The following is a 144,179-nucleotide window of genomic DNA, read 5'->3' as shown; positions in this document are numbered from 1 at the left end:
TTGTCATGTTATCTCCCTTGTTTTTTTCAAGCTCAAATGATTATCTGACAGATTTAGGTCTGTTGCTCTCAATATGGTTTATAACATCATATTAAAAATGTCAAATACTCCCCCCAAATTGCCAGAGGTTCTTAGTAAGTATCATCTGAATGTTTTCCTGTGCTCTAAATCTGCAGGTAACTAGGAGGAAGTGGCCAGAGGTCAGAGCGTAGTGCTTAAATAAATAAATTTAAATAATGCTTTACATAAATGCTTTAGAAATAGTTAACAGAATTTTGGCTTGCTGGCCCTTTAAATAATTGGCAGGAACACAGACACACTTCCCTACATGGCATCAGTCGCTGTCTTTTTGGACACAGAATGATTTCTGTCATTCTCTGGAGTCCCCACTGCTCCCATCACCCACCTCACCCCTCTGTTTTCCCTGACTGGCCTCCCAGGCATTTGAAAACACAACCTCTGAGTTAGGCAGTGAGGCAGGCTCTGATGGCTGTAACCAGACAGACGAAGTTGTGCTCCATACTAGTGAGTTATTATCCCTCAAATATATAGAAATAATCAGGCATCTTTCCCAATGAGCTCAGAGGAAACCAAAGACGTTTATAAACAGAGCAGGGGGGTTCTAGTTCCCAGCTCCTATGGTTTGAGTCTCAGTTCCGCTATCCTGACCTCTCCTACCTACATAGATTCTTAGCCATCACCAAGGGTTGAAAACCTCCTGCTTCGTGATCCACGCCCCCACCAACCACTGCGCTGGGCGTGTATCATTTCTGGACACCAGCTCATGTTGAAAGTGGGCAGGGGCAGTGGGAGGTGTATGGTGGGTGGGAAGGTCAGAGAACAGAGTGATTCTAACAAGTCGCACCTTTTCATCAGGGAGCTCAACCCGAGACTCATGCCACATCACGGATTTCCAGAAAATATTGAATAATGACATTTTTCGTATTTGCTTTAAATTACAGAAATGGGGGACGCCTGGGTGGCTCAGTGATGGAGCATCTACCTTCAGCTCAGGGCCTGATCCCAGAGTCCCAGAATCCAGTCCCACATCAGCAACCTGGAGGGAGCCTCCTTCTCCCTCTGCCTCTCTCTCTCTCTCCCCCCCCTCCCCCCGTGTGTGTGTGTCTCTCATGAATAAATAAATAAAATCTTTAAATAAATAAATTACTGAAATGGGTCCTTAAGCCCCAGCACAGCTTTATTCAAACATCACATTTGAGGGATGCCTGGGTGGCTCAGCGGTTGAACATCTGCCTTCAGCTCAGGGCATGGTCCCAGAGTTCCTTGATCGAGTCCCACATCCAGCTCCCTGCATAGAGCCTGTTTTTCCCTCTGCCTGTGTTTCTGCCTCTCTCTCTGTGTGTGTCTCTCATGAATAAATAAATATTTTAAAAAAGCATCACGTTTGAATTATTTTTTTTTAATTTTTATTTATTTATGACAGTCACAGAGAGAGAGAGAGAGAGGCAGAGACACAGGCAGAGGGAGAAGCAGGCTCCATGCACCGGGAGCCCGACGTGGGATTCAATCCCGGGTCTCCAGGATCGCACCCCGGGTCAAAGACAGGCGCCAAACCACTGCGCCACCCAGGGATCCCATCACATTTGAATTAAAGAGAAGTTCCCATGAATAAAATATTTACTTTCCAGAGTTACTACTGCTGTCTGTCTTTAGAATGAAGAAGGTGAATGGGAGCAGGAGTTAAGTTAACGAGACAAGAAGGCTAAATAACGGTGACCATCTGTATGGCATAATTTCAGAGCTGCTGAGAAGGGTCACCTACCTTTTCTTCCCTCCTTACACACACACACACACACATACACACACACGTATATACACATATACACACACAGACTTGCACACATGCCACCTGAGGTCACCCAGGGTAAATGACCAGGACATGAACAAATTATGAACAAGCAGCAGGAACTGAGCATTGCAAGGAGAATATATTGGAGTCAAGTCATGAATTACAACTACCTGAGCCTCCCTGATAAGGTTTGTTCTGCTCTGCTGCTAAATCACTATATGGAAGGAAGACATTCATTTAGATTCATTTGTTTCGATTTGGCAGCACACTAAACCTGACCTTTTCAACCTTCAGGGAAAACTTTCCCTAAGTAAACAAATAAGTCAGAGCTTCCCACCTGGGTGCCACAAATGAGTTATGCCACTACACTGCTCGCCTCTGCCCTAGGGGAGGCCACACGCGGTCTGGGTGGGCCAGCCTTCCCTGCCTCCGCTCCCCTGCCTCGGCTCACCTGCTATTGGGACGTAAAGTTACTGTGTGTTGGGGTGCTGTGGCATGAAAAAGTTTGGGAACTATTGCTTGACGTTTAAACTGTCACAGAAATCCTTCACATTTTCATTACACGTGGTTGCTAGCTTATTCACTGAAGCAGGGCCAAACTATGGTTCAACACGATTTACTGTGCTTTGTTGTAAATCCCTATTTTAAAGTTCAGGTTTTAAAAGAACAATCTGTCATTCGCCTCTTCACTGTTTTCCCTGCTAATTTCCACCTCCAATGAAGCCAAACTAGGGGTGACTTGTTTTGAGAGGAGCCTCCTCACTTACTCCCTGCCAATCAATCCGCCAGGCTTTCCTCACATTGATTCCTCCCAGGAAAAGCCTGGTGTCCCCAGCGACGCTCCAACAGCTGGAGCTGTCCCTCCAGCATGTCAGCCCACCTTCCACAGCCCTGAGATGCTGACCTAGAGCCCTGAGACCCATGAGAGGCACCTCCTCCCTTTCCGGGACTGGCTGGTCGTCACCAAAGGGAGGTAGGCTGAAAGACAATCACTCTATTCCTCTGGGTTCAAAGTTCATTCCTTCCAGGTGTGCACTGCCTCACAGCACTGCATGGAGCTGCCCCTCACCTGGCAAGTGAGGTCGAAAGGCCGCATCCCTCCAGGGACATCACATACCTAGTGGGGAGAAGACTACACAAGAGGTGCATAGGAAATCCGTCATCTAAAATGAAATCCTACATGAACTTGACCTTTGGGTTGACTTACAGGAGTATAGTGTTTTCTCAGCAACAAATTTGAACTCAGAAATTTAGAAATTCATTAACTGAGTTAACATTAATTACCACGATAATCATTTTTCTCTTTGGGAAAATATGCAATTATACTTTTTCAATATTTGCATTAGCTTAGGGGAGGCTATGTCACCAGAGGTGCAATATTAATTTTCTTGCCTGGAAGACAACTGTATCTTTGCCGGGTCTCCTCCTTGATTTCTCTCCCACTCCCCAAAACATAGATGTGCATGTATGTATCTGTGTAAAATGTATGGGTGTTCAGGATACTTAACCAATCGAACTCATAGTGGATCTCTGAAACAGGAGTCCCCCAACAGATCTTTACAACCGTCCTGACAGGTTTACTAGTTAACCTCATTGATGGGGCCCCAACAATGCCTTACTCCCAGGAATCCAAGTTATTAACCCACCCCCAGAGAAGATTGAGCCTGTAAAGCAAACACCCTTCCCCAGGTAGCTGCCTTGAACTGCTCTGGGGAGAGAGGGAAGAAGAAAGACCTAGTAGCCTCAACTCCACTCCCCACTTTGCACCCTCTCCCTCCTCCACTCCCCTCTTAAAATATGATATGTTCCCTCTACCCAAACTCAAAATGGAAACAAGGGTCACCCACCAACTAGGTAACTCCTACATTTCCTCTGGGAAGTGGGGAGGGAGGGGGCCAAAGACACTGATGGCATGTAAAGAATACTCACCTGTGGAAGCAGCAAAGTGAGAAAGATGACCACGGGGCCAACCCAATGGGCAGCACCCCACCTCTCATCTCTCCCTGACTGGCACTCCACTCCCCTTGGTTTGGGGGATTCCTCTCCTCTTCCAGAAGACCAGGAAGCTTAAAGGCAATGAAAAGCATCCTCTCCTCAGGAGGAGAGCCCCTGGCCTCAGGCAGTTTCCAAGGCAGCAACTCAAAGGAGTGGTGGCAGGAACCACCTGGTAGACCACCAGCAGGCTTTGGGGGTGAAAGAATGTTTTGAGCCTGAGTGAGGGATACAGTGGCCCTAAGAACACACATGAGGAGCCAGGGGGTGTGACCTCCCTGACCACAAACAAACCCAAGCTGCAATTAGAATCTCGGAGCAATGACTATATGGAAGAAGGTCACTTTGGGAGCTGGTCAGGGTTCGACCTCTGGAAATGAATCTGCCTGCCAGCTTCTGAGTCCTTATCACACCACAATCCAGACAGCACTACACTACAGCATATCACAGAGCACGGGTGCTGGGGAACACCCACCCTCCCTGCGCACTTTCAGGAATGAGCACCTGCCCAGAACCTCACACACATCGGCTTGCTTAATCATCACACCCATTTCACAGATGAAGGAGGTGAGGCTCATTGAGGCTGAGTGCTTGCCCAAGTTCCCCAGGTGGAAATGGCAGAAACAGGCCTTCAACTCGCATCCTACCTTCCAAGTGCACCACTCTGCCAAAGGCCTCTCTCCCCGCACCCATGTCAGATCCCTCTGACATGAGCCATGCTCCCCAGTGGCATGTGCACATCACAGGGGATTCTGTGTGGTTTTTAGAAACAGGCACAGGGAATGTCTGACAGCCTTCCAGAAACCACACTGGCACAGAGCCTTCGGGACGGAAGGGGGATAGGGACTTTAGGCTTGTGGGATTCCTCAGGGAAGCAGTGGGGACCCCTGAGCGAAGAAAGCTTTGACGCCCAGGGTCAGCAGCATGGTCTTCACACAAAGCATGGCCCAGAGCCATGGGACAGACCTGGGTGGCTGCTGTATCAATGGAGGAAAGGACCTATTTTGCAAGGATGACGATGACTGGAGCCGCGCTGGGGGCTGGAGGAGGCTGCAGCATGTGCTTCTGTTTTATAGCAAGAAGAGCATCTTTTGATACTTTCATTTGATTTCCTTGAAAAGTTCTATTTTTAGCTTGGGGGGGGGACTGTGCCACATTGTAAAGAGCTGCTCACATCTACCCACCAGGATTATTTTTTCTAGATGCTTAGAGATTTCAAAGAATTCAAAACATCTGGCATCCTCCCTCTCCCCCACTTCCCCCCCCCCACCCCGTGTCCCTCCCGGCCTGGGATAAAAATGTTTTTCGGAGCCCCGAGAAATCCCCCAGGGGCACAAACAGCGTCGGGGAAATCCTAACCCTCTCTCGGTCTCAGCGCGGCGCTTCCCGAGAAAGGGAAGCGGCCTCTCCCCGCCGGGGGCCGCGGAGCTGCTGCGCAGGCGCCCGCCGAGCCCCGCCCCCTCCCCCCCCTCCCCTTTCCCCCCTCCCCCCGGCTGCTGCGGGCCCGCAGTCCAGTCCCGGGAGCGGGAGCGCGGGAAGGAGCGCGGGGTGTTCGTGGCCGCGCACCCAGGGGGCGCTGTGGGCCCCCCGGAGGCACGCGGTGCGCGCTGCCCCGAGGCCTCGCAGGGTCCCGCCCCGTGGCTCCCTCCCTGGCCGCGGGCCGCCGCCCCCCACCCTCGGCGCGGGGCCTGAGCCTGCACACCGGGGCTTTAAAAGGGTGGGAAGACAGGAATCCTCCTCGTGCACTCTCCCGGGGGAGAATCGGGGCGACCGCGCTTGGGAAGAAGACACATTAGATAGATGCCCACGCGTTCTCCGTGGCTCCACGGCCTGGCCCTGTGACCCGCCTGCACCCTCTCCAATGGATCCTGCTCCTCCGGCCTCTGTCCCCGCTGCCCTGGCCTCCTCGGGGGCTGCCCCACCCCCCACCCCCCCCCCCCCCCACGGCTCACGCTCGCCGTTGCTTGGGGCTGTAGCTGGATGCCCAGAGCACACACTCCAGAACTGCGCTGCTGGGACTGAATCCCAGCTCTGCCGTTGACTAACCGTGACCAAAGTGCTGTGTGCCTTGGTTTCCTTGTCCGTCAAATGGGGATAAAAATGGTACCTACCTCATTAGGTGGCTTGGGATGAGGATGAGAAGAATGACATGGAGGAGGTTAGAACAGGGCTGGCACATAGGTTCGGTGGCGGCTGTGTCCTTTTTCAAGAGCTTCCCAGGAAGGGTTCTGGGGCCACAGCCTCCGCCCAAAAAGAGATGAGATCTCAATCTCCTCCACTAACCGGTTTAAACATTAATTGTTAATAATTTATTAGCTAATGAGTACTAGCATGAGTTGAGGGTCTAGGCTCCCCAAGAAGGCATTCTGCTGCGTCCTGGCAGGGTAACGCAGAGAGCCCACGCTCTCAAGGAGCTTATAATGTAGCAGGAAAGTATGTGTTTCACCAGCCCTGATGGACAAAAAGGGAAGGGATGATGACTAACTCTTTAATTTTTGTTCATTTTTTAATTAATTTTTAAAAGATTTTATTTATTTATTCATGAGAGACAGAGAGAGAGAGAGGCAGAGACACAGGCAGAGGGAGAAGCATGGGGAGCCCAATACGGGACCTGATCCCAGGACCCTGGGATCTCGACCTGAGCCAAAGGCAGATGCTCAACCACTGAACCCCCCAGGCACCCCCTTTTGTTGTTTTTTGTAATTTGAAGAGTGAAACTCCTATGTGTTTGGGAAATGTATCCAACTTATCTAAATTAGTTTAGAGTAGAATGTTCTATATGTTTTTAGTATGTACTTAGTACCATATTCAAATATGTATAATGAGGAGCTATTTTAAAGAAGTTTTATTCAATTTTTATAGGACTTGATATCTGATTTTTAAAGCATTATGGAACTATGCGCCACCTAGGTGTGTATTATTAGCATCAGTGAGTGAAGATCTCCAACAGCCACAGAAATTTGTTTGTTTGTGTTATTTGCCACAGAAATTTATTGACAAGAACATGCTCTTTGCCTCCAAAGGAAAAATGCTTTCGGTTGCGTTTTACTATAAATAGTATGAGACACAAAGAAGTTAGGTGTATTTCATAACATGACCAGATGGTTTTGAAATCTCCTTTTACCCCAGAGGCAAGAGCAGTTCACAAGTGATAATTACTACCCTTCCCGACTGGTTTATATAATTCGCAGAATCCAGGGTGAAATGAAAATATGGGGTGCCTTGTTCAAAGAACAGAATGTAAAACGAAATATAAACGCCTCTGAGCATGGGGACCCCTGTGACTGCATGGGTCATGTGTCCATGAGGCTGGCTCAGTTGCCCCCTCTTACTGCTTTAATGTATTTTAATATTAACACTAATGTAATGACACATTTAAGGAATTTTTTTAAAATATTTTATTTATTTATTTATTCATGAGAGACACAAAGACCTAGGCTGAGGGAGAAGCAAGCTCCTTGTGGAGAGCCTGATGCAGCACTCAATCCCAAGACCCCAGGATCACGACCTGAGCCGAAGGCAGACGCTCAGCCACTGAACCACCCAGGTGTCCCAAAGAACTTTAAAGTTTAACACTTTTGCTTCACATATTTACCAACATTTAACAACATTCCCTTAGCTTCACAAAAGATTTATTTCTTTTCAAAAAAAAATCATATTTTAGAATAAAATAGATACATCTACGTTTTTTTTTTTTTTTAAAAAAAACAGCTATATAAATGCATTTCTCATGTTTTCTCTAAACTTAAATAAAGGGGGATCCCTGGGTGGCGCAGCGGTTTAGCGCCTGCCTTTGGCCCAGGGCAGGATCCTGGAGACCCAGGATCGAATCCCACATCGGGCTCCCGGTGCATGGAGCCTGCTTCTCCCTCTGCCTGTGTCTCTGCCTCTCTCTCTCAGTCTGTGTCTCTCATGAATAAATAAATAAATAATTAAAAAAATAAATAAATAAATAAACTTAAATAAAGGTAATTGCTTTAGGCTGCAAATGTGACTTCAGTGTGGATTTCACAATGGGCCCTCATTCACATGTTGACACGGCCCATCCTGGCTCTCTTTTACAAAGGCTACACTATCAAACAACAGGACCAGGAAGAATTTAGATTGCTTGTTCCTATTGACTGAAATAACAGATACCTATTTATGTCCCACACCTTGCCAAAACTTACTCATCAAGACTTACCCAAAGCAGCACATTTGGAAAGAAATTTTAGGACCACCCCAAGAGCAAAGTTGCTGAATATCGCAAATACAACAGTATATGCTGACTTTGTAGCAGGCACTGTTTGAAGCCCTTCACTGATAGTAACTTACTTAGTTCTCAAAAAAATTCCCTTCGGTTAAGAAATGACATCCCATTACTTGTGCCATAATCGAGTCTTCAAAACAACAAATCCAGCCATACTCAAAAGGAGGAAAATTAAGCTTCACATTCTGGGGGCAATATACCAAGGGAATCATCAACATACTTTTAGAAGCATCTCATTGACATACAGATTATATTTAAAACCAAAGGAGGCCAGATAATATCACCAAAAGAGTGAAATCAAAAAGCAAGGGAGACCAAAGAGTGAGCCCTCAGAGGCTTCAACGTTAAAAGGTTAATTTTCTGTTTTCTAGATAGGCAAATGTGGCATGGGAGTTATGCAATTTCCCAAGGTCACCAAGTCAGCAAGGGGTGAACCTGGACCCAAGACCTAGACAGTCAGGTTTCAGAGCCTATGTGCTTCATTGCTCTGCTGCTCTGACGGAAACCACTAAGGCCCACATTCAGCGAATAAGCAGAATAATGGGAATATATAAACTGATAGTTGCCATCTGGCCTGGTGTGTAAGATCCATGAAAACTATTTCTTTTTGGGTTCTTGGCCTCAATGTTTCTCCCCCTGGATGATGGTGCAAGGTAGGTATATAACCATTTGTTCATTTATTCAACAAATTTTGGTTGAGCATCTCTGTATGTCAGGCACAATTCTGTGAACTTGGGATAAAATAGACAAAGAATCCTGCTCTTATGGGGCTTATAGTCTGGCAAGGGGCAATATAATATAGATAAGAAACCTAATAAATAAATGATCTAGTTATGTTGGAAAGTGCAATAGGGGAAACATAGAATTGGGTAAAAGGAATTGGCAATTCATAGCAAGAGGGGGGTCAGTTGCAATAGTGAATGGAATGGACAGTATAGGTCTCATTGCAAAAGGCAGTTCTGAGCAAACATATGAAGGAAATGAAAAACTTAGCCAAGATATCAAGGGGAAGAGCATTCCTGGCAGAGAAAACAGCAAGAGCAAAGCCCTGAAGGCTGGAGTGTGTCTTGCATGGTGAAGGAGCAGCATGGTGGGCAGTGGGGCAGGAGGGGAGGGAGTGAGAGTGGGGGCTGAGATACAGTCAGCAGGTAACAGGTGCCAGGTCAAGCAGGGCCTTGTGGGCCCTTAGGAGGACTCCGGCTCATCTTTTCTGACTGAGGGAAATGGGAAGCCATTGAAAAGATTGTAGCAGAGCAGTAATATGATCTCACTTATTTTCTTTTCTTTTTTTCTTTTCTTTTCTTTTCTTTCTTTTCTTTTCTTTCTTTTCTTTGGGACTTTTTAAAAAAAGATTTATTCATTTGAGAGAGAGAGAGCAAGAGAGCACATGCATGGGGTTGAGGGGAGAGGAGCAGGGAGAGGAGCAGAAAGAGACGAGGAAAGAGAATCTCAAAGCAGACTCTCCACTGAGCATGGAGCCCCATGTGGGGCTTGATCCCATGACCCCAAGATCATGACCCGAGTTGAAACCAAGAGTCAGACGCCCAACTGACTGAGCCACCCAGGCACCTCTGATGTAACTTATGTTTGAAAGGAAGCACACTGGCTGGTTTGCTGCAAAAAGCCTACATCAGGGGAGATGCCAAAGGCAGAAAGGAGACCTGTTAGCAGAATACTGTAGTAATCTAGGCAAGAGACAATGGTGGCTCAGCCCAGAGAAGGTGCAGTCAATATGGTCAGAGGTGGCTGGACTCTGAACAAACCTTGGAGGTTAGGCCAATCTGCCAAATTTGAGGTAGAGTGTTAGAGAAAGAGAGATTTTTTAAAATTTTTATTTAAATTTTAGTTAGTTAACATACAGTGCAATATTGGTTTCAGAAGTAGAATTCAGTGACTCATCACTTACATACAACACCCAGTACTCATCACAACAAATGCCCTCCTTAATTCTCATCACCCATCTAGTTCATCCCCCACTCACCCCCCCCTCCATTACCCCTCAGTTTTTTCTCTATCACCAAGAGTGTCTTATGGTTTGTTCCTCTCTCTTTCTCTCTCTCTCTCTCTCTCTCTCTCTCTCTCTCTCTCTCTCTCTCTCTTTCTCTCTCTCTCTGTCTCTCTCAGGAAACAGAGAAAGAGAGAAATTTAAAAGGACTAAAATTTCTTGGTCAGGGTAACCAGAAGGATGGAGTGGTCTTCCACTGCAATGGGAAAGACTGAGATGTAATGCATTCTGGACATGTGAGACCAGCAGTCCAGTTGTGTACCTGTTGAGTTTGAGATGCTTGTTAGATGTAGGGAAACAGATATGGGAGTTGACTGCATTATCTACTGCTAGGTAACAAATTACTCAAAATGTAGCAGTTTCCTACAGTCATTTATTACCCTAAGGTGTCTGTGGTTCAGAAGACTGGGAGCCACTTAGCTGGATAGTTCTGGCTTAAAGACTGCAATCAAGGTGTTGATGGGGCTGCAGTCTCATTTGAAGGCTAGTTGGGAGAAAGATCAGCTTCTAAGTTCATTTGCATAGCTGTTGGCAGACCTCAGAAGATCCACTTCCATGTTCACCCACGTGGCTATTGGTATAACATATATATATATATATATATATATATATATGTATGTGGTAGCTTTGGATCCTTGCCACATGGGCTTCTCACAACATGGCATCTGGCTTACCTCAAGATGAGTGATCCAAGAGACAGTGAAGAATTACTTAAAATGGAAGCCAAAGTCTTTTTATAACCTAACCTTGGTAATGACCTTCAATTACTTCTGCCATAATCTCTTCAGTAGAAGCCAATCAACAAGTCCAGTTCACACTTAAGCTTCACCTCTTAAGGACAGATATACTAAAGGATTCCTGGGCATATTTTTAAAGCCATCACATCTGCATACAGATTATATTTAAAGCCATGAGACCAGATAAGCTTACCAGAAGAGTGAGTATGAAAAAAAAAAAAGAGAGAGAGGGAGAGAAGAGGACCAAGGATAGAGTCCCAGGAGCTTCCAACCTTAAAAGGTTGGGGAGAAGATGAAGAGATTAATGAAAGGAGATTCAGAATGAGAGGTTTGTCAAGTAGGAAGAAAACCAAGAGAGTGTGATGTTTTAAAACTGAGGGGAAAAGGTGCATCAGAGAAGAGAGAGTAGTCTACTCTGTCAGATGTTGCCATTAGGCAGGGTCACCATGTATCTTGGCTTGCCCAGGGCCATCCCAGCTCACTCTGGTTTTGTCCTAGTATTGTTGCTAAAAAGGCCCCTTTTCACCTTGAAATGCAGCCCAGTCTGACAATGAATTATATGGACATCCCATACTCAAGTAAAGTAGCATGAGCACCAAGATTTGGGAATTGGATTGAGGCAATGTAACCAGAAGGGGATCATCTAATTAGTGATTTACTGTGATTTACTGTGATACATGTATCAGCATCCTTTTCATCCAAAATACTTTTCCTATTAAAAGTTATTAAAACTTGACGGGATGAGCACTGGGTGTTATTCTGTATGTTGGTAAATTGAACACCAATAAAAATTAATTTATTAAAAAAAATAAAAGTTATTAAAGAGTTATGTAAAATATTAGCTAATATTAGCTAAATATAGCATGCAATAACACACCAAATTGAAATAAGATTTGATGAATCAGAAAGGCAATTAGTTCACTAAATTTTAACTCTTCTCAATCACTACTTGATATAATCACAGATGACACTGAAGTCTGAGTACAGCTTTGCTGCAAACTCACTTTATGAATTAGCAATCTTGAAAAAGTTATGACTATTGCAAAGCTACAGAACAGATAGACTTTCTTGTAGAAACAAAATAATTTGACAATCTGGCAAAGAACCATCTTCAATGTGATCCAAGTAGATAAAACAGAAACAGACATCCCAAGATTTTTATAAAATAGAAACAGACATCCCAAGATTTTTATAAAATCTAAGTATTTTTTTTATCTGAGTAGTGTTCTCATTTTAACTTCAGAAGCTATGAAATGATTGTATCCATGGAGGATCCTGCCTTATAGGTATCAGCCCTCTGACTGTGGGACTCTATCTGAAGAGTCAGCTAGGGGTCATGACCACATGAACACAATAGGTGCAGTTGGGTACTGTTCATAAGAGAGTGCCATGCTGGAAAATCAGCCCACTGGGAAAAGACAGCTAGGGAGCCAGGGCATGACACAGAGGGTTGGAAACAGACCAGAAATTCAACACTTACTAAGTGGTTGCTGTAAACTCTGAAGCCATTTACCTAGACCAGTACCTAATTTTATCTTTACAACACCCTGTATATCTGGTACTGTATTAGTCTGCTAATGTCACAAAAATAACATGGAACAGATCATCTCAAGACACAGTAGCTTACAAAAACAAGCATTTACTTGCTCATGCATGGGGAGGTCATCGAGCATTTGGCTGATATAGCTGGGCTCAGCTGGGTTCGGACGCCTATAACACGGTAAATTCAGGTGTTACCCAGTGTCTCTTATTCTTCTGGGACCTGCAAAACACTCACAGCACGTGCTTCTAACAGTGATGGCAGAAGTGTGAGACAGCACATTCAGCCTCATGAGCACGTTTAGGATCTTTGCTTGTCTCACATACACTAACATCCTCTTGTCCAAACAAGTCCAATGGCCAAGCCCAAAGTCAAGAGTCAAGGATGTACATTCTGCGCACCAGGAGACCATGTCAGAAGTGTGCATGTGTGATACTACTACTACAGGGGCATGAAACCTGGGACTAAGAACGAAATCCAGCACAGGTGCTATCATTATCTTCATCTTAAAGATGAGGACACTAGGAGGGTTTAGAAGACTTGCCCAGAGTCCCACTTAGTGGAGACTCTAACCTTTAAACCCAAGCAGATCAGCTCCAGACCCCAAGTTCTTATGCAGGGTATCTCAACAGGAACCAACCAAAAGCTCCTACAGGCCAGGAAAGACACATGAAAGATCAGACACAGCGTGGAAAAAAGGCCAGGGGAAGGAGCAGGCCAGAATCAGCCAAAAGGAACCCTGCCCATGCTGATCCCACATCTCCTCAGATCATTTATCCACAGGTTTATAGAGTATTCCTGCTCTTGCCTATAAATTGGCAAATTTACACCCCCAAACAGGGAATCAGTCCTACAATCTTTTCAAAATTCTATCAGTTACCCAAAAGTTTATTCTTTTCATATTTTTCTGTTGTTTCAAGTTGTCTGGAATGAGTAAAACAAAAGTACAACTTTAAATAAAGAAATATATAAAGTTTTAGAATATAAGTGTAGTTTTTTCCCACTATTTGAGAATTGGTTCATGGGAAGTTTTTCTGTTATGATTAGAACATGTTTAAATATATTTGTAGTTCACAAAATTCCAAAGGTTTTTCCCTCCACAAATATTGCTTTGGGACTTTTATTAGGACCTAAAAATCTACTCCATTTGCACGTCTAAGACAAGAATACATTTCAAGTGCTTCAAAAACTATTTGCTACATATTGGGTAACCAATTTTGTGTACAATAGATAAAAATGTAATAAAATTGATGTTATTTTTTAGCTAATGACTACATTAAATAAATGTTTATAATAAAAAATAAGGTAGGGGGATCCCTGGGTGGCGCAGCGGTTTGGCGCCTGCCTTTGGCCCAGGGCGCGATCCTGGAGACCCGGGATCGAATCCCACGTCGGGCTCCCGGTGCATGGAGCCTGCTTCTCCCTCTGCCTGTGTCTCTGCCTCTCTCTCTCTCTCTGTGACTATCATAAATAAATAAAAGTTAAAAAAAATTTAAAAAAAATAATAAGGTAGGAAGCGTTCAGACTGATGAGGAGAGGTTTTTACTTTTAAAATGTTAATATTTTGATTTTTCTATTACACCAAACGGTTCCAATTTAGGCAATATTTCTTAAAATTTCATGAAATACAATCAGTCTTCTATCAGCCAGTTTCTTACTGCTGACCAAACCAAATCATAATAGGCTAATGGATTATGAAAGAACAATTCAAAGAAAATACCATCGAAGGAGAAATGACAATCTTGTTTTAATCCCAGAATAGATCCATTTGTAGTTACTTAATACAAAGGTGATGCAACATTGGTACTTTCATAGAAACAAAAATAATTCTTATGACTGATGTCATTGCACAATTGATCTCTCCACCCTGGTTGCCTGTGAAACTCATTTCTCTTCAACTGCAGATAACTGTATACACCAATTTTTATCTTTGATTTCCAAAATCTTGAAATAGAACTGTGGTCAAACATCCGACCCTATTATTAAAATAAATTTATTGTCTAAAAATGGGATCTCTTGTTGACTATTGGGTATAGAACTTTAAAACTACCCTGTTATATACTTCATATCTTATATGCAATTATTAGAAAGTAAGAGAGAGTTGCATACCATTTAACTCAGAAATTTAGAAAAGCAAAATTAAAATGCACCCTGCTGAGTAGAAAAAAGAAAAAGAAAATTTAAAACTGGAAGTAAAAGTTTTAGAATGTGAAAACAGCAACAAGAAAAGATCTAGTTTGGATAGCAAACAGCATCATTAGAATACAGGACTATGCCTGAGAAAAATGCTCAAGACCTTTATAGAGAATGTTTTTGATTCGATAGGAAATAAAGGGAGACTTCAGTTCTGGGGAGTTCTATCTTATTCATGGATGGGAAGACTCAATCTTGAAGCTTTCCTTTCCACCCCAAGTCACTGTTATTATTAGGCTGATCGAAATCCCCAGGGGGTTTCTTAACTAGAACTCCTTAAATTCTTAAGAATTTAAGACAAGTTTGTGAAGAAAAGCAAAGAGGGAAGACAGGCTCTACCGTCTACTGTCTACCAAAACCAACCATGAACCCACAGAAAATAGAATGGACGTCTTCGGATGGCAGGGTTGTAAATGATTGCTGTGTTTTTCTTGTATTTTAAAAGTCACCCTCTTCTGAAAAGAAAATGTACAGCTGATCTTTGACTAACACTGGTTTTGACTATGTGGGTCTACTTAGACAGGGGTCTCTCACAGTACAGTACTGTAAATGTCTTTCTCTTTCTTATGATTTTCTTAATGTTTTCTTTTCTCAGCTTACTTTATTGCAAGAATACAGTATATAGTACATATTCATAATATGTGTTAGTCGGCTGTTTATATTATTGGTAGAGCTTCTGGTCAGCAGTACGCTATTGGTAGTTAAGTTCTGAGGGAATCAGAAGTTAGATACGTGGATTTTTTTGGCTTTGGGCGGGTTACTGCCCCTAACCCCTGCATTGTTCTTGGGTCAGCTGTATAAAAAAAACATATCTAGGTCCTGCAGGGACAAGCAGAGGTAGGAGAGGACCTGGGGGACAACTGAGGTGATTTTCAAACACACTTAGAAACATCGGCACAGCTGACAGGTGGCCGAGCTAGGATATGATTCAGCAAGCTGAAGATGTGATTCTCTATCTAAGCCCAAGGTCACACTTCTGCAAGTTACCTAGTAATGTTTGCATCATCACACACTACATTGCCAGATGCGGAGATAGATGCAGACTTTTCCTATCAGGAGATCCCAACCTTATATTTTCACACAAACAAAATGTTGCTAAATCTTGTTGGTTATCATAAATGCAAATGCAATCCCCTTGACTAAGAAGTCAATCCTTCTCAAATGTTTTTGGATGTTAATTCGAATGTCAGGGTCCTTTTTGTAAAGCATAGAACTAGTGCCATAAAAACAGGACGTTTTCTTTTCTGCCACTTTGCCCCCGCCTCCCTGGCTGCTAGCTCCTGCCCAGGCACCATCATTTTCCTGCCCAGCTCAAGACAACCAGTTCTTTATCAAAAGCAATTTACTTTCTCTGCTTTTCTCGGGAGATTGGTGCTGACCTAGAGGTTCCTAGATTGTCTCCCGTCATTGAGACTATCAGAGTTTGTGGTGTGCAAGCAGAGTTTTGAAGTGAATGTGAGCTTTGGAGACAGACAACAGATAGATGGTTTAAGTCCCTCTCCTGTTGCTTCTGGATTTTGCGCACATACCCACAAATTGAAGTCATCGAGCTCCCTCAGAGGTGTGAGTAAAGGTCAGTGTGTCAAGCTCTTGGTGCTTAAAAACTAAAAGTGAGTAAATTTTCAGAATAGTATGGAGGGGGGGACTGTAAGTAATTCAAAATTCCCGTAAGGTCCTTTTTTCTTTTTTATTCTTTCAGTCACAGATTCTCTTGTTCCATGTCTGCTTTTCAGAGGAACTCCTAAATGTAAGGAGGAGGGAAAGTTGATTAGAGGGTGGACGTTCTGGTCACAAAGGGTGGGCCAGGAGAGGGGCTAGGGGCCAGGCAGCACTGAGCGCAGCCCCTCTTCCTCTTTCCCTTCCTCTCCGCTCTTAGGGAGCACTGCCTTAGGAAGCACTGCCAGGGATGAGGGTTAGGTTTAAAAAACAAACAAAAAGAATTATTGAGATGATTTCTTCCATCCAGTGAACACCATTACACTAACTTAGAGCAAGGTCAGAGGAAAATAAGGGACTTCCCCTTTCCCAGAAGCTCAGTATGTGGCCCTTTCTACAGAAGAGAAGCCCACGACCCCCCCACCCCCCCCCCCGCCAGGCACTCCGGGTCACTCTGTGATGTAGGCAACGAGCCCAGCATCAACAAAGGGACCACCTCTTGCTGCGGTGCCCAAGGTGGGACAGGCCCAGAGTTTAGATGGAGTGGGACATGGGGGAGGGTTGTGGGTTATTCTTAAATTTCTTGGAGGCTCCATGTCTCCTGTCATGTACTGTTAAAGCCTGACCAGAAATGGACCCACTGGGTGTTGGTTCCATGCTGCATAGAACTTGGTCCAGTCTCTTGTTCTGTTAACACAATGAACACTGGCTGCCCATCTCTGTGCCCCAAGAGGACAGCCGAAGTTTTGGACTCTACACAGGGCCTCATGGGTCTGGGCCCAAGTGTCAGTAGTTAGTTTGGACTAGATTCTTTTGATATAGCTAATGAACACTGCAAAACAAAACTTAAGTAATAATGATAAACAATGGGTCCCAAGACGCCATAACCCAGTTTTACTAAGGACACCAACTAACAGATTCATCTGAATTTGCCTTCCCCTCCTCCTCCCCTTGTAGAGCCATGTGTTCTCTGAAAGAATCATTTATGTCTCGGTCATTCAGATGTTCTACAAGAGACTTTATCCTTAAATGGTCCGGCGTTAATATTTCCTCACAGCACATCTCTGTTCAGTTTTACTAATTGTCAAGTGTTTTCATTTTCTGCAAACTCTGAGTCCCAGAATGCTGTTCTCTGGAACCCGGGGAGACCCAGAGCAAAGCTAGGGAAGACCAAAGGGAAGGGTGATGCCCCTTTACTGGTCAAATCCCACTGTGTCTTCAATGACTTCTGACTTCCTCCAGGTGTTTTTAAGGCAGGGGGAAGGGGGGGGCAGTCTTCTCGCAAATGATGCCAGGGAGACAAAGAATAGAAGTGAGCAAATGAAATATAGAAGCCTACAACCCACCACCCTCCACTTAGGTAATCCTGCCCTGAAAGCTCACTCAGGGGGTGTAGACAAGATCAAGACAGATGGCCCTCTCCAGGGAGGGCCTGAACAGTGTGGCCCAAACAAAAGCCATAACATCTTCCATCCTTTCTTTCCCCCAAATCCATGCAATGCCTAAGGCTATGCACCCCACCCCTGCCCTGCACCTCCTGCCAGGCCCTCCTCCTCTCTTGTCTGGCAGTTGTCCTGCTCTCCCTGCCCATTTCACCTTCTAGACCCTACTTTGCTCTAAGACTATGATTATGCCAAACAGCCCACCTCACCTTTCTCTCATCACTTCCAGTTCTCAGTGTCAAATCCCAGCTTCTGCGTGAGGCCCTCCAGGGCTGTACAGCACAGAGAACCCCTTCCTCTCCAGCCTGACACACATCTCCTGCCTCCTCCCCACCCCTAACACATGCAGAGGAACACTTACAGCTTCCGAAACACCCTGTGCGCTCCCATTTCTGGGCCTCACCCTGACCCACTCCTCCACCATGAATTCCCTCATCCCCCTACAATTGCATGAGACCCAGGCACCTCCTGAACGGGGCAGACCTCATTCACCTTGGACTCCCACAGAGCAGACACTTGATAAACTTTCTATGGATAATTAGAGAGTTGCTGACCTGGTTAGGGGATGGAGTTCCCATCAAGTTACTGCTTCAGCTGGGACATTTCAGAATGGCCACACCACACAGGGCAGCAGCGTGGTAAAGACCTGAAGCTGAGGGCTCAGCTGGCCCTGAATCGAGTCCCATCCCTGCCTCGGGGGATGCCAGTCTTGTCCTGCGCAGAATGTGAACCACAGCAGAAGCGCCACGTGGCCCTGGTGGGAAGGCTTGCAGGGGTAATGACTGGAAAGTGTTTATCACCACGCCAGGCACAATAAAAGTGCCCAATAAATACCAACCTAGAAAAAAAAATGCCTGGATCCATGAAGTTCTAGTTTTCTTTTCTTTTTTTTTTTTTAGTTTATTTATTTATTTGTTTATTTATTTATTTATGAGAGACACACAGAGAGAGGCAGAGATATAGGAAAAGGGAGAAGCAGACGCCCTGTGGGAAGCCCAATTTGAGACTTGATCCTAGGACCCCAGGATCACGCCCTTAGCCAAAGGCTCAACCACTGAGCCACCCAAACTGTCCCTAGTTTTATTTTATTTTTCCTTCATCTCTCACAAATCACAATCCAACTTGAGAAGTGCTTTCTCTTTTCAGTGAGAAGGGCCAAATGCCCACTTCCTCGGTGAGACAAGGCCTGGGGGAGAGAAAGTTGCGCTGGGTCAGCAGGGCTGGAGGGTGGGCGGCCACCGTGTGATGGGCCCCAAAATCTGAGGGCCTGGAAAAACCATGGTTTACCACAGAAACCATTACAGGACCTTCAAATTAACACCCAAACTTCCTTCCTCCCCCAGGGGCCTCCCAAGCCCCCTCAAAGGTAAGGACAGAGGCCACTGCTCCAGCAGCTAAGAAGCCCACTCTGTGGTTTGACTTTTCCTGTCCTCCCACTTGCCGCAGAGTGGGCCGCGCTGCTATTACTCAGGTGCCTCTGCTGTCACAGCTCAGAAGGGGCGGAAATCACAGGCCCCCGCAGCCTCTCACTGCTCCCTGGAGCTCCTGGCCTTGGCCTTAACTGGAGGCCAAAATGTCTTCTGCTAACACTGCTCCCTTCACTCCTGGATGCAGGAATCTTTCTCACAATTGCTTTTAAGAAAAGATGGCCCGTTTTTGGTTTGTCTGGGTTTTGTTTTGCTTTGTGAAAAAAAGGGCAGCACCCTCTCCCCCTAACAACCACATCTGTTAAGAAGCAATTGCTATTATCCTATTGGGAAGAGCTTCAAAAAGTGTTCTAATAGCTACAGACAGTTTAGTACAGGCCTTAAAACCACATCTCTGCTGCACAGTGATTCCTGCCCAGTTTCTAGCATTAGAATCCTACTCATTTACCTTCCTCACCTCTTCTGGAAATCAGCTTCTCACACAGCTCTCTGCTCCCCCAAGCGCTCCCCCCACCCCAAGAAGCACCTGTAGAGGTCAGTGGTCCTTCCATCCGCTAGACAGGACCTCATTTGACTCAAGCAGGAGGCACAAAATACTTAACTCAATTTCCCGAAACAAACAAATAAATAAATAAATAAATTGTTCACATGAGTGGCCATAGAGGTGACAGGGATGGTTGTCAATTTTTTATATTATCAATATGTTTTTGTTGAACTTAACCCTGTGCCAGACATGTCCTAGTCCCTGGGCACACACTGCGGGGCTTTCGACCTAATTGGAGAAACATGAACAACCATGCGTCCATTTGTCTTCTTTGGAACAACAGTCCAAGCCTCAATAGATGCTTCAGTTAAGAGTGTGCTGGGCATAAAGACTGAGAAGGCAGTATGCCTCATCTCCATCTGGGAGATTCACACAGCACAGCAGGGTTTTAGAGGACCTGAGAAATCCCACCATAAAGAATCTGTTTCACTATGTATCAGTCAGGATGGGCTAGGTTATGCTGCAGGAAACAAACAGCTCAAATACCTCTGTGGACCAGCAAAGGGTATTTCTTACTCATGGGACATGCCCACTGTGACTCAGCTATTGGACACAGGCTCATGGAACATGCTCGATTGCAAACATGGCTGGCCTCCATGTTAAGGGAGAAGAGATATGGTGAGCACACATGTGGTGTGGCTCGCATGACTTGAACTAATGGTGATACGGTGCTCTGTGGCAGCCTAGGGACAAAGGGATGTGATAGAGCTGGTTGGGCATGCCAGACATAGGACTCCTTCCCACAGGGAGGACCTGGCATGAAAACAGACCATAGCAGTAGTTTCTTTAGGAAGGGGCAAGTAGGTACCATCAGTCCAGAAAAAAACAAGTCAAGATCTCTCCAAAGCAATGAGGAGAAGGCAGGTGAAATAGGGGCAAGCCAAATATGGACACCCAAAAGGATGACTAAGTAGAGAGGAAGAAGTTTTTTCAGTGGGTGTCTCCAGTAGACAGTCTATAGGGAATTTAAACATAGAGGCTGGGGACTGTGATTTCAACAAGGAATACAGGATTAGCCTTTATCCTGATAGCAAGCAATAAATTCTCCCAACATCTGCTGAGACAAGCCTATACAAACAGGGAAGAGATGCCCAATGCAAATGCTCACTGAACTATTTTACAGTTTATACCACAGAAGGACAGAAAATCATCATAATATACCAGCCACGAACAAGTCTGACAGAGCAGGGGCTCTGGTTCTCTGCAGAGAACCAGAAAGGTGATTTCATATGTGGGCATCTTTGATTTTCCTCAGGGTGGGATCAGAGATTGAAGCACTGGCAGCATGGCCAGACATCCCTGGAGAACTGAGAAAGCCTGGCTCATCCACATGAGGAATCCTATACTTTTCAGTTCAGATGGTCTTAAAGTCATTCTTATGAACCATATAAAGAGGGGGATAGCCAGTTCTGTCTCATCAGAAGATCACCAGGCTTATTCAGTCCTGAAAAAAAATAATCAACAAACCAAAAATAAAATTTATTTAAATTGATATAGGATCTCTACCAGAAATCTGCTACAATCATACTTAAAAGTGAAACATTAGCAGCATTCCTATTAGAGACAAACAGGAAATGGGGCTCACTATTCAATATTATATTAGCAATAGCACAAATGAAATTCAGCTACAGAACAAAGTAAGAGGTATGTGGCAGGAACAGATTCTCCCAATTCCTAGTTCCACTTACTTTCACCTAACAGATTTTAAGTCAGGCACATGACCACCCAGAATAAAATCTATTTCCCAGACTTTCTTGCAATGAAACCAGTGGCCATTAGCTCTAGCCAATAGAATGAGAGAGGAAATGTCATGCAATAGCTTCTGGGAACTTCCCTTAAGAGTCAGTTCGGATGTATCCTTCTCTCACGTCTTTCTCCCATCCTGCTACCTGGAACTGGATTTTGTCATTTCAGATCTAAGACTGAGGGATAGTGAGCTGGAAGGCCACTGGATCCATGAGGATTTCCCAGAACAGAGCTCCATACCAACACAGGACTACCCATCCCTGGGCATTTTATTAGAAAGAAATAAACATCCCTCTTGTTTAGGTCACTGCTATTTGAGGGTCTCTGTTACTCATAGTTGAAGAAAATCCTAAGTACTATGAGAAATAAATATCTAGATCATTTATCTTAAACAAGGGTCAGCAGATGACTGCCTCGGTGCCAAATTCAGTCAGCTGCTTGTTTTTATAAATAAACTTTTATTGAAACACAGCCCCATTCATTTATTCACACACTGTCTATCGCTGCTTTTACACTACAGTGGAGGAGTTGAGCAGTTGCACAAAGCCAAAAACATTTACTATCTGGCCCTTTACAGAAAAAGTTTATCAGCTCCTGATTTAGAAAATTCAGAAAATCAAGTGAATAAAAAACCACTTGAACAAATAGATACAACCCAAGTTTTATGGGGAGGAAGGAGATAAAAATGAGTTGTTTAATTCATTCTATCCATGTCATCTTGAAGGGTAGTTGATCTAAATTAGAGTCTCAATCTTAAAAATCAATTGAGACCCTAAATCCTATTCAGTGTAAGCCTTGTGCAAGGGGCCTTGTAGTTACTAAAATTAAATCTGCAATCTTTATGCAGCGCAATGGTATTGTCTATGGAAAAGGCAGAGGTGATTTGGAGTCAGAAAGCCTGGGTTTCTGATCCACCTCCACTATTTATTAGCTTTTAGATTTCAGCAAAGTCCTTGCAGCCTTGATCTCCCGTGAGGACACCTCCTTGGCAAGTTAGGGCTGGGATTAAATGAGGTAACATGTGCAAAGTCACCATGCAAACTCCAACATGATGAACAAATACTGATTCCTTCACAAGTTCATCTATGAGATTGTTACAAGTTTATATTTAATGGTGTCTAAACGTGGCTTTACAGGAAAACCAGCAACCATTCCAAGCAAGTTCACAAACTCAATAGATTTTGGTTCAAGCAATTACATTATGAAAAAAAGAAAAACAATTACATTATGGCCAGAAAATAACTAGATTCCAGACAGACTTAAAGTTCAAGGATGAAATGATAAGAAGATAGGAAAGTTATGAAGTGAGGGAACACAAGAAAGGATGAGAGGAGAAAGCAATAAAAAGAGACAGGGCACAGAGAAGAGGAAGACTAAAAGAAAACCCACCTGCCCAAAAGGAAGATGGGAACACTAGAGGAGGCTGGGGGTATGGGGGCTGGGCTTTCTAGTGGCTTTCATACAAGAAGGGAATATGCATCAACAATAGCTAAACTATGGAGAGAGCTAAAATGTCCATCGAGTGATGAATGGATAAGGAAGATGTGTATAAATATATAATGGAATATTCCTCAGCCATGAAAAAAAAAGAAATCTTGCCATTTGTAAGGACATTGATAGAGCTAGAGGGTATTATACTAAGTGAAATAAGTCAGAGAAAAACAAATACCATATGATTTCACCCATATGTGGAATTTGAGAAACAAAACAGATGAACATATAGGGGGTGGAGGGAGAAGAGAGGGAAACAAACCATAAGAGACTCTTCACAACAGAGAAAAAATTGAAGGTTGATGGAGGGAGCAGAGTAGGGGGATGGGCTAGAGGGGTGATGGGGATGAAGGAGGGCACTTGCTGTTATGAGCACTGGGTGTTTTATGTAACTGGTGAACCACAAAATCTACTCTATGTTAGAATTGCACTCTATGTTAACTAACTGGAATTTAAATTAAAATTTGAAGAAAAATACAAGTAAATAAATAAATAAATAAAAAGGGGTATCTGGGTGGCACAGTTGGTTAAGCATCCAACTCTTGGTTTCTGCTCAGGTTGTGATCTCAGAGTTGTGGGATCAAGCCCAACATCGGGCTCCATACTCAGCAAAAAGTCTGCTTGGGATTCTCTCTCCTTCTCCCTCTGCCCCTCCTGTTCATGCTCGCTCTCTCTCTCTCTCTCTCTCTCTCTCAAATAAATAATACATAAATCTTTAAAAATAATAAATAAATAAATACATAAGCGAGCTACTCCAGGAATAAAGAAAAAAAAAGAAGGGAATATACTTTTTCATCTCAGGTTCATTGCATATGCTATTTCCCTCCTCTGGGACATTCTCCTTGCCTCAGCCAACCCCACCCCTACTCCTACCAATACCACCATTCTTCCACTTAGTTTCAGAACCCTCTTTCCAGAGAGGTCTTCTCTGCCACTGTATCTAATATCTGTTGAATAAAAGAATAAGTGGAATGGCAGGAAGAAGTTGCACAAGCAAATGGAGAATCTGGGTATTTACAATGCTGAATTTGGGTATTTAAGCCCCTACTGCAATGATGAGTACTGATTTACTTTTTAATAAGGTGGTACATACTCGATAAGTTATGAAGAATTCAAATATCCATAGATTTAAAAATACATAAAGTCTGACATAATGTTTTTACCTCTAGTCAGCTCCAATGAAGGCAGAGATTTTGTTTGTTCCTTAACATATCAACACCTAGCATAATTCCTGACACATGGTGGGCACTCATCAAATATAAACTGAACAGAGGAAAATAGACCAGTCTTGACAAAACTTCACCTTTTGGTCTCACCTTTTGGTTGCTTCCATTACTGCTATTCTGACTTTGGCTGCCAAGTCACAGAAGAACTAGTGCCAAAGTCATCAGAGTGCTAGAACCAGGAGCCAGACACTCTGTTTCCTATTACGTTACTTAACTACTACGTGTGTGACCAAGGGCCAAGCAGAGCTCTGCATCAGATTGTGAATATGGTGTTTCCTTTCTTCAAATAACTTTGAACCCTACAAAGGAACACAGTGTACTCACAGATTAATTCCAAATATTGTTAATACTAAATTTTTGGTTTGTCAGATCTGAGATTTAGAGATCATTTTATTTACATTTTCTTCGTATACTCTTTTCCTGTAAATGGAGGGAAAAAGACAAAAGAAAGGCACACGGGAATTTATAGTGCTTCTCCATGCCTTGCAACGAAAACCAAGGTTGCCTTTCACAAAAATGTGAGGCGTTTCTGGAGAAGATAGTAAATGACACTCCACCAAAATATGTCCTACCAATATTTGTTTTTGTTTTTAATTCTTTTTCTCCTCTCTCCCTCCGTAACCATTGAAGATTTCTCTACTGAATTAACTGTTAAGTGATTCTCCCAAATTTGAAATCTCTGGGGGTGTTACAGTTTGAATGTATATATCCTATTTCTGGGTTTCTAATAGAACCCTGATTTTGCTTAGGTATCCACTCCTCCTCAGCAGCTTGTGTCCTAAGATGAAGCTCAACAACCCTCATCTGGATTTGGGGTGAACTTGATTGGTCTCCCCTCCTTGTAATTGACTGGCTCAGGGATAGACATACAACACATGACTCCATTCTGGTTAATGAGAAGCCAGATGAGGCATCTGGTTAAAGATGCCTGTAGATGCTTTACTAAAGGCTTCTTTATACCGAATTGCTCCATAGGAACATACCCATAAGCAATAGCATCCCACGGAAAACAACCCTTTCTAAAAGTGAGTTAGCAATCCAAATCACATTAGGAAATTACCAAAAGGGGCAATTGGCAAACACAGTAAATGGGAATGTTTGCACATCGAAACTGGTGACAATACAACAACCCAAAGAGATTCTAAATATATTTAAAATATTTAGGAGAAAAAAAGAGAAATATATACTGTACCAAAATAGTGCAGGAGAAAAAAAAGATACATTAATCTCTCCCCAAAAACTCAAACAGAAAGTATACAAATTAAACAAAATGCATGGAAATTAAGACTCAATAGGTGGATTTAATAGTAAGTTATATACAGTTGAAGAGAAGAGTAGCAAATTAGAATATAGCACTAAGGAAATCAGCTAAAATGTAGTTCAGAAAGATATAAAGTGTGAGGTATAAAAGGCACAGGGTAGAATCAAAGGGCCTATGTCTAATGAGAGTTCTAGAACAAGAAGATAAAAGAGAAAGATGGGGAGGTAATATTCAAGAGATAACAGCTGAGTTTCTTACAAAAGGAAGAAAGACATGTCTTCAAATTGCGTAAGTAGGCTGCATCTAGACCAGCAGAAATAAAAGCCTGTAGTCACATGGTAATAAACTTGCAGAATAGCCATGGTAAAGAGGAAAATCTTAATGTTATGTGAAGGAAAACAAAACAGATGAGCTACAAAGGAATAATAATTAAACTACCAGTGAAATTCTAAGAAGCCAAAGTAGATGCTGGAGACCACGAATACTCAGGGGGAAACATTGTCATTACAGAAATCTAAATTCTAGCTAAATTATCATTCAAAGTTAAAATTTAAAAGCTAAATGAAGACAATTTTAGACATACATAGATGAAGAGCGTTGAGTGCCCATAGTCTTGCTGAAAAAAATTACTAGGAGTTATACTTTGGCAGGAAGGAAATTGAATCCAAAAAGAAAGATGAAGACCCCCAAAACAATGACAGCCGAAAAAATTGGTAAAATGCCCTGCGGAATCTGAGTCTTTACTGACTGGTACAGATATAGATAATACCTAATTGTGTGTTGCTTAAAATCTGGAGGGGGAGCTCATATAATAGCTGCCAACATCATAAAAGATGGAAGAAGCTAAACCATTCTTGTTCAAGAAGACAGAAACAGAAATCACCTCTGGAAAATATCAGGTCAAGTACGCATGTTAAAAATCAGTGAATGGGGGCCTCTGGGTGGCTCATTGGTTGAGCGTCTGCCTTTGGCTCACGTCATGATCCCGGGGTCCTGGGATCAAATCCCACATCAGGCTCCCCAGAGGGAGCCTGCTTCTCCCTCTGCTTATGTCTCTGCCTCTGTGTGTGTGTGTGTGTGTGTGTCTCATGAATAAATAAACAAAATCTTTTTTAAAAAATCAGTGGACAGCCTCAATAATAATAAAAATAGAATGTATGCTTTCCAAATACTTGGAGGGGGAAATGAGGAGGTAAAAGAAAAGTCAATGAATTCAACACAAGGTAGGAAGGGAGGGGAAAAAAGAAGCAAAGCTTAAAGATGGAGGCAAGAGACGGGTAACCACTCCTCAAATTCACATTCCCAGCCAAATGTTGCATTACCAAAAGATGAAATTGTAAGTTAGCCTCCAACAAGATGTGTTCAAAGACATAAAGAGAAGGAAGAGGGATCCCTGGGTGGCGCAGCGGTTTGGCGCCTGCCTTTGGCCCAGGGCGCGATCCTGGAGACCCGGGATCGAATCCCACGTCGGGCTCCCGGTGCATGGAGCCTGCTTCTCCCTCTGCCTATGTCTCTGCCTCTCTCTTTTTCTCTCTCTGTGACTATCATAAATAAATAAAAATTTAAAAAATTTAAAAAAAAAGAGAGAAGGAAGAAAGAGAGGAAGAGACATATGAATATATGTGTGTACACTCATACACACACAGAGCAAGAGGGGAAATATGTCTGGTTTTTATAGTCTTCCTCTCTAACTGGTTAATATGTGCAACTCCTTTCCTCTGTGATCCAATCTGTCCTTCCTTTGTCTTCAACCAAGACTTCAGCTTTATGAAGTTCTCTGACCCAGTGACTCAACCTCTCCATGCTATAGTTTTTCCCCCAGGCATGAAAGTACTAAGGGACAAGCCAGAAAATCCTCTGGTTTCCAGAAATTGTCACCCCTGCCCTCATAGCACCCAATAAAGCAAATTTCCTCTTGGTGGCTTGATGACCCATCACAGCCTGTGGGATCATGGCAAGGAAAACTCAGTGTTTCTCCTTAACTCTCACCCTGCTACCACACAACACTTCTGACACCAGATTTTTCCTACACATGCAGCAATTCTCTGCAACACCACCTGGGTATCCTACAATTCAATTCAATTTGGACACTAATTAGAGTTAGGGAAGACCCCACAGGTCAGGGGCTCAGTCATATAAGGCTGCCCTTACTTCATATGCAAATTGCAAGATCAGATTGTCACCTGGAATCAAGGTTCTAGCTACACGTCCATCTCCTCAGGTTCAATCATTTGCTAGAACAGCTCATAGGACTCAGGGAAACATTTACTTGTGTTTACTGGTTTATTAGATGATAAAGGATATGATAAAGGACACAAGTGAATAGCCAGATAGAGAAATATATAGGGCAAAGTCCGGAAAGGTACAGAGCACAGGAGCTCCTGTCTCTGTGGCATTGGGGTGCACCACCTCCCAGCATGTGGATGTGTTCACCAACCTGTGAACTCTCCAAACCCCCTGCTTTTATGGAGGCTCCATCACATGAGCATAATCAAACATTCACTTCATTCCTAGTCCCTCTCCTCTTTCCATAGGATGAGAGGTGGGGTTGAAAGTTGCATGTTTCTAATCATGACTTGGTCTTTCTGGTGACCAGCCTCCATCCTGAGAAGGGAGCCCACCAAAAATCACTTTATAAACATAAAAGACACTCCCAATCACCCAAGAAATCCCAAGGGATTTAGGAGCTCTGTGCCAGGAACTAGGTTCAAAAACCAAATGTAAGAACAAAAGATGCTCCTAAATGCTCTTATCACTTAGGAAATTATAAACATTTTAGGAGCTCTGTGCTGGGAACTGAGGACAAAGGCCAAAACACCTGGTTTCTCTTATTTCACAGGTAATCCCCTTCTTTTCATTTTGATTCAGTGGCATGAGGAGCCCCGGCAGGTCAGACGGCAGTCTCAACTGCTAATTCAAAGGAACCACTGTTGGGTCCCCTAGGAAAGCATCTTTCCCTTAAAAAATAAAACCTACAAGAGCTTAAATTTGGGGCATCAGGAAGCAAAAATTCTAGAAGTGTGTTATCAGGTATAATTGTGGGATTCCTGACCCATGAATACTGTCTAAGGCAGAATTCTATTTTTTCATCACTGTTTGATGTAACTCAATGAACTAGCAAGATCACATTCATTAACTAGGGAAAGTGAATCCAATTCCCTTTGACCTATTTTTCTCCCCAGCTGCATAGGCATCCCACAGTTGTTTAATCAACCCACTTAGGGAAAGCTTGCAGATAATCCAACTTTTTAATTATACCTCCCCAGCCTGAGGGACTGCCAGTCTTGGCCTCTTGGATTTCTTAACCTATTCCCCGACAGCACAGCCATCCAATTGCCATCTTCTCTTAGCAGCGAAAGGACATCTCCTTTGCACAAAGGAATGTCTCCCCAGAATAGCAATGTAGTACTTTCCATGAGCATGTGAAAGCATCCCTCCTGGTCCCCTGAGTTGTGTATCAGTTGAAAACAACACATCATATTGAGTCAACTCTGTTTCATAACCCCTGAGTGAGGCAAGATGTCAGGCACTCCAGACAGCTTCACCAACCACCCATCACATGGAACCCTGTTCCCAGGAAAGGCCCGATTCTGTGCCTTCCCCTGCCCAGCACATCAAGTTCCTTTCACTGGAATCCATGCTTTAACGACCACATGTGCAGTGTAGCTAGAGAACAAGAAGACAGTCTGTTGTGTTGTTTCTGGCACCACATCACTACTTTATAACCATATTTCACAGCTAAAGGTTTCATCTTGTATCTTAACATATAAAAACAGACTTCCCAAAAGAGCCAAGAGCTGATCTCGGGGGATAAACACCCCAGCTCATCTCCCAGGAGAGAAAGCATTAACCATTTCTCAATTTCCTTTTTCCTTCATAAGAACAAAAAAAGCATGACATCGTGCTGAGGGAAGTGACCTTTCATCTTGCCATTGACTGAGTTTGTAAAAAAAGGGAGAACCATGTATTTGGCTTGAAGTCTGCACAGCCACCTAGAGACAAACCAAAATAACACAAACAAAAGTACCCCCAGGCTGCTGCTCCCTGGAGAAATGGTGGGTAAAAACTTGTCCCAAAGATCACAAAACACAGTAGGCTGGTATGTGGTGCCAGGTTGGGGCAAGAGGATACAGGAGAGGGGAGGGCAACTGTTGAAAACCACGAGCATATTTTTTAAATTTTCAAATTGTGGAAGGATGGCATTGTCTCAAGAGTTTGAGTTATAAAAAATAAAACAAAACACTCAGCATCTCTTATTGCTCTTGACAGGTCACATGTGACAAAACATAACTTCTTGGAAAACATAAATGTGGGCAGCCCAGTTGGCTCAGTGGTTTAGCGCCAACTTCAGCCCAGGGCCTGATCCTGGAGATCTGGGATCGAGTCCCACGTCGGGCTCCCTGCATAGAGCCTGCTTCTCCCTCTGCCTGCATCTCTGCCTCTCTCTCTCTCTTTCTCTCTCTCTCTCATTAATAAATAAATTAAGAAAAAAAACCCATAAATGTGCTGGAGGTTAGGCACCAAAGACCAAGTTCTAGCAAAGTCTGGGTCCTTGATGCACTCCAGCTCTCACAAAAATAAGTATAAGTTGTGGAGGAAGACTTAGATGTCTGTTTACTTCCAAAGAAACAGTATGTGATCCTATGGCATGAGTGCCATTCTTTAAAGAAAACGAATTTCCAAACGGTAAGAACCATAGATAAGTGTAGGGCAACTTTATCCTTGTTGCCAAAATGGGGATACCACTGGCCATTTGCCCTGGATCTCTGCTGTCCCAATAACCTGAGGTGCCCTGGTGGCAACGTAAAAGGGGAAAAACAAATGCAATCTTAGTTCTTATTTATTATTTCAAGCAGAAAAGTGTTGTTGCAGATCTATATATTTCAGATGGCAGGTCAGCCTGCCCTGCAAAGTAACCAGACTTTCTGCAAATGGTCAGTAGAATCTCTTTTGTTAATCTTCAGAAACATGAATGAATTGCTACGATGACCTGCCCCTACCCTCTCTTTTGCCCTCGCCCCTCCCTCTCCACCAATCAGCAGTCCTCCCAATGCCCTGGCATCATCAAAGTTCGTTGTTATGTATGAGAGCTGCCATATGCTTCTGGGATGTTTGAAACATTTTGAAAACATGCAGAGGCTAAATGATATTTATGGGTCCCTTGTTTTGCCCTCACTATTTATTCCATTCTCCTTATTCTGCTCAGATCTTCTTGTCTAGATAGAACGATCCTCCTCTCCTAAATCAGAGGCAGGGAGGACCACCGCCACTCTTGGCACTGCACTCTTTCACTCCCCACCAAAGCCACCATTGTCTCCTTCCCACAGTTCTGCTGAATCCAGGTTAGGATCTTCATAGGAAAAGAGCTTGAGAAGAGTCCAGAAGCCAAGAAATATTTTGCTTCTAGGGTGACTATTTCCTGCACAGAATTTGTTTCTTCCTTGCTTCACAAAAATTATGTTATGGTACCTGGTGTCGGCCACTAAGATTGAAGGGGAAGCTTTCAAGTTTGTCCTTGTCAGGAAGGAATGTTTCAATCGTCCTGTGTACTTATGAGTCTTTTCTCATTCTTCAAAGTGCCTTGGAAGTTCCGATTCTTTCATAAGTTTTGCTTTTCATTATTAAGTGCCTACTGTCTGCCTGGCCTTATGCTTTTCTTTCGATCTATCATACTATGCATTTTATTTGTATATACAACAAAGCTGGGAATCGCCCAAGTATGATCTGAGAGGAAATGTCCTTCTGCTGACTCTTGGTGCTTTCAAAAAAAAGTAATGGAGAAGACAATAACCTTCATCTATTATTATTGCTTTTATTATCAAAACCCTTGGCCACTGAGTAGGTCACTGCCTAAGAGGGGAGCTGGGTGGGGACAGTCCTCACTCAGCTCTATTAAGGATGCCATAGCCCTGGTGCTATGCCAAATCTAAAATACAAGTCCATTCTCCACTTGGAACTGGGGATCTGGTGGAAATCTCAAGTCATTTGTGTCAATGGGTGTCATGTAAGATCAAACCCAGTGATGGCTCCTTCCTCACATGCCTCCCATCTGCAGATCCAGAAATGTTTGCTAGCACTTATGCTTTTTTTCCAAACAGTCTGAATAGATGGTTAATCAAATGACAGCTATGGATATAAAAGAAGACAAAAGGACTAAGCTTCTAAATTGGGTCTGCTCAGGGGTCTCATGAGGTGGCTGGCTCCACTTGGAGTATTTCTGCTGTACTTCAGAGTTGAACAGAGAATACAAATCAAACTCTCATTGTCTCTTATCCAGGTTTTCCAGGAGCTGCAGATTCAAACAGAAGCTGCATCTCTCTGCCTTGGGTGTGGTCTCCTGGGACAAAGAGGAAGAGCAGGATGAGAACAAAGTTGGTGACCTCCTTATCAGTGGAAGAAATGCTCTCTTCTTCATCCTGGCCTCTAACCCTTGTATCATCGAGTTTCCGTGAGTGCCGCCAAGTTCCATGGCAGGTGTACAACACAAAGATCCTCAGGAAGGATCTGGCCCTTTAAGTAACTCATGATTGCTACAAGACGATAAAATGTGAAAGCGTCCTCCTGAGAATCAATAAGGAAGGGTCTGCACTGTTATATGCACATATGCCCATAGGCATTACTATAATTATTCCCTCTTTGCTTTGGGAATGGTTGTCCATGTCAGCTACATCAAAGGGACAATAACCTCGGAAGAGGCAGTTTTCTTCCTTCAACATGGAACAGAAGGTAACGTAAACATAGGTCCATTTTGTCCTCAACATCATCATTCTTTGTGCCAGTGACATCACAATTCACACACAGTGCCAGGTCTCCTTCCATCTCCATCCCCCACAGAAACTCGTAGCTCCAACCCGCAACTCCCTACTGGCCCAGAACCTGGCATATAGTAACACTCATAAAATACATGTTGAGTCTAATGGAATCTTTTTGGTGATTTCTGTGAAGCCTTCTTCACCTCCCCCTACCATCCATACTCACCTGTGCTCTCAGCTGGCCGCCAGGAGCCACATGAGTGAGAGACCCACAGGGGCAGTGCTCCTGGGCTGCCCCCCACATCAGGTACTTAAAGGCAGACAGTCACCCTCTGTAAACATGCCTTAGCTGGCAACAGAGACTCTAAGGAATCTCTGGAGAGCCCTGGTAGAGGGGGGTCCTCTCCGTGCATTTCATCAGCCCTGTCTTTCCCTGTCTAGACAGTGCACCCTGACTCCGGTTCTCCCAGGCTGAGAAGCTCTATAGGGATTTGGAAATGGTCTAGAATATGAAGCCAAGAAGACCTACATTGGAATTCTAGCATGTACTTGCCTATTTTCCAGGGGCAAATTCCCCCACATTTCTGAGCTTCAGTTTTCTCAACTGTTAAGGAAGTAATATTATACAAAGTAAAGGATTTTGAGAAGAAATATATGAGTTGCTACTACACACAGTTTTGAGGATTGAGGGGGATAAAAGCAGCTTAAGTAAAATTCCGAGCACTTAGCAGGTGCGTGATACAAATGCTGGCTGCTAACTTTTTTTTCATGGAGGGAAAAGCCAGGTCAGTAAAGATGGGCTTCCCTGCCAAGATGATGGGTCAGATTAGAACCATTCCTCACAGTCTCTAATCTCAGTCTCTTAGGGGTGACTGGAAATTCTCCAACAACCTCCCTACTTGCTCCAAATTGTTCTGGCAAACCACTTAGTAGCAAAGTGTGGAGGAGAGTTTTGTGCTGTAGAGCAGATGCACACATCTGTGAAGAGGGCTCCCTTTGCAGCCACACAGAGGTTCAATTTATACCTGAAAGGCTTGGAGTCGGGCAGCAGGACTGAGACATTCAATGAGCATCGTTACATGAGAAGTAGGTCCTATGAGGCTGGTAGCCACAGATTTGGGGCTTGGCAGGAAAGGGCTGGTATTGCATCACCTCCCTTCACTTGCTGCAATATTCTAGATAAACAGTTTCTATTTTATCCTTGTGGTAGGTAATGGTGATCCCATAAACTTGGTAGGATCAGCTCACACCCACAAGGTAGGAGCCAAAGTTAACATTTGCATCCTACTCCTCTGGCAGAGAAGTTGTAGACTATTACTAACAAGCAGCAGTGTAGGTCCACAGCGCTTGCTATATGCCCAACATTACACTGAGCACTTGACACACATCATCCACTTCCCTTCTGACACAGATGCCTGCCCTCGTCTCACGTGAGGTAAGAGTCTTTCAAACGAGGCGTCACAGATTTTCTTTTTCCAGAAAGGCTTCCTCTAAGTCACAAAAAAAATGATTCGTCTGAGTAATGTCAGAAGTCCCACCACATCCAGTATCAGGTGACCAAGAGATGTCCCAGTGTCATGTGGGGCCCAAGGTACTGCGCCCGAGGATGGCTGCACCCTGGACCAGTTCCTTCAGCATGGTACTGGGATCCTGTGAGATCATGTAACCAGCCGTGCTGGTTGGTTCACTGGGATGAATTCCAGCTATCATGTCACTACCAGCCAACCAGCATATGCAGCACTTCTTTTTATAAAAAGGAACTTGCAGGGGCACCTGGGTAGCTCAGCAGTTGAGCATCTGCCTTTGGCTCAGGTCATGATCCCGGGATCCTGGGATCAAGTCCCACATCAGGCTCCCCACAGGGAGCCTGCTTCTCCCTCTGCCTATGTCTCTGCCTCACTCTCTGTGTCTCCCATAAATAAATAAATAAAATCTTTAAAAAAAGAAGGAGGGGCACCTGGGTGGCTCAGTAGTTGAGCATCTGCCTTTGGCTCGGGACATGATCCCAGGGTCCTAGGATCCAGTCCCAGATCAGGTTCCCCACATGGAGCCTGCTTCTCCTTCTGCCTATGTCTCTGCCTCTCTCTGTGTGTCTCTCATGAATAAATGAATAAAGTAAAAAAAAAAAAAAAGGAACTTCCAAACACTGTGTCACCGTGTTGCTCTGGGAATGAAATGAAGTAATACGTGTAAGCCTGCTAGCGCAGAGCCTGCCACAGAGAATGGAAACTGAGAGCTCTGCACCAGGAAAGGACATTCCTGTCAAAAGGAGCAGCACGTGCAAAGGCAAAGGGACAGGCTGGGTGACCTGAGAACAAGGGTACACTAGTTTGCTGGGGCTGCCTTAACAAAGGACCACAGACTCCATGGCTCAAACCACAGAGATGGTGATGCCTCACAGTTCTGGAGGCTCCAAGTCTATAATCAAAGTGTCAGCAGAGTTGGTTCCTTCAGAAGGCAGCGGACCTTGATTTGTGGATGGCTGCCTTCCCTCTACATATACCTCTTTGCCTGAATTCCCCCTTTTAAAGGACACCAGTCGTATTGGGTTAGGGCCCATCCTAACGATATCACTTTGACTTGATTACCCCTGTAAATGTATTATCTCCAAAAATGGACACAATCTGAGGTCCCGGGGGTTAGGAGTGCTCAAACATATGAATTAGAGGCAGCAGGTGTGGGGGAGCAATTCAATGCTTGACCAAGGAATTGGTTTCACTAGATTGTGCTGGGAGGGTTGGGGACAGGTGGAGGGGCAGTCAGAATGAACAGGTAAGACAAAATGATCCTGAAAAGCTAGCTGGAGACCAAATCCTTTAAGTGATATTCACTGCACATCAATGTGTCATCAATACTGGACTGAGGAAATTCGAAGGGCAATAAGGTATGACCTCTGATCTTAATGGGCTGCCAGTCTGGTGAAGACAGGTCTTGAAGAGGTCATTCAAATAGCGGGCCAGGCGTGCACTTGAATAATGGAAATAATAAAATAATAATAATAATTTTAATGGGAAACACAGAGGCAGGAGCCCCTCACCCAGTGCTGCCTGGAGTGTACTAGTAAGGTTGTAGTGGTGAGGGGTACCCCAAAGTCCTGAAATGCCAGAGATGCCTCAGGGCTGGGCCAGAATTGGGTTAGCCCCCACCTGGAGGGAAGAGCAGCCTGAGTCCAAGCCTTCCCCTGAACTGATCCAGTCACTATAGGAGCATGAACTAGTCTGTGCCCCAAACCCCCTGGAGTACCTTGCAAATATTGTCAGGGCACTAAGACTGCAGAAAGCATCACAGGAGACCCAAAGGGGAATCCAGCTAGATCTGGTAGGAGAAGGCAATGTATATCTGAGAAGACAAAACATGGTGTCAAAATTGATGGTCTCACGAGAAGATCAGATGGGATGATAGGAGAGTTCTGAAAGAGGTGGTGTATTAGTTCCCTGAGGCTGAGGTAACAAATCACCACAATCCTAGAGGCTTGAAACAACAGATATTTATTCTGTCACCATTCTAGGGGCCAGAAGGGCAAGACCAAAGTGTCGGCAGGTTGACTCCCTCTGGAGGCTCTGAGCGAGAACCTTCTGGTGGAACAGGCAATCCTTAGCATTCCTAGCTCTGCAGATGCATCAATTCAATGCCTGCCTCATCTTCACATGGCCTCCCCTCTGTGTCTCCATGTGTCTTCTATCTCTTATAAGGAACCCCTTCACTGGACTGAGGGTCTACCCTAATCCAGGGTGAGCTCATCCCAAAATCCTCCCCTTCATTACATTTGCAAAGACCACTTCCAGATGAGGACACGTTCACAAGTACTGGGAGTTAGAACCTAGACATATCTTTTTGAGGGGACACAATTCAACTCATGAGCAGCAGTTTGCCTCAAGCTGGAAGAAATAAGGGGGATTTTGGGGGTGGGAAGTGGGTAGCATCAGAGCTGGCCTTGCAGGACAATGCAGGATTGGGGCTTTGGAGAGGTGCGGAAAGAACATTCCAGCACAGGGGCAGGAGGAGCAAAGTTTTAGAGGCATGAGAGCACCATTCACATCCAGAGGACACCAGCTGTGTCACAGGAGGACTGAAGGAGACTTTGCATCTGACCGACCCTTCTTTGCGATCCTTTAAGTTGCCCCTGACATGACCCAGCCCTGAGTTCAGCCATGTGACAGAGATCTAGAACAAGGCAGCCCCCCTCCCCATTCCTTCAGTGCAATTCCAGCTTGCCCAAGTCCTGAGTTGCTCTGCTCTGACTCCCTTACAAACGTGCTCAGTGAAATGTATCCCAAGCACCTCCCTACACCTCAGCTTGACCAGGTGCTTTAAGAGTGAAAAAGTACTATTTTTATTAAGAAAACAAACCCTGGCATCTGAAGGGGGACACTACCTTGAAATTTTAAGGTAAGGTGAGGCTGGGCATTGAGGGTGGTGATAATCATTCCTGCCTCTTGGGTTTGTGGTAAGGAGCTTATTTGATAAAGCCTAGACAATGCTTAGAGAGCTCAGCCTACAGGATAAGGCTGGCCACAGTAGACAAGCAAAACCTAGAGGAGTTGGGGAGACCGTCTTGGGCTCTCATGTGTCACTGAGTATCTTCATTAGAAAGGTTCTAGGAGCACTGGTCCACTGGCCGTGATGGGAAGGCACAGTGTGACTTGCATGTCAGCCTGACGGATTTCTACTTTATCCTAGAGCGAGTGAGAAGCTCTTGCCTTCAAAATCAGGAAGGTCAATTTGTTCCAGATTGACGTAATGCAAAAGATGAACAAGTACTTGACACACTTGGGCAGGGTCCATACCTCATGTTGTATGCTCCTTTTTCTCCTCCTTCAGAGCATTTCAAAGCCATAGAGAAAGCAGTTGTGTCTACCAATTGGAGACACACATTTCTTTTACCACCAAAAGATAGGGTTGATACAGTCTTTAGAAAGTTGTGTTTGCAAGATGAGCCATCACTCCTAGTGGCTAAGATAATTCTTTTCAACTAGTCATATAGCTGCCAGTCATTTTGTTACCTACTTGTGCTCTTACTGTTAAAAATTTGTTAATTTCTTCTTTAAAACCCACATTTGAGTCAGACTGAGTGAACTCTGCCGTGGGCATTTCCATCACTTGACACTGAGCTTCTTAGCAATAGCCAGAGGTGGGACTTTTTGGCAAATGCTGTTTATCCATCTTTGAAATGAGACATTGATTGCAAGCAGACTTAAAAGGAAATTCCTGTAAAAGCATTTTTTCAATCATAGTCTTTGCTTTTTTTTTTTTTTTCACTTGCCCATAGCTTTCTGGAAAATTCTACTTTTGACAGAATTTTCTCATCATTGTTTTCAGTATAAATTTGTTTTGTTTTTTATTCATGGAAAGTTCAGGGGGGAAAAATCCCTTTGGTAGCTTTTGAGATACGAGAATATGAAAAAAAATATACTTTTTCCAATTAAAAGAAATCTTTGGCCTTATTTTTCTTTTTAATAAAAACTTTTGCATTTGAGGACTGGAGTAGACTCTAAGCAGTTGTTCTCAGCATTGGCTCCATGTTAAAACTCCTCCAGGGGCTTTAAAAAATGTTGATGCCCGAGGTGTCTGGCTGGTTCAGTCACTGGAGCGTATGACTCTTGTGGGTTCAAGCCCCACAAGAGATTGGTGTAGAGATTACTTAAAAATAACAATTTTTTAAAAATAAAGTCTTTATTTGGGTGTAGAAATTACTTAAAATTGGGTGTAGCAATTACTTAAACATAAAATCTTTTTTTAAAAAATAAAGTTGGGTATAGAGACTACTTAAAAATAAAATCTTTTTTTTAATAAGGGTTAGATGTAGGGATTACTTTTAAAAAAAATTTTAATAGTCTTTTAGAAAAAAAAATACAGATGTCTGAGTCCGAAGACTCCAGAGAAATTGGTCTGGGTCCAAGTAAGGCTCTGGGATCATCAAAAGCTGCCAGTAGCTCTGAGCACTACTGTCCTAGGACACTACCACCCCAATCTCCAAACTTGGAAAAGGATGCAGTGGTTTGGAGATTTCAGAAGAGAAAAATCAACTCTTACTGGGAGTAGTTCTTCCGGTTGAAAGAAAAATAGTTATACTTACTACTGAGTAAACCATACAACTCTGAGAAAGACTTGAAGGAAATGTAACCAGAAACCCTTCAAATCCTCCCCCGCTCCCCCCCCCCCCCACACACACACACAACTGGTCAAGGATCACTAGTATCAGGACACATCACTCCTGTTGCTCTGGTAGAGACTCATTCTCCTCACTAACATTTAAGAGGAATCTTCCTCAACCCCACTGCCATCCTCCCCACCCCCCAGCCTCAGACATTCACGTGTGTGGACATCAAAGATTGAGAGACTCTAGAGGACCAGCTGTTTTCCCGGCTCTGTGGCCACCTTCTCTCATCATCAAGTCTTTTCCTGAACTCTTGTAAAAGTCTTCTAAATGGCTCCTCTATGGGGGTCCCTGGGATAGTGTTTTCTCCTCTGGTCACACTAAGAAGGTGAATGCCAAGATACACCACAAAGAAGACCAGACCCAGTGCCAAGTTAGAAATGTCTTCTCCCTTCTGGTGAAGTCCCCAAACTGGAACATAACTCTGCTTTCTCCTCCTTCCTGATTCTGGGCTAACACCTGGATGGGCCCAACTAGTGAAGCTGCTGCCATCTGATGACACCCTGTTGCCATTAGCTGCAAAGTCAAACCACCAGCAAACCATGCCTGCTTCATGATGACAGATGGAAATTCATGGATTCAACCAGCCTTGACTGGCTGTCCCTGACAAGCTGGCCAATGTGGAGGGAATGCTGACTTTATTTATTTTCTTTACAAGATTTTTTATTGATTGATTAATAAGAGACACACACAGAGAGAGGCAGAGACAGGCAGAGGGAGAAGCCGGCTCCCTGTGGGAAGCCCAATGTGGGACTCAATCCCAGGACCCCAGGATCACGACCTGAGTCAAAGGTAGATGCTCAACCAAATGCCCGAGAATACCAATTTTAATAAGCTACAGCGACTGCCCTCATAGAGAGAGAAGCAAACCCCTGCAGGAGACATCCCCGGGGCCTGGTTATCAGCCTTGTTTGAGCATCAGGGCACCTGAAAGTCCTAAGAAAGGGTCTTGATCTCTAGGAAATGTTAATATGTTGACTGTAAAACAGCTGCATGATTTTGTACCAAATCAAATGGCATCACAGAGATTTCAACAGAGACAAATGCCAGTGACAATTTTTTTTTCTTTTAAAGATCTTATTTACTTATTCATGAGAGGCACAGAGAGAGAGAGAGGCAGAGGCAGAGGCAGAGGCAGAGGGAGAAGCAGGCTCCCTGTGGGGAGCCTGATGCAGGACTCAATCCCAGGACCCCGGGATCACGACCTGAGCCTAAGGCAGACGCTCAACCACTGAGCCACCAGGTGCCCCTATGTCAGTGACAAATTAATAATAAATATGAAGGGTGGGGCTTAAAATGAAGAAAGTTCTATCTCTCAACTTAAATTTGTCCGTGAATCAAGAAAAGACCACCTTTCTTCTGTTTATTTTTTTAAAGGTTTTATTTATTCATGAGAGACACAGAGAGAGGCAGAGACACAGGCAGAAGGAGAAGCAGGCTCCCTGAGGGAAGCCCCATGTGGGACTCAATCCCAGGACTGAGGGTCATGCCCTGAGCCAAAGGCAGACCTTCAACCACTGAGCCACCCTGATGCCCCGCCTTTCTTCTGTTTAGCCACAGAACACTGGAGAGCAGTTGAGGAACACCAGGAGGCTCCCTGGGAAGACATTAGGAGCCTCTCAGCTCTTTGATGGTCACATACATACTACACAGTTACCTTCACTGTCGCAGGACAGCCCCAGACAGGGCTCCTGTGTGATGTATGTCCCACAGATGGCTCCTTTTCTGGGGGAAAGTAGTTTCTCTATTGAAAAAAAGCAGTACAGAAAATGTGTACATATTTTACTCATTTAATGAGCTCTGAGTAAAGTCGATAATCTGTATTATAGGGCTCACTGCTGAAATGCCATGTGAACTCTCAGAGTCGGCCTTCTTTATATTTTCAACCTGACCATGATTAACACAGAACGAAGTATGCAGGAAGGCAAACAAACTACAAAACTAAAAGGGGAGAAGATGTCCTGTCTGGGACTCCTGTGGGACATGGCCAGCATCTCCCCAAGGTCCTCTTGTTGAGGTCTGGCTGTGGGATTCAGTGTCTGCAAGAGCTGATGATTTTGTTGACAATTCCAATTTTAGGATTACAATGTAACATTGTCTCACTGTCCCTGTACAGGCTGTTCATATTTCCTTTTTGAAACCATGTCTTGTCTCCTCCCATGGCCAGCAAAAGGGCAGAATCTCCTGCCCAGATGGCTCCAGCCATTTTTGGGGAGGGCTGTGGGAAGTCTGGCCTCTTTCTGGTTAGCTTCATGGACATTAAACAAAGGTCTGTTACACTCGTTTGGGAAGAGGTTCCTCAGGCTTGAGTATGGGATGGATTCTATAACACAGTTTGGTGTGTGTTGTCAGGCTTAAGCAAACACCCTCCACCCTGCTCTCAGATTTCCTAGTTATCTGCAGAAATCCCCTTGAGTTAAGAAACATCTTAACGCACGCATCAGTGTATGCGTGTCTATCTGAAGACCTGGCTTTTTATTTGAAGTGTCTCCAATTAGAGAAAATGGGAACTAAGTGACTTTCATTTAAGGAAGTTCCATCTGCCTATCATATTAAGGAGAGTTTAAAAATGAGAAGGAAGAAAAGAACCGCCAAAAAAAAGTAATTTCCTCTTTGACAATTATTTCTGAATAGGAACTTGAGCAATCTTACCCAAGAAATTCAGAGTTTTGTCCCAGTGAACTTGCTCAGGGGTGCATAAACAGATACCCACCCTGATGGTGTGTAGGTGGGCGCAGGGCAGTCCACTGTTGTGTATAGAGTACTTTGCTGCCCACCCCAAGCCCACCAGGCTTCCTGCAGCTTTCCAGGTATTCACCTCCAGTGATTCAGTTTTGAGAATCTGCTGCTTCAAAAAACCTGCCATTCTCTTCCCTTTGTCTTTATCTGTAGATTTTAACATAAGGGGAAGAGCTGATAGTAATCCCTTGACAAAGAAACAAATGCAAGCATACTTTCTGTCAATGCAGAGAGAGAGAGATGTAACATATATCTCCCTATATCTATCGTTGTGGGCTGAATTATGTCCCCCACCAAATTCATCTGATGAAACCCTAACTCACAGTACCGTAGAATGTAACCATATTTTTACACGACTTTTATAAAGTGATTAACTGAAAAACGCAGCCATTCGGATGGGCTCTGAGCCAATATGACTGATGTCCTTATAAGAGGTTAGATGCATAAAGAGACACCAGGAATGCTCCCACACAGAGGAAAGACCAAGTGAGGACACAGGGAGAAGGCAGCCATCCGAAAGCCAAGGGGAGAGCCCTCAGGACAAACCAACCCTGCAGACACCTTGATCGTGGACTTTCAGCCTCCAGAACTATGAAAACTACATTTGTGTTGTTTAAGCCCTCCCTCCCCCCACCAGTCGGTGGTATTTTGCTGTGATAGCCCTAGGAGAGTGTGTGTGAGTGTGCGTGTGCATGTGTGCATGTATGTACCAGCACAATGTGAGGAGGTGATAAAAATGAGTGGTTAGTTGCAAGGCAAAGCCTTCTCATTGAGTTAATTCTAGACGACTGAGTCAGTGATTATGTCGCTCAGGGGAAGCCCCCTGACAAGGATGTTGAGTGAAAAGTCCCATCTTTCCTGATCCATTTGTCAATCCATGGAGTTCTGACAGGAACATTAGCTCCCCTCATTAACTCTGAAGAACCAAAGACAGTTTCTGGAAGAGTTAGATTTGAATTCCAACTGTTAGAACCAAGATATACATACTGTCAGTAGCTAATAACTGGGGAAACCAAAATGATGGGATAGGATTGTGATACACACTTCCTGAGTTTGAGAACAGCATCTTTTTTTGATATGTATATGTAAAGAGAGACAGACAGACAGAGACAGACACACAGACAGACGGAGTGAATACAAATAATATCAGGACTAAATTTACAGCAGTACCCAGTTCCACCCCTCTGGTCCACAGAGAAAGTCATTCTTTTCTGGAATTTGTAAACACCCTACTCAAAGTTTTATACATTCTACCCTTCACTTTGCATCCTGAAAATTCCCTTATATATAATGTGTAACCCTAAGTACTTTTTTTTAACACCTACAACCAAATGACTTTTATTTTACATCTCTACAGTCTATTTTATTTTTTTAAAGATTTTATTTATTTATTCATGAGAGACACACAGAGAGAGAGGCAGAGACATAGGCAGAGGGAGAAGCAGGTTCCCCACATGGAGCCTGATGCAGCAGTCGATCCCAGGACCCCGGGATCATGACCTGAGCCGAAGGCAGAATGCCCAACCAACTGAGCCACCTAGGTGCCCCTCTACCATCTATTTTAAATTGTATCATCATGAACACACTGAAAAATGCATCAGGGGCTCTTGGTGAGAAATACCATAACATCACGGAGCTGCTTTAAAATAAAAACTCGCACAAGAAAGAGATTAAATCAGTGCTTTTTAAAATCAGTGCTTGCAGTGCAATGCAAAGTTGTCCTCATGACATGAGTACAAAAGCCATGAGAACAACTGACAGAGTCATGATTTGTTTCAGGCCTCTATTCCTGGGTATACACCACGCCAAAACTCAGTCTCTCAAAACAGCAGCAATTTCCGATTTCCCCTGATTCTGTGGATAGCTGGGCCACTCCTCTACTGGTTTCACGGGGCTCACTCAGATGACAGCATCCTGCTGGAGTGTCACTCAGGTCTATGGGTGGGCGTCAGCTGTGGGCTGAGAGGCCTGGCCTCTCCTCCTCTAGGAGACTACACTGGTTTTCCATGAAGCAAGGTGGAAGTTTCCAGTTCAGGAGGGGTCCAGGCTCCAGAACTTTTGCTACAATTGACTGGTCAAAGCAAGTCATGACACCAGCCCAGTTTCGAGGAGTGGGGAAGTAGACTCCATCTCTTCGTGGGAGCAGCTGCAGAGAATTTATAGCCACATTAATCAACCACAAGATTGCAGCAGATTCAAAGTCACCCCACTTTCTCACTTGGTGAGCCAAAAGGGGTGAGTCAGGGAAACAGTTCTCCTGAGCTGATGCTCGTCTGTGGAGGGAAACTGAGGCCCAGCCTTCCTTCCTAGCCAAGAATGAACCTGCTGCTTCCAAGACGGCCTTGGTGCCCACAGTTGCAGAAACAGATCCCATTATAGAATCAATAGATCATTTATTTACCCAGAAAGTCTGAAAGTAGCTGACATCACTGGTTCTCACAACTGGCTGCACATTGGAATTCTCCAGAGAGTTTTTAAAAATACTGATGTCTGTCTGGGTTCCATCTCCAGAAATTACAATTTCACTGGTATAGAATGTGGCCTGGGTATTGGGTATTTTTAAAAGCTCCCTAGGGGGTTCTAATGTGCAGCAAAATGTGTGAAGGACCAGTGTTTAAACTTGAAACTGCCTTTTCTCAATTGGCAAGAAAGATTCAACTTATTGATTCTATCTACTTGGTCATTTGTGATGTGGAAGTGGAAAAATGATGTTATACACACACACACACACACACACACAGCACGGCATGTTCTGGTAGACAGTGATATAGGAAGCTTGCTCTCAAGTGTTTAGGGATTTGCAACGGGTATTCTGTGGAGAACTGAGCTCTTAATGAGGAATAAGACCCCTGTGGGCAAACAGCCGAATCTAAGTTTGAGAACAAGCTAGAGTGTCTTGTGGTCCATTTGGTTTCCTTAACCCAGGGCCACTGGAAGTGAGTCACCAACAGGGGAATACCACAATTATCTGAAAAAAATAAAATAAAACTAGCAAAGCCTCTATATAGTCAGGTCTTGGGACTCTAACTGAGTCAAGCTGTGGATGCCTTATCTGTCTTTGGCTACCTAGTAAAGGCGCTTGGAATTATCTGAATGCAAAAGTTTGCACCATTCCTTTGGAACAGTTCCCAACTTCTTATCTGATAAAAAACAGCATTGAGGGGCACCTCGTTGGTTCACTCCCTGGAGCATGTAATCCAGTCTCAGCTTGTGAATTGGAGGCCTCTGTTCAGTGTAGAGATTACTTACAAACAAAATCTTTAAAAAATAACATAAAAACCAGCCTTGAGTATAGCAATTGGAGTAGAAATGTGTTGAAATATCTGATAAAAGCAGAAGTATAACTTCTTCTGGGGAACCCGCCATTTTATTCATTCTTAAAAATGAACATTTGTGCACTTCCTACTGTGCTCCGGAGCTTGTCTGAAGGTGTCAGCGTGAATTTCTCCATTGTAAGGGCCTACAGGCTAATGTCAAGGCCAAGACGTAGGAGTGAGTGAAGGCCAGCAAAGTGCCAGAATATTAGAATAACTCAGTGATTACAAAAACGCCATGCAGTCATGTATACCAGTACAGCAAGACTCCAATGTGTTCACTGTTTACTCCATCATGAGGCTTCAGCAGAAGCCTTGGCCAGACCAGCTGCAGCAGCATGGCCCTGGACCTCATCAGGAACGTAACCTGCAGGCCTCTCCCAGGCCTGCTGAATCCAATCTCTGGAATGAGGCCCACGGCCTGTGTTTCCATGAGCCCTCAGGTGACGCTGAAGTGTGCTCAAGTTTGAGCACCCCCGTATGGCACATATGAAAAAGGATCACCCTTAAAGATCTGCTAAAGATTTCACAAAAGCTATATCTCAGAAAGGGCACTGGGGTTCAGTTTCGCAGTCCACATGGATAACATTTAAGAAAGATCCAAGAATGTTTGAAAATACGTCTTGCAATTTCCTAGCACTTTGTATAATGTTTTATGACCCAAAGACAGAAGGAAAAGTCTTGTGATTCTTCTTTCTGTTGCAAGAGCCCAGAAGTCATTAGAAAGAACACTGTGGGATCCTGGTCCTTTCTATCCAACCCCTGAAGAAGAGGGCCATGCAGTTATGAACATCAACTATGTACATAGATGGACAAGACTGCCTTCCATGGCCTAGAATAAACGTGTCTTTGCTCTATAGACTGTTCATTTTCACTCATCTGCCTTTCTCTAAGGGAGGCTATACCAGGATCACCAGAATCATCGAGCTTCACCTTGCCTCCTCTGTGCAAAGTCTTTTCACCTGGATCACACGAGTTTTACATGACACCCTGGGACCAGTCCTAGACTGGAATTCAGAACCAATCTGAGCAATCCCAATCAGGCCAGGTTGTGGCTTCGATGGAGTCCCCTTACCCCATCTCCCCAGGTAGGAGCTGGATGGATGCTGGCCACCCCACCCTGAACCCCAGGCCCAGGAGCCAGAGCCTTCGGAGGCCATTATTGGGAGATTTTCTCAGGAGATGCCAAATAAGGCACAGTATCTAAGAAAAGGACCACACATATTCAAGATGACAAATAATCGTCTTTTTTAAAATTTAAACTGGGAGGTAAGAGCCCTGGGTAATTTTTTTTTCATATGACAAATGAAAAAAGAGCTAAGTTTAAAAAAAAAAAAAGAAAGAAAAAAGAAAGTAAGCATCTCTTTAAAAGGTATTTGAGGGCAGCCTGGGTGGCTCAGCGGTTTAGCGCTGCCTTCAGCCCAGGGTGTGATCCTGGAGACCCGGGATCAAGTCCCATGTTGGGCTCCCTGCATGGAGCCTGCTTCTCCCTCTGCCTGTGTCTCTGCCTCTCTCTCTCTCTCTGTGTCTCTCATGAATAAATAAAATCTTTAAAAAAAAAAAAGGTATTTGAAAGCATGAGGCTAACTAAACATTTCCCATCATTTCTACTTTTCTTGCAAAGGCTGCATGCGAATTTTGTGGACTGCTAACAAAGAAACCTCACTTTTCTTAAGTTTCTCTTTTTCTCTTCAATAGCTAATCTGCTGGATTATGATGTAGTTTGGTGGTGCTCAGGGTTGCTGACATATCCTTTTTAACAATGTGTTTTCTCTCTGTAATTTTTTGAGCCAAAATGTCATCAGAAAGGGAGGACTCTTTAGTTCTCAAAGTAATATATGCAAGCAAGTTGGAGCTTTGCCCATGGCACTGTGGCATTTGTATCATCAGCAATTCACAGATTATAATCTCCTAATCTCAGAATATTTTATTTCTAATTCTTCATCTTTATCTCAATAAGTGAGGAAGGCAGTTTAAGAAGAACATTTTGTTCTAGCCTCTCTTATTTTTTCAAGCCAGCTTTCTGAAAACACAGAGTTCTTCAAACATTATTTTATGCTGATGCTATATTTTGTCTTCCAATACAGAGATAAATTAGCTATCATAAAGATCTCAGAGGCAAATTTAAAACATGTGCATCCACTGCAGAAATTCAGGCATCTGCAGGTACAGCAAAAAATTCTGCAAGACACAATGACATTCTGCAATATTTCAGGGATGCTGGGGTCCCAGCAAACCTCAGAGACATTCAGATAACCCTTGTGCAACAGCATGAGTTAAAATTTGACTGGAGGACAGCTCTTTTCCAGCCTTTTGAGGACATGGACTGGATTTAGTCTAGGCCACCCTGAGGCCTCACCTGCCCTTTGTCCCAGCCTGCAAGGGTCAGAATGTCTCTTCCAGCCCTATCCCACACCCATAAACCTTTCTCCGAGTTTCTTAGAGGAAATGCAAGCAAGGAGTTTTACTGCTAATCAACTGTAACCAGTCACTGTATTTATGGAACTTAGCAGAGCTGGGGACTTTGCAGATTACTGAATCCCATGCCCTCATTCGATGGTGAGAGCCACTGTCCCTCAGTTCTTTATTCTAAGTCCTGGTTCCCAGGCCCCCACAGGCTGCATGTGGTATGGAGCACAGCCCTGGGATGGTCACAAGTCCACGCATTTGCAGCAGATGGAGCTAAAAGATCTCGGATGGGCCCACCTGGGGCATGGGGCATTCCTCCTCTGTGAGGATGAGGCTTTGGTGCTTGCAGGGACAGAGAGACAGACAGTTGTGACTGCCTTCCAAGGTCATCAACATAAGTCACCATCCTGGGGGCCCAGCGCTGAGACCTCTTATCTCAGACCTCTCTTGTGTAAGAGGTCCATGGGCCCATTCCAAAGTGCTGGCATCACATTAGCCTACCAGTCACCAGGGCAAGGCTTGCAGGAACAGGTCCTCCTCATTAATCACAGCCCTCGTGGACGGTCACTGTGGCATCCTGACAAAGAGAAAAGGTCTCTCTCAGAGAGGCAAGTAGTCACAGAGGCCAAGTCTCACTGCAATACCAGTAAATGTGCAGTGAGATTTTAACATTTCACTGAATAACACAATTTTAATGTGGAAAAGAATCAAAGTATAGTAGATAATGCATACCAGCCCTGTGCAGAGTACTGTGAAGGCACTCGTAAGGACAAAGGTGAAAACTGGCCCCTGCCTTCTGGAGGCACCGGGTGAGCTCCTGTTGCAAAACCGGAAAAGGGAGTTTAATTCCTTCGGGAAGAGTCTGTGGGGTTCTCTTAGAGAAGATAGGACATGAAGAGGACTCTGTAGGAGGAAAAGGTAGCTGTTCTGATAGACAAATATGTGGTGAACAGCATCCTAAACAGGCAACAGCTTCCTCCTAGGCCTGGAGATGTAAGAGTGCACTTTTAGGGAATGATGAGAGACTCTGTGACTGACACACGACAAGTCAGGGAGAGAGGAGACATAATCAAAGAAAGGCTGGATATCTTTTTAATTTTTTGTGTGCGGTAACTTGAATTTTTTCTTATTTTGTAGTAACTTGTATTAATCATTAGGTATCCAGGCAGTGGCTGATGTAGAAGTCCTCTGGGAAACTGTGACCTCTTTGGAAAAACCATCTTCTTTGCAGGAAATAGTTGCTCTCACTCTAGTTATAGAAGGTGGGGCACTGGGCAGTCAAGGGGGAGAAGGGAAGGGAAGGCTTGGAATGAAGAGACTGGTTCTGGAGTTGATGTCCTACAGGCAAGATGGGTAACACTACACACACAGCAGTCAGGACTGGAGTAGCTCACTCAACAGAGAAATCACAGGGACTGACAAGAGGGTTCCTCATCTAGACAGTAACCACAGTAAAAACAAAGCCAGTTCTAGGAGAAAAATCCATTTGTGATCAGGAGCTAATAAGTCCTGGCATACAAAGCATCTTGACTGTGATCAGGAGCTAATAAGAGTCCTGGCATAAGAAGCATCCGTCTTGTCTATTTCTGCTTGCTAGTAAAAGCCACTTCTTAGGTCCCTTTCCCTGTTCTGAAAACTCTTGTCACATCGGATAAGAGCTTGCTTTTCTAAGAAAATTGTATGAGGCAAGACTATGGACACAGTGAAACTGATCCATCTTTTTTTCCATATATATATGTGTGTGTGTATGTATATGTATATATATACACACACATACATATATATATATATATGCCTGCCTCCAAAATTCACACTGTATTTACAAATGTTTCTCTGGTGGCTGGGAAAACTGCCATCAAACTCACCTGAGATTTTTGGACTTAGCGTTGTAGGACCTGCCCCTCCTGCTCTATCTCCACAGGGAGAACCATATGCCAGACAGGCCAGCACTAAGATAGGAGAGCATCTCCTCCAGGAGCCACCAGGACCAGGTGGCTCAGGGTGGCTTTCCATCAGTCACAAACATACCCGTTAATTAGATGGTGACTATCAACATCTCCTAGAGGCACAAGAACGCCTCCCTCTGGTGTCTCCCACCAACAATCTAGCCAATGAGAAGAGCCAAAAGATATTCCTGCTTTAGAAAATGCTAGGGGCCTTGGTTTATGCATTTGTATGGCTCTGGTTTCTGCTAACTTCCATCCCAGAGAGCTCAGCACTTCCCTTCCCCACCAAAGTAGGGTATGGTATGTTGATGCAAGAACTAGAGACAAATGGAAAATTCTAATTTGTCGATGTAACGGTTTCTGCACATCACTGAACCTTCGGTGCTATATATTTTTAAAGATGATGTAAATTGTATTCTCTTTATGATTATTAAAGAAAGTGGCAGAGGAGATTTGAAGTTTCAGGACAATGCCCTAAATCTGACTCTCTCTGCTAGGTAAGAGTTCCCCAGAAGGATTCACCAGGACTCATCTGGCATTGAATGGATAGAATAGGTCTAGACATCTTGTTTCCATTTACAAATGAATCCCTTGAAGGATTATCCTTGAGAAACTGGAAAGAACAAAGTTTAAACCCAGTGGTGTGACCTTGGGAGAGCTACCTGACGCGTGGAGGCCCAGCTGTCACATCTATAAGCCTCAAAGAATGACATACTCAGAACATTGTTTTAGCAATTATGTGAGATAACGTATTTGAAAATAAAATAAATTTAATGCCCTACAGTATATGGCACATAGTAGGTGTTAAGTAAATAGGTCTCACACCCTAGAATACAGAGCTAATGGATGAATGCCAAAACCCAAGGTGATGTTTAAAAGAACATTTCCTACTGTGATGATGAACTCAGAGGTCTTTTCATTTCAAAAAGAGATGCTTGTTTGTTTGCTTGGGGCAGGGGTTTAGGGGCTACAGGGCCTGAGTAAAGGAAGCTGAAAACTCTATCCCCCAGAATGGGATGGCACTTAAGACATGAGAGTTTTTGGAAGGTTGGCTCCCCTTTGATATAACCAGAAGCCTTCTGCTGGATAGAGAAGGGCTTACTCAGGAAGGACCACGCCCTTAGCACAGGATGACTTTGAGAACAATCATAAACAGACAACTTGGCAGGGATGCTGCAGAGATGAAAACATCAGAAGAGGGACAGGACATTAAACTAGTTGCTCACTTAAAACCTATTCAGCCCTGAGATTCAGTGTCAACAAATGTCCACAGCTAGTCCCATAATTCAGTCCCAGGATAAGAAAAGGAAAAAGAAGAGGAGGAGGAAGGCAACCTTGGTAGCTTAATGGTTTAGCGCCGCTTGCAGCCCAGGGCCTGATCCTGGAGACCCAGGATCGAGTCCCACGTCGGGCTCCCTGCATGGAGCCTGCTTCTCCCTCTGCCTGTGTCTCTGCCTCTTTCTCTCTCTGTGTCTCTATGAATAAATAAATAAAATCTTTAAAAAAAAAAGAGAGAGGAGGAGGAGAGAGGAAGAGAAAAATTAAACTAGATTACAGAAAATGTTACACCCAATATAATTTATAGCATTTGCATTTTAAACATTTCTTCTTTATAAAATGTCCAAAGTCACCACAATATCATTAACAGATAATATAAACTGTTATTCCTTTTTTCAAGAGTTGTTACTGAAATAAGCATGTTTATTTAGGTCTAATTCTTAGTCTATTTCATAATAAATTTAAATATATGATTCTCTACATAATAAAAAAAACAGTATGCCAATAACAATCAAATCTTAAAAATTCAAAAAGCTTTGGTGGGGGTACTTGGCTGGCTCAGCTGGTGGAGAACTTGACTCTTGATCTTGGGATCATGAGTTTTAAAAATGTTTTAAAAATGTTTGTTGGGGCCCATTGATGGTTAAAAGCTGAATAAAGATTTTTTTTAATACAAAAAATTTTGGGATTACATATCCAAGGAGAAATAGTACTTTTCTTATATCCAACTGACTTCCTCATTTTTCTCCACTGTCATATTTTGATGGCTGATTTTATAGTGAGGGACATTTGTATCATTAGAAGGACTCAGAGGAGCGATTGTGTGGCTCAGTCAGTTGAGCATCTGACTCTTAATTTTGGTTCTGGTCATGATCTCAGGGTCATGGTATCAAGCCCCCACCAGCCTTTGCACTCAGTGGGGAGTTGGCCTGAGATTCTCTCTCTCTCTCTCTCTCTCTCTCTCTCCCCCTCTTCCTTTGCCCCTCCACCTGTTTGTGCGTTCTCTTCTCTCTCTCTTAAATAAATAAATCTAAAAAAAAAAAAAGTATACAGAATCAAAGAAAAAGGTACCAACGCTTGGGGCTTTAGAAATGCTCTTCCATACTGGAACACCTGAGTGGCTCGGTTGGTTAAAATGGAAAATAGAGTAATTTCAGATTCCTCAAAAATGGCTGCATCCATGAGGAGAGGTAATGATGCACCACAAGTATCAGAAACTTTCTCATGGAGAGACTCCTAACTCTGGGAAACGAATAAGGGGTAGTGGAAGGGGAGGTGGGTGGGGGGATGGGGCGACTGGGAGACAGGCACTGAGGGAGGCACTTGACGGGATGAATACTGGGTGTTATACTATATGTTGGCAAATCAAACTCCAATAAAAAATATACAAAAAAAAAAAAGAAACTTTCTCATGTGCACAGATGTGATGTAGATCAGCAGTTCTCAAACTCTTTGGTTTCAGGAACCCTTCTCATAATCATTGACAAGTCTAAAGAAATTTAATTTATGCCAGCTATATTTACCAATATGCACCCTGGGAGAAATTAAAGCTGAGAAAATTTTAAAACAAAAGAAATGCAAGCTTGCATTCCCATTGTATCAGAATATCTCTCATCATGTAGCTTCTGGAAAACCCCACTGTATACTCTTGAGAGAATAGAGTCAAAAAGGCAAATATTATTATAAAATAGTTCTAATTTCATGGACCCTCTTGAAAGGGTCTCAAGCACCCCTGGGGCTCCCTGCATATACTCTGAGAATTGCTTGATACAGACCAAACCTGTGAGTTTTCGAGTCTCCTAAAGGCCCCACAGCTCGGGCTCATCAGGAAAAGAGGTAAAATGGCCTATGCCTATACCTTCCCCCTTTTTCTCCCACTAGATGCAAATAGTTAAAAAAAAGATTAAGATTTATTTATTTATTTATTTATTTATTTATTTATTTATTTGGGGAAGATGTCGGAGCAGAGAGAGGAAAAGAATCCCAGACTCCTCAATGAACACAGAGCCCAAGTGGAGCTTGTTCCAAGACCCTGAAATCATGACCAGAACCAAAATCAAGAGTTGGACACTTAACCAAGTCACCCAGACAACCCTTAAAAATTTTTTTTTAGATTTTATATATAAGGATTCTAGGTTCATCTTCTTTTGAATATATAATTGTATGGCAAAACAAAAACAGTTTTTAAACCACTAGTAGAACATACATTGTGGATTTTGATGGAGTCTTGTCTCACATTTAAATCTTTCATCCATTTTGAGTTTATCTTTGTGTATGGTGCAAGAGAGTGGTCTAGTTTCATTCTTCTGCATGTGGATGTCCAATTTTCCCAGCACCATTTATTGAAGAGACTGTCTTTCTTCCAGTGGATCGTCTTTCCTCCTTTGTCGAATATTAGTTGACCATAAAGTTCAGGGTCCATTTCTGGATTCTCTATTCTGTTCCATTGGTCTATGTGTCTGTTTTTGTGCCAGTACCACACTGTCTTGATGATCACAGCTTTGTAGTACAACCTGAAATCTGGCATTGTGATGCCCCCAGCTATGGTTTTCTTTTTTAAAATTCCCCTGGCTATTCGGGGTCTTTTCTGATTCCACACAAATCTTAAAATAATTTGTTCTAAGTCTCTGAAAAAAGTCCATGGTATTTTGATAGGGATTGCATTGAACGTGTAAATTGCCCTGGGTAGCATTGACATTTTCACAATATTAATTCTGCCAATCCATGAGCATGGAATATTTTTCCATCTCTTTGTGTCTTCCTCAATTTCTTTCAGAAGTGTTCTATAGTTTTTAGGGTATAGATCCTTTACCTCTTTGGTTAGGTTTATTCCTAGGTATCTTATGCTTTTGGGTGCAATTGTAAATGGGATTGACTCCTTAATTTCTCTTTCTTCAGTCTCATTGTTAGTGTATAGGAATGCCATTGATTTCTGGGCATTGATTTTGTATCCTGCCACGCTACCAAATTGCTGTATGAGTTCTAGCAATCTTGGGGTGGAGGCTTTTGGGTTTTCTATGTAGAGTATCATGTCATCGGCGAAGAGGGAGAGTTTGACTTCTTCTTTGCCAATTTGAATGCCTTTAATGTCTTTTTGTTGTCTGATTGCTGAGGCTAGGACTTCCAATACTATGTTGAATAGCAGTGGTGAGAGTGGACATCCCTGTCTGGTTCCTGATCTTAGGGGAAAGGCTCCCAGTGCTTCCCCATTGAGAATGATATTTGCTGTGGGCTTTTCGTAGATGGCTTTTAAGATATCGAGGAAAGTTCCATCAAAATCCTAGAGGAGAACACAGGCAACACCCTTTTTGAACTTGGCCACAGTAACTTCTTGCAAGATACATCCACGAAAACAAAAGAAACAAAAGCAAAAATGAACTATTGGGACTTCATCAAGATAAGAAGCTTTTGCACAGCAAAGGATACAGTCAACAAAACTCAAAGACAACCTACAGAATGGGAGAAGATATTTGCAAATAACATATCAGATAAAGGGCTAGTTTCCAAAATCTATAAAGAACTTATTAAACTCAACACCAAAGAAACAAACAATCCAATCATGAAATGGGCAAAAGACATGAAGAGAAATCTCACAGAGGAAGACATAGACATGGCCAACATGCACATGAGAAAATGCTCTGCATCACTTGCCATCAGGGAAATACAAATCAAAACCACAATGAGATACCACCTCACACCAGTGAGAATGGGGAAAATTAATAAGGCAGGAAACAACAAATGTTGGAGAGGATGCGGAGAAAAGGGAACCCTCTTACACTGTTGGTGGGAATGTGAACTGGTGCAGCCACTCTGGAAAACTGTGTGGAGGTTCCTCAAAGAATTAAAAATAGACCTGCCCTACGACCCAGCAATTGCACTGTTAGGGATTTACCCCGAAGATTCAGATGCAATGAAACGCCGGGGCACCTGCACCCCGATGTTTCTAGCAGCCATGTCCACAATAGCCAAACTGTGGAAGGAGCCTCGGTGCCCATCGAAAGATGAATGGATAAAGAAGATGTGGTTTATGTATACAATGGAATATTACTCAGCCATTAGAAACAACAAATACCCACCATTTGCTTCAACGTGGATGGAACTGGAGGGTATTATGCTGAGTGAAGTAAGTCAATCGGAGAAGGACAAACAGTGTATGTTCTCACTCATTTGGGGAATATGAATAATAGTGAAGGGGAATATAAGGGAAGGGAGAAGAAATGTGTGGGAGATATCAGAAAGGGACACAGAACATAAAGACTTCTAACTCTGGGAAATGAACTAGGGGTGGTGGAAGGGGAGGAGGGTGGGGGGTGGGGGTGAATGGGTGACGGGCACGGAGGGGGACACCTGACGGGATGAGCACTGGGTGTTATTCTGTATGTTGGTAAATTGAACACCAATAAAAATTAATTTATAAAAAAAAAAAGAACATACATTGTGGGGTACAGTGCTTAAGTAGAAGAAAAAAACTATGGTCTTCATTTGAAATATTGAGATTAAGGATCAATGCATTAGTTGTCAGAGCAGTACATACATTAAGTTTCTTAGAAAAAAACCAAAAAGTATGCCAAATGAAAAAAAAGTTCATGAAATACGTGTTAGCACAAAGAATGACTATATGTAAATGTATTTATTCAGAAACTATTTACTGAGTATCTACTACATGCCTTCTCTAGGCTAGGTTCAGCATATATGCCCTTTTTGATAATAAAAAAAAGTCAATGAGTCATTTTGAAGGTTTGTAAAGGCAGGAGGGAGGATGAAAGGCAGTAATGTGCACAGACTCTGCAGGAGCACTGTTGTAAACTCGGCTCTGTGGCAGTTTTCGGAGAGGGAGCCTCCAGCTGGAAGCCTGAATGCCACTCACCGAAATTGAGGGGACAAATTTTAACAGTTCTGTGCTTCAGTTTCCCGAGGAATGCCTAATTATGACTCTCTTTTGGTATAAAGAATACAGCTATCAATATGGAAAAAGTCTTGGAATTAAAGCCTTCTGATGATGAATTAAGACAAGGTAGTTTTAATTTTTTGTTGAAGAAAACATACATACAGAAATGTGAACATAAGATTATCAGTGTCCAGATCAAGAGTTAGATCACTACAAAACCTTCTCTGGCCCCCAGTGGTTACTACCCACCCCAGGGGATGCTGCTATCTATCATGGCACAGATTGGCTCCTATCAGCTTAGATGACTGCATGCAAGATATACTTTCTTGTGTCTGGCTTCTTCAGCGCAACATTACATTGTGAGACCCAACCACACTGTTGGATATAGCTAAAGACTATGCATTCTCAGGGCTATGGAACACTTCACTGTGTGAACATGTCACAATGGGTGTCACATTCTGCTCCTGAGGTTTTTGAGTCATTTTATATATAGCCTTTTAGATACAGAAAAGACCAAAGATTTTCTCATATCCAGAAGGATCCACATATGAAATTCACCATTTCCTTTCTACCTGAAATTGGTCTGATCAAAGGAATTTTTGGTCTTCCTTCCGTGTCAGGATTAGAGATGGTCTAACCACAAATTAAGTATTAACAATTTTGACTAAGAGTTAGGGAAAGGAGAAGGGGGTGGTTAATATGTTGGCAGTTGGCTTTAGTGGATTCTTCCTAATTTCAAAGGAAAGTGATGGGGACATTTCTCAAATAAGGCAGCATGTCTGGGCTTCTTATAGGAACAGCATCCCGCACCCAGAGGGTGCCAGTCAATGTCTGGTGACTGATGAACAGAGTAGATGGTGGGTGGAAAGGGAGACAGCACCCAAACAGGATACAAAACAAGCACACCTGAAATCACCACTTTACAAAATAAAATTATGTTTATTACAGAATAACACAATTTCTTATTCATACATCCCACCTGTGACATTAATCAGAGCCTTCACCTATGGGCCATATGTCATCTTTTCCACCCTTAGTAGTTTATAGATTTTTTTTTTTTTTTTACTTTGAAGTGTTAGAAAAAGAAAAAGAACCAGAGCTGCCCTAAAAGGAATGAGGAAGTGAGAGCTCCCCAGTGTCTGGCTGGCTATGTCTGGGTGACAACCCATGATGTTCTTTCCGGTCTCAGTAATATTCTGAATTTCCACCTGCCCGCCCCCTCTCGTTTATAATGCAGAACACGTGAAGTTAGAGCAGTTCAGTCTTCCTCTACCGGTGGATTAGTAGGAGCAGAGTGTTTCACTGTTTCTCCCATTTTGCACGGTTCCCCGGAGATAAGAGAACGCTGGCTGGAGGCTCCCCGAGGGTAAGTACCATAAAATAACACAACTGGGAAATTAGCTAGCTAGCAAATCACTGGTCTTTGAGAGCACCTCCAAGAGAAAACAGCTGTACCCCTAAACATGCAGCAAATAAGGTTATAAAGACTCTGAGCCCCAAAAGCTCTCCTTCAGTGTGAAGCCTGCACTCTTTCGGTAAAGGAATTCTGTCAATGTTAACTTTGTTTTATGTTTACTGCAAGTAGCACCCTGAGTATAAGTTTTTTTTTCCTCTGGGGGTAAGAGGAGCTAATCCTTGCAGAGCACATAATACAGTACCTGACACATAGTAAGCTTCCCCCCCTCCCCAATCCCGAAAACATTAGTTACCGTGTGATTGTTAGATTATCTCTTGATGGGACGGCACTAGATGAATAACAAAGTTCGGCATGGTGAAGATATTAGGTTTAAATAATTTAGAAATAAGTGTGTTCAGGTGCTGTTCTTAATAGCCGAAGACATCTGGTAACATATCACAGACTTTAAGTGAAAATTTTTCTAATAGTTTCAGACTTTGTGTTTTGGCACTGAAATTCGCCAATTTATCATGTGTCTCCCTCCTCCTCCCTCTCTCCCATACGACTTCTTGCAGGCAGAGCCAAGGCCCCATGGGAGCAAAATTCATCCCTGGACAGTCAGCTCAACTCTAATGAAGTTGATAAGCAGCTGCAATGTTGTACGTACCCCTCTTATATAACATAATTCAGTTTCCAGGGTAAGAGTCAAACGATCTTTACCTAATTTAATTTTTTCTCTTTCAGTCAAAAACACTAAATGCCAATAATATGGAGACACTGATTGAATGTCAGTCAGAGGTGAGAGCAATTTTAAAAACTTTTCATCTGCACTATAAGAACATGGAAAACTTTGTTTTCATGGAATATTTTCAATTATGTAATTATCAGAGTAGAAAATTAACATCCTAAGTGTAGCTCGTTAAAAACATTATTTGGGACCTTATATGATGATAATCAAGACTTTATTATTGATTCTAGAAGCTAGAAAAAAAATCATTGGATTTGACTAATTTTTAATATGAGTAAAATGTTCTAAGTGTATTTTGTGAGTTAAGACTGGGTAGATCTCTTCAAACGTTTTTAACTAAAATAAATATTTTTTTAGGGTGATATCAAGGAACATCCTCTGTTGGCATCATGTGAGAGTGAAGATAACATTTGCCAGCTAATTGGTGAGTTTTGAAAACATACTGGTCTTTTATGTAAATGGTAACAGCAAATGTTCTTGGTTTACAAAACCACAGTACTTTACTCTACTAGGAATTCTTTTTTTTAAGTGTTCTTTTAAAGACCGCAGAACATTAACACTTAAATGGCAGGCAGACTCTAGCTCTGTGGGCACCAGGTCTCTCTGACAGAACAGATCCTCTCTACAGCCAACCCTCCAGTTCTCTGAGGAGTTTTTGGTGGGGTCAGATCTCTGAGCCACTTCTGTTTTGTCCATTAAAGCAAGCATACATATGAAAAAGAGTTCCTTCTCCCTTTCTTTCTTCTCTCTCATGAAGAATGAATGTAGGAACCCATGAGGCAATTGTTCCTAATCTCAAATTCCCAAGAATCCTACTGTTCACTCTTCACTGTTTCCATAATGTATGTCTTATTACATAACCGCGACCCAGGTCTCCCAAACTTTAAGGACAAGCCACGTCTCTCTGCATCCTCTTCCACTTGCTAGGGTAGAAACACACAGCAATGCACTTAAAAAATACAGCTTTGGGGGATCCCTGGGTGGCTCAGCGGTTTAGCGCCTGCCACTGGCCCAGGGTGTGATCCTAGAGTCCCGGGATCAAGTCCCACATCAGGCTCCCTACATGGAACTTGCTTCTCCCTCTGCCTGTGTCTCTGCCTCTCTCTCTCTGTGTCTCTCATGAATAAATAAATTCTTAAAAAAAAAAGAATAAAGAAAATACAGCTTTGATATTTAGGGGGAAATAAGGCAAATAAAGGGAGAATAAAAAAAATAAGGACACGTGAGATGCGATGCCCCTTGCACACACTTGTTCAGGGTTTTGCAAAGATAGAACCTCTTGCTCATGTTTTACTGATAATTCCCAACTGCCTGGTCTCGCTGCAAGCCTTCACACAGGAATTTGTGTCAGCCTTGTCCTCCAGCAGCCACAGGGGAAATCCTGCAGGGGGCTGCAGACTGACCGGTGTAGCTCTCTCTAGTGGCTGCTTGATGCTAGTGCGGCTGCAAAGGCGTACTGGTTGGCCCCGCTAAGGACCTCACCAGGATGATCCTGAGCAAGATTCTATTCTCTTCTGTGGCTCAATAATATTCTGCTGTGTTTATAGACATCTTTATTCATTCATCTACCGATGGACTCTTCTATTGCTTCCAAATCTTGGCTATTGTAAATAATGCTGCAATAATCATAGTTGTGCATATAATTTTTTGAATTGTTTTCCTTTTTCTTTGGCTAAAACCTAGCAGTAAAATTACTGGGTCATATAATATTTCTATTTTTATTTTTTGAGGAAACCCCATACTGTTTCCTATCATCACTGAAACTAATGTAACATTCTATGTCAACCATACTTCAGTTTAAAAAAAAAAAAGATCTTGAGCAAGTTACTTCCTCTCCTTTTAAGTTTTGCTTTCTCCATCAGTCAAAGGAGAAAATTAAAATAATCTATTTTGCATCAGAAATACCTACCACAGTTATTAAGGTCAGTATATTGAGATGGTTGTTTGTGATCGGCTCAGCTAGGTTTTGCTGATTTTCTGCAAACAGCCACTAAAGAGTAAAAACAGGAAAGGTGGAGACTTTGAGGAACCTTGGTGTTGATATTTAGGGGCTGGTTGCTCCGGTAACCATGAACCATATTTTTGGGTTCATTTTTGTAGATTAAAATTCACACACTTTGCTTTCTGTTTTTTAAAATTATCTGTCCCCCACCCCCATGGCATACCATGTGGGTGATACTATCCATTGTCATATATGGATCTTTATTAATAAGTTAATCTAATTTTTCTCTTGCCTTATTTTCTTGGCTGCAGAAATTAAGAAGAGAAAGAAGGTGTTGTCTTGGCCATTTCTCATGAGAAGGCTTTCTACTGTGTCAGATTTTCCCGGGGCTTCAGAACCAGAATTGAAAGTGCCACTATTTGATCAGCCCTTGTCAATCATCTGTGGTGAGGACGACACACTCCCCAGACCCATTCAGGTAGGTGTGCGTGTACTCCAAAACCTTCTTCAGGTTTTTGTCAGATGTGAAAAATCCCTGGGAGCTCTAAATATCATTCTCATGCTAAACTCGCTGGGGCCAATCCAGTTTTTTTCCACTTTTGGAAATGGTGTTTCCATATATGAGTGCAGTCAGGAGACTACCTGGCTGCTGACAGTCTAGAAATTAATTATGCTTGCCCTCCATCCCTCCATCCTCCTGATTTCATGGAGTTAAGAGTGCTAAAAATGTGTAGCTTCTGAAAAGTCATGATCAGAAATCCAGTGTTTATATGGAATGGCTTGAAAGGAGAGAGGCCTGAAATAATTTTAGAATGTACAAAATTAGAACTTTCCCAAGTTACCTCCTCTTAGAAAAACAGGAGAGTTGAGGGAAACAGTTGATAGAAATGGGGCTATAAAAAATGGCATTCATGATCTCTTGTTAAGACCATGTTGGTATCATGGAGAACTAACTTTTATGGAGAGGATGCTCTATGATGGATGAAGTTTGCCACTATTTCTATGCACCGTTTTAATACCTAAGCATAGATTTTTCATGTAGTAGTAGCAGCACATGGTTTCCTATTCAAAGTAAGGGTAACCTTTTCCTATTCCTACCTCTCTTTCCAACAGGATATTCTCACTATTCTGTGCCTTAAAGGACCTTCCACCGAAGGGATATTCAGGAAAGCAGCCAATGAGAAAGCCCGCAAAGAGCTAAAGGAAGATCTCAACTCGGGAGGCATGGTAGATCTGAAAAGTCTCCCCGTGCACCTCCTGGCTGCAATCTTTAAGGTGAGTTCATAGCATTGCTACCAAATAATCTCCAGTGATGTTAAGTCTCAGAAAATAAGAAATGGCTCTTCTCCCAACAAATCAAAGTAAACTGACCTTGGAATTTAAGTTTTTTTAGTTAAGCCTTTTATCTTCTTATATAAACACTTCTGTGTCTCTGATCTCAGATTCCAACAGAAAATGATACATTAAATTCTGATGAGGAAATGCCAAGTCCATGCTTATTAAGCTGGTAGCATCTCAGATGATGGCCTTACTCTGTCCATTGTTAGCAAGTTGCTGAGATTTCCCTAGATCAATCAAATGCAGGAAGGAAGGGGGTGCAGCCTATGGTAGGATGATCAGAGGGCCCCTGAGCTGGATCAGACAAGGGGAAGACAAAGATGCCAGCACATTATATAATGTAACCAGGCCAAACCATTCACTTTTCATCCTCCAGGACTTCCTCAGAAGTATCCCACTGAAGCTACTTTCATGTGACCTGTTTGAAGAATGGATGGACGCCCTGGAGAAGCAGAATGAAGAGGACAGAATTGAGGCCCTGAAACAGTAAGTGGCCAGAGTCGTTGCCAGGGCCCAGGCCCCCGTGGTTTCCATCTTTTGATCTTCACACAATTCCCTGAGTGTTTCAGGAAAATTGAAGTGTCTAGGGAATCAGAGTGGAATTGTTTATCTACTCCCAGAATAAAAATCATGAAGTACCCTGGACATTCCTTTTAAAGTAGTTTTAGCCAAATGAAAGGAAACACTTTTTCAGAGTAGAAAGTAAATTTCAATAGTCACAAATTCCAAGAGGTGAAGGAGTATAAAAACATAAGTAGTTCAAGAAGATATGAGACAAAAACCATAGATGAAAGCCTCAAAACAGGCTAAATTGCCAAGTGTAGGAATTTGAGGTTAACCTAATAGATGTGTGTTCTGCAAGGCAAAAACTCCCTCATAAAACACCCCTTAAAGCACCGTGGAACAATCTGGAAAGGATGGTTTTCATCATAAAATTCCACAGCATATTTCATGTCTTAAAATTAATCAAAATGAAAAAAAAATTAATCAAAATGAAAACTATATAAAAACAAATTCCAAAGACAACAAAAACCAATTACATTTGTAAATGACCTGCAACCTTTCAGCAACTAGACAATCTCAAACACCTGACTTCAACATATCAGCATTTTTGCTGGATGCAAATCTATTAGGATTGTTCTACATGGCTAAATACTTACAATGAACAGGTTATTGAATTAAGGCATTAGAGTATCTGTCCCAAATTGAAAATCCTAAGATTACTGCAAGTTTCTTCTTAAAGACATAAAGTTCTTTCATAATACCAACTTCTTATGAGAAGTGAAAACGGCCACTACATTAGATCACCATTGCATATTTTGAAAAAGTGAGGCTTCACACATCTCTTTTTTTTTTATCATTAGTACCAATGTTCCTGATCAAGTGCTGACTTGACCATATTTATGAACATGCCCCTAGAAACTGATTTCTTCTCCATAAAGATTTCACAGAATGGTATAAAAATGGGTCATTTTTGTGGGATGATCACAGATCAAGAAAGGCAAATGATTGTGCTCCCAAAATATCAGTCTTGCAATTTTAGAAAGACATTCTGTGTGCCTACACGAGTTACTCTACAAAACAGTTTTCAAAATGCATTCCACAAAGGAGTTTGTTACAGAAGTTAAGGATTCCTAATTTAAGATCTATACAAACAACAGGCCCTGTATTGTTGTCCTAATTATAAAGACCAGTGTCTTAGGTCTTTAAGATCTCATGGTTAACCAATTTCATTCCACATCAATTGCCACTGGAAGTGTCTGAATGAACGTTTCACCATCTTACCAATAAGAATGTACCTTCCTCATTTTGAAGGCAGTCTGCGTTAGGCAGAAATTTTCAACTTGCTCCACTAAAACCATTAACCTCCTCTAAAATCAGCTTCCCTGAACCTCATTCCAGGGTTGCAGAGAAGCTCCCACGGCCCAACCTCCTGCTGCTCAAGCACTTAATCTCCGTGCTCTATCTGATCAGCAAAAACTCCGAGATCAATAAGATGGATGCCAGCAATCTAGCTATCTGCATTGGACCCAACATGCTGACCCGAGAGAATGACCAACACCTGTCTTTCGAAGTCCAGAAAGACTTGAACAACAAGGTTTGTTCCAGTCTACTTCTGAGAAATTCCCAATTTATAGAAAAGCCCTTTGGTTGGGTTGGGTTTTGTTGTGTTTTTGTTTTTGTTTTTGTTTTCATTTATGCATTGCACTCTGTCAGTAGTTTGGGAAACTGCTTATTTACATGAAAATTTTAGTTACTTTAGAGGTCTTTTTTTTTTTTTAGTTCTCTAAAAATGCATGTCTCAAAAATAACTTTAATATATAGGACTTTTACCCATTTTCTGTATACCGTTTCCAAACACATAAAGATCTCTCGTTTGGCACATCCCTAACAGCAGACCCTCATTATATACCCATTCTCTTCCCTCTTCCTTTAAAGAAAACTCAAAATGCCTTTAGGCTGATGACTTGCTTATTCTTCTTCACAGGTTAAGTCACTGGTGGAGTTCCTTATTGATAACTGCTTGGAAATATTTGGGGAGAACATTCCCACACACCCCAGTACTGCTTCTGATGACTCTCTGGAACACACCGACAGTTCAGGTACAAACTGTGCTCTCGATTAATTATGATCATGGGGGGAAGTTCATGCCAGTCTGCCAGTCCATGCCAGTAATATAAAGTATCTCTGGTTTTTGAAGCAGAAGTCACCTGCACAAGTCACCAAACCTAATCCACAGGACACCATTAACATGGAAACTTGCTCTCAAATTTTCCCACAGTCTCCTCATTCTGCTGACACTCATTCAGCTTCCTTCTGAATCAGGAAGAACTGCCAATTTCACTAAGTTAGCTTTAGTTAGAGGGTTGTTTCCACACAGTGGGATATGGGTCCATTATAACGGAATGGATCCAACAAAAGAGCCATCCGAAAGATTAATTTTTAAATTTAAGATCAATATATGTTTAGTGAAACATTGTTCTCTTTTCTCGTTCTCATTCTCTCACTCATGTTTCCTTTTCCTACTTCTCTTCCACACCTTCTCTCAAACTAAGAAAGAAACAAAATTTTAATGTGACAAATTTCTTTCACATCAAGTCCCAGAGTAGCTTCACCAGAGTCCCTAGCACTATACTTGATACAAGTGGGGTGAATTGTACTATATATAGTTTATTTTTCAAAGAAACTGAATTAGAAACTCAACTATCCCTTCACTTCCTCTAGACCTGTCAATGCTGCAGAATGACTCAGCCTATGACAGCAATGATCCTGACGTGGAATCCAGCGGTGCCACCGGCTCCCCAAACAGGAGGCCCCAGGTGCCCTTGGAGACAGCTGCCAGCTGGGAGTCCAGAGGCCCACAGCTTGCTTGGGAGTTGAGCCCGGAGCCCATTGTCAGCACCATAGCCGGGCTGAAAAACTCCCTCAGTGAACCAGACAGGAGCTACTCAGAGCCCAGCATGTCTTCCTCACAAGAGAGCCTGGAGAGCCAGAAAACACACCAAAAACTAACACGGAGTGAGGATGACTTCACCATGGCTCAAGCAGGGGCTCATTTGGAAAGTGAGGAGGCTGAAGACCCATTTCCAGAGGAGGTGTTTCCTGCAGTTGAAGGCAAAATCCAAAGGCCACAGGACCTGAAGGTGAAGAACTCAACTCAGGGTTTGGTGTCACTATGGGGTCTAATGCCCAAAGCCACCTCCAGTGGCTCTCTGGATGCTTCCTCTGACAGCTCACCCATGGCTTCTCCTTCCAGTCCTAAAAGAAATTTCTTCGCAAGACATCAGTCTTTCACAAAGACAGAGAAAAGTAAGCCCAACAGAGAAATCAAAAAACACTCCATGTCATTCTCCTTTGCCTCTCACAAAAGAGTGCTTACCAAAACCCCTAGTGGCGTGTCTGTGAAATCCAAAGGCTTTACCAGAGACCAAGTAAAGAAAGGTTTTAAAAAAGAAAGCCAGCTTGCTGGGCGAATCATTCAGGAAAACTTGTCTGAAATCCAGGGCCAAACTGCTCTAGACTTTAGCTCCAGATCCTATGCCCTCTCAGTCGAGGATGTGTTCCAGCAAGTGGATCAGAGAAGCCCTGGAAGTCCGCCATCTTATGAAGAGGCCATTAGGTGCCAGGCATTGGACCTCTCGGCCTGTGGGGGCCAAACAGTTGGCAGCATGAGGGCTAGAATGCTCAGCCAGGACACTGAACTACCACCTCTCCTACCTTTTCGTCATGGAGGGAATTCAAGAAATATAGGCAGTGAAGAGCCACTTGATGGGCACAGACTATCTCCCAGGACTGAGAGTTGGGAACAGAGCAGGACTGTCCATGCTTCTGCAGAAACAATAGGACAAGTGACTGTTACAAGGAGACCAGAGCTGTACCGCCTAAGAACTCTATCTGAATCAAAACAGAAGAGTAGGCTGGACCACCTAGTGCAGCAATGTAGTCAGCCGGTCTTTGAGGCTGACCAACTCCAGTATGCTAAAGAATCCTACATTTAGGAAAGCAGACTAGACACCATGACATGGCTTGTGGTATCTCTGTAAATGTAGGACTGTATAAAGAACTGCTTTAGAATTTGTTTTCTAAAAAGTCATGAATAAGCTCCTTTCACGAAGTTGTGTAGAGCCCTCCTCAAGGGGGCCAGCTGCACAAGGGCACTCAGGCAGTGTCTGTGCCTGCTTAAATTTGTGCAACATGTAGCAAGTGTATAAAATGTACTAGAGGCAAGGTATCAGGTGCAAAGATGTCTACATGAGTATGTGTATATTTGTTTGTGAACTTGTGGTCAACAGCATTGCTGTTCTCTGCCTCCTGGGCACTTTTCTATGGTTAGTGTTCAAAAATAATTTTTCTTCTACTTTTATGTTGCCTCAAATCTCATGCCATTTTTCATATTTTCCACAAACCCCATTTAGAGGAAAATGTTTAAATCTCTGTTAGAACTTTATGTTCATAAGCAGCTTTGTGATAACTACTTACCATGGTAAGAAAAAGGAGCAGACTGCAATGAATAGACTTCAGTGTTTGGAGTTTGTAGCATTACAGACTCCAGTAATTGAAAAGGCCACCGTTAAAATTTATGAAAAATACTTAAACAAATATGTCCTTTCAACCATCTCATTTTCAATTTGGATAGATTAGCAAAAATGCATTACATCAATATTAACTGATTTATAGCACTTTGAGTTTCTTCGTGGCTCAGTATGTCTTCTCCAACAGTGTAGAGGAAATTATTTATATGCATTGGGGATCATATATAGAATTTCAATGTAATCTCACTACAATAAATTGCCTTCCTTGTTTCAAAGTAAAAAATGTTCATTCTTTACTGATATGTTGCCTTTTCTCCCTTGATTAATAGAAACCCAAGAAAAGCACTCATACATTGCTTCATTCATGATCCCAGGGTCCTGGGACTGAGTCCCACATCAAGCTTCATGCTCAGTGGGACTTCTCCCGCTCCCTCTGCCCATCCCCCCCACTCATGCACGCGTGCATGCTCTCTTTCTCTCTCAAACAAATAAAACCTTTAAAAATGGTTAAAAAAAATAGTATGCAAAGACAGGATAATATAGCCAATATTTCTTGTTTCTTTATGAATTAAACTCTTCAGTACCTTTACAAACCTAATTTTTATGATGTTCAGGTTGCTTATTCATAAACACAATGGTAAAATATTTGTCATATATTTGAACTTTAATGTTCAATGACTAAGATATTTAACTAGGACCTTAGAGATACTAGACTTCTATTTTCCTTATTTTATCAACTTCTTTCATAAAACACTGTGTTTTTTATTTGTTCAAGAAATATTTTTGCATTGGTCAACCACTGGATGGCAAAAGCCTATTGTTCTTTTCAAAAGAGATTTATTGGTAATGTGGTACAAAGTTAAAATATAACCCAGATTCTTCAAGGCAGCATGCTCAGACCTCATGTCATTAGAAAGTTTATTAAGCACACCAAAAGTGTGCAAATTTCAAGGGGTAGACACTCCCCTCTGACCACTAACTTCAAAAAAAGCAATCCTTTTCCAGAGTTGGACACAAAATAGTAATTGTTACAATTTTTAGCATCTACCGTGTGCCAACCACTGTTCTAAGTATTTCAGGACTAAAATAAGCATAGCGACTTCCTATTGAGAGTCAGAATTCTCATCAATAAATAACTAAGACTTAGAAGCCTCCAATCTATTCTACTTTACCACTGACCTGACCTCTGTGGGACCCAACTCAGATCATGATAACCTGTCCTAGATTTCCTTATTTTAAGGAAGTCTGAAAGTCTTCGACCTATTGCATATAAGTAGTTGCTGGCAAACATTTATGAGCTTCTTGCAGTCAAGCAAATGTCATTAATGTTGCTGTATTTGAATAGCGGAAGAAAAGTTATGGTGACTATTTCAAATATTGCTGAGTGGTCTTCCCACATCTCTCCATGGAGTCCATTGGCTTTTAGGATTGCCCTGGTTGCCAAGCCCATCAGTTGGCTAGGACTACCATAACAAAATATCACAAACAAGTAACTTAATCTATAGAAATGTATTGTCTCACAGTTCTGGAGGCTAGAACTGAAATCAAGGTATTAACAAGTTGGTTCTTTATGAGGGCTGCAAGGGAAGCATCTGTTCCAGGCTTCTGTCCTTGCTCATACACAGGCATCACTCTGGGTCTCTACATTGTCTTCCCTCTATGTATATCCATCCCTAAAATTCCCTTTCTTGAGGGACACCACCAGTTATATTGGATGAGGGCTCTAATGATCCATTTTACCTCCCTATAGTCACATTCTGAGATACTATGAGTTAGGACTACAACAAGTGAATGGGGGCTGGGGAAGGACACAATTCAACCCTTACACCAAGTTTCACAGAATAGTACTTCATGAGACCTTCATAATGCCAACATTTTTTTTTGTGGGATGCCAACAATTTATAATACTTCACCATAACCAGAGGGCCCAAGCTTATGGTAAGATTTGGATATTAAAATGATGCTCTAGTGAAGGACCCAGGAACACCAGAGTTCTTATCCTCCATGAACCTCCTAAGGACCACACATCACAAATATGCCTGACACCCCAATGCAAGGTGTATGGTAACATCAGTTTGGAAGTCAAAGGCTAAGTAGGGTCTTCAACCTAAATCCATGTCCAATCTCTAGCCTCTGAGCCACTAGGACTCCCCAGCATCCATGCATTACTTCCTGAGCCAAGTTTAAAAGGGACCCTGGCCCTCTTCCCGAATGAAAGATGAGAAAGCACATTCAGTCAATGTGCCCACTGGTAAAAACCCAGCATTCACTGCCCTGGAATCTGACTGAACAGACTAGAATTTCTTCCTCTTAGGAAAGATAGGGAATTTTCTCTCCTATAAAGAGAGAGAGAAATGGCCACTGCCACCTCCCACATGATACCCTGTGATTACCTGTGAAGATGTGCTGTGTCCATCCCCACCCCAACACCACTCAGGATGTGGTCCAGAATGTTGTCTTGTGGATGTTAACCAAGGTTGGGTGCTTATGCTAGAGTTCAGCCAAATTGCAATCACTTTTAGAATCTAGCAAATACAATACCTGTGTTACATGGGGCCCCCAAGCAGGTGAAGTGGCAGCCATGGCCTGTGTGCTAATAAAAGAAATAATAGTTAGTGGCCACAGTGCTTCCCATGACCATAGATGAGAACGCCGAGAGCAATAAACACTATTTATCCTAATGCACTATTAAGCAATAAATTCTAGCTGCATTTTCCTGATTGTGATCTCACTGGAAGGACCGCCATGCCCTTCCTCTTGAAGGGTCAAGTAGACAGAAACCCACATCAGATGGGATCTCACATATTTTGAGTTTCTCTTTTAATTGAATTATGTAAGATCTTAACTCTTTATCTGCAAAGGGAGAACCACTGAGGAATAAACTATAAACATTTTGCTAGAGATAGAAGTGAATCACTTTTTTGGGCCATATTTTAAATCTAGACTGAGATTCTGCATCTCATCTACTCCAGAGTACAAAGTAAATGTGAAGGAGGAAAAATTGGTGGGATGAAGTGCTGCCCTCCTCTACTATAGACTACAAAAAGGAGCCCCTGGGAGACAGCAAACCTGCAGAGTGCAAAGTCTTGCCAGAAAAAGGAAATGCAGAATGATACCATCTCTGTAGGAAAGGAAAGACACTGTGTTGGCACAAGGGTACATGACCCAGTTCACAGGGCCTGAGTCCACACCCCAAATGGCCTACCAAGATCAGGTACTAAACTTGTCTGAGCCTCAGTTTCTTCATCTGTAAAATGAGAGTAATCACAACACATCAGTTATGGGATGCATGTAATAGAAAATCAAGATAACAGAGTCTTAAACAAGAAGAGGGTTGTGCTCTCCATTACCAAAGAGCAGGGCAACTGGGTGGTTCAGTTGGCTAAACGTCTGCTTTTGGCTCAAGTCATGATCTCAGGGTCCTGGGACCAAGTCCCACATTGGGATCCCTGTTCAGCAGGGAGTCTCTTTCTCCCTCTCCCTCTGCTCCTCCCCCCTGCTTATGCTTGCTCGCTCTGTCTCTCAAATAAATAAATGAAATCTTGAAGAAGAAAAGAAGAAAGAAGAAAGAATAAGGAGGAGGAGGAGGAGCGGGGTAGGGGAAGACAGGCAGTCCAGGGCTGGCATGGCAGCTCCAGGACATCTCAGGGCCCTCAACTCATTCACAAGAGCCAGTTTCACGGGCATGGGACCTGTGCTCTCATAGAGCCCCATGCTGAGAAGGGCCCAGCACTGAGGTTAATGCTCTGCCACTGGCATTTCTTGTTATTAGTAACTATTGAACAAAGGCCCCTTACTTCCATTTTGTGCTGCCTCCTGCAAATTGAGTAGCTCATCTTATTCACACTTTGCGGTCTTCCATCATTTCTGTTGGCAAGAACCTCCTCTTCCAGCCTTGACCTCCAAATTCCAGGCAGGAACATTCTGCTCAGTATCGTCAACCTACATCCCAACAGCCAGAAGTTATTCCCATGGCTACTCTTACCCACCGAGGAGTCTAGGAAATAGTTTCTTGTAGGCACATCACCTTCCTCAACAAAATCAGTAGGAGTGGGAACTATTAGCCCTTGACACAAAAATCAAGTAAAAGAGATCATGGATATGGTATAACACATACTAATTTAGTTTCTCTAATAATAGAAAGCAGGATAAAACACAGATTATTTAGTATAATGAGACAACTGAAAATGTTTTATATGATTAGGGATAATACACAGACAAGGCAGATAATAATTTTGGAGTATTTCAATCATTTATATGCACATTGTGAGAACTCTATTATATGAGTAGTTTTAAGTAAAACAAATTACTAACAAACATGAATTGACCTTCATAAAACTTAACATGTACTATATTTATGTAAGGAATTCACAATCTAGTAGAGAAATAATACAGCCTTGAAGGCAAAGCTACATTCCAAATGAGGAATAACATAAAGTGCTATAGTAGAAATGAATAATTGCTTCACAGTCCAATTAATTTTAAGATATACTTCAAATTTAAAGGTGCTTTCAGTGTGAAATTCCAGAACAAGTAACAAAAGATTTCAGCCAACTGTACAACATTTAAAATAATCATGAGGAGTTCAGTCAGTTAAGCATCTGATTTCAGCTCAAGTCGTGATCTTGGGGCCCTAAGATCAAGCCCCAAGTTGGGCTCAGTGGGAAGTCTGCTTCTCTCTCTCCCTTTGTACCCCCACTGGCTTGTGCTTTCTCTCTCAAATAAATAAAATCTTTTAAAAAATAAATCATGAGAAGTTCCTGGAAGGTGTTCATTTATGTGATTGGAGCAAATCATTCACTGTTTAAAAGGAAATAGATGATTTATTTTTTCTATTGTTGTTGAAAAAGGCATTTCTTATCCAAAATGGTTTTGGAAAAGACAAAGTACTATGTAAGATAACTGCTAATATGTGAATGTTCATCTTTTCAAAACAACACTTCCATCTTGTTACTTTCCTAACCAGAGCTCTCCAATGACTTCTTTTTTTTTTTAAAGATTTATTTATTTTAGAGAGAGAGCGCGCGCATGTGCGAGTGGGGAGAGGGGTAGAGGAAGAGAATCTTCAGGCAGACTGCTCACTGATCACGGAGCCCGACTCAGGGCTTGATCCCACAACCCATGAGATGACCTGAGCCGAGACCAAGAGTCAGATGCCTAACCAACTGAGTCACCCAGGCATCCCTCCAATGGCTTCTTAATAACATTTCCACAAGTCTAAAGTCTGCCGCCTACCTACCACTCAAGGCCGACCTTTACCTAGCCCCATCCTGGGGGCCCAAACTTAGTTCCTTCCTTAACCATCCAACGAATTTCTATAAAGTTGAAACTGGTCATTTCAGAGCAAAATTGATAGATAAAACCTGATAAGTAAAACCAAAGCTGATAAATAAAATTTCAGAGCAGAACTGATAAATAAAACCAAAGCTGGCTCTCTGAAAACACACTCCTGCCAAATCTAGGCAGCAAAAGAGACATTAAAATACAAAACAAGAGAAATGATGATGGGACATAACAACAGAGACTGAAAATTAAAAGAATCAAAGGACTCCTTTACTGAGCTCCATGCCAGTGCATTTGAAAATGTGAATGAGACTATCCATGTCTAGAAAAACATAATTTACCAAGGCTCCTAGGTGGCTTAGTCGGTTAAGTGCTGACTCTTGATTTCGGCTCAGGTCATTATCTCAGGGCCTTTGGATCAAGTCCCACCTCAAGCTCCATGCTCAGCGGGGAGTCTGCTTGAGATTCCCTCTCTCCCTCTCCTTCTTTCCCTCCCACTTGTGCTCTTTCAATCTCTCAAATAAATAAATCTTTAGGAAAGAAAAGAAAAATATAATTTACCAATCTAACTCCAGAAGAGAGGATCTAAACAGATGTATTTATACATGAAACAGAGAAAATTATAGATCAATCTTATGAATATCAATGCAAAAAATCCTAAATAAAATATAGTAGATGGAATGTATGAAGACCAAGTGGAGTTAGAACAGGAATGCAAGTGTAATTCAATGTGAAAGTTATTAACATAATTCATCCTTTTGGACACTTAGGGGGAAAATATAACCAGCTCCATAGATAATGAAAAATCACCTGTCAAAAATTAATCTCCAGCACTGAATTTTTAAAAGATTCTTAATGAAATACAAATTGATGAACTTAAGATGTTTTCTTAAGATGTCAACTTTAAACCAAAAGGCTGCATGGACTTAATGAGGAAACACTAGAAACTCCCACTGAAACCAGAAAAAAGTCAAGTTGGTACTATTTCCATTAACTAACACTGTTCTGAAGGTACTATCTAAAGCAACCAGATATGGAGTGTTTGGGTGGCACACTTGGTTAAGTGGCTGACTCCTGGTTTCCGCTCAGGTCCTGCTATCAGGGTATTGAGATCAAGCCTGATATGGAGTCCTCGGCTCAGTAGGAAGTATGAGTGAAGATTCTCTCTCCCTCTGCCCCTCCCCACTACACTCATGCTCTCTCTTGCTCTCTCCCTCAAAAATAAATAAATCTTTAAAAATAAAGCAACCAGGCAAGAAAGAAACCAGAGGAATATTGTAAAAGAGGAGGCAAGGTTTTCCTATTTGTAGATTATATGATTATTTGGAAAATCAAGAGAATCAATTAAAAACAAAAATCACTAGAAATAAGAAAACGCATTAAGCTAGCAAACTATGAAATTAATATACAGAAACCAAAAGTCTCCATACATACTAACAGAAAATATAATGAAAGAAAAGGATCCAAGCCTATGAGCAACAACTGGATAAAATATCTAGGAAGAAAACAGCACAAAAACAATTTGAAAACAATTTTTAAATGTTCTTGCAGGGCAACGAAATAGAATGGAACAAAAATAGAAGGATGGACTACATTCTTAGAGAGTAAGATTCAAAATCATCAAGTTTTCCTAACTTAATTTATAAACTTACTATGATCACAAAAAAAAAAAATCCAAGAGAAAGGATGTTTGTCATTGGTTCTTGTTGTTGTCACTGAAAACCACCTCTAATGAATCATTAATGCTGATAGGAAAGAGAACTCTGGAAAGAAGGATCTGTGCAGCCAGCCCTGTTTGATTTCAGCTATGCTCAGTATGTGGTCCTGGCACAAGAACAGACAGCCAACCAACCAGACAGAATAGAAAGCCCAAGGATAGAGGCAGGTGCATACAGGACTTTAGCACATAATTTCAAAGCAGTGGGGAATATAAGGATAATTTAATAAATGGTGTCAGTACAAATCAGCAGCCATCTGGGAAAAAGGGGAATGTCATCTCATAATACACGCCAGAATAAATTCTAGATGGCTCAAAGATTTAAATATAGGAAGTGAAAGAACCAAACTTCTAGGAGAAATAAGGGAAAATTTCTATCATCTCAGACAGGGAAAGGCATTTATAACATGACTTAAAGTCCTGACAGCATGAAAGAAAATGACAAGTTAACAAGGTTAACATCAAAAACACCTGCAAGAATAAAAACACCACAAACAAGAGACAAATGACAAACTTGGGGAAAACGTCTGCATCTCATGTAACAAAAAAAGGGCTAATTTCTGTAACATATACAATATCTATAATTTGATAAGGGAAAACGCAGAACAATTCTAAAATGTGTAAAGGTTATAAACAGAAAATAAAAAACAAATGGCTCTTACACATTTGAAAAATGCTCAAACCCACTCATTTTTTAAAAGGCAAACTAAAACTCCACTAAAACACCATTTCTCCCATCGATAGGCAAAAATGAAAAATTTAATACCAGTGTTGGCAAGGCTGTGGGGAAACTATTGATTTGTTTCTGTTGGAAGTAGAAATCAATATGTCCCCTATGCCAAAATATATATTCTACCAGTATCTTTAAAATTACAAATGCCTAAATCATTCTTCTACTTCTCCCTCTAGGAATGTACTTTACAAATAAGTTTTCATGCATACAGTGTGTATGAGGATATTTGCAGTAAAAGACTGAAAATGATATAAATGCGTAGCAGGGAATAAACTATGGTTAATTAAATTATGACATGTACATGTAGCCATAAAATTGTCTATGCAGCTGTAAAAAAGAAATGGGCAAGCTCACTGATACAAAAAAGTGTCCAAAATATATTAAGTAGAAAAAAACAACATGTAGGTCAATGTGTATAGTATGCTATCATTTATCTTAAAAAAAGAAATTAATTCTAGTTTAATGTGTGGGGATGGGGAATGGGAAGTCGGATAATGGGACCAAGAATCAGTAGAAAATATTTCAACTATACATTTCTATATTTTTGTGTTTGAATTATATGACTATTATATTTAAATATTAAATATAAAACAATGATAACTCACATTAAGTATTTATCATATGCCAACCACATTGAAAATGACCTGAGAAATACCTGTCTGGGGTTGACATCTCCATATCTGGATAGAGCTGGAAAGTGGGTCAAAGATTTTGGAGGGCCTTGAACATTCTCCAAACTAGGATTCAAAGTAACAGTGGGGGCTGCCCAAGGCTTTAAGAATGTGTATTTAAGAAGATTACAGAAGGGGCACCTGGGTGGCTCAGTGGTTGAGCATCTGCCTTTGACTCACATTGTGATGGTTGTGATCCAGGGTCCTGGGATTGAGTCCTGCATCAGGCTCCCACAGGAGCCTGTTTCTCCCTCTGCCTAGGTCTCTGCCTCTTTCTGTGTGTCTCTCATGAATAAATAAATCAAATCTTTAAAAAAAGGGGGGGGGGTATTACATAGGACGGTTTGGAGGAAGAGCGATGTGAGGCAGGACAGCCACTTCTGAGGTTATTCCCCGAGCGTTAAGGGAGCAATTATGTTTGGTCAATAGGAAATTAGGCAGAGTAGCTGCTGCTACAATACAGAAGGTCTAAGTGCCCAGACAATGAAGGGTGGACAGGATGTGACCAATGAGGAGGGGAGGCTGGGCTCTCCGGGAGGACAAACAAAATGAATGAGGGTGGGAAGGAACAGGGTATGCGCAGGAAAGAGTGGAGACCTGCTCCTGCAAGTATGACAAAGGGTGAGAGGGTGCAGGCTCCACAGACTGGCGGCCAGATTAAAATCTTGAAACTTATCATCATCTCTCTTTGTGCCTGCATTTTCCCATCTGCAAAGTAGTGATAACAGTACGCACAAAGTATTTTATAGGACCCCAAGCACTGCTGGTGTTCAATAAATGCCAGCTTTCTCTGGAACATAAAATTTTGGTTATTTTCCAGGAACTCATTTGTTACATTGTTTCCCATAAACTCAAGTAAAGTATGCTGTATAAATTCAGATTCACAAAGAAAATTTTTTGAATTTCTCAATGTGATATTTTTGCTCTTTGAACACAGGAGCTTTTCTGAAGTGCAACCTAGGCAGTTCAAGCCCTTAATGTACAGAGTTCTGTATGGGAAATCCTGAAAGATGACATGATTTCACTTGTTAGATAACAAAGGCTAGTGAACTCATATTTAAGTAAGTGGTCCTCCATTGAATTCTCTTCCATTTTTTTCTCACAGTGGAATCTGCACACTAACATCAAATACAATGTGACACAGCTTAGTATATCAGTAATTTCAAGATGATAAATGTCTTAGAGAAAAAAATATCAAATTTCAATGAACCTGTTTTTAAGCCCAAGAAAAACATAGAGAAAAGTACATGTAAAATAATAGGATATTAAAATGTTAAAAATAACAAGCTGTAAAGAAATTTGACAAATTTACAATGTTAATTCTTAAAGGCATTAACTCAACACATTCTCTGCATTTTCTTTTTTTAAAAAAAGATTTTATTTATTTATTCATGAGAGACAGAGAGACAGAGGCAGGGACATAGGCAGAGGGAGAAGCAGGCTCCCCACAGGAAGTCTGATGCAGGACTCAATCCCAGGGCCCCAAGATCATGCCCTGAGCCAAAGGCAGATGCTCAACCACTGAGCCACCCAGGCACCCCAATCTCTAAATTGTTTATGTACTTCTTCTAACCCATCTACATGGTTGAAACAGGTTCCGAAGAGCACTCACTCATAAACTGGCAGGAAGAGCTGTGTCCAAAGTTCTTTATTCATGGTACATAGTGTAAGTCACTTGGATTCTGTTTCCATATATGTCTATACAATTCAAATTGACCGTTATGATTAGGGAAGAGAAAGAAAAGATGAGGAAGCTATTTTTTTAAAAAATGAAAAAAATTTAAGTTAAAAGCAAGGCATGTCTTCAGTAGGGGAAGTGTTTTGACATCACTGATTAAAACAAGACTAAGGATCTGGATTACAGCCGATCCATTCTTAGGACACTTGCTTCCCTTCTTGCTTCTTCCTTCCTTCAATCCTGTATTCTATGTTCAGGAGCATGAACTAATTGGAAGAGAAAATAGTTGGGTTGAGAACTAAAGTCTGATCCCAGCTACACTTTCTACTTTAGCAAGTGCACAAGCATCTTTGTATCTTGGTCCACTGGGATAATAAATTGTTATTCTTATATGCTTATATTTTTTAAGTCAACTTCATTAAAATACAACTTTACAATAAGCTATATCCATTAAAAATGAACACTTTGATTAATTTTGCTTATATATAAATTCATGAAAACATCACCACTGTCAAAATATGGAACACATTGTTGATACTACTTGGTATTGTCAGATTTTTTTGGTTTAATTCATCCCAGTGGGTAGTAGGGTAATAGTAGTAGTAGTTATAGTAGTATCTCACTGTGGTTTTAATTTGCATCTTCCACTGGCTGGAGATGTTGAGCATCTTTTCATGTATCCATTGGTCATTTGTGAAATATCCAATCCTATGCCCATTTTTTAAAAAGATTTTTACTTATTTGACACAGAAAGAGAGCACAAGCAGGGGGAGTGGCAGGCAGAAGGAGAGGGAGAAGCAGGCTCCACACTGAGCGGGAAGCCTGACATGGGGCTGGATCCCAGGACCCTGGGATCATGACATGAGCTAAAGGCAGACGCTTAAATGACTGAACCACCCAGGTGCCCCCATGCCCATTAAAAAAAAACAACAACAACAACAAAAAAAAACACTGTGCTGTCTTTCTTTTAGGAATTAAATTCTAAGAGTATTTTACATAATCTAGATATAAACCCTTTGACAGATACGTGTTTTGCAAATATTTTCTCCCAATCCATGGCCTTTCTTTTGGTTTTGTTTTCTTACCTATGTCTTTTGGGGAGCAAATGCTTTTCATTTTAATGAAATCCATTCTAATTCGTCTTTCCTTTGTGCTTTTCATCTTCTGTTTCACAAATCTTTTCCGTATCCAGTGTCACAAAATTTTGTTCCTTTTTTCTGCAAGAAGTTTTGTAGTTTGAGATTTAACATTTAGGTTTATGACCGTTTACACATTAATTACTGTGTGTGACATGAGGTAAGAGTCAATGCATTTTTCCCCATATGGAAAGATCACTTTTTTTTTTTTTTATGATAGTCACACAGAGAGAGAGAGGCAGAGACAGAGGGAGGGAGAGGCAGAGGGAGAAGCAGGCTCCATGCACCAGGAGCCCGACGTGGGATTCGATCCCGGGTCTCCAGGATCGCGCCCTGGGCCAAAGGCAGGCACCAAACCGCTGTGCCACCCAGGGATCCCGAAAGACCACTTTTTTATTGGCATATAACATTATATTAGTTTCAGGTACATAACATAATGATTCACTATTTGCATATATTGTGAAATTATTTCCACCATTATATTAACATCCATCACCACATATAATCACAAAATTTTTTTGTTATGAGAACTTTTAAGATCTACACTCTTAGGAACTTTCAAATACTTCCTTTCCCCCATTGAATTGCCTTGTGCCTTTATAAAAAAAAAAATCACTATACAGGTGTAGAGATACTTTTGTACTCTCTGATGTTTTGCTGATTTATTAATATATCTATCCTTTTGTTTAGATTGTTTATACTATAGTCTTGATTATTGGAACTTTATAGTAAGTCCTGCAACTTTATTCTTCTTTTTAAAAATTATTTGGGCAATTCAAAGTCCTTTGTATCCACATAAATTTTAAAATCAGTATGTAAACTTCTAGGGATTTTTATTGAGATTGAATTTTTTTTTCATGTTTCCACTTTTTAATCAGCTCCGTGAAGGACATCTTAAAATGCTAAATGAGACACAACAGAATATTTTTTCTTCCAGTACTAAAAAATACATTCACAAATATTTTTAAGAAACTTCTCTATACTCAGGGTGGTAACCTTGAATTAAAAAAAGAAAAACCACCTCTAATCATGTCAATGATTTCTTGTATTTGCATTTGGAAATTGCTTCCTGCTTCCTAATCATGATAAACATTGTAGATAGGCTTTTAAATGTCCCTAAACACACATTATTTGTTTTTAAAGCAGTCTAAGCCAACATTTTTTGGTCACAATCCGTAATCCTGAGAGCTCAAACTAAAAAACTGGTAAGAGGAAAAATACCCAGCATTTGCAATGTCCCAGGATTAGTATTTAAATGGGAGAAAATTTTAGAAATCACATGGAGCTTTCTAAAAGGTCTCTGTAACAAGCTACCTTGGGAGCTCAGTTAAAAAATAGAACTTGATGTACTAGAACAGATGTGTCAGTGCAGCTCCAAAAATCTTTATAAATACAGCTATTTGGAAGGATGATCCTGGATCAGAAGTTTTATTTCTTGTGTACCTACTTTAGGTGCACATGCCTCATCTCAGTTGTCATAATTGTCTCTGTAATTTCCTCCTGAGTAGCGGTCATAACCACCCTGGTTTCTGCCACCATAGTCTCTGGACCTTCCATATCCACATCCATATCCTCCAGATCAACTGTCATATCTACCACTCCCATAGCCCTGGTCCCCCCACCTATAGAGTAGCTGCGACCACGCCCATGGGCCCCAAAGGCACCTCCTCTAGTTCCCCTGGCTGACTTGCCCACGTGATCCACACAGATCTGGCGACCATCCAGAGACTCTCCATTCATGGCTCTCATGGTATCTGAGGCATACTCTGGATTGCTGAAGGTGATGAAACCAAAACCCCGGGATCGCTGAGTCTCCCGGTCCTTGACAACAACCACCTCAGAGATAGGACCAAAGCTGCTCAAGTGGTCTTCCAGAGCCTGCTCATTGGTGTTGAAGTTCAGCCCTCCCATGAAAAGCTTCCCTTCTTCAGAAGACATGGCAATAAATTTGAGTACTGCAAATTAAGCAAAAAGCCCAGAACAACAGCAACTGCCGAGAAGCAGAGAGACTGCGTAAAATTGAATTAAATGTATAATTTCAGAAGAATTGATATCTTAAAATTGAGTGTTCCAATCCATGAAGATAACATATCTTTCCTCTCATTTAAATCTTTTAAAATTTCTCTGCTACGTCCTGTGGTTTTCAGTGTACACCTGTTTACATTTATTTCTAAATAATCTGATTTGGGGACCTATTATAAACAGAATTGCTTTTCCATTTCATTTCACAATTTTTTTTCCTGTTAGAGCATAATAGAATTGATTTTGTACATTTTAGCTTTATATACTATGACTTTGAATATTCACTTATTACTTCTAATTGTTTTACAGATCTGCAGGGTTTTCTGTGTAAACAATTATATTAGTTGCTGTTTAAGAAAAACCCAGTCCTCCTCTTGTGTGTCTCCTTTACTCTCACACTACCACCCTCACAAAGCTTTCAACACCACATGATGGTTTTCCCCACAACAAGCAATTCTGTGATACCAGCAGGGTTTCCTACATTTTAACTCAATTCTGACACTGTCTACCTGGAGATAGCATCAGATACTGCAGGTTTAGGGCTCAGTCCCACAAAACTGCCCCCTACTTCAAGATGCCAATTGCAAACCCTAGTAGGTCCCCAGGTTGCCTGCAGTTCTGCCTAACTTGCTACAGATCATGGTTTCCATGACCTCTTCCCCCTTTGGATTCTAGTAATTTGCTGGAGTGGCTCACAGAACTCAGGGAAACACTTACTTAGGTTAACCAGTTTATTGAAGGATGTGATAGGGATATAGATGAACAGCCCGGTAAAGAGGTACTTAAGGTGAGGTATGGGAAGGTGCCAAGTACAGAACTTTTGTGCCCATGTAGTTGGGCTGGATTACTATCCTGGTATGCAGATATATTCACCCTGGAAGCTCTCTGAATCCCATATTTTGGAAATTTTTATGGAGAATTCCTCATCTAGGTTTGAACAATCATTAATTCTATTTTTAGTCCTCCTTCTTTCTCAAGTGAATGGGCATGGGGTTGGGAATGGCTGAAAATTTTAAGTTTCCAAACATGGCTTGATTATTTCCTGTGGTCAGTCCTTATCATGGAGCCCAGCCAGAGTCACCTCATTAGAACAAAAAACATTCCTATCACTCAGGAAATTATGAGGGTTTTAAGAGCCCTATGTCAGGAACCAGATTCAAAGACCAAATATTAGAACCAAAGATGCTCTTAGTTCTAATACCATTCAGGAAATTGCAAGGGTTTTAGAAGCTCTGTGCCAGGAATTGGGGACAGAAACCAATATATATTTTTTCCTATTATTTCACACTGAAAATGAGGACAATTTTGTTTCCTCTTTTCCAATCTTTATCATTTCATTTCTTTTTCTTTCTCTATTGCAGTGGCTAGGACCTCCAATTCAATGTTGAGTAAACGTGACAAAATCAAGCCTTATTCTTTATTCTGGTAGAAAATCATTTAATATTTCAACATGAATGTATGTTAACTGGAGGTTTTTCATAGATGTTCTTTATAAGTTGAAAAAGTACCTTATCTTGTTTGGTGATAATTGTTCTTGTGAATGGATGTTGAATTTTGTCATATTTTCCTCCATGTATTAAAATGATCATATGGTTTTCTCCTTTATTCTATTAATATGGCAAAATATTGATTTTCTATGTTAAAACAACTTTAAGAGTGACATCAACAAGATGGTGGAATAGGAGTTTTCAGCACTCATATCCTCACAGAAATATTACTTAGCACAACTCTCCTTGCATAAAAATATCTTTACAAAGAAAAGATACACTGAAGTGCATCTTCACATTACTCCTGTCACCATTCCCGGCAAGACCCAGCAGCCCAGCTTGAAGACAAAAGAGAGTTGTAAAGTGTTCACTTGTCTTCTATCTTCCTTAAAAAAAAAAAAAAAAAAAAAAAGTGCCATCATCGGGCCTGAAGTTTTCTCTGTGAGATTTTTGGTGGTTATAGAGCTATTCAGATTTTCTGTTCCATCTTGGGTCAATTTGGTTAAGTTGTATTTTTCAAAATTGCTCAATTCATCAAAATTACTTTTTGTTGGAATCAAGTTTTTCATAATCAAGTTGCTCTTATGGTCTTTTTAATATATGTAGGAATTATAGTGATAACCCTTCTTTCAATCATGATATTAGTAACTTGTGTTCTTTTTTTTAATCAAACTAACTCAGAGTTTATCAGTTATGTTGAACTTTTCAACAAATAAGCTTCCAGTTCTCTTAATTTCCTCTATTGGTTAATATGTTTTATTTAATTGATTTTTGTTCTGATCTTTCTTTCCTTCTAATTTGTTTAGTTTGCTTTGTTCTTCCTTCCTGAGCTTTTTTTTTTTTAAGATTTATTCATTTATTTGAGGGGGGAGGGGCAGAGGGAGAGAATCTTGAAGCTAAAATGTGGAAACACCAAGATGTCCTTGAGTGAATAAACTGTGGAATATTATTAGTACTAAAAAGAAATGACCTATGAAAAACTGAAATGACATAGAGGAACTTCACATGTACATTACTAAGTGAAAGAAGCCAATCTAAAAAGATTACATACTATACAACTCCAACTATGTGACCTGGAAAAGACAAAACTATGGAAACTGAAAGGATCAGTGATTGCCAAAGGGTGGAAGGTTGGAGCTAGGGGAAGATGAATACACAAAACACAGAGAATTTCTAAGACAGTGAGAATACTCTGTTTGATACCTAACGATGGATACATATTATTATACATTTATCCAAATTCACAGAATGTACAACAGCAAGAGTGAACCATAATGTAAACTATGGATTTTTAGTGATGTGTAGGTTCATCAATTGTAACAAATGTACCACTCTGGTTGGGGATATTGATGATGGAGAGGCTGTGTATGTATGGAGGCAGAAGATATGTGGAAATCTGTGGGTCTCTCAATTTTTCTGTAAACCCTAAACTTCTCTAAAAAAATAATGTCTAAATAAAAATAATTAATTTTAAAAATCAGTTAGGTAAAGATGATTGATCTACAGATCATCTATATCTTTGATACTTTTGTCTAGTTATTGTATCAATTGCTCTGTAAAATATGTTAAAGTTTTCCACTACGATTACAATATTTTTTCATCAATTTTTGTTTTTTTTATTTAGAGTCTGTTTTAGAAGCATACATGTTTATGATTGTTATATCATCCTAATAGAGGTTTTCTTTCATTATGTAATGTTCCTATTTATTTCTATTTATTTCTCTTTGGAAGTCTATTTTGTCTGATATTAATATAGCCACTTCAATCTTCTTATATATTTTTTGCATGATAGGTTTCTTCCATCCGTTTTATTTTCAGCCTTTTTGTGTCTTTATGTGTGTTCTTTCATCTGTTTAAGTTGGCTCCATGTTGAACTCATGCCCCTGAGCTTAAGATCTGAGCTGAGATCAAGAGTTAGATGCTTAACCGACTGAGCCACCCCAAAACCCCGTCTTTATGTGTTTTTCATTTAATGTTATATTTTTACTTCTAAAACTTTTACTTTATACACTTTCAATTTCTCTTATGAGATTTCCTACCTTCTCATTTATTAGGAGCATTTTTTTTTAACCCCACTGAACAGAATTTTTAACCCCACTGAACAGCTGCTTTAAAATTCTTGATTTTCTTCTGTCTTGAAAATAGGTCACATTATTATGCTGAGTGAAAGAAGTCAATCAGAGAAAGACTATTATCATATAGTTTCATTCATATGTGGAATACAAGAAACAGTGAAAGGGACCATAAGGGAAGGAAAGGAAACCAAATAGGGAAAAATTAGAGAGGAAGACAAACCATGAGAGACTCTGAACTCTGGGAAACAAACTGAAGGTTACTGGGGGGAAGTGGGTGGAGGAATGGAGTAACTGGATGACAGGCATTAAGGAGGGCATGTGATGTGATGAGTACTGGATGTTATACGCTGGCAAACTGAATTTAAATTTAAAAAATGAAAAAATAGAAATGCAAATCAAAAAATAAAACTGGTCACATTTTCCTGCTTCTTCATATTTTGAATAGTTTTGGATTATATCCTGGACACTGTGAATGTTATTATCATCAAAACTGACTTCTGTGATACTGATCCCCAAATTCATATTTTTTAATAGGCAATTGACTTGGTTAGACTCAAACTGCAAAGCTTGCCTCACCTGTGATGGCTACGTAGCAATTAAATCTCAGTTCACTACTCTACACCTTAGCTGCAAGCTGCTTTGAGTCTGCCTTGTGCATGAGTAGTGTGAGGGTCAGCTAGAGACTTGGACAGAGTTCAAACAGAGATTCTAGGTCACTCCTTCTCTGGGTGATCCCTCACTCTCTCCTGGTTGTGTTCCACTCTTTGATTCTTCAGGCCAGAAACATGATAGGCTTTCTACCGGAATTTTAGTCACCCACACGATCTTTGCAACCATGACCCATTCTCTGGCCAAAGCTAAATACCAGGAAACTCTCCTCCCCCAAGTTTCAATTCCTCCCTGTCTGCTTTTGTTGACTCTCCACAGCCCCGGTAGCTGTTGATTATAGTTTGTCTAGAGTTTATAATTGCAGTTTCTGAAACAGTCAGTCTGTTAGGAGCCTGCTCCACTGTAACACTGGGTATGTTTCTTTTTTAATACTGTGTATGCATTACCTAGTGAGAAGCTCTCAACATAACATGACTGGTGTCCCTGATACCCAATAAACTTATTAAGAAATAAAATGTGATCATATCTTGGAAAATTCTTTTGGCATGTGTTAAATGTACTGTCAAAGTAAAAGGAAGCATTTAGACATATGTAGAAATTGACCAGTTCCCAAAGATGTAAATATGGCCCAAATAAATGTTAAGAAAAATATACTGAAGTCTTAAGGAGCCAGAAACATAGGTGAGGGGAGATGCTCACTGTAGGGTGATGGGGAGGCTATCTGGTCATTTTACTCATGACCTCAATCATTTTTATCCATGACTCTATAGCAAAAAGTGATAAGGTTTTCATCGCAATTGGAAATGAGAAAAAGTGTGGCTCGGTTCCTGGCAAATCTGTAGGTGGTATGACACTTAAATTGCATACACTTAGTTCCTAAGAAAAATTGTATACGGCAAGACTTAGATGTCTAAATCTAAAGTTTGAAAAGACAACAAACATCCACATACCTCAGAGTACACTGAGATTCATTCTGTTCAGGATCTTTAATTTGTAAAGAAAGTTCAAGAACTCCATTAAACACAGGAATTGTCTATTCAACAAACATTATGGCAGATCCAAGCAGCAAAACAATCTGTAAAATTGGTCCCCTCTCAAACTGCATTTATAAACTGGAGTTGCTAAATCTAGCAGTTCTTGCCTAAGAATTTTCACAGGTGTTCATTTGCATGTGTAGGATTCCTCTTGGTTATGTAAGTTTTTCAACAAGTTCAGTCGCATTTCAAATCTAATTTGTGAACACTGGTGTCTGACTACCTATTCCCATAGCAGAGACAGTAATTGTTCTACATTTCCAGCCATTCCTAGGGATTAAAGAGTTAGAAAACAGAATGGCAAAATTTCAATTCCAATCTACTAGTCCCAGCTCATATATAATTCTTAGGCTTAAAAGATATCTTCTTACTTCACACCATTGCCTCAAGTGTCTTCCTCATCCAACATATACAGCATCCAATGATTGGAAGCCTCATCTTCCAAATCCCACTTTGCTGTTTACCAAAACCTTCAAATTCCACCCTCCTGCCTGCCCTATAAGAGGATGTCTTTTTGCACTTGGAGTCCCCTTCCATGGTCACCATCATTACTCCTGAATGGGGCCCCATGTAGCCTTGCCAGAAGCATGGCAGGCTAGGCCCTCCAACATCTGACTGCCTATCTTCCCAGCCCACAGCTCCAGGTGTCCCCTGCACCACCTGGCCCTGCCCTGCATGCAGCTCCCACACATGTGCAAAGCACGCAAAGCCACACCTGCACCTTTCTCCATTCCAAATTCCTCTACCTGGACGATCTGCACAGTCCACACCCCACCCTACCTCTGCTGCCATGCAGATCTCATTTCTTCCTTCCCCATGTAAAACTGACCCTTCCTCTTCTGTACTCCACATTTTAATGTCCTTATGTTTTCACGTTTCTCTCCCTCTAGTAGAATATAACTTGTTTGAGGGCAGAAATGGATCACATTTCTCTTTGTATTCCTCAGCCATAAAAATCATCCTCATACATGTTAAATGTTAACATCTTACATCACTGTTCCATATGTTAAATGTAGCTGATGAAAGAACAGATACATAAACATGTACTCTTCGTTGCAACCAAGGAGATATGACAATGGTTCCCTATACATAATTCACCTACCTATGTCTCAGCTTTACAGAAAACTTCCTCTGAAGTAGAATTCCTTCAAACCACAACCACTCATCTTTCTCCACTTCCATATTCATCAACTTCAAAGGCTCTGGGAATCAACTTTTCACTTTGATTCTTATTCCCTACTACATTCTAGATCCCAAACTCCTTGGGAGGATATTGAAGGCATTACCTTTCTGTAATGCAAACATTTACTGCGCTCCTTCTTTGTACCAGGTCCTATAACTAGATGGGGAGTTTGGGGGGCGGCGAGATTACCTCATTTAATTCTCACAACAACTCTGTGAGGTGAATATTAATACCCATGTTTTTACGGATGAGAAAATTAAGTAACTTTCCCAAGGTCACATAGGTAATAAGAGATAAAGGTATCATTTGCACATAGATTAACCATATTCCGGTGTTTTTTTTTTTAAAGATTGATTGTTTATTTATTTATTTATTTAATTTATTTATGAGAGACAGAGAGAGAGAGGCAGAGACATAGGCAATGGGAGAAGCAGGCTCCCCGTGGGGAGCCTGATGCAGGATCCAATCCCAGGACCCCAGGATCACGACCTGAGCCAAAGGCAGATGCTCAACCACTGAGCCACCCAGGAACTCCAACTGACCATATTCTGAAGACACATTCCTTTTCTCCATTCCAGCATGGGGGACAAGGGACAAATATTCCTAGGCTGGTTACTGGTTTTATGTCCTTCCTATAATACGTCTATTGTATTTCAAAGACTTGAAATATTTTTAAAGCCACAGAGTATTTCCCATCAAAATGGGTAAAGCTTATCTTTGACAAGAGATAAAAGCAAAGAAGCTCCTGGCTTTGAGTTAAAACCACATGTATGCAAAGGTTATTGTGTTACTCAAGACCATTTTTACTCTGTCTTTGGCTGTAAGACACCCAAGCATAGTGGGTGCAGAAGGAAGGCAGTGGAGGGGCTTCCCCAAGGAAGGACCATAGACTCATGGGCCTTTCACAATCTGCCAAAGGTGCTTCAAAAAGTGTCATTCAGGTCTCAGACCCTTTGACAAAAACAACTATTTTTAAGAACAGGAAGAGTTGGGGGGTTTTTCATATCTCCTTACAAGAAATTTCCATCCGTTGCCTTTTCATTTTACTTTTCATTCAAAAGCACAGCATATTTCTATATTGAAAACTTCCTAGGAAGCGGAGAGCCATTTCTCACACTCTGAGTCAGGGTTTTGCTCTGATGAGGTAAACAGCATGCATCCTGAAAACTCTTACTAGAGAGAGCCACTGAAACCTTTTAGATCAAAAGGAAATGATTTAAAAAAAAAAAAAAAGGAAATGATTGGTAAACACTTTGAGTCTGGGTTCTTCTGTGGCAAATGGAAAATACAGAGAAGCAGTAATTCTGAATGTTAGCATCAGGTTCAAATAACATCTCCACAGAAGAACAAGAACTGATCTGGAAATGGGCTCTTTCAAGTCAGACCCAGGTTTCAAGGGTCCTGCCACTCACACAATTTTGGAGGGCCCTCCCCATGAGAAAAAGTGACATCGAATAAATTATAAATTATAAACAAAGCTGTGGTTTATCTAACAACAGGTAAAACCTACCCCCCCAAAATTACGTGATATTTTTATTAACCACCTCCTGATACATTTCAGTAGTGCTTCTTTTTCTACAATTTTTGGGCTGCATACCCTTTTTAATCACTTCTTCCTGTAAATATTTTGTATTATTTTTTGTAGAGAGAATAAAAGTTAATCCTGGAGAGTTTTTTTTTTTAGCTTGATTAAAATTTGGGATTCTTTTCAACATTAATAGCTTAAGAATAAATGTTAGCTTCTCAAGTCATGTAAATATAAATTTTTTAAGACTGTCAGATTTGGAGAAATCTCTATCAAGTTTCATACAGGAACAGTAAAATCTGGGAAATTTTCTCACAGACTACCTACTGGCTCCATAGATTTTAGATCTTGTTTCTCTTTCACCACCCACATGCTTTCTGTACTAGGTTCTGTAAAAAGCATTCTCGTTATGTGTTCTTGTATGTGTTAAAAGCTGAGTGAGTAGGCACTGTAGCCAGTAAGAATATCTCTGGAAGACGTTCCTACCCCAGGACAACTATCCATAGCTTACCTCTTCAGGGAAGTGACTGCAAACCACATAAGTAAATCTCAAATTAAAAGTATCCATAAGTCAACTTTCCCTGGGCCCAGTCCCAAAATCCCCATGGCCTCTCCAAAGGAGGTGGGTCAGAGTGGAAAGAGGAGTCTCAACTGATTATAGTTAAAATATGTTTTGCAAATTTTATAAACTACACCATCACATGACCATTTTTTATCCTGACCCTTTCCAAAGCCTTAGGAGGGACCTTGGGAAGTGACAGGCCCTATGTGGCTCAAGCTGCCTTTACTTCACAGTAAAAGCCACCTCTCTGGGTTCCCTGGCTTTTCAGGCTCTCCATCTGCCACTAGTAATCAACTGAAAAAACATGCATGAGCTCAAGAACTCATCTTCCACCAGCCCCTCCATAATTGCATATACTCGTTCATTTATTTCTTACAGCAACACTGAGGAGTGCTACCCCCCACGTGCAGACAGGAAACAGGCTCGAAGTCACCAGGGAGCAGAGCAGAACCCAGAGCAAACTCCCAGAAGCCCTTACTACGTTCAATAGCTGCTTCCTACAGTCTTTTTTCCCCCAGAACAGAAAACATTTTAAGTACAGATATGAAGAAGGAATAAAAAAAAAAAGTGACTTTTAGAGTCCTATTACCTAGATACAACCTTAGTAAGATTTTGGTATATTTCTACATTTTATGGAAAACAGAAATTGAAATTATTACATTAAATAAACCCATTTTTTCCTCATTTTTAAAGAAACACAAGTTCCTTGTCAGAAATATGAAAAATCTTGAAGACACTAAAAACCATCTATATTAGTTTTCTGGGGCTGCTATCCCAAAATCCAGCAAAATGGGTGGCTTAAGTGACAGAAATGTAATGGTCTCATCCTTGTGAATGCTAGAAGTCCAGCAACAAGCTGTTAGTGAGGCTGCTTCCCTCTGAGGGCTGTCAGAGAGAATCAGTTCCATACATCTCTTTAAGCTTCTGGTGGGTCACTGGCAATCTGTGGCATCCCATGGCTTTAGAAGCATCAAAGAGCACCAGGCATATTTTATTAGGGTCCCACCCTACTTCAATATGACCTCATTCTGATTTAACTCATTACATCTGCAAATATCTTGTTTCCAAAAAAAAATGTCACATCAGCCGAGGGCTAGAGATTTGATGTGCAAATTTTAAGGGGACACAATTCAACCCATCACATCATCCCAAAACCTACAAGAGAAAGAAAACCTGTGTTGGCAATTTATCATTGGGTAATTTTTTAAAGTATGGCCACAGATTATTTTGACATGGCAAGTGGGATCCGTGTCCCCTTTCCTAAGAGTCTGGGCAAGGCGATGACAGCTCTACTCAGTGATGCCAGTTCGTATTCGAATCATCGGAGCCCAGGTACTAGACAGGGAGTGAAAGAGTTTCCAGATGTTTCCAGCCCCAACTGTCAAGTAATCCCCAGTTGGAGTCTTACCACCTGAGGTCCCAGACCTCACTGAGTAAAAACAAACTACCCCTACTCATCCTGTCCCAATTCCCAACCAACAGAACCTGGGAGCACAAGAAAACGGTTGCTTAAGCCATCCATTTCTGGGGGGAGCTAGTTACACAGAAATAGTACCTAGAAATGTTATGGTTCTTAGTTTTTTTTTTTTTTTTTTTTAGTTTGCCTTTAAAAATATATCTCCCTAGAGTGAGTCACTGACTTCACAGATCAAAAGGAAATGATAAATTATTTATCTGATTCTTAGATTTTCTTTAAGAAATAGAAAAACACCTAAACCACATTTCTAAACATTAGCATTGTATATAATAAATAAAACGACTCCATCCATAAGGAACACAGGGACATCCTCAAGTCTCAGGTGGAGGAAGAGACCAAGTGAAGCCTACTAATTCAACAGTCGCTAACGTGGGGTTTACCAGTCTCACCCAATTAAAAGTACAAGTCAGATAAACATCAGAGTCTTACAGATGCAGAAAACATGTGAGGCTCTTGGAAACAAAAATGTGCCACATTACTCAGCCCTCGTTTTAAGAAAGGGAGAGTGTTAGTATCTCAATGAGATAAACAGGTATGCCAACATTAACACACACCAGAAACACATCAGTTTAAGTGGTCATCAAATGATAATTCTACTGAAAAATGGGGTAAAGCATGAGGTGCAAGAAAGACACTTCCTGGAAATTGGGGGAGCCTCAGGGGGAACAGTACAGGGAGGCTCCGAAGATCAACTTCATCCTCTAGATGCACAACCAATCAAACCACATGCATACCAATCGAATATCTGTGTTTTAGTCCAAAGTGAGTAAGACTGGTCTTATAAATCCTGTGGATCATAATTTCCTCACTACTGAGTTGTTCATTACTGAGCTTGACTGCTCTTTTGGATAGCAGAAGTATTCAAGCATTTTTTAAGGAAGGGACAGGATGGTCCATGGTGCCCTGAAAATCTGAAAGCAAATGCTATTGCCTTGAAAGACAAAAGACTTAGAAATGAGGTGTTCCCAGCACTTTCCCCTGAAGACTATTAGATGGCTTTCCATTGTCTTCTGATCAGGAGTACTGCAGAAAACCTTAAAGCAAATGGGATTTTGATTTTTGCATAGCTAACTTGCTTCTTTTTGCCTAAGTGCTCATAAGATCTATTTCTTATATCCTTGTAATATAAAAATGTTGCCATTTGCTTTTCTTGTAATATACTGAATCCTCTCCATCTATATATTTAGAAAACACGTGTTAAATTAAGTTTTTAGTTGTTGCTTCTGTTTTCCGTAGCAACAAGAATCATAGGTTGACTTGTTTTCCCCTCTCCAAATATCACCTCCCATGCTGGGTCAATTTTTTAAATCTTTTCCTCTAGATTCTGAGAACCTTCCTCAGTATAGTTCTTTAAATCATTGATTCCACATTTGACAACATCCTCTAGTATTTAGATTTGAACTGTTACTGCGTCTTTAATCTTCCTTTAATCCCATATTTCTTGAGACTCTGCCTAGTGCTCTGATTCAGACATGCTGGGTTTGCAATTCCCCAAAATTCTAGGCATTCTCTCACCTCGAGGGCTTCATGTATCATACTCTTTTCCCCAGAACACTTCCCTGTCCTTGCACTTGGCAAACTTCACATTTCTCTTCTTCCTCTTCTGCTTCCTCCCTGTCCTCACCTTCCAAGAAGGGAAATAAATCCACACTTGGTGTTTGTCAGCAGACACAGCATCATCATTGCCCTTGGCCTCCCTCTACCTACCAGAGTGCATCTGATCTCCCTCTCAAGCTACAACCCAGCCTGCTATACACAACTCTCATCCCCCCAACCTCCTCATCCACATCCACTGCCAGACAGAAATGGGACATACCCTATCCCTGCTGCCTTGGGTGTGTAGTTCTAAGTTGGAAGACGTTCCCCCTTCAGTTAATGCCGTTTTAAACTAGGAGTCCCTGACTCTGTCTTTTTAAACAAATCTTAGGAACTATTAATTTCAAGAAGTTTATCCTTGAACATACATTACAAGCCTTCGTTGTGTCCATATATTACATTAGAGATTCTTACTGAAGGGACCTAAATACATAAGAATATGCCCAGACAGCTGAGGCACATGTACAATAAAGCACAATTCCACCAATGTTATCAGACATTAGGTAATGTATTTTCAGTATTTTCAGACATTAGGTAAACTGTATGGTGAGGAGGGAGACACTAGCCTCCCAGGAAAGAGAATGGTCTCCACTTTCGAGATGTCTTCCTTTTGGCAGGTGTGGGACTTACCTTCCAGTGTCTCCATCTCCTGGATTTCAACAGAATCTCAGGGCTGAGAGATTCCATTCGTTCAATATACGAACTTGTATGAAAACTTGCTTCTGCTTCCTGCTGAGGGAATTCAGGTCATAAGAATTTATTTTCCAGTAAAATCTCACAGATAACTAAAGTGACTTGTGATTCATTAATGCATATGATGTAGCAAAAACATATACTAATGGTTCTAGTTATGATTTTTTTGTTAAAAGCAACTGGCATATTTGCTTGGATTGAGAAGAAGTTAAATATATATATCATATCTAGCAAGTATGTCTCTTAACATTGGTATGTATGTTCCTGAAAATTTATGTAAAAAGAGGTTTTTAGGTTAACATATATTTCAAGGGACATTTCCTTTTAGAAAAATTACATCGTGAAATTTTATAAGTGAAGATTCTTTTGAAAAATTATAACTGGGGGATCCCTGGGTGGCTCAGCGGTTTAGCGCCCACCTTTGACCCAGGGCGTGATCCCGAAAACCTGGGATCGAGTTCCACGTCAGGCTCCCTGCGTGGAGCCTGCTTCTCCATCTGCCTGTGTCTCTGCCTCTCTCTCTGGTCTCTCATGAATAAATAAATAGAATTAAAAAAAAAAAAAAGAAAGAAAGAAAAATTATAACTGTATTTTAATTTTTGGTAAATTTTTTTTAAATCTTTCATTTCTTTAAATTAGGTGCATCTATCCCTTTATGTTAACTCTTTATAATGTTAATTTATCAAAAAAAAGATAATAATGTCATAGGGTCTAATTTTAAAAATTAAAGACATGCAGACCCTAGGGTATTAGACTGTTTCAGAACATTTGGGTTTTGTTTTTTTAAATTTGAAGGTTAGTATTAACTGACATTGGCTTTCATAAATTTGAAATTCATATTCCCTTCACCAAAATCAAGGTAATTCTATGGCATCTACTTCTCCAGCTCTGCCTTCTTACCTTCTCAACCTACAGAATGTGGTCATGTGCATATCCTACAACCTTCACAGCATCAAAATGTTCCTTACTAGGCAGAGGAAGCTAGTTGGGGCCAAAGAGAAGACAGACATCAGATAGAAGCAAAGAGAAGAGTAGGCGTGCACACATCCAAAGCCCTCCTCCCCCATAGCACCACCATTCCTGAAGCCACTTAAAACACTCCCTTCTTGGCAGGCAAGTCCCAACTGGCTTTCTACCATATGCAACCAAGAGTCTTCACTAATACAACTGCTTTATGTAACATCTATATTGCTATAAAGTTGGGCATAAACAATTTTTGTAATTTTTAATCTTATATTTACACAGCTCTTCAAAAGCATCTAAACACTGCTATACACATTCTCTTCTGATATGTAAAAATCATTGGGTGAAATGGGTAAAGCAGCATCTACCATAGAGATAGAGATAGTATTTTAAACAGCAACCACACACACACACACAAAATGTTGTCTTTCATTAAGACAAAGAATCATTTAAATTTTGCCTGAGGCCATACAGCAGGTGCAAAACTGGAACTGAGCTCAAATCTTCCGAGGCCACACCCAGGGCTCTACACCCACTCCCCTGGTCTGCTGAATCCTAGCCTGCTGCTCCTCACCCCCACACCTAAACACGCACACACAGCAAATATGCTACAGAGACTGGCTCTAGGAAGGAAACCTCTACTTTCCAACTGGTCTATTTTATAAACGTGATTTTATAAAACAGCATCTCTTTATTGCAAGGTACACTTGTGCAGCTACTAGTTTACTTACTCAAAACTAATAAAGAATTAGTGACACCTTGTGGCAAAAACATATTAATTCATTCCTGTGCTACTATCACCCATTTTCACCTGACAGACTTGTCCAAAGGCCTTATTAAGTCATTAAGCCAACAGCAAAAATTCTGGAAAGAAGAATCTAAGGTTACAAATTCTCCTCATAACTAGATCTCTTTTTGAATTACTCTACTTGGGCTTTAGGCCCCACTTCCCCAAAACCGCTGTTATGGTCAACTTCACAGACACCATCCATGTGAGTAGAACCAATGGTTACTTCTCCGTTCTGATCTTACTTAAGCCCTTGTACAAATAGACCAGGTTGAGCCCACTGCTCCTGAAACCCTGGGTTTCAGCGATGCTACACTGTTTCCCTCCTACCTCTCAAGCCCTCCAAGCCCTTCCAGTGCTCATGAGTACCAAACTTATATCCCTGGCCCCAACCTTTCCTCTGAACTCCAGACACATCTCCTCCAACCTTCCAACTTTACACCTCCATTTGATATCTAATAGCATCTCAAAATCTTGGGACTCTTGACTTCCTGCTTCTTCAATCTCAGTAAACAATAGGATTTTCATGTTTATTTTGCTCTAGTCAAAACCTTAGAGGTCATCTTTTCTTCCTCTACTCCTCCCCTTTATCTAATCAATCAGTAAGTTATCTGGACTCATTCTCCAAAATGTCCCCAAGGCACTCCTCTCCATTTCCCCTATGATCACCCTAACTCAAGCCATATCCCCTCTCTTAGCCACACCACCTTCCTAAACTAGTTTTACTCTCCACCTCCTACAATCTGTTCTTCCTGTGATAATCGGTGATCTTTGTAAGAGAACTCAGAGAGGATCATCTTCCCACCTTAGAACCCTTGAATGGCTCCCCATAATCCCATTCATCCCCATTCTACAAGGCCCCACCTGACTGGACTCCTAGCCACCTCTAAAAACTCACTTCCAACCATTCTCCCCCTTGCTCTCCATTTTCTGACCAACAGAAGTTAACACTTCTGTTACTTAAACATGACAACTTTGCTGCTGCCTTCAGGACAGTGCACCAGCTACTCTCCTCTGCCTGTGCTGCTCCCCAACAATTTGATGTGATTGGCTCCTTCCTAGGGCATACAGGTCTCATGTTAAACACTCCCTTCGCAGACTTTTCTAAAGCAGTGGCTAAGGCACTTCCTATCCTAACACCCTGTTGTGTTTTCATCACAGTTTTTATGATTCCATGAAATTGTTTTCTTGCTTTTTCAATTCATTTGCCTATCATCTATCTCCCTTCACTAAAATGAGAGTCCCATCTATTCCTAGTTCTTCCTAAGTGCCTGGAACAAGGAAGGTGCTTGATGTTTATTGGATAATAACTGTCATAGGTTCTTTCTTACTTTCTCTTACCATGCTTAGAAATATTTCATGGGCACCTGGCTGGCTCAGTCAGAAGAGTGTGCGACTCTTGATCTCAGGGTTGTAAGTTCAATCCTCACAGATTACTTAAAAAATAATAAAATCTTTTAAAAAAATATTTCAGAAACTAGAGCCATTCACTTATTGTCATACTCGAAAAGAAGCTCCTCCTTCTTTTCTTGGATAAACTGTATACCTGTGTCATTCAATCATTCATTCACTCATTCATTCAATAAACTATTAAAGACAAACACTAAGCCATGTCGTAGGGCCAAAAACATGAATAGGACCCAATTCTTATGCTCAAGAAACTCCTGGCCTAGTTGTGGAGGCAAACATATCAGCAAGTTATTATAAATGCCATGTGGTAAATAAAAGATGGAAATATGATCAAGGACTATTGAGCCCCAGTTAAAGGCATCAGAAATGTGCTTCTGGAGAAAACAGGGGCTGTGGCTTAAAGAATGAGCAGAAAATTGCCTAGAAGGAATAAAGGGAAATAAATCAGAAGCAGAAAGCATAGTAATCTGCACAGTGGGACTGCTAAGGTTCAGCTACTCTTGGGGGGCAAGGAGAGGACAAGGAGAAATTAGCACAATGAGATGGGAAAAACAGGCAGCACCAGGTAGTAAAGGGCTTACATATAGCACACGCAAGGAGCTTGAACTACAGGGCAAAGAGGTTACAGAAACGTCTGAGGAGGGACCTAGGATGATCAGAGCAGCAATGCATTTAGACCATTCTGTGGTTGCACAGAAAAGACACTCAGGTTGTCTGGATCTGGTTAGAGGCGGGTAAGAATAGTAGGTAGGGATCCAAAAAAGAGGTCTCAGAATCAAAAAAATTTAGGAGATAAAATTGGTGTAACTTGGTGATTACTGGGGATACAGAGAATGAGAATGAGAGAGAGAGAGAGAGAGAGAGAGAGAGAGACATAGCAAGAGACATTTAGGGATGGGAAGATAAAGAGCATAAGCTGATACTTCAGTGCATCGGTTCTAGACTCAGGCAGATATGGTTTTATATCTCCGTGTTGTCACTCACTTGCTGTATAACCTTGGTAAATGACTTTAACTTCTTTAAAGGTGCAGTTCCCTTTTAAGAACCTACCTCACAGTGTCATTGTAAAAACTAAGGGAAATCATGTGTATAAAGTGCTTGGCATATAATGTCTGCTGTATCAGAAACATCTGTTAATTACTAAGAAATTTGAAAATTATTATCTACCCACCTGGACTGGCGTCGTCTACCTTTTCTATCACCATGCACGCTTCCAGACAAGCAATTGTGCATGAGGACCCATGCCTTCTTGCTTACATCATACCATCAATCCTGGCTCTCCCTGATAAAATGTCCATTCTGCTCTCTCTCTCTCTACTCATTCCTATAAGCATACCCATTTACAATCAAATCTCTCCTTAAAAAATATAAAACTTTCTCTTGGCCGCATTTCCCTCTGGCTGCCATCCTGTTTCTATTCCTTTGCACCAAACCTCCCTGAGTCACAAAGTTCTTTCTTCCCATTCTCTTCTAAATCTATAGCTGAACTTTGTCCTAACTCCACTGCAGGCACCCTTTGCTCCATCACCAACGATCTCTATCTCTACGTTGCTAGATTCAATGTTCACAGCTTGCTTGACCCATAAATTGCATTAGCCATCTTTACTTCCTTCTCCTTGAAAACACTTTCATCACTTGATTCCCAGTGAACAGACTGTCTGCAATTTCTTCTGTTTCTCTGGCCACTCTTCATCAGTATCCTTTGTTGGTTATTTTTCATCTTTCCAGCCTCCATGCTCAAGGGCTCATGTCTTCTCTCTACACTCCTTAGCAATCTCATCAAATCTCATGGCTTTAAATTGCCTCTTTATATCATTAGCCCAAAAACTCGTATCTCTTCTCTGGACCCATCCCCCAAAGCCCCAGATTCCCATGTCAAACTGTCTCCTCAACATCTTCACTAGGATGACTAAAATGCCTTTCAAGCTCAATGTACCTATGAACTTCTAACGCTCTCTCCAAAACCTGCTCCTCTCCAGTGTTCCCTATGGAAGTAAATGGAAACTCCATTTTTGGCACAGCTTCTAGCCAGGACTGAGTGGTAGCTTGAATCAGACAACCCTCTTACAGGAGTAACTGTAAAAACTGAAGCTAAAACTAAAAACTAAAATAAAAACCACATAGACTGTTTGAAGGCACTGGAGAATAACCAAGGCAGTCAGGACATGAGGGACTGGGATCCCAGTGAGAAAGAAAATACATGGGAATACAGAACTCCTCCATTGCTTTTCTCCTGGGGTATTTGTTGAGTTTCAGAACAGGGCGTTTAAGGGCAAGCAGAAAGCAATGGTCTAGAGTTGTCAGGAGTCTTTCAGATCCGGGGAAATAAAAATTATAGATGAGAACGGAAGACAGAAGTCGAAGGGACAAGACCCCAGACAAAGGGGGATCACAGGGAAGCCTGACAACTTTGTTTGGCCTTTATCCTTAAGGCATTTGTTGAATTTTAAGCTCCAAGGACACTAGAAATCAAGAAACCAACACATTGCAAAGTGGCTAAGAAGGTAGGCAGAGCTTTCATTAACCTCACAGGCTTGGGAATACAAAAATGGGAGCTCAAGGTCCCCTAAAGATGGGAACCTGCTGAACACCCCAAGTTTTCTGCTGAGATTCCTAAAGGCCTATGTTCTGGGATCAGAACAAACCAGAAAGCAATCAGCCCTCCCAAAACTTGAATCCTTGATTAGTTCCTCTGCTCCCACTCTAATTGCCAGCCAGGATAAAATTAAATCCTCCAGGAAGACAGAACATCAGCCAGAGCCTCTCTGCAATTTTTCTACACAGTATTCAACATGTACTCAAGAACTTTAGAGTGACCTTTAAGCTCCTTTCTTTCTCAAGTGTCCCATTTCTAATTCATCTGTTTCTACCTTCAAAATAGGTTCGGGGATCTCTTTGACTGCATCTCACCCCTCCACTGCCTGGTCCCCAATCCAAACCACTTTCTTAGCCAGGCTAACTGTTCGATTTGGTCTGCTTCTGCCCTTGCCCCTGCTTCAGTCTATTCTCAACCCAGCAACTAGAATATAAATGCTTCTTTTAAAAATTAAATTATGTCAAGGTCCTATTCAAAACCCTCTGGGGTTTTTATTTTTATTAAGATTATTTATTTATTCATGAGACACAGAGGGAGAGAGAGAAAGAGAGAGAGGCAGAGACACAGGCAGAGGGAGAAGCAGGCTCCATGCAGCAGCCTGACACGGAACTCGATCCCGGGACTCCAGGATCGTGCCCTGGGCTGAAGGCGGTGCTAAACCACTGAGCCACCTGGGTTGCCCCCTCTGGGGCTTTTAACTTCAGAGTAAAAATTCATCTTTATGCTGACCTACAAGTCACAAGGATCTGAATTCATGAACTCTAACTTAATCTTCTAATGCTCTCCTCTGCCCCGTCCACCCTAGCCTCCTCCTTTCTTACCTTGAACACACCCGCTTTGTACCTGCCTTAGAACTTTGCACTAACTCCTTCTTGGAATCTTAGTCTCAAGTTTCTCTGCTCCACCTCCTTCATATCTTTACTCAAATGCCACCTTCTCAGTGAAGGCTTCCCTGACCAATCTAAAATCTCTAGGCTGCCGTCCACCTCTGACACTTCCTAGCCTGCATTTTATCCTTAGCTCTTATAATTATCTAACATATAGACTCTACTCAGAGTTCTCCAAGGACCTGGGGCTTTTGAGCCTTTGAACAAGCCACTTCTGAATATGCATCCCCGGGACTCTCGCCCATCAAAACACTACCACCCATCAAACACAATTATGATGTCACTTTCTCCTGCAATCCTTTCAAAATTAAGTGATCAGGCCTAAAATTTTCATGCAGCGTTTACCCCTAGCACTGACTACCCACCTTTAAGTCAGGATTATTTATACAATTACCTGCACGCTGGCTTTAAATCTTAATCCTCAAAGGGCAGGAGGAATCTAGATCTTAATATAATGGCTCATCATTTACCAGACACAGTTCCATTTTATGCTTATTAATACTTTCAATCCTCATCACAAGCCTTGACAGATAAATTCTACGACCCCCCATTTTACACACCGGGAAAATGAAGCACGGAAGCATTAACTTGCCAGAGGTGGTGGGCCTGACACACCGGCAGAACCTGGATTCAAATTCAGACAGAAGTTAGCCGAACTGGAGAGAATGCGAGCGCAAGTAACCGACCATTCGGGAATACATACACTTCGCAGACACAAACTATATTTCTTTTAAACATTGCTAATACTAAAACTAAAGCACCTGCACTTCTAGGCACAGACCAACCTCATGATGCTTCGCTCTTACAGAGTCTGGGGGCCTGACAGATCAAGGTACAGGAGCCCCGAAGGGCTCTGCAAAACACCCAACCCTTTGCGAAATCAGAGGTCTGCGGGGCGGCCCCTGTGGCTCCGCAAGCCCAAAGGTCGTCCGGGGGCGCTACCACAGAGCTCTCCGCTGGGAGACGCCAGGCGGCCCTCGCCCCGCCCTGGCGCGTAACAGAGCGGCGAGCCCGGCTGCCGCGTCCGCGCCAACACTGGGGAGCAGCAGCAGCCCCGGGGAGCCGCGCGGCGGAGCGCGCCCCTGAACCACGGGAGCACGTGTGCCCGGGAGAATGGCGCTGACACCAGCCCCGCAAAGCCAGACTCTGCAGCGGGAACGCGGGCCGCCGCGGTGCTCGCCGAGGTCCGCGAAACCGCCAGGCCCCACGCGCTCCGGAGACAGCCCCTAACCCGCACGCACACCTGCCGCGGAAACGCCGGCCGCCGGAAACAGGAGCCGGAAGTGCCCCGGGGGGCGGGCCTTCCCGCGAAAACCGCCGGCCGGAACTGCCACGAGGTCCCGCCCACCGGCGGAAGTGTGGGTTGCCGGGCAACCGAAGTGGGCGCCTTCAGCTGGCTCAGGGCTCCCGGGAGCAAGCCGAGCCTAGCTCCCACCTCTTGTCCCGGCAACCTCCCGCCCCGCCCGCCGTCCTTCTTGCCGCCTCTTCTAGCGTCGCGGAATCCTTGCCCTTGGCACCACGGACACGTCTCCGGCTCCCACGACCACATCGCGCCCACCTGCTTGAAAGCCAGTTTCCAGCGGAAGCGGAGCGACCCGGCCCCCCGCGTGGCATCCAGGCTCTCGGACCGCACCTCCCCTGCCATGGGCACCTACACCTACACCAGCCGGCCCCGGGCCCTGCCCTGCCAGCGCCGCCGCTACAGGGACAGCCTGAAGCAGCCGTGAGTGAGCACCTGCCCCCATCGCGGCGCCGCGGGGTGCGGGCCTGCGCTGCTGCCCCCTCCCCACTACCCTGCCGAAATAAAAGATCTTCCCTAAAGAACTGCCCCGTGGCGTGGAGGCGCGGAGCCAAGGGGGCGCGGGTGGCCTCCGGCGGATAACTCAGTGGTAGTGAGCTGCGGGCGTGATCGATTAACGTGTACGAGAAACCCCCTGCTTTCACCACGGTTGAGTCCCTTGTTGTCCAACTGTAAGCACCTTACTAGGGGCATCCATGCACGTCTCCTCCCTGCGTCCACGGGACTGCGAAGTGGGTTTAATAACTCCCATTATGCAAATGAAGACACAGGCTACAAAGGTGTCAGAACACGATGGCATGTCCGGGATGAGAGAGCCAAGCAAAGCTCTCTCCACATCCCGTCTTTGGCCAGGAATCAGGTTATCCTTCCATGCTGGACCCCAAGTTGTAGCTTTACATTAATGAGTATGTATTTGCAAATATTCAAACATCCACATTTCACTATTCGAAGTAATGTTTATGGGCTCTCTAAAGCTTATAGTTCTTTCTGTAAGACTCAAATTTTGGAACCAGCAGAACTTCCCAAGAATGTAGGCTCCGTGGAAGCTGGAATCTTCGTGTCTTTTGTCCACCCGGGATTGTGCCTGGCACATAGGAAGCACTCAACGCAAATTGTTGAATTAATGATTGAACACATCAGCCGAGTAACTCTTGATGCTCCTGTCAAACGTTGAGTCCAAGTTCATAATTATCTCATTATAACAAATTTTTTTAAATAAATGCCCATCACTTTAAGAAAACCAAAACGGAAAATTTTAATGTATACAGGGATTATTTATATTATAAAAGCATTAAAATCCTTTTTAATCCTTTTAAGGCCATTTAACATCTTACCTTCAAAAACACTTTCTGGTGGCTCAATGGGAAATTATCAGAGAGGGAGACAAACCATGAGAAACTCTTAACTATAGGAAATGAATTAAGGGTTGCTGGAGGGGAGGTCGGGGGGGGGGTTACAGATGCTATATGCAACTGATAAATTATTGAACTCTGCATCTGAAACTAATTATGTACTATACTTTGGCTAATTGAATCTAAATTTTTAAGAAAGAATTTAAAAACCACTTCCAGAAACGCTTTATGGTGGCTTTAAGTGGCTGCTTACAAATCATTACTACTTACAACTTACAACTGGTTGATAAGTTGCAGGACCTTGCTTATATTGAAGCCATCTATTGTAAGGTCATTGGAAGGGAGTATGTGTCTATTTGATTTTTCAGTTTAAAATTATCTGTAAATTATATGTAGTGGTGATTTTCCGTTTGTAAAAGTAATATATGCCTGCCAAAGCAAATGAAAAGTACAAAAAAAAAAAAAAAGATGAAAAAGGCAAGTTATCTCCCTCCCACCTTTATTCCCACTGCCTTAACAATCTTCTATTATTCTTTTTTACACCTCCATTATTGAGCATATGTATATTTATAGAGGAAGTTTATTTCCAAAACTGATTCATACTACACATTTTAATCTGCAATTAGGTTTGCCCCCTTTTTTATAACCTCTAATTCTTTTTTTCTAATTTTTTTACATATACATACACATATATATTTAAATCTATATACATAGACTCCTGTGGTTCATGCTTGGGTACATTCTTAATACTCAACCCCTTCCCTTGTAAATTTGCTTTTTCCCTCCTGCCCCCAAGGTAAACCATGTTAATGCCCTTGAATGAACGTCTCTGGACTTTTCTCCACACTCACATGTTTATGTACAAATATATACATACAAGTACACACAGATTTTTGTCTACTTCATAGCAATGCTAACATACTATACACAATTCTTCCTTTTCTCACTTAATTCTTTGTAGAACTCCCTCCAATTATTTTTAATAGCATGATATCCCCTGGTATGAATGTACTATTCATTATTAGGATTTTCCACTATTGATAGAAATTGAGTTTGCTTCAAGTTTTTTGCTTCAAGTTTTTAACCACAAAGAGGAAGGTTTCAATAAACAACTTTATATGCTCACTTTTATTTCTATGATGTAGCTTCCCAGGATGGGATTGTTAGGTCATGTATATTTTTAACACACACAGATGGAACAATATGCCTTTTCTTTAGTAATGTTTAAGCATAACTTTTTTTTCCTCCATCCTCATCAGCAATAGGTGTTACGGATTTTTTTCTTTTTGGCTTTTGATACTGTGAAATCAAAACCAAAATTTTTCCTCCTTATTATGTTAATTAGCACTAGGAAGGGGCACCGGGGTGGCTCAGCATTTGAGCATCTGCCTTTGGCTCAGATCCTGATCCTGGGATCCTGGGTTCGAGTCCCGCATTGGGCTCTCTACAGGGAGCCTGCTTCTCCCTCTGCCTGTGTCTCTGTGTCTCTCATGAATAAATAAAATCTTTTTAAAAAAAATAGCACTAGGAGCTTTTAATCAAGTAAGCATCCTTTAGATTTTTTTCTATTTTGAAAAATCGCTGAGTACAATGTATAGAGCGGATTAAGAGAAAAAATGTTGTTTCAGACAGTTAAGAGACTATTACTTTTCCTAGTCCAGTTAATATATAGTGGTAGCAATGAACAACAGATAGATGTGAAAAAGATTTGGGGAGGAGAATCAATAAGACTTGCTGGACACGGGCAGTGAAGAAGAGAGAAGGATCATAGATGACTCCCAGGCTTCTAGATTAAGCCAGCTGGTTTAATGGTACCATTTAATGAAATAGGGAACACTAAAGAAGTAACAACAAGTTGGAGTGATAATTAGTTCAATTTTGAGGTTGCTTTTTAGACATCTCAGTGAGATGTCATTGAGTATATCAATTGGATTTACATTCCTGGAGCTCAAAGAAGAGTTCTGAGCTAAAGGTAAAATAAAATTGGGAGTTTTAGGTATATGGATTATGAGTAAAGCCTTGAGAATGAATGAGTTCAATGAAGGGCAAGAGACGGCCTGGCCCTGAGGAAATCCTCTGGTACTGGAGGAGTCAGTAAAAACACGCTGAGAAAGAACAGTCAGAAGTCCTAAAAAAACAGAAGACTATGATGGCATCATGGCAGCTAGGAAAGAGAATGCTTCAGTGAAGGAGTGGCCAGCTGAGCCAAACACTGCCCAGCAGTCCAGTAAGATGGGCAGTGTTACATACCTGGTTTTTAAGTAATACAAAGACAGGCTATCCAACAGTGGTATTAATATATGATTAAAAAAAAACAACTTACTGGAAAAAAAAAAAGACACACAACAACTTACTGGGCACCTGGGTGCCTCAATTGGTTAAACCTCTGCCTTCAGCTCAGGTCATGATCCCAGGATCCTAGAATCAAGCCCCCACATTGGGCTCCCTGCTGGAGCCTGCTTCTCCCTCTCCCTCTGCTGCTGCTCCCCCTGCTTGTGCTCTCTTGCTCTCTCTGTCAAAGAAATAAATAGAATCTTAAAAAAAAAAGGCAACTTACTACCCCTCTCAAAGTCATTTCTGGTAGAGTACTGTTATTGGTATAGGTCACTATTTGGTTTATAGCCATACACAGATATCATTTAAAGAACCTCAAATGAAAACATCAACTGTATGGTTTTCACTATTGATATTCTGATCCCCCACAATAAAAATTCTATTAAAATGTAAAAATATCATTTTTAAAATATATCTTTGAGGTTAAAGAGCAATGAGAAATTTGACTTACTTTTTAAGCCTGATTCTGTGAATCCTTTCATTCCTTGAATCCAACTACTGACAGTACTTTTAGGCAGACCCCTTTCCAACTGTCCATTTTCACATTTATCAAGTAGTCTAACAGATTTATAGCCCTAAATCCAGCTCTGCCACTTACTAGCCAGGTAACCTAGGGCACATTCCTTTCTGAATTTCTTTCTTCTTCTGTCAGATGGGAATCATGGTTCCCAACCTGCAGCTCATTGTGAGCAATAAATAAAATACATAGAGGGCCTGGCATACAAGCATTCCATAAATGATCATCCTTTGTCATGGACGGTGCAGAAACAAAAATCTGTTTTCTTAATATTTGTGTCTTAGTCTAAATCCAATTCAAAATGAGTTGACTGCACAGCCAACACTGTAACAATAGTTATTTAGAATTTGCTATTTTACAGAGCTGAAGAACCTATACATTATGGAAACATAATGTATGACAGAAGGGTGATCCGAGGCAATACTTATGCTGTACAAACAGGACCATTGGTAAGTATAATTTGAATATTCTAACACAGAGTTTTTCAAACTATTTGTGCTAAAGGACCAGTTTGTTTAAATTTCCAATTTGCTGCAGACTAAAACAGTTACAAAATAAAATACTGATAAATTACTAGAAAAATGAAATTAAAAAAAAAAAGACATGCTAAATACAAGGCTGATGGTGGGTGCTGGGGCACGGGCAGTGGGGGAATAGGGAATTAATGTTTAATGAGTACAGAGGTTCAGCTTTGCAAAAATGAAGAGTCTGGAGATAGATGGTGGTAATAGTTGTACAACACTGTGAATGTGCTTAATGCCACTGAATTCTACACTTAAAAATGGCTAAGATGATAAATTTTATGTACTTTACCACAATTTTTAAAAATAATTAAAAAATACAGAAGCCCCAATATTTTATTAGATTAACAGAGCTTTGTAAAACTGCTCTAGATGTTTGTAAACTTTTACTCTCAATTTCTATGATCAGATTTTTACAGACCAGTTCAAACAGTTCACAGACAATACTCTAAGTAGCACTGGTATAACATATTTAGGATTCTTTAAATTATTTCATACTATAATACTATTTTCATTATTTAATCAAAAATTCTTTAATCCACTAAACAGATATTTATTGAGTTTTAGGTCCTGTGTTGAGAACCTGGGAAACAGATGATTAGGATGTGGCATGACATTAAGAGTGATGAATTCTTGGCACAGAAATAGAAATATAGTTCAGTTCATCTATAAATAGTGTATGATATATTCATGCCTAACACCACACGGTGATATATGGAATATTAGATATTCTGAAACACGTACATCAAAGCTATCTAGAAAACTCACTGAAAATATGTATGTTTCAGCCCAAACCTGGAACTACTGCATTAGAACCTTCAAGGGTTGGACACAGGAATGTTCATCATTAGAAACTTCTCCAGGCAGCTCTGGTACAGCCCCCAGTTCAGGGACCAACATTTGAAAACAACAGCTGAAACATGCAATAGAAATATATTTTTAAGCATCATCTTCTGGCAGTAGCAGTGAGTTCTGGCACACCTAAAACTAAAGGAAAAAGGAAAATCACCATATTTTGTTTTTTTAAATTAATATTGTGACGATTTGATTTTTTTTCTTTTTTAGTTCTCTAGTCAATTACTCAACAACTTACCTAAAAACTCTATGCTGAGACTTCCAGTTCCATACAAGCAGGAATTTGCCAATAGCCCAAGCAAAGACAGGAAGATTCTGTAGGTGTAAAGAAGGATGTAGACTGGCTAGGGACCTCAGGATTTAAGTGACATAGTGATGAGTTCCCTAAGTCTTCTTTTTATCTCCCACATATCCCATTCAGAGCACTGGAGAAGCCTGCAACCCAGAACAACTAACAGGCACAAGCCTGCTCTCTCTATCCAAAAGACTGCAGGGATGCTTGGGTGGGTGGCTCAGAAGGTTGAGCATCTGCCTTCAGCTCAGGTCATAATCCCAAGGTCCTGAGATCGAGCCCTACATAGAGCTCCCTGTTCAGTGGGGAGTCTGTTTCTCCCTGTCCTCCTGCTCATGCTCTCTCTCACTATCTCTATCTCTCTCAAATCCATAAATAAAATCCTTAAAAAAAAAAAAAAGACTGCAAAAGGGTAACCTAGCAGAACAGAAACTTTTTAATGACCCCTCCTCATCCAAACCCCAGTGGAAAAACTATCCTGCCCCTCCCAGTGAAGTCAGCAAGACTGAGCCGGGGAACTGGACTTCTATTCTCAAGTGGCAGCAACAACATTGTCACTCACTGAGTTTTCCTAGGTTGATGGCAGCAGAGTCAGGAGGGAGGTGAATTTTTAGATGTATCTAGCAGCAACAAAGAGAAACAGGTGGGATAAGGCAGTGCTAGCCAGAGTTCCACTCTTCTATACCCAACACTGGTGTCAGTGGATCACAGCAAGGAGCTGAAATACTATCCCCACTAGGCACCAATAAGGTGATACCAGTTGATCCTCTGCTTTCACATGGGGCCTAGCAGGATGCTGAACTTCCATTTCCACCCATACCTGCATGCTAAAACAAAAAGGGGTGACTTCCTGCTAAAAAGATTAAATAAGATCGAGTTTCACATCATAATACCCCAAATTTCCAGGATACAGCAAAAAAAAAAAGAAATCACTCATCATTCCAAGAATCAAGGCAGTCACAACTTCAATGAGAAAAATCAATCAAGAGATGACCACACCAAGATGACTCAGATGTAGGAATTACCTAACAAGGATTTTAAAGCAGTAATCATAAAAAAATGTTTCAATCAAAAGTGAATAGTTATGAACATTCTAAAATGAAAAAACAATATTAGCAAAGAAATAGAAGATACACAAACGAATCAAATGGAAAATATAGAACCAAAATATACAATAACCAAAATTAAAAAGTCACAGGACAGACTCATCAAAAGTGACATAGGGAACAATCAGTGAATTCAAAGTTAAATGAATGGAAATTACCCAGTTGTAACAACAGATAGAAAATAGACCACACACACAAGCCTCATAGCTAAGGAGCAATAACAAAATATCTAACATTCATGTTATCTAAGTCTCAGGAGAAAAGGCATAGGACTGAAAAAATATTTGAAGAAATAGTGCTCGAAAATTCCATAAATTAGGCAAAAGGTAAAAACCTACAGATTTGAAAAGTCAATTGAACCCCAAGCAGGAAAAATGTAAAGAAATTCACACAAAGACACATCAAGATCAAACTTCAAAACTAAAATCAAGGGGCACCTGAATGGCTCAATTGGTGTCTGCCATTGGCTCAGATCATGATCCCAGGGGTCCTGGGATATAGCCCCAAGTTGGGCTCCCTACTCAGTAGGGAGTCTGCTTCTCCCTCTCCCTCAGCTGCTCCCCCCGCTTTTGCTCTCTCTCTCTCTCTCTCTCTTTCTATTCTCTCTGTGAAATAAAAAATCTTTAAAAAAAATGAAACTAAGATTAAAAAAATCTTGAAAGCAGCTATAGACACATGACACATTACCGGAAGAGGAACAATCATTTGAGTAACAGTGGGTTCCTCATTTGAAACAATGGAGGCCAGAAAAAAGTGGCACAGTATTTTTCAAGTCCTGAAAGAAAAGGACTATCAAGCCCTAATTCTAATCCAGTAAACATATTGTTCATGAATAAAGGGGAAATCAAGTCATTCTCAGATGAAGGAATTGTGTTTGATGGTTGAAGTAAAATTATATCATCACCTGATGTAGTGCTTAACGTATGTATATTAATATACATTAATATTTAAGATGATTATATTTTTAAGGAAAATGAGGGTATCTAAATGGAAGTAAAGTTTCTGCCTTTCACATGAAGTGGTAAAATGTTGATATTAAATGTTAACTGATCCAGGTACATAGTATACTGTAAGCCTTTTTATATTTTTTAAACCTATGCAAAGAGATATAGTCAAGGTATTACAGATAAATCAAAAATGAATTCTAAAAAATGTTACAACTAATTCACAGAAGGAAAGAAAAAAAAACAGAAAAATGAAAAACAAAGCAAAAGTAAATTGGCAGACAGCCCTAACATAGCAATAGTTGCTTTAAAAGTAAATGGTCTAAAATAAGCCAGTTAGAAGACAGATAAGCAGAGTAGATAAAAAACATAACCCAACTGTATTCTGTCTACAAGAAATTCATTTCAATTACAGTGATGTAGGCAGGGCAAAAGTAAAAGGATGGGAAAAAATATACAGACTTTTAACTTTTAAGAAGTAGTTGTAGATATATAAATAACAGATAAAGTAGACCTAAGGAAAACAGTATTATCAGGGACAAAGAAGGACATTACATAATGGTAAAAAGGTCACAATATACCAAGAAGATATAGCAGTCTTTAGTGTATATGCACCAAACAACAGAGTTCAAAATACATGAAGCTAAAACTGAAAGGAGAAATAGACAAGTCCACAACTTTAGTTGGGAACTTCAACATCCTTCTCTTAGAAAATCAGCAAGGGTATAGAAGAACTACACAATACCATCAACCAATAGGTTGTAATTAACATCTATACAACACTTCACCTGACAACAGAATACATAAATCTTTTAAAAATATTTATTTATTTATTTTAGAGAGCATGAGTAGGGGTGGGGGTGCAGAGGGAGAGACAACCTCAAGCAGACTCCCCACTGAGTGCAGAGCCCAGTGTAGGGTTTCATTTCATGACTCTGAGATCACAACCTGAGCCAAAACCAAAGTCAGATGCTTAACTGACTGCACCACCCCAGGCACCCCAGAATACATACGGTTTTGAAGCACCTGTGGAATGTTGACCAAGAGAAAAAAATCCTGGGTTACAAAACAAATCTCAATACATTTAAGATATTTGAAATTATACAGAGTATGGTTCTCTGACCATAATGGAATAATGTCTCTCAAAATTTCAAATAGAAATCAATAATAGATGATAACTGGAAAATCTTCAAACACTTGAAAATTAAGCAGCATGCTTCCAAATCATCCAGAGAGGAAGTATTAAAGGGAATTTTGAAAGACTACCTAGGACTGAAGGAAGATACAACAAATCAAAATTTGTGTTTCATGCCAAAACAGTGCTGAGATGGAATAAAGGAAAGACCTCAAATCAATAATCTAAGCTCCTACCTCAATGAACAGGGAAAAGATGAGAAAAATAAACCCAAAGCAAGCAGAAGGAAGAAAATAATAAAGATAAAAGCAGAAATCACTTACATTGAAAACAAAAAGAGGGGCACCTGGGTGTTTCAGTCAGCTCAGTGTTGGATTCTTGATTTCAGCTCACATCATGATCTCAGGGTTATGAGATCAAGCCTAGCAACTGGCTCCATGATTAAGATTCTCTCCCCCTCCTCCCACTGCTCCTCCTCCCTATCCCCACTTGCTCTCTTTCTCTCCCTACCTCTCTCAAAAAAAAAAAATAAAAGTAAAAATAAAAAAATAGGGGCACCTGAGTGGCTCAGTTGGTTAAGTGTCAGACTCTTAGTTTTGGCTCAGGTCATGATCTCATGGGTCCTGAGACTTGAGCCTTGCTTCAGCCTCCGCACTTAGTGGGGAGTCTGGTTGAAGATTCTCTCCCCTTGCCCCCTCCCACCTCACACATGCACACTCTCAAATAAATATTTTTTTAAAGATGTATACAAAAACAATAGAGAAAATCAATGAAACCAAAAGCTGGTTCTCAGAATAAATAAATAAAATTGATAAACCTCTAGCAAGACTATCAAAAAAAGAGAGAGAGAAAGAAGACACAAATAGCAAATACTAGAATGACTGTCAAGGGATATAACCATAGATCCTGCCACCATGAAAGTTTAAAGGCCATTTTTTTTATCTTTGAAAAGATCAATAAAATTGATAAACCTCTACCAAGACTAACAAAGAAAGTAAAAGAGAAGAAATAAATAAGCAAATGCCAGGGATTATGCATCTATTAAAAGAATAAAAGGATCATAATGGAACACTACAAACATACATATAAATTCAACAAACTAAATGAAATGGACTAATTCTTTAAACTATAAACTACCAAAATTCACCTAACATGAAAAAGATATTCTGAATTATCCTATAATACTAAAGAAATTGGATTTCTAATTTAAAATAAATATCCAGGCCAGATAGTTTCACTGGAAAATTCTACCATTTTTTAAAATTCTCATTGATTTTATACAATTTACACAATTTTACAAAATCCCTTCCAGAAAACAAAAGAGGAACACTTCAGGTAATCAGTATTAACCTGATATCCAAACCAGACAAGGATACTAAAAACTATAGACCAATAGCTATCATGAATGTAGATGCAAAAATCCTCAATAAAATATTAGCAAATAGAATCCAGCACAGATTCCACACTCAGTGGGAAGTCTGCTTAAGAATCTCTCTCCCTCTACCCCTCCACACTCCACTCATGTGCTTCTCTCCCTCAAAAAAATAAATAAGATAAATGTATGATATCACAACTTCAGAAAAACTGTATGCATTTAAATGACAATAGCCATTGTATTAGGGAAATGGGATTAAAGTAAGATTTAATGTTATTACATTGTCATTTCAATCAAAATATTTTTACAATTCTAATTTTAAATATTAAATTTTTTTCATGCAAAATACTTTCATATTTCCCCTCTTTTCATATTTACCTTGAGATAAGACAGGTTAGCTGCAGAGAGTGACCACAGGATGAAATAAAGATATGACATTAAGGACATCCAAACTTTGCAGAACTACTATAAATAATTATATTTTTAGTCCTTAATCAGCTATTGTTTTGTGCACTGGGACAGGTCTTTGTTTGGACTGACAATATTTTTTGTGAGCTAATATATTTTTTCAGGAATTTTCTTTAAATGAAATTCAAATTTTTAAAAAATCCTAGTGCTTTTCAATTCATTAAACAACACATTAAAATGTATTGTAACTGAGTAATTATTAGTATACTAGGTTAGTAGGCATCCAAGGAATTCATGGTAAAAATGCTTGACTGAGAAAAAACAATTTATTAGGATTCTGCAGCTGTTTATTCCAGCTAATAGTCATACTTTCAAGTTATGTATGTGCTTCATCAGATAAATTTATAATTACCTGACAAAGTTCAAATAGAATTTTAATCACGAAATCACTGATAATCAGGAAGCATTTTATGACAGATGCCTTTATGCTATCGAAGAATCACTTCTGGAATGGCAGCTCCAAAAGTTCTGAAAATATTTTCTAAATTTTAGAAGCCTTTTCTCTCACTCAGCCTGGGCAGCCTGATCCTATAGAGATTCAGAGACAGCAGCAGGCTAAGAGGAGGGCTCTTGCCAGAAAACGAGCCCAAGAACAGCTCAGACCACGAACCCCCGAACCCGTGGAAGGCAGAAAGCATGTGGATGTGCAAACAGGTAATGTGACCATGCCACTGGCATCATGGCTCCTGGGTTTGCTCAGTTTTCTAAGTCTGTTCATTTTTCATTTGGCTTTTTTATTACTTATGTATCTGTTATGCCATGAATTTTATGGGGCAGCCCAGGTGGCTCAGCGGTTTAGCACCACCTTTGGCCCAGGGTGTGATCCTGGAGACCTGGGATTGAGTCCCAAGTCAGGCTCCCTGCATGGAGCCTGCTTCTCCCTCTGCTTGTGTCTCTGCCTCTCTCTCTCTCTCTCTCTCTCTCTCTCTCTCTCTAATTATTTATAAATAAATTATTTAATGGCCACATTAATTCTCTCTTAGCCCTTTTCACATACTTTTTTCTCAAATTGGGATTATTTCTCACTTTTTCTTTTATACACACCAACATCAATCACTGCTGGACCTAGAGTAGAAGAGAGCAAGTTCTCTTTTGGCATTTTATTTCTCTTTTAAGAGGCATGAACTCATCCAGATCTGAGTCCTCTACCTCGTTCACCAGAGCCTCTTTTCTTCTCTTCTTTTTATTCTTCTTCCCCTGCACATACTCCCCAAGGCCCCACAGGCTTTCCTACTTGTCTGGCTGTTCTCAACTAGGAGGCTTTCCTGGACCTACAGGGTCTACCTGTGTTGTCAGAATCTTGATAATCAGACAACACTCAGTGTTTTCCTTAGGCTGACGTAACAATTCGGGAATCACCTTGCACTTTGCCAAGATGGTGAGTGGCTGCAACAGTTATTTCTGGGTGGTTAGGGCAAAAGGAAGTGAAGCGTTCCATGCCTTTCCCACCCACCCCTACCTTGAGGCCACGTCTAGAATGTGTCTGTCTGTAATTAGCCAATGTAGCCATAATTCTGCAAGAGCTAAATTTTACTGTTTCTTTATACCATCAAAATAGTAAGTGATATAGTAACAGCCACCTTGTATTGAGTTTTCCTATATCTCAGAGACTATTCTAGTCCTCTACCTGGGTATCTCCTTTATTATTAAAGACCCTTTGTGACAGATAATTATGATCCCTTTTACAGATAAAGAAACTAAGGCTCTAAGAAGATGTAACTTGACTAGGTCCTATGTTCAACATCTGACTCCAGTTCTGATGTTCTTTGCATGATACCACACTGCCCTTGCCTCACATAAATTATTCCTAAGGTGAAATTTGTCTTCATGTATCTGTTTATAATCTATAGCCTAGATATAATCAAGTAGCACAGTGATATGATGCCTAATTTTTTAAACATCCAGAAATTTTCAAATCTTTATACACTCACTATCTTAGGAGTCAGTTATATAGATGGATTATTAACTTTCCATCCCCAATTATACTTTGCATCTTACACACATCTAGGCTTCATATTCTTCTTTAGTTCCATGTTCAAGTACAAAGCTCAGTGCTTTCTCAACCTTCTTTTAATGTCCTAGTCTGACTGACTCTAGTCTTCCAAATACATAAAAATGCTTACTACAACAGGTACTAAGAATGAATTTAATCCCACACTTGAGCACTTCCTTTTCTGATCCATTTAGTTCTATTTTGAAGGAGCTAAAGTTTCAATGCACATATATGCTTGAAATAGACCAGAATTTCAAACTCAATGTATATGGTATTCTCTTAGAAATATACCTTGAAGAAATTGCTGACCGCATAATAGAAGTTGATATGGAATGCCAAACAGATGCATTTTTGGATAGACCACCAACACCACTCTTTATTCCTGCCAAAACTGGCAAAGATGTGGCCACCCAAATACTAGAAGGAGAGGTATAGTACATTATTTGGACTTCCTTCTATCTTCTTTATAAATAGGTAAAGTTAGGTTTAGCTAAAAGCTTACAAACCATTTCATAATCAAACAGATTCTACTTACTGGATTTCTTTCCAAATATACCTATAATAGTTTTATACTGAAATACCATGTTCTGATTTCCCCTTTGCTGATCAGAGATAAAAATCATTAGAAATATTTTTAGAATATCTGTACTTTGATTTTTTTGATTGATATATTGATTAATATGTCAATACAAGGTAAATTTGTATCAAATAAAGAAAAATAGTATCTCTGGTAGAAATTCCACTATTAGTTGCTTTTACATTATATAGTTTTCATGTAGATAATCTCTCCGTATTAGAAAAAAAATCCTAAAATAACTACATTTTCATGTCAATATAGAATGCATAAGTAGGCCAGTCTATGAAACTGAAGAGAAGGCAATGCTTATGTGCATAATGATGTAATTGAGATTTAAGACTTACCTGAAGGAACTTGAAAGAACTGCTATTGAAATTGGGAAATAAAATAAGTCTTCACAGACTACATAGAAGGGTATATTTGCCTCCAAATCCTAAAGAGAAATCACCAAAATTCCCATTATTCATTTTTATTCCTTATTCTTCAAACTGTTAGCAAAAATAACCAGTAAAAAATTGAGTAGAAAGGGCAAAACAATAAGAAATATAAGAATATTTCCTTTGGGTTTCAGAGTTTGATCTTAAAATTGAGTATCAGGTTCATTTTGATGACTACATAGGTCTTTTTATAATTTTGACTGCTATTCTGTGTGCCCTGCAGAGCTATTTTGAGTTTTGGAAACTATAAGTAAAGCACCATCATGGTGTCTAGCACACAGAAGATCCTCAATAACTAGTACCCTGTCATTACTGCTTTTCTGGATATTTTTTCTTTGAGCTTTTGGTTCATGATTAAAACTTTACATTTGCTTTGTTTTGTGTGTTTAAGCTCTTTGACTTTGATCTGGAAGTAAAACCAATGTTAGAAGTTCTGGTGGGGAAGACCATTGAGCAGTCTCTTCTGGAAGTAATGGAAGAAGAAGAGTTGGCTAACCTGAGGGCCACTCAGTATGCATATGAAGAGTTACGCAATGTTGAACTAGCTGAAGTTCAGCGACTTGAAGAGCAAGAGAGACGACACAGAGAAGAAAAAGTATAGAATTTGAGTTTTCTTTCTTAGTCTTTGACTATTTTTAACAGATTATGTTCTGAATTACATGTGGTATGTCATAGAGCTAATCTTTGCAGATACATTAGAAACAAGCTTATAGCTCAGTTATCTCCTCTTCTGTAGATCACAGATCTTTCATGCACAGAATCACATTCTTTAAATACCAGCTTACGTAAATGAACCTAGAGTTTCCAAAAGTTTCTAAATGTAATAAGTTACATATGTCCCAACTGAAAGACATTCTTCAATACCAAGATTTCTAGTGAAGGAAATCTATTGGTTTGCCATAAATTGGTGGCAAAAAAAAAAACAAAAAAGTGTAAGGGAAAAGGGGAGGAGTATATTGGGAATAGGTAGCATGAAAAAGCAAAGGATCTGGATAGAATTCTGGATTTTTTTCTCAGTGGCCAGGCCCCTCTCTATACCCTAGGGATCCTCCAGAACTTCATTATAGAATATAATCTTATATTCCAGGTTTTTAGAACTTTTAATAAGAAAAGTTTTAGAATCTAGTTTTTCAAATATGCCAGTAACCTTCAGTTAGGAAATACGAGGCTCAGTAATCTCTAAAGGTTTTTTTTTTTTTTTTTAATTTTTATTTTATTTATGATAGTCACACAGAGAGAGAGAGAGAGAGAGAGGCAGAGACACAGGCAGAGGGAGAAGCAGGCTCCATGCACCGGGAGCCCGATGTGGGATTCGATCCCGGGTCTCCAGGATCGCGCCCCAGGCCAAAGGCAGGCGCCAAACCGCTGCGCCACCCAGGGATCCCCTCTCTAAAGGTTTTTAAAGGTCTTTCTACGTCTGGAAATAATTGTTGCCCTATATTAGACACCGAATGGATAAATTATGTAGGAGTGCCTAAATATGTAAAAGAGTTCAAATAATGTCCCACAGAGTCTAACTTACTAGACTTTAGCACAGAATAGGTTAGTTGTTGGGATGTTCTACTCAATACCTAATGAAATTTTCAATTTTTCTCCAAAATGAATAATTAATTGTGTAAAGGATATAGGGTATAGGGCTTATGGTAGAGATTATGTAAATGCAAGACTATTTGTTTACAAATGTGAAAAGTGGCAAAATTAGCTTTGTTGAAAAAATCAGGGAAATCTTTATCAAAGCAAACTTACTTGTTTATTTACTATTAGGAAATATACTATGAAAATAATGAATACGAATCATCTAAATTTATATTTGCTTAAACTCTGAAAACAGACTTCATATGAAACTATATTAATGCTCCCACTTCCACATGGGAGAAGAGAAGATGGTTCATTAGCTTTATAGATATACTGTGGTCTACAAGAAGCAACAACAACAAAAGAGAGGTTTTTAAGTTTCAGAGCTCAATGAATTCAAAGAAGCATTACAAATGAAACAACTCACCCAAGTTCTTTAACTGAAGATGTCTGAGCAACTGTAATTTTCATATTAATTATAATTTATGATAATACTAATTATAAATACACATAACTGTTATTATTCTTTGCTATTACCCATACAAATATACACATCTTGAAATTATTTTACTTAGGGATCCCTGGGTGGCGCAGCGGTTTGGCGCCTGCCTTTGGCCCAGGGCGCGATCCTGGAGACCCGGGATCAAATCCCACGTCGGGCTCCCGGTGCATGGAGCTTGCTTCTCCCTCTGCCTGTGTCTCTGCCTCTCTCTCTATCTCTCTCACTGTGACTATCATAAATAAAAAAAAAAAAAAATTTAAAAAAAAAAAAAAAAAAAAGAAATTATTTTACTTAAAAATGGACCAGAAGATGAATCTTACCTAAGCTCCACCTCTTTTTTTGAATTCGATACCCAGGAGCTGCTGAAATTCATTAAAATCCCGATAAAGAATATGAACCATTAATAGATTCCTTGCTGTCCATTTTTTGATACAAATATGTGTCCAGAGTCTCCCACTCACTAGATTCAGAGTTTGGGGAGGACTTCACAGCTATGTAACCGTATGCGGTGGTGTTTTCTGTGTGCAGGAGCGTCGGAAGCAACAGCAGTGGGAGGTGGTGTACAAGCACAACGAGACCTCGCAGAAGGTTGCGGCTCGGGTGTTCGCACAGCGTTACCTGGCGGACCTCCTCCCGTCCGTGTTTGGCAGTCTCAGGGACGGTGGCTACTTCTATGATCCCATTGAACGAGGTTCGTGGAGGTGTTGTTAGATCCCTGTGTACAATAAGCATCCTCTAAATTCTTCCAAGTAATCCCATGCCCATTTTTATTCTGAGTTGGAAACTATCCTTAAAACAAATGTTTAAAGTCAATTAAGTTGTTTTAAGTAAGAACTATTACTAATGAGAGGTATACTGTAAAGATCTTGATTTTGGATGTCAGTTTGTCTTTACTATTGGACGGATAGTAGGAAGAAATATAGACTTGATGTCAAAAACTTTAATTTGGGTCCCAGTTTCATCATCAACCAGCCATGACCTTCAATTTCCTCAGGCTGAAACGAGGATTATTTAGGAGCTAAATGTTGTAATACGTATGGAACATGATATGTATAAGATGTGCGTAAGTGGTTGTTAATTTTTTTCTCAGCTGACTTCCTTTTCCACTCAAAAACCCTTTGGGGGCAGCAATGAAAGTCATATATTCATTTAATTAGGTGTTCCCACTGTCCCAGGCACTGTATTAGGTGTGGATATAAAAATAAGGAGACCTGGTCTCTGCCTTTAGAGAACTCATACCTGTCAGCCCTCTCAGAGCACCCTCCCAGAACCCCCCTCAGCTAGTCCCACCATATGAAGGGTAGGTCTTGCTGTTCCTCACCCTCCTTCCTCAAGTTCAAAAGCACTTAAATCCACATTGCTTTTGTATACAGGTCCTATTTCAAATGGCTAATAGTATTATGGGGCAGAGTTTAGGGATGTTAATTTTCCCTGACTACATATTCAGTTCAGTACACATACATAGAGGTCAGATTACACACAAATATTATTAGTTCACATTTATATTGTACTTTACCATTTATGTAATATTTTCCATGCATGATAGCATTTGATCCTCCCAGTAACCCTTGGGAGTAGATAGGGAAGATTAATTCCCATTTTGCAGAAGTAGAAACTGAAACTCAGAAAAGTAAAATGCCTTCTCCCAAACAGCCAGGGAAGCCATTAGGCCTCAGACCCTCAGCCCAGATCCAGTATTCTTTCCGTGTTGCCCTGCCACCCCACCGGGGTCTAGCTAGACCTCTGTTGTTAGACACAGAGGCTGGCAACCTTTTCTTCTCTCATGAAATGCTGAAAAAGTCAACTACAGATCATTTAGAAGCTTGGAAATGAGATTCGTGCCTCAGAAGAAATTATTTCTAGTCGTGAGTATAATATTCTATTACACTCTCTACTGACACTCCACTGAAAAGTAACAGATGCCACCCCCCCCAAAAAAAGCTGTTTTGAAACATTAAAATGTATATTATAATGGACCATAATTTTTAAACACTCCTGTAATGGAGTAGATTTCCATTTCAGTTTGAACAAACTTACCACTAATGGGAGCACATAGTTTTTGACTCATTCCTAGCCTTCTCAGATACTCTGACCCTTGTCCCTGACACTTGGTCAGCTTATCCTAGGCCCTGGGCTTCAGTTGGGGAGCATTTCTTCTATCAGTCTGGTTCAATTCCAGATTTGGATTGGAGTCCTGCTCCCAGACCCACATCTTCCTCCCCACTCCCCAGCCTACCTACCTACCTACCTACCTTCTTCACACACCTCAGATTGTGTAGTTGGTGCCAAAGGCCTGGACTTCAAGGAAAACCTCATAGTTTGGAAAATACTATTTCTATTGCAATAGAAAGAAAGTGGACCAGAATATACCTAGAGAATGTGGCAAAAGTAATGCTATATAAGTCTATGTGACATTTTGTATTAAGAAAACAGTGTTGGGACGCCTGGGTGGCTCAGTGGTTGAACATCTGCCTTTGGCTCAGGGTATGATCCTGGCGTCCCAGAATCAATTCCTGCATCAGGTTCCCTGCATGGAGCCTGCTTCCCCCTCTTCCTACATCTCTGCCTCTCTCTGTGTGTCTCTTGTGAATAAATAAATAAAACCTTAAAAAAAAAAGAAAGAAAACAGTGTTGAGGAATCTTCAACATTTAGGGAGAAAGCACAGATTCTTCCTATCTATAATGATCCATAAAAATCATTATAATGATTATAATGAAATTAACTTTTTTTATTACAGATATTGAGATAGGCTTCCTTCCATGGCTAATGAATGAAGTTGACAAAACCATGGAATACAATATGGTGGGAAGAACAGTGCTTGACAGTAAGCTCTTTTATTTTATTTAAAAGTCACTTCTGGGGGTCCCTGGGTGGCTCATTTGGTTAAGCATCTGACTCTTGATTTCGGCTCTGATCATGAGATTGAGCCCATGTCGGCCTCCATGCTGGGTGTAGAGCCTGCTTAATATTCTCTCTCTCTCTCCCTCTCCCTCTGCCTACCCCTGTACTTGTGCTCACAAGTGTGCTTGCTCTCTGTCTGTCTCATTCTCACTCCCTCTCTCTCAAAAAGAAAAAGAAGAAAAATCACTTCTAGGGTTCCTGGCTGGCTCAGTCAGTAGAGCATTGGACTCTTGATCTTGGGGTTGTAAGTTCAAGCTCCACACTGCGTTTAGAGGCTACTTAAAAAAATAAAATCCTTTTTTTTTAAATAAATTCTTTAAAAAAAGCCATTTCTGAAATTTTTCAGCAGGAAGAAGAAAGATGTTAAGTTTTACAGTTTCATTTTTAGAATTTCTTTATGTCAATTATATTAACAAAGGCACAAATTTTTACCCTCAAGAATACTTTTGATTCTTATATAATTTGATCAGAATTAATACCTTTTGTCATTACTTTATAAATAATATTCTGTTAAAACAGGCATTGACTATAATACATACTAAATGCATTAAGTGGCACAGAAGTTAAATGTGCTGACTTTGCATAAAAATGATACAGGGAAGGGCTGAGGCCTAGGGAGTGCTTCATATGCATCTGAAAGTCAGCATTATAACTAGTCAAATATGAACAATCACAGTGATTTTGCACGTCTAATTTTTCAGTGTTGATTCGTGAGGTGGTCGAGAAGAGACTGGCTATGTATGAGCATAAGGAGGACCAGCCTCCATTTGTGCAGTCTGAGGATGGGTTCAGTGGCCCCGGAGCAATGAGAGAATCCCTGATGGGTGATGAATTCCATGAACAAAGTGCATCACAGTCACAGAGGGTACTTCAGGCCAGAGACTCCCTGCAAAAAACACCAAGCGACGGAAGGTATATGGAGAATGTGTCATCCCAAGAAAGGAAGCTTACGGAAGAAGAAGATGATGAACAAACAGAAAGGAATATCTCAGGGAGAGAACTATTATAACCAAGGGGAACTCTCGAGCCACGACCACTCAGCGGCCAGGCAGCAGTGCCAGCAATCAGGTAACGATGTGCAGGTCCCCTCAGCCTATGGAAATTATGTTGTATTTACCCAACATGTTTTTTTGTCTAATGGACTGGGCAAATCAAATATGTTGAAATAATAAAACTAATTAAAAATGAAAATTCATTTATTTAATGGCAGAATATCTAGAAGCTATGTTGTACCTGTCTAATGACAAGCTGTCCCTTACCACGAATATAATTAACCAATGTATTTTCCCTTAAAGTTTGTGGGTTAGGGGTTTGTTTGTTTTTTTTTTTTTGTATCATATTTAATGTTAGGTATCGGTTTGCAGTCAGCCACTGAGCCTTTCTGCTCTGTAGGAAAACTATTTCACCTACTCCATGAAAGAACACCTTCCATCTTCAATATTTAAATAAGGCTCCAGAGATTCTGTGACTTGGTCATATGCTCTTGTCTGTTTTTTCACATTCCTGATATTATCACATTCCAGACAATACCAATAAAGCCAAAGTCCCTTCCCGCCCTTCTGCAGTTCCACTCCCATCCTCACTGTTACCATTATTATAATTAGGTATGTACCTTCTCAGCCTTTTTCAAGATATCATACACATATATTTGAACATCGGAAGATAATACAGGTTCATTTCTCTTTATGAAAATATAAATGTCTAGTTTGCATTTTTCACCTAACTGTATCTTAGACCTTAAGTGTTAGTACCTGTAAATCTCTCTTTAAAATACAGTAAAGCTATTATAGATTATGACTGTTATAGGGAGTTCACCTTTGACTTTTTAATCTGAACTTGTCTGAAGAGTTTACCGCACTATTGAAAATCACAGGTATTTTATCTCTAAAGTCCCATTAATCTTAAGCAATCATAGAAGTTCTCTGAAGCTTTAGGTAGATATGGCTTATTTTTCTCAGCATATGTGTAGATTTATAAGCTTTATGATTTGAAATAACTTGCAGTTATTAACACATTTATCTTAATTTCAAGTGAGGTACTAAAAATGTATCCACACTTGAAAAATGGAAAAAGAACATCTTCCTCCATTTGTAAAAAGAAACGCACTGTGTGTCTATATAGCCTTATATGGTTCTCAAACCATTTTTCCACATATTATACCAGTTTATCATTTTAACCTCCTGGCAACACTTCTGAGGTATGCATGACAATATTTTTATTTTCGTGTCCAACCAATGTTGTCAGGTCAGCCGGCAAATATTAGCTGCATGCCTGCAGTGTGTTGGGCACTGTTGCAGGAAGCCAGCCTAGCATATGAGCTAAATGAGGTAGGGTTCTACATGAGGAAACAGCAGCTCAGGGATTTTAAGTGATTTACTATAAGTCATGAATCTAGTTAAGTAATGAGATGGTAGCTGACCCAAATCTTCTTCCTTCTAATCTACTGTACTTTCTTGTAAACAACCTTGAGCCCTTGTGAGGTACAAAGAATAACTTTAAATAAATTATTGCGTTAGTAGCACTTTAAAAATTGGAATCCCACCTGTTACTATTGCTAGGTTATTCCATGTTGTTAAAGGCTTTATGAGCAACCTGAAATATATAAGATTTTAATTTTGGCAGGAAGAGCAAGACATTTTTTTAATTGAGGTCACTGTGAATCATTATTGTTATTGATTTTAAAATACCTACAATTTGAAGAATGCTTTCAAAATGGATTAGAGGTTGATTATCTTCTACAATTCTAATCCTCTTCTACAGTACCCTAACCCATTAAACACTTTGCAGATGTTCCACTAAACATCCAGACCTGTGGTCTATAATTCCATGAATTAATTCAATTTAGTATTACATGAAAATCTGTAGACCCCACACTGAAATTGGTTAAGCTTAACTGCCATCCTATTAAATGCTAGAGAGAAATAAAAATGATTAAAAAATTAGGTCTGGTGCGCCTAGGTGGCACAGTCAGTTAAGCATCCGAGTCATGACTTTGGCTGAGGTCACAATCTCAGGATCCTGCCCCAAGTCCTTCTCAAGCCCCAAGTCCTTCCCGCTCCCCACTCAGCAAGGAATCTGCTTCAGATTCTCTTCCTCCCACAGCCTCTCTCCCACTTATGTTCTCTCTCTCTCTCTCTCTCTCTCTCTCTCTCTTTCTCAAATAAATAAATCTTTTAAAAAAAAATAGAGATTAGGTCACTGTCCCTGTGAGAAAACATAGAGAAACAGTTTATATATTATCTGGAGAAAAAATATTGAATGGAAACTTCAAACTGGCTTTGACATTTGCTAATACTGTTCCTGTAAGTTCTATTCCTTTCCATTGCTTCTACTAACACTAGGCTAACAGAAGCTAAATAGTAATAAAATGCATGTTATATAATAAATGTATAGAGACTGTCATCCCTCGTAGTGATAAATTCCCATATTACTAAAATAGGTCAGGGAGGTCAAAGTAATTTTCTCCATCATCACGTCCAAGCCATTCTGACTTCTGTTGAGCTAAGGGATATTGGCACAACCTGGAAAGTCACTCAGAGCAGCTCAGGGGGTGCCTGGAAGCATGGACACCTGGGCTTGCTTTCTCACCTGCAAGGATATAGTCTTCACCCCACACAGAGAGGCTTGCCCTTGTAATTAAGAAAAAGAACTGGCTTATCAGTCCTGTTTTATTTTTGAAATATGGGAGGGTGGAAGACCTACAGAAAGAAAAGGTATTTGGAGATTATAATTCATTTGAAAGTTATAATGGGGATGAGACAAGTGGCATTTTCATATCATATCAAAATGTAATGGTACCATAACCATCAAAATGTTAACAATACCCACTTCTTCTTTTCCAGAAGACTGTCATTTTCTTTTCTTTTTAAGATTTTATTTATTAATTCATGAGAGACAGAGAGAGGCAGAGACACAGGCAGAGGGAGAAGCAGGTTCTCTGTGGGGAGCCCAATGCAGGACTCATCCCAGGACCCCGGGGATCACGACCTGAGCCAAAGGCAGACGCTCAATTACTGAGTCACTCAGTGCCCCAAGACTGTCATTTTCTTATCATGTTAAAGCATATCAACCACAAGAGCTATATTTATTTTTATCTGTAAGCTTAATACTCTTATGCTTCACTTACTATGAAAAATTTGGCACATTCTGCTTTTCTATTTTGTGTATAGGTGAGTTACAGAAAGTTTATATATATATATTCTATAGTTCAATAGCCGTAGCCATTTATCTCAATTTATTTAGCATAAAGACATTCTGGAGAGGCCCAAATGGGTTTAATTTCCCCACAGACCAATTAGCACATAATGTTTCTTAGCATTAGTTCCCAAATATAACCAGAACCAACCTCCTGGCCTGTCAAATATGTTATAAATCAGTTGTCACTATAGTGAAAAATACTGTTAATGATATTAGATTGGTACCTGTAATTCTCTCTTTGAATTGGAGGATATTTACCTTTGTGGTCTAGTGATACCAACTTTAATTTGTAATTAAAATTTAATACATTGATAGTTTAGATGATGTTTGTGTGTTTTTCATAAACCATGAAAATAATGTACCTGGAATATGTGAATTAGAAGAGACTGTAATGACACTATAAGTTTGCTCATAAATAAAATCTATGAAGATATTAAAGAGTTTGAAACTTCAGGATAGGGATGCCTGGGTGGCTCTGCAGTTGAGCATCTGCCTTCAGCTCAGGGCATGATCCCAAGTCCTGGGATCAAATCCCACATCAGGCTCCTTTCCTTGTGTGGAACCTGCTTCTCCCTCTGCCTGCGTCTCTGCCTCTCTCTCTCTCTGTCTCTCATGAACAAATAAAAATCTTCAAAAGAGGGAAAAAAAAGCTTCAGGATAAAAATATCTTGAAGATAACATTTAAATAATTTTAAATCGTTTTTGAGGAGAGTTCAAAGAATGAATAAGTTTTTATCACTATATGCATTTATAATTTTTGTAAATATTAAATATGTTTATGGTACTTAGAGATGGTCTTTTGATTATATCGATATCCATCTTTACCACTAGGTGCCAGTACAACTCTAAAGTTAACTTGCCTCTAGCTTCATACATGATGACCATCTGTTAGACAAAGAGTTCAAAAATATAATGTATTCCTTGGAGACTCTAGACTCACACTGAATATTTTATCTTGGCCTAAGCTCATCTTCCAGTTCTGTAGGCATGCCAGTGGACTCCAAGCTGTATCTCAGACCCTGAAAATGGTAGAACGGGCCTTAACTGTCATATACCCTAGCCTTCTATCCAATACAGTATTTTTTTTTAAGATTTTGTTTATCTATTCATGAGACACAAGAGAGAGAGAGAGAGGGATCCCTGGGTGGCGCAGCGGTTTGGCGCCTGCCTTTGGCCCGGGGCGCCTGCCTTTGGCCCGGGGCGCGATCCTGGAGATCCGGGATCGAATCCCACGTCGGGCTCCCGGTGCATGGAGCCTGCTTCTCCCTCTGCCTGTGTCTCTGCCTCTCTCTCTCTCTCTGTGACTATCATAAGTAAATAAAAAAAAATTAAAAAAAAAAAAGAGAGAGAGAGAGAGAGAGAGAAAGACACAGGCAGAGGGAGAAGCAGGCTCCATGCAGGGAGCCTGACGTGGGACTCAATCTCGGGTCTCCAGGACCAGGCCCTGGACTGCAGGAAGGTGCTAAACTGCTGAGCTACCCGGGCTGCCCCAATACAGTATGTTTTAATAGAGGATCATTTAGTCCTGATTTAATCACTAAGAATGGAGCTTCCACTTTATGAATGGCTCTAGAATAGTGGTTTGGCTCTAGAATAGTGATTCTATCTTACTTTTGTTTCCCAGCCCCAGGCTTAGTCAATTACATTATTGAGTATTTCTCATTATTTGAAATTTCTCTTCTACTGAGTCAGAATCTGTCCCTTTAGAGCTTGTGCTTTTTTGGTCATAATCATGTCATTTGGTAAAGCTTGTGCTTTTTGGTCATAATCATGTCAATCATGAGTATGACGCATGGAAACAGAATAATTTTATTGCTGTATCAGCCCTATCCTACTCTCCAGTAAGTTTTTCCTTTCATCCAAGTTTTTCTTTCTCTGAATGCAATGTCACCTGTCTTCCCAATTATTCCTCATATGGCATAGTTTCAGAGCTTCCTCACCTTCCATCCTGGTTACTGTTACCTCAAAACCCCTCTGTTTGTTCAACGTTATCTTAAACACGTTTCCTGGAATTAGGTATACTATTATAGATGTAATCATATATAATTGATTATAATCCTCAGCAGGGAGTACTGTGGGACTAGTCTCTCCCATATTTTTGACATCACCAACTTGCTTCCAAATTCACATATCTAGAAACCTCATTTTTAAAACATAGGAGAGAAAAATCCAAAATGATTTCTAAGCAGTCACTATGTGTCACAAAGTCCACACACTTCGCAATGGACCATCCAAAGCTATTTTAACATAATGCTAACCTATTTGGCTATTTGATTATTAACTCCACAGCATATTGGGAGTAATATATTAACAAGGAGAAAGGGTCTGCTGTGGGGGACCCAGAGGTTAACATTTTAAGAAAAAGGCAGGAAAAGAAGAGATAACTCCAAAAGCACAGCAGTCTGCGGCCAAAATTGAATGTTCCATCTTTTCCTCCCCGGCTGCTTTAAGCTCGGCCACCATCATGAATGACACAGTAACTATCTGGACCAGGAAGTTCATGAACAACTGACTACTTCAGCAGAAACAGATAGTCATTGATGTTCTTCACCCCAGGAAGGCAACAGTACATAAGACAGAAATTCAGGAAAAACTAGCCAAAATGTACAAGACCACACCAGATGTCATATTTGTATTGGGATTCAGAACCCATTTTGGTGGTGGCAAGACAACTGGCTTTGGCATGATTTATGATTCCTTGGAATATGCAAAGAAAAATGAACCCAAACATAGACTTGCAAGACATGGCCTGTATAAGAAGAAAAAGACACCAAGAAAAAGTGCAAAGAACCCAAAAAAAGAATGAAGAAAGTCAGGGGGACTGCAAAAGCCAATGTTGGTGCTGGCAAAAAGAAGTAAGCTGGAGACTGGACAACAGAAGGAGTAAAGATTCTGCAGTGGCTTTATCTGTGGTGATTGTGCAGATTTTTCATGAGAGGATTAAAAAACTAAGAACGTTAAAAAAAAAATTGAATGTTCCTCAGCATGCCCTGAATGCATCATTATATTACAACACAGTACAGAGATTACTCTTTATGGAGGAAACAATTCTGGAATGGTGGAGGAAGGACCTCTGAAAATCTCCTCTGTAGGATCAATGAGAACATAGGCAAAAATTGTCAAAAATCAACATTTTCAGAACCCTGGAAATTAACCAAAAACTTAATGAAGAACATGTATTCAAGAAAATGGCTGGATCTCAATAAGAACAGTAAGCCTTGTGGCATTTTAACTTGCCCTATTCCCATCTCCTTCTTCCAAGCTCCATGATAACCACAAAAACCAACAGACTCAGAACCAGTTACAGAGAAAACTAGCAGCCTATCAGCCATTAAAAAGAAGCAATACAGGCTTAGAGCTCTCCCAAAAAGCCACGTCCCCAGAAAATTGTCAGTCTGGCAGCTACCTAGAAAAGTCCATTAATAGGGCTTATCTTTATTTGAGAGAGCTTGCTCAGTGAGGGAAGTCCTAACACCAGGACATTGTGTTAAAAAAAAAAAAAAATCAGTAATTGTTTATCATCGCAGCTGCCTGAGGCGGAAGTACCTATTGGAGCAAACAGCACTCTTGGAAACCCCGGGGAATGAAATGACCATAGGGAGATTTGAAAAGGTTCAGTGTATTACTGAGTATAATATATGTGTGTAGGGTGCATTGTAGGGCTGTGTGTCTGTCCAGGAGAGACCTGAGAAGGCTCTAATTTCTCATCTTTGGCTGATCTTGAGGATCTGCACAAAAAGGAGTTAAAAGCTAAATCAAGGGTATAAACTGACGAAATATTGAAGGCATGTCTCAACCTACATAGAAGTCCCTTAGCAAAGGGCAAAAAAAGACTTACCAGTCCAGGGCATTTAAGGAAATCTCTGTCTAATCATTAGCTGACCAAGTAAGCTAACTGAGCTGAGACTTCAGAGGTAGCACACAGCAAAAAAAATCCAGACTTCACAGAATTTATTCAGGAAGGCCATTAAACAGGCAAACAGCAACTACAACAAACAGCAACAATAAAAACAGGTTGGAGAGGTGGAACAAGAATCTGATATCCAGAATTACCATATTTTCATCCTTTAAATTGTCCAAATTTCAATCAGAAAAAAGAAGACATATAAAAAAAAAAAAAAACAGGAAAGTATGGCCCCTGCAAAATTTTAAAAAACACTCAATAGAAACTATTCTTGAGAAAGTGCTTATTTTGAACTTACTGGACAAAGACATTAACCGGCTAGTAAAAATATGTTCAAAGAAGCAAAGGAAATCATCTCTAAAGAATTAAAGTATGAGAATGATGTCTCACCAGATAGTGAATATCCACAGGTTAGAAATCATTTAAGAGAGAGAGAGAGAGAGAGACAAATAGAAATTCTGGTGTTGAAAAGCTCAATAACAGAAATGAAAAATTCACTACAGCTTCAACAGAATTGAGCTGGCAGAAGAAAGAGTCAGTGAAATTGAAGTTAAATCAACTAGAAAAACCCACTCTGAGGAACAAACAAACAAAAGAATGAAGAGAAATGAGCAGAGCCTCAGAGAAATGTGGGACACAATAAATACACTAGCAGACACATCATGGGAATCCCAGGAGAAGAAAAAGTGTAGAAGGAACGTTCAATGAAACCATGGCTGAGAATGTCCTCAATTTGATGAAAAGTGTTAATATTTATAATATTTATGTCCAAGAAATTCAATGAATTCCATATGGGATAAACTCAAGAGATCCATAATTATACACATCATAGTCGAAATGTCAGGAGACAGAAGCAGAGAGAATCTTGAGAGCAATAAGGCAAAAATAACGTATGGTACAAGTACTCCTCAAGATTAACAGATCACTTCTTACCAGACACAATGGAGAGCATAAGACAATGGGTGTATTCAAAGAATTAAAAGAAAGAGGTTGCCATTCAAGAAGCCCTACAAAACTGTTATTAAAAATAAAGGAGGAAATAGTCTGCATAGGCCTATATCAAAGAAATGGATCCACATAGGTCCACATAGAATCACTGGTGAATTCTACTAAATATGTAACAAAGAAATTATATCAGTTCTCTATGATTTCTTCAGATACCAGTGGAAGGGGCATACTTCCTAACTCATTCTATGGGACCAACATTACTCTTAACACCAAAACCACCCAGACCTTACAAGAAAACTATAGACCAGTATCTCTTATAAACCTAGTTGCCAAAATCCACAACAAATATTAGCAAATTGAGTCCAGCAATGTGTAAAAAGAATTATTTACTATGACTTAGTGAGATTTACCCAAGAATGCAAAGTTAGTTTAACATTTTAATATCAACTAATCTATCACATCAGCAGTCTATAAAAGAAGTCACATGATTATATCAATAGATGCAGGAAAAGGCTTTGATAAAATTCAACACCCAGTCATGATTTAAAAAAAAAAAAAAAACTACACACAACTCTCAGTAAACTAGGAGCAGAGAAGAAACCCTCAACTTGAGGAATAAAAAACCATAAGCTAACATCAAAGTGAGAAACTGTAACCTTTCTCAGTGAGATCAGTCACAAAGCAATGACATCCCCTATCACCATTCCTTTTCAACATCATACTGAGAGTCCTAACTAATGCAATAAGACAAGAAAAGGAAAGATATACAGATTGGGGAGGAAGAAATAAAACTGTCTTACTTCATGGTGACAGGATTGTCTATGTAGAAAATCTGGGTCTGGACTTCTAGGGAAGATGGCACAGTAGGAGGACTCTAGGCTCACCTCATCCTATGCATACAACTAGATAACACTCACATAAGTATAAATAACCCCCCAAATGACCTGAAGATGGGTGGAATAACTCTATACCTAAATGTAGAGAAGAGGACACATTGAAAATGCCTGGAAAAAAATGCCTGGAAAGGCAGAGAAGTGGTCAGAAACTAAATGGACTCACGGGACTGTCCATGGGAGGGAGGGATGCCATGGGCATGGAAAGGGGAGACAAATAGACCCCTCCACTGGGAAGCCTAAATGGGGAAGATGAATCTCTATAACATTTGGATTTGAAAACCAGAGGGACTGAATTTCATTAGTTCTTATAACCAGTGGGACTTAAAACCTGGAATTAAAAAAAAAAAAATCAGCAGGCTTGGCTCTGCAAGAGCCAATAGGCAAAGGAAACTGAGTGAGTCCCTGCCCTCAAAGAGACAACACTACAAGCAGCCCATGGAGATACAGCATAGAAGCAGCAGTTTGAAAAGCCATACAGGAAGGAAAGCTATTTACTAATGTCAGAGTGTGTCCCAGAAGGACAGAAATCTCTGGGGAACTCCAGGAATGAAGGAACTGGCAGTCACCATTTCCCAACCCTGTCTCCCAGTGTAAATGCACAACCACTTGCAGGAATTGCTACCTAACTGGCTAGCACTGCTGCCTATTCTCCCCATGCAGTTCTTCCACCAATCCATCCCCCCAGATGACCAACCTCAGTCCCTACATGGCATAGCCCTGCCCACAGAAGAATAGTGGCAAGCAAAGCTTGCTAGCACCAGAACCCCACCATACCTCCCCAGCTATGCTTTCTCAGATCTGCCCTCTCCAATGCACTCTTAGCCAGAGCCCATACAGGGCAGTGCCACAGGACTGGCAGTACACAAGCAGCCCCCACAGTGGCCAGCACCACTCTGAAGTGACTCCTGCCCTGGGGTGAAGGAAGGATAACCATGCCCACCAGTCAGATGGAGCCCCCAGTAGTGGGCGGGATGCAGACCACTGGTCTGACTGAAGGCCCTGCCCGCCAAGAAAAGCTTCTTGGGTGACAACAGAGGGAAAATAACTCTGGAGTTTGGTGCTACTGCATCTCTGGCAAATGCCCAATCTGACTCCACTCAAGCCCAAGGGGCCCAAACTGGCCAATTAACACCACAGGGACTAAACACAGCCCTGAACATAGCTGTATTTCCTAACACAGAGAAACAGACAAAATGAGGAGACAGAGGAATGTGTTCCAAATGAAAGAAGAGGGCAAAAATCACAATAAAATACCTAAGCAAAATGGAGATAAGTAATATGCCTGTTAGAGAATTTAAAGTAATGGTCATAAAGATACTCATTGCACGATAAAAAAGAGGGGAGGGCATCAGCGAGGCCCTTAACAATAAAATAAAAAAGAACCAATCAGAGATGAAGAACACAATAAATGAAATTTAAAATACACTACATGAAATAAATAGTACAGTAGACAAAGCAGAATAAATCAGTGGCCTGGGGAATAGAGCAATGGAAAGTAACCAAGCTGAGCAGGTGAAAGAGAAATAATTATGCAAGATGAGAAAAGACTTAGGGAACTTAGTGATACCATCAAGCATAATAACATTCACATTATAGGGATCTCAGAAAGAGAAGAGAAAGAAAAGAGGACAGAAAATTTATTTGAAAAAATAATAGCTGAAAAATCCCCAAATCTAGGGAAGGAAACAGAAATCTAGATCCAGGAGGCACAGAGATTCCCCAACAAAATTGACCCAAGAAGGTCCACACCCAGACACATAGTAATTAAAAATGGCAAAAAGTAGTGATAGAGAATCTTAAAAGCAGAAGAAAAAGAAAGAAAGAAAGAAAGAAAGAAAGAAAGAAAGAAAGAAAGAAAGAAAGAAAAAGAAAGAAAGAAGAAAGAAAGAAAGAAAGAAGAAAAGAAAGAAAGAAAGAAGAAAGAAGAAAGAAAGAAAGAAAGAAAGAAAGAAAGAAAGAAAGAAGAAAGAAAGAAAGAAGAAAGAAAAAGATTACATACAAGGGAAACCTCATAAGGCTATCACCTGACTTTTCAGCAAAAACTTTACAGGCCAGAAAGAAGTAGCATGATATATTCAAAGTACTGAAAAGGAAAAAAAAAAAAAGCTGCAGGCAAGAATACTCTATCTAGCAAGACCATCAATCAGAATAGAAGGAGAAATCATTTCCTAGACAAAGAGTTAAAGGAGTTCATGATCACTAAACCAATCCTATAAGAAATATTCAAAGCGATTTTTTGAGTGGAAAGGAAAGACCATAAGTAAGAGTAAGGCAAGTAGGAAGCACAAAATCAATAAAAAATAATCTTATATCTGTAAAAATCAGTCAAGGAATTCACAAAAGGATATAAAGTATAACACTATATGCCTAAAACATGGGGAGGAGAGGAGTAAAGAATGGGTTCAAACATAAGTGACCATCAACTTAATATAAACTGCTATACACAGAAGACGTGATATATAAACCAAATGGTAACTCTAAATCAAAAACCAGTAAATAGGGGGCACCTGGGGGTTCAGTCAGTTGAGCATCTGACTCTTGATTCTGGCTCAAGTCATGATCTCAGGGTTGAAGATCAAAGTATCAAAGTCATTATATGCATCTCTTCTGACCACAACATTATGAAATTAGAAGTCAATCACAAGAAAAATATCTAGAAAGAACACAAATACATGGAGGGTAAGTAATATGCTACTAAACAATGAATGGGTCAACCAAGAAATCAACAAAGAAATAAAAAAATATACAGAAACAAATTATTTTTTTAAAGATTTTATTTATTTATTCATGAGAGACACACAGAGAGAGGCAGAGACACAGGCAGAGGCAGGCAAAGAAGCAGGCTCCATGCAGGGAGGCTGATGCAGGACTCGATCCCGGGTCTCAAGGATCACACCTTGCACTGAAGGCAGACGCTTAACCGCTGAGCCACCCAGGCAGCCCATGGAGACAAATTAAAGTGAAAACACAATAGTCCAAAAACTTTGGGAAACAGCAAAAGCTGATCTAAGAGGAAACTTTATAACAATACAGGCCTACTTCAAAAAGCAAGGAAAATCTCAAACAACCTAACTTTACACCTAAAGGAGCTAGAAAAAGAAGAACAAACAAAACTCATAAACCAGCAGAAGAAAGAAAATAATAAAGATTAAAGCAAAAATAAAATAGAAATGGAAAAAAAAATAGATCAATGAAACCAGAAGCTGGTTATTTGAAAAGATCAACAAAATTGATATTTAGCCAAACTTGTCAAAAAGAGAGAGAGAGAGAGAGATGACTCAAATAAGAAAATCAGAAAGAGGAGAAATAACCAATGTCACAGAAATACAAAAAAGAATAGAGATGAAAAATTATATGCCACAAATTGGACAACTTAAAAGAAATGGATTAATTTCTAGCAACATATAACTTTCCAAAATTGAATCAGGAAGAAATAAAATTTGAACAATTACCAGCAATGAAATTAAAATAATAATTTTTTTTAAAAACTCCCAACAAACAAAAGTCCAGGACAAGATGACTTCATAGGCAAATTGTACCAAACATTTAAAGAAGAGTTAATACCTATTCTCAAACCATTCCAACAAAAGAGGAAGGAAAATTTCCAAGTTCATTCTTTGAGGCCTGTATCACCCTGATACCAAAACCATATAAAGACACTGCAGGGGTGGCTGAGTGGTTTATCTCTTCATCTCAGCTCAGGTCTTGTGAATTCAAGCTCCTCATTGAACTCCATGGTGGGCATGGGGCCTATTTAAAAGAGAGAGAGAGAGAACTACAGGAACTACAGGTCAATATCTCTGATAAACACAGATGCAAAAATTCTCAACAAAACACTAGCAGACTAAATCCAACAATACATTTTTTAAAATCACTCACCATGATTAAGTGGGATTTATCACTGGAATGCAAGGATGTTTCAATACTTGCAAATGAATCAATGTGATACATCACACTGAAAAGAAAAAGGATAAAAACCATATGATCATTTCAGTAAATGCAAAAACATTTGACAAAGTACATCCATTCATGGTTAAAACCCTCAACAAAATAGGTTTAGAGGAAACATACTTCAACATAATAAAGGCCACATGTGAAAAGCCTACAGGTAACATCATACTCAATGCTAAAAAACTGAACATTTCCCCTTAAGATCAGGAATAAGACAAAGATATCCACTCTCACCACTTTTATTTAACATATGACTGAAGAAGTCCTAGGCACTAAGAAAAAGGAATGAAAGGCATCCAAATTGGTAAGGAAGAAGTAAAACTTTCACTATTTGCAGATGACACAATACTATATATACAAAACTCTATAAAGATTCCACCAAAAAACTACTAGAACTGATAAACAAATTCAGAACAATTCACAGGGTACAAAATCAATGTATATAAATCCATGCCTTTCTATATACCACTAATAAAGCAACAGAAAGAGAAATTAAGAAAGTAATCCCATTTAAAATTGCACAAAAAATAATAAAATACCTTGGAATAATCTTAACCAAGGAGGTGAAAAAACTGTAATCAGAAAACTATAAAACACTGATGAAAAAAATTAAAGATGACATAAACAAATGAAAAGATATTCCATGCTCATGGATTGGAAGAATAAATATTATTAAAATGTTCATACTGCTCAAAGTAATCTATAAACTTGATGCAATCCCGGGCAACCCGGGTGGCTCAGTGGTTTAGCGCTGCGTTCAGCCCAGGGCCTGATCCTGGAGACCCGGGATCGAGTCCCACGTCAGGCTCCCTGCATGGGGCCTGCTTCTCCCTCTGCCTGTGTTTCTGCCTCCCTTTCTCCCTCAATCTGTGTCTCTCATGAATAAATTAAAAAAATATATTTTAAAAAAAATTTAATGCAATCCCTATCTAAACACCAACAGCATTTTTCACAGAATTAGAACCAATAATCCTAAAATTTGTATGGAACCACAGAAGTCCCTGAATAGCCAAAACAATATTGAATAAGAAAAACAAAGCTTGGTATCACAATTCCAGATTTCAGATTATACTACAAAGCTGTAATAACCAAACAGTGTGGTACTGGCACAAAAATAGATTCATAGATCACTGGAACAGGATAGAAAGCCCAGAAACAAACCTATGATTATATAGCCAATTAATCTTTGACAAAAGAGGCAAGAATATACAATGGGAATAAGATAGTTTTGACAAAACTGGACAGTCCCATGCAAAAGCATGAAACTGGACCATTTTCTTACACCATACATAAAGATAAACTAAAAAATAGATTGAATACCTAGATAAGAGACCTGAAACCATAAGGATCCTAGATGAGAGCACAGGTGGTAATCTCTGCATCAGCTATAGCAACATTTTTCCAGGTATGTTTCCTGAGGCAAGAAAAATAAAAACAAAAATAAACTATTGGGACTACACCAAAATAAAAAAGTTTCTGCATGGTGAAGAAAACAATCAACAAAACTAAAAGGGAACCTACTGAATGGGAGAAGATATATGCAAATGACATATCTAATAAAGGCTTAGTATCCAAAATATATAAAGAACTTCTACAACTCAACACCACAAAAACAAATAATCCAATTTAAAAATGGGCAGAAGACATGAATAGACATTTTTCCAAAAAAAAGACATACAGGTGGCCAACAAACACATGAAAAGATGCTCAACTTCACTCATCATCAGGGAAATGCAAATGAAAACTACAATGAGATATCACCTTACACCTGTCAGAATGGCTAAAACCAAAGGCACAAGAACCAAGTGTTAGCAAAGATTGGAGAAAAAAGAACCCTCACACACTGTTCCTGGGAATGCAAAATGATGCATCCACTATGGAAAAAAGTGATATGACCCAGTAATTCCACTGCTAGGTTTTTACTTAAAGAATACAAAAATACAAATTTTAAAGAATATATGCACCCTTATGTTTATTGAACCATTATTTATAATACCCAAAGTATGGAAGCAGCCCAAGTGTCTATCAATAGATAAAAGGATAAAGAAGAAGTGATATATATATATATATAATTTAGCATAAAAAAGAATGAGATTTTGCCATTTGCAGCAATGTGGATGGAACTAGAGAGTATAATACTAAGTGAAATAAGTTAAAGAGAAATACCATATGATTTCACTCATATGTGGAGTTTAAGAATGAAACAGATGAACAAAGAGAAGAAAGGTGAAAGAAAAAACAAGAAATAGACTCTTTAGAAAACAAATTGATGGTTACCAGAGGGAAGGTGGAGGGGAGATGGGCAATATAGGTGATGGGGATCAAAGAGTACACTTAGCCTGATGAGCACTAAGTAATGTACAGAATTCTTGAATCATTGTATTGTATACCTGAAACTAATATAACATTGTATATTAACTATAGTGGAATTAAAATTAAAAACTTATTAAAAATTAAATAAATTTTTAAAAAGAAAGAAAACCTGAGTCCCCAAAAATGTCCTAAAACTAATAACGGATTATAGCAGGGTTACGGGATACAAGATTAATATTTAAAAGTCAGTTATTAAAAACCGTTCAACACCTCGACATCTAATAGTGAAGCTTGCAAATTCCAAAGATAAAGAGAAGATCCTTAAAGCAGCAAGAGACAAGAAGTCCCTGACTTTCATGGGGAGGAATATTAGGGTAACAGCAGACCTCTCCACAGAGACCTGGCAGGCCAGAAAGGGCTGGCAGGATATATTCAGGGTCCTAAATGAGAAGAACATGCAACCAAGAATACTTTATCCAGCAAGGCTCTCATTCAAAATGGAAGGAGAGATAAAGAGCTTCCAAGACAGGCAGGAACTGAAAGAATATGTGACCTCCAAACCAGCTCTGCAAGAAATTTTAAGGGGGACTCTTAAAATTCCCCTTTAAGAAGAAGTTCAGTGGAACAATCCACAAAAACAAGGACTAAATAGATATCATGATGACACTAAACTCATATCTGTCAATAGTAACTCTGAACGTGAACGGGCTTAATGACCCCATCAAAAGGCGCAGGGTTTCAGACTGGATAAAAAAGCAGGACCCATCTATTTGCTGTCTACAAGAGACTCATTTTAGACAGAAGGACACCTACAACCTGAAAATAAAAGGTTGGAGAACCATTTACCATTCAAATGGTTCTCAAAAGAAAGCAGGGGTAGCCATCCTTATATCAGATAAACTAAAATTCACTCCGAAGACAGTAGTGAGAGACGAAGAGGGACACTATATCATACTTAAAGGATCTATCCAACAAGAGGACTTAACAATCCTCAATATATATGCCCCGAATGTGGGAGCTGCCAAATACTTAAACGAATTATTAACCAAAGTAAAGAAATACTTAGATAATAATACACTTATACTTGGTGACTTCAATCTAGCTCTCTCTACCCTTGATAGGTCTTCTAAACACAACATCTCCAAAGAAACGAGAGCTTTAAATGATACACTGGACCAGATAGATTTCACAGATATCTACAGAACTTTACATCCAAACTCAACTGAATACACATTCTTCTCAAGTGCACATGGAACTTTTTCCAGAATAGACCACATACTGGGTCACAAATCGGGTCTGAACCGATACCAAAAGATTGGGATCGTCCCCTGCATATTCTCAGACCATAACGCCTTGAAATTAGAACTCAATCACAAGAAGAAGTTTGGAAGGACCTCAAACACGTGGAGGTTAAGGACCATCCTGCTAAACGATAAAAGGGTCAACCAGGAAATTAAGGAAGAATTAAAAAGATTCATGGAAACTAATGAGAATGAAGATACAACTGTTCAAAATCTTTGGGATGCAGCAAAAGCAGTCCTGAGGGGGAAATACATCGCAATACAAGCATCCATTCAAAAACTGGAAAGAACTCAAATACAAAAGCTAACCTTACACATAAAGGAGCTAGAGAAGAAGCAGCAAATCGACCCGATGCCCAGCAGAAGAAGAGAGTTAATTAAAATTCGAGCAGAACTCAACGAAATTGAGACCAGAAGAACTGTGGAACAGATCAATAGAACCAGGAGTTGGTTCTTTGAAAGAATTAATAAGATAGATAAACCATTAGCCAAGCTTATTAAAAAGAAGAGAGAGAAGACTCAAATTAATAAAATCATGAATGAGAAAGGAGAGATCACTACCAACACCAAGGAAATACAAACGATTTTAAAAACATATTATGAACAGCTCTACGCCAATAAATTAGGCAATCTAGAAGAAATGGACGCATTCCTGGAAAGCCACAAACTACCAAAACTGGAGCAGGAAGAAATAGAAAACCTGAACAGGCCAATAACCAGGGAGGAAATTGAAGCAGTCATCAAAAACCTCCCAAGACACAAGAGTCCAGGGCCAGATGGCTTCCCAGGGGAATTCTATCAAACGTTTAAAGAAGAAATCATACCTATTCTACTAAAGCTGTTTGGAAAGATAGAAAGAGATGGAGTACTTCCAAACTCATTCTATGAGGCCAGCATCACCTTAATTCCAAAACCAGACAAAGACCCCACCAAAAAGGAGAATTACAGACCAATATCCCTGATGAACATGGATGCAAAAATTCTCAACAAGATACTAGCCAATAGGATCCAACAACACATTAAGAAAATTATTCACCATGACCAAGTAGGATTTATCCCCGGGATGCAAGGCTGGTTCAACACTCGTAAAACAATCAATGTGATTCATCATATCAGCAAGAGAAAAACCAAGAACCATATGATCCTCTCATTAGATGCAGAGAAAGCATTTGACAAAATACAGCATCCATTCCTGATTAAAACTCTTCAGAGTGTAGGGATAGAGGGAACTTTCCTCGATATCTTAAAAGCCATCTACGAAAAGCCCACAGCAAATATCATTCTCAATGGGGAAGCACTGGGAGCCTTTCCCCTAAGATCAGGAACAAGACAGGGATGTCCACTCTCACCACTGCTATTCAACATAGTATTGGAAGTCCTAGCCTCAGCAATCAGACAACAAAAAGACATTAAAGGCATTCAAATTGGCAAAGAAGAAGTCAAACTCTCCCTCTTCGCCGATGACATGATACTCTACATAGAAAACCCAAAAGCCTCCACCCCAAGATTGCTAGAACTCATACAGCAATTTGGTAGCGTGGCAGGATACAAAATCAATGCCCAGAAATCAATGGCATTCCTATACACTAACAATGAGACTGAAGAAAGAGAAATTAAGGAGTCAATCCCATTTACAATTGCACCCAAAAGCATAAGATACCTAGGAATAAACCTAACCAAAGAGGTAAAGGATCTATACCCTAAAAACTATAGAACACTTCTGAAAGAAATTGAGGAAGACACAAAGAGATGGAAAAATATTCCATGCTCATGGATTGGCAGAATTAATATTGTGAAAATGTCAATGCTACCCAGGGCAATTTACACGTTCAATGCAATCCCTATCAAAATACCATGGACTTTTTTCAGAGACTTAGAACAAATTATTTTAAGATTTGTGTGGAATCAGAAAAGACCCCGAATAGCCAGGGGAATTTTAAAAAAGAAAACCATAGCTGGGGGCATCACAATGCCAGATTTCAGGTTGTACTACAAAGCTGTGGTCATCAAGACAGTGTGGTACTGGCACAAAAACAGACACATAGACCAATGGAACAGAATAGAGAATCCAGAAATGGACCCTGAACTTTATGGTCAACTAATATTCGACAAAGGAGGAAAGACGATCCACTGGAAAAAAGACAGTCTCTTCAATAAATGGTGCTGGGAAAATTGGTCATCCACATGCAGAAGAATGAAACTAGACCACTCTCTTGCACCATACACAAAGATAAACTCAAAATGGATGAAAGATTTAAATGTGAGACAAGACTCCATCAAAATCCTAGAGGAGAACACAGGCAACACCCTTTTTGAACTTGGCCACAGTAACTTCTTGCAAGATACATCCACGAAAACAAAAGAAACAAAAGCAAAAATGAACTATTGGGACTTCATCAAGATAAGAAGCTTTTGCACAGCAAAGGATACAGTCAACAAAACTCAAAGACAACCTACAGAATGGGAGAAGATATTTGCAAATAACATATCAGATAAAGGGCTAGTTTCCAAAATCTATAAAGAACTTATTAAACTCAACACCAAAGAAACAAACAATCCAATCATGAAATGGGCAAAAGACATGAAGAGAAATCTCACAGAGGAAGACATAGACATGGCCAACATGCACGTGAGAAAATGCTCTGCATCACTTGCCATCAGGGAAATACAAATCAAAACCACAATGAGATACCACCTCACACCAGTGAGAATGGGGAAAATTAACAAGGCAGGAAACAACAAATGTTGGAGAGGATGCGGAGAAAAGGGAACCCTCTTACACTGTTGGTGGGAATGTGAACTGGTGCAGCCACTCTGGAAAACTGTGTGGAGGTTCCTCAAAGAATTAAAAATAGACCTGCCCTACGACCCAGCAATTGCACTGTTAGGGATTTACCCCGAAGATTCAGATGCAATGAAACGCCGGGGCACCTGCACCCCGATGTTTCTAGCAGCCATGTCCACAATAGCCAAACTGTGGAAGGAGCCTCGGTGCCCATCGAAAGATGAATGGATAAAGAAGATGTGGTTTATGTATACAATGGAATATTACTCAGCCATTAGAAACAACAAATACCCACCATTTGCTTCAACGTGGATGGAACTGGAGGGTATTATACTGAGTGAAGTAAGTCAATCGGAGAAGGACAAACAGTGTATGTTCTCACTTATTTGGGGAATATGAATAATAGTGAAGGGGAATATAAGGGAAGGGAGAAGAAATGTGTGGGAGATATCAGAAAGGGACACAGAACATAAAGACTTCTAACTCTGGGAAATGAACTAGGGGTGGTGGAAGGGGAGGAGGGCGGGGGGTGGGGGTGAATGGGTGACGGGCACGGAGGGGGACACTTGACGGGATGAGCACTGGGTGTTATTCTGTATGTTGGTAAATTGAACACCAATAAAAATTAATTTATAAAAAAAAAAAAAAAGAATTCTGAAAAAAAAAAATAAAAGTCAGTTATTTTTCTATATTCCAGGAACATACATGCAGAATTTGAAATTAAAAACATAATACAAAAAAAAACATAATACCATTTACATTAGACCTCAAAAATGAAATACTTGGGTAAAAATTTAACAAAATATAAGATCTATATGAGGAAAACCATAAAAGTCTGATGAATAAAATCAAAGAAGAACTAAATAAATGGAGAGACATTCTATGTTGATGGATATGATAGGAAGGCTCAATATTGTTAAGATGTCCATTCTTCCCAACTTGATCTACAGATTTAACGCAATCCCAGTCAAAATCTCAGCAAAATTCTGTGGGTATCAACGAAATGTTCTCAAGTTTATATGGAAAGGGAAAAGACCCATAGGGCCAACATGATATTAAAGGATGAGAACGAAGCTGGTACAACCCATCTTCAAAATTTGCTATAGTAATCAAAATAATGTGGTATTGTCAACAGAATAGATAATAGGTCAATGGAGCAGAATAGAGAACCCAGAATAAACCCACATAAGTATAGCCAACTGACCCTGACAAAGAGCAAGAGCAATATAATGGAGAAAATAAAGCCTTTTTAGCAAATGGTGCTGGAACAACTGGCCATCCAACTACCAAAAATGAATCTAAACACAAATGTTATACTCTTCAACTTAATATGGATCCAGACCCAAATGTAAGATGCAAAATTATAAAACTTTCTTATAACATGAGAAAATCTAGTTGACTGGAGGACTTCCCACAGAAAACAAGTATAAGCCCTGGACATGATATAAAAAGCAAATGCCTCAGTGAATTGGTGAGTGAGCAAAGCAGACAGAAGCTGATGCAGCAAAGCTCAGAGGAGGAGACGAGGGGAGCTGCACCAAGTAAGCTCCCTGTGCTCATGGCTTCTCTTCCGGGGTTCAGTGTAGTCTATGCAGAGTACATAGTCTTGGAGAGGCCACTAATTGAAAACAGCAGTCTCTTTACCCAGAAAAGCCTGAAACTATAGAATCATGGCCACCGAAGAGAATGGAGGAATCTTGGGAGGGACAAAGCACAAGAGGGTTTCACCAAAGTGCCTCCCCCATGTGTCTAAGTGACCACTGAACCATGTATGTGTGAATCAAACTCAGCAGCATATCTAAAGACAAAATAATCTGAACTGAGACTGGAGCTGTCAGACAAAACAATTGATTTTGCAATTCAAGCAGACAAGATCATTGCCTGCTGAAACAAACAAAAACAAACAAACAAAAAAGCAATGATTGTGAGAGAAAAATAACAGAATCCAGAATTTCCAGTGTAACATCTATAATGTCCAGGCTACAGTAAAAAACTACCCAATCATATGAACAACCGAGAATATGGAACACATTCTCAAAAAGAGAAGAAAAGCAATGGAGTCCAATGCCAGGATGTTCCAGACGCTGGGAGTAACGGACAATGATTCTAAACAGCTATGAGACCTCTCCTCAGTGAAGTCAAGTAAAACATGCTTTCAGAGAGTAAAAAATAAGAAATCTCAGCAGAGAAAGGTGATTAAAGAAAGAACCAGATGAAATTCTAGAACTGAGAAATAATATCTGAAATTTTAAAATTATTGGATTGACTTATTAGATAAATGGAGATGACAGAAGAAAAAGTAAGCATCCTTGAAAAGAGATCAATAAAAAGTGGTCAGTGTGAAGAATAGAGGAAAAGAAAGAAAAATATAAGATGATAAATAAACACGGAGCAGCATAAACAGGAAAAATATGTTTAGAGGATGCATCAATAGTCCAGCTTTTGAAGGCCAAAAATAAATAACAAGTCTTGAAAGCTGTTAAAAGAAAAAAACCACATTACATCCTGGGGAGCAACGGTCTAATTAACAAATGAATTCAGCTCAGAAACTATCCAGGCCAGAAGAGTATGGACCAACATTTTTAAAGTGTGAAGATAGCAATCAACCTAGAATCTATATGCTTCAAGAATGAAAATGAAACAAAGACAGTTTCAGATGAAAGACAACGAAGAATTCATCAACCAGAAACCTACATTACTGGAAATGCTAATGTTTTAGGCTGAAAGGAAATGATACCAGGTAGAAAGTTGGGTCCTCAAAAAAATAAGGAGGATGAGAAAGGATAAAGATCTGGAGACAGGCAAAAGATGGTTTTCTTCTCTACACTTTTAAATTCTTAGAAGTCATAGAATTGTTTTAAACAAAAATTATCGGGATCCCTGGGTGGCACAGCGGTTTGGCGCCTGCCTTTGGCCCAGGGTGTGATCCTGGAGACCCGGGATCGAATCCCACATCGGGCCCCCGGTGCATGGAGCCTGCTTCTCCCTCTGCCTGTGTCTCTGCCTCTCTCTCTCTCATTCTATGTGACTATCATAAATAAAAATTTAAAAAAATTTTAAAAAAAATAAAAATTATCAAAATAATTTTGTCCTTGATAATCAAAAGTTAAATGTTTAGGGCGCCTGGGTGGCTCAGTTGGTTAAGCGTCTGCCTTGGGCTCAGGTCATGATCTCAGGGTCATGGGATCAAGTCACACATCAGGCTCCTTGCTCAGGCTTCTCCCTCTCCCTCTGCTTCACCTCCCCATTTGTGCTCTCTCTCTCCCTCTCAAATAAATAAGTAAAAAACCTTTTTAAAAAGTTAGTTTATAGGGCAGCCCGGGTGGCTCAGCGGTTTAACGCTGCCTTCAGCCCCTGGGCCTGATCCCAGGGATCCGGGATCAAGTCCCACATCCAGATCCCTGCATGGAGCCTGCTTCTCCCTCTGCCTGTGTCTCTGCCTCTCTCTCTCTCTCTCTCTCTCTCATGAATAAATAAATAAAATCTAAAAAAAAAGTTTATTTACTCAGCAAACCTGAGTAAATAAACTGAAACTAAAATAAACTTTCTCAACTCTATGTGGACACAGGTACATACCTACTATAAGCCAGGCACCATATCAAGCCTTGTGCATGCATTAGTTTCATTTGCCACCAGAGTCCTAAAAAACTAAAAATCCCCTTTTTACGGGAGAGGATATGGAGTGTGTGAGGACACTGGTGACTTGCCGATGGCTGCCCTGCTCTTGCATAGCAGAGCTGGTACCTGATTCCAGTTCTATCCAATCCTCAAGCTCTGGCTCTCAACTACTTACACTCTCCTGCCTCTGGAAAAACCAACCTATCTGGTCTAGAAGATTTGAGACACACCTGGAAATGCCTAATGAAGTGCCAGGAAAGAGATACAAAGAAGAGCCCGCAATGTTAGTGGGAGGAGACATTGCAGAGAAGCAGAGAAACCCCTCGTGAAGAAAGGGAGATTTTTAATAGGTCTTGAACAATGGTTAGGGTCCCTGTTGGTATTAAAGTAGGAATACGCAGATCGTTCTGGGGAGGGAGCATGGCTTCCACTATATTTCATGCTGGAAACAGGTGTGAAATTGGTTTAGAAAAGTCAACTGAAGCCAGTCTAGGAAACTTGGGATAAAAGGTAAGGTACAGCCACCTATATGTGACATGTGTGCGCAGTGCATGCATGTGTATCTCACAACAGAAGCCCTTTGCAAAACCCCAGACACCTCATTCCTTGTAACCTCCTCCCCTTTCCTTCACATCCCCTTCTGGATGCACAGGCTGCACAGGCCCTCCTACTCCCTCCACCTGCTGGTTCCTCAATCCATGGAGATCTGGATTTTGTCTTTGTCACCCCCTAAAACTAGCCATACTGTAGTCTCCAGTGGTCTCTCAAGTTTCAAATCCAGAACAATCCTCTCACTGACTTCCACAGTAATGAAAGTTCCTAACCACTCCTGTCTGAAGTGGAAGTTCCTGCTTCTCAGACTCTGTGTGGCCTGCTTCATGCGCTCTACTTCCTTTCTCTTACTAGTCGCTGTCCTTGGAGTTTCTCATCTTTCTCATCTCTCACATAGCATTCCTGCCCCGCCAGCCCTACTTCCACCATCAGCACCCAGGACTTCAACCAACCCAGACTCTGATGAGACCCAGTTCTGAGTTCCCAATCTGGATATCTAACCACCTCTGGACGGATCTTTCCAGAACTGTGAAGAAGCTGAGATTTTTATCTGCTTCCTACCAGTTACATGGATGCTGGTAAAAGACATATAAAGTTAAAGGGCAGCACATTACTCACAGCAATAGCAGTACCCAGAACACCAGCATAAAGCCCCGGTTCCCACCAGCAAATGAAGGCCAGGTGAGACTCACACAAGCGATGGATTGCCTTATAGGAAAAGAGCTCTGAGTTTGGAGAATGCACATTTTTCCCATGGGCAGCAAGCCTCTTCACCACAGAGGAAGACACTATCTTTTTCTTCAAAAGTTGTTCAAGATTTTTCAGGTTGTTTGCTATACAAACATCCCTGAAAAGATAGTCTGAAACCAAGAGCAGTCAATGCCTTCCTTGCTCTCAAGATGTACAGAAACTCAAGAGACCTAGGGAAAATGGATTGTCAACAAGTTCCATTTTGCTACCCCACTGGTCTCTTAAATTCAACACAGAGTTAAACCAAATTCATCATCATCTTCTGAATCTGTGTCTTTCAGACTTCACCATATTGGGTTAATGGCATTACCAATGATTTCCTTACTTCTATACATCAGTATAAGCTAAAAGCCAAAAAAAAAGTACTTAGAAAATAAATCCAAATGTCTCAATGGCTTAAACACAATAAAACTTCATATTACCCTGTTCAGATGTAAGACCCAGTTCAGATGTTTCTTGGAAAGTGACTCTCCTGAGCAGCTCCTTGCCAAAAAATCAATGAAGTATCCAGGTTCCTTCTGTCTTATGAGTTTTACCATTTTGTGGCTTCAGAGACTCTTTGGCCTAATCCCATGAGCAGTCATTCAACCCAACAAGATCCCCTGTCTTACCATCTTTCTCTGGAATGTTGTAACTACTTGCTGCCAGTCTTTCTTTCTTTTTTTTTTTTAATTTTTTTTTGATTTTTATTTATTTATGATAGTCACAGAGAGAGAGAGAGGCAGAGACACAGGCAGAGGGAGAAGCAGGCTCCATGCACCGGAAGCCCGATGTGGGATTCGATCCCGGGTCTCCAGGATCGCGCCCTGGGCCAGAGGCAGGCGCCAAACCGCTGCGCCACCCAGGGATCCCACTGCCAGTCTTTCATCCTATCATTTCTACTACAGCAATCTATCAAAACTCATATCTGATTGTGTCACTTTACCCCTTAAAATCCTTCATTGTCTTACCATTCATTATGTACAAAGTATAAAGTTCAAACTCCTTAATAGAACATAGAGGCTCTTTGATCTGGCCCCTTCCTGTCTTTCCAGGCTCGTTGCCCATGACTAGACCACATGAACCCTCTGTTCTTACCAAACAATGACCAACAGTTTCCTGAGTCTTCGTTGCTCTGCTTTACTTCCCTACTTTTGCACCTGTCATTTCTCTTGCTCATAGTCATCCCCTCCACCACCACCTCTTCACACAAGTGTGCCATTTACCTACTTAGCAGACTTCTGATCCTTAAATACTCAGTTTGAATGTCCCTTCCTTGGGGCTCCAGCATTCTGGTAGTATGAAGACCACACCTAAAGAACACCTGGGGGGCAGCCCAGGTGGCTCAGCGGTTTAGCACCGCCTTCAGCCCAGGGTGTGATCCTGGAGACCCGGGATCAAGTCCCACATCAGGCTC

General features: G+C 40.8%; 2 protein-coding genes, 1 long non-coding RNA gene and 2 pseudogenes across 13 annotated transcripts; 3 read left to right on the top strand and 2 right to left on the bottom strand.

Moving 5' to 3' along the window:
• The first annotated feature begins 55,388 nt into the window (after positions 1 to 55,388).
• On the top strand, positions 55,389 to 65,723 carry TAGAP (T cell activation RhoGTPase activating protein). Of its 2 annotated transcripts, XM_055309718.1 has the most exons (10): positions 55,389 to 56,168; positions 56,774 to 56,857; positions 56,943 to 56,996; positions 57,304 to 57,370; positions 59,200 to 59,366; positions 60,002 to 60,163; positions 60,603 to 60,712; positions 62,129 to 62,324; positions 62,715 to 62,829; positions 63,452 to 65,723. In XM_055309718.1, the coding sequence occupies exons 2-10, from the start codon at positions 56,831 to 56,833 to the stop codon at positions 64,723 to 64,725; spliced, it is 2,172 nt and encodes a 723-aa protein (XP_055165693.1). In that variant the 5' UTR covers positions 55,389 to 56,168; positions 56,774 to 56,830; the 3' UTR covers positions 64,726 to 65,723. The 2 variants fall into 2 exon arrangements, with proteins under 2 accessions (XP_055165693.1, XP_055165692.1); XM_055309717.1 differs by having other exon boundaries at positions 55,389 to 56,857.
• Positions 65,724 to 75,295: 9,572 nt separating this feature from the next.
• On the bottom strand, positions 75,296 to 98,655 carry LOC129499823 (uncharacterized). Of its 10 annotated transcripts, none has more exons than XR_008662470.1 (5): positions 98,627 to 98,655; positions 97,944 to 98,007; positions 90,678 to 90,779; positions 76,427 to 76,558; positions 75,296 to 75,607 (listed from the first exon to the last, which is right to left on the bottom strand). It is a non-coding gene; the product is annotated as an uncharacterized LOC129499823 (long non-coding RNA). The 10 variants fall into 10 exon arrangements; XR_008662469.1 differs by having other exon boundaries at positions 90,678 to 90,776; XR_008662467.1 differs by lacking the exon at positions 98,627 to 98,655 and adding an exon at positions 91,641 to 91,721 and having other exon boundaries at positions 97,944 to 98,614.
• LOC129499821 (RNA-binding protein 3-like) lies at positions 76,565 to 80,330 on the bottom strand (annotated as a pseudogene).
• A 32-nt stretch (positions 98,656 to 98,687) lies between the features above and the next one.
• Positions 98,688 to 119,208, top strand: RSPH3 (radial spoke head 3; the record flags this gene model as incomplete). Its single annotated transcript, XM_055309677.1, has 8 exons — positions 98,688 to 99,106; positions 103,248 to 103,335; positions 110,095 to 110,236; positions 111,859 to 112,004; positions 112,981 to 113,184; positions 115,195 to 115,357; positions 117,405 to 117,491; positions 118,270 to 119,208. Coding segments are annotated over 8 exons (1,557 nt in total), but the record flags the coding sequence as incomplete, so codon positions are not given.
• A 5,021-nt stretch (positions 119,209 to 124,229) lies between these two features.
• On the top strand, positions 124,230 to 124,728 carry LOC129499822 (40S ribosomal protein S24-like; annotated as a pseudogene).
• Positions 124,729 to 144,179: the final 19,451 nt, after the last annotated feature.

The sequence above is a fragment of the Nyctereutes procyonoides genome, unplaced genomic scaffold, assembly GCF_905146905.1.
Source record: "Nyctereutes procyonoides isolate TBG_1078 unplaced genomic scaffold, NYPRO_anot_genome, whole genome shotgun sequence".
Lineage (NCBI taxonomy): Eukaryota > Metazoa > Chordata > Mammalia > Carnivora > Canidae > Nyctereutes > Nyctereutes procyonoides.
Note: the sequence above shows the minus strand (reverse complement) of the source record. Positions and strands in the feature narration are given on the sequence as shown.

Bases quoted from the DNA above. Each gene is read 5' to 3' on its own strand.
- TAGAP (XM_055309717.1), top strand. From the start codon at position 56,729: ATGTGTCTCCCTCCTCCTCCCTCTCTCCCATACGACTTCTTGCAGGCA. The intron at 60,713-62,128 runs GTAAGTGGCCAG...ACCTCATTCCAG, and splicing joins AGAATTGAGGCCCTGAAACA to GGTTGCAGAGAAGCTCCCAC. The intron at 62,830-63,451 runs GTACAAACTGTG...CACTTCCTCTAG, and splicing joins GGAACACACCGACAGTTCAG to ACCTGTCAATGCTGCAGAAT.